Source organism: Harmonia axyridis, chromosome 1, assembly GCF_914767665.1.
Source record: "Harmonia axyridis chromosome 1, icHarAxyr1.1, whole genome shotgun sequence".
Classification (NCBI taxonomy): domain Eukaryota; kingdom Metazoa; phylum Arthropoda; class Insecta; order Coleoptera; family Coccinellidae; genus Harmonia; species Harmonia axyridis.
This window is the reverse complement of record NC_059501.1, coordinates 42,016,479-42,138,117: the sequence shown is the minus strand read 5'-3', so window position 1 is coordinate 42,138,117 and position 121,639 is coordinate 42,016,479. Positions and strand designations below refer to the sequence as shown.

At 34.2% G+C, this 121,639-nt stretch overlaps 4 protein-coding genes across 7 annotated transcripts; 3 read left to right on the top strand and 1 right to left on the bottom strand.

The window, feature by feature from the left end:
• Positions 1 to 27,030: 27,030 nt before the first annotated feature.
• On the bottom strand, positions 27,031 to 79,377 carry LOC123688796. The gene is made up of 14 exons (XM_045627462.1): positions 78,801 to 79,377; positions 69,582 to 69,732; positions 66,802 to 66,972; positions 60,921 to 60,974; positions 54,629 to 54,757; positions 53,677 to 53,820; positions 46,731 to 46,859; positions 40,212 to 40,311; positions 39,906 to 40,111; positions 37,930 to 38,169; positions 37,670 to 37,859; positions 31,240 to 31,507; positions 28,565 to 28,801; positions 27,031 to 27,259 (listed from the first exon to the last, which is right to left on the bottom strand). The coding sequence occupies exons 1-14, from the start codon at positions 79,278 to 79,280 to the stop codon at positions 27,113 to 27,115; spliced, it is 2,646 nt and encodes an 881-aa protein (XP_045483418.1). The 5' UTR covers positions 79,281 to 79,377; the 3' UTR covers positions 27,031 to 27,112.
• A 13,247-nt stretch (positions 79,378 to 92,624) lies between these two features.
• On the top strand, positions 92,625 to 95,606 carry LOC123689000. Its single transcript, XM_045627784.1, has one exon. It carries the CDS (start codon positions 92,625 to 92,627, stop codon positions 95,604 to 95,606), a length of 2,982 nt encoding a protein of 993 aa, XP_045483740.1.
• A 1,894-nt stretch (positions 95,607 to 97,500) lies between these two features.
• LOC123688781 (adenosine deaminase-like protein) lies at positions 97,501 to 102,835 on the top strand. The gene is made up of 5 exons (XM_045627445.1): positions 97,501 to 97,828; positions 97,981 to 98,425; positions 98,569 to 98,811; positions 98,866 to 98,966; positions 102,496 to 102,835. Exons 1-5 carry the CDS (start codon positions 97,784 to 97,786, stop codon positions 102,697 to 102,699), a joined length of 1,038 nt encoding a protein of 345 aa, XP_045483401.1. The 5' UTR covers positions 97,501 to 97,783; the 3' UTR covers positions 102,700 to 102,835.
• Positions 102,836 to 113,316: 10,481 nt separating this feature from the next.
• On the top strand, positions 113,317 to 120,000 carry LOC123688815. Of its 4 annotated transcripts, XM_045627536.1 has the most exons (5): positions 113,321 to 113,574; positions 113,630 to 113,721; positions 115,201 to 115,325; positions 117,090 to 117,160; positions 119,818 to 120,000. In XM_045627536.1, the coding sequence occupies exons 1-5, from the start codon at positions 113,460 to 113,462 to the stop codon at positions 119,967 to 119,969; spliced, it is 555 nt and encodes a 184-aa protein (XP_045483492.1). In that variant the 5' UTR covers positions 113,321 to 113,459; the 3' UTR covers positions 119,970 to 120,000. The 4 variants fall into 4 exon arrangements, with proteins under 4 accessions (XP_045483494.1, XP_045483495.1, XP_045483492.1 ...); XM_045627538.1 differs by lacking the exon at positions 117,090 to 117,160 and having other exon boundaries at positions 113,317 to 113,574; positions 119,789 to 120,000; XM_045627539.1 differs by lacking the exons at positions 117,090 to 117,160; positions 119,818 to 120,000 and adding an exon at positions 118,991 to 119,780 and having other exon boundaries at positions 113,317 to 113,574.
• The last annotated feature ends 1,639 nt before the right edge of the window (positions 120,001 to 121,639 follow it).

Genomic DNA, 121,639 nt, shown 5'->3' with positions numbered 1-121,639 from the left:
TATTGGAATAATCCAAAAGGCCATCGACCGAAGTCCTTCAGCCAGTTTTGAAAACAAAATATGGTATGTTAACAAATATTGAAAGAAATTAATTGCATACAAATGTAAAAAAAAAAAAATTAGTTTTTTATGAACAGTGAACTATGGTGTTACGGACAACTTTTGGAGTTCTTCCCATATGGTGTTCGGCGGTGTCTTTCTGTTGGGTCTTCTGTTTGGATCTCTTTCAATGCTGTGTAGTAAAGCGGATATTTGAAAATTATCGAAATTATTAGAATTATTATGCCGAGGAAATACGTTAAATTCAAAGAGTGATCGCGCCATATGTAAACTGATCTTATCTTAGCATAAGGATGTTTTGTTTTCCAATCAATGCTTTTCTCAGTTACCGTCTCCAGACGTCTCGACACTACGTTGGTGAAATCGATATATCTTTCACGGATAAGAAGAATACATTTAGATACGGGGAAATCTTGGCTTATCTGAGTTCAGTAAATACTTTTTGGTCACATTGACACAGCAGAAAATCCGTCCGGCTGTAGGCAAAATCGAAGTATGGTTCTTGCTGAGACTGCATAAAAATCTAGTTTGAACTGAGGTTGAAGGTCTGTTGGCGAAAAATGAAGAAGGATAAAAAATCTTTTAACCAATGATCTAATTGGCGTGGTATCTTGTGGAATTGTTGGGGCGGTCTTAAGAGAAGTACGAGGTTACGATTTTTGTGGAGGAAAAGGAAGAAGTCAGTATCGCTTAGGGTCTCTTATTGAGAGAGGTTGAGAATTAGAACGTCGGTCGCGAAACCAGACTTAGATTAAAACAATTTCTTTTGAAGATCAGAGTAATTTTTTTAAAGGTTGAATCAAGAATAAAGGAAATTTAGTAGATGATAGAGAGTTAAAGGAATTTTAAGTTTTTTTTTTGAAGAAGGAATTGTTTTAACTCTAAGAACGGTTGAAATAGGTCAGAAACAGTAAAATAGGAATTTTTTGGGATAAAGTTAGAATTTGTTTTTTGAATCTCTTTGGAATAAATTAGGTTAGATCGGAGTTCGCGGATCGGGAGTGAAGTGTTATATAAGGAATTACACGTTTTCGAGTGAACAGTTTGAAAAAGAATTAAAAACTAGGTTTAGGCAGGGCCTAAAATACTTACCTAGCATCGTGGGATAAGGGCAAGTTTTTGGCTATTTATTTTTTGGTTTATTTGTTGATGTTTGAATGTTTTTTTTTTTAATGAAAATAAGTTTATTTGAGTAGTCCTGATTCTCCCAAATTCAAGGTTGATATATTGTTTCGTTTGTTTGAATAACAGATTATTTGAGACATTTTCTTTGTTTTATAAAATTTTGGCCGTTGAGTCAACATTTCAAGGGATATTGTAACTTTGGTTATTTTTTTATTTTGCTTTATTATATTTAATTTAAAATTTAAATCGATTTTCATTGACCCAATAAACTAATTCCTGTCCCTAGAGAAAGAAATTCAACTAATAAGACCTGTCCATTAAAGCGACAGGCCGGACTCACATAACATCTTAGTGAATTTACATAATTTATTAATTCTCCGAGACCTCCGGAAAACCGCTCTTCCAGGGGTTAAAAGAACATCTCAACCGGAGATAAGTGAACGATTGGTCAACATTCTCCGACCAACCCGTTCATGACAAATTGGTGACAGCTTAAGGGATATTAGTTGATTTTTGTTTCTCTGGGATAATATGACAAATTGGTAATAGCTTAAGAGATAATACTTGATTTTTTTTTCTGTCTGGGATCGGATATTTTTCAAAAAGTTAATTTTTGGTAGTTGAAATTTTGAGGATTGATAACATTGAAGTATTAGAGTATAGTTTGAGAAAGAAGCTGTTGAATTGGGAGACTTTTGGATGAATAGACCTTGTATTCTTTGTGTATGATCGATATTTTGGAATTTGAATTATTTTGAGTGTATTGTTGTTTTTATCAGGGGTGAAAACATTTAATTTTGTTGAGGTGGAGGACTGTGTCGGATTCTGATTTTTTTATATTTAGGTATGTTATTTAGGAAGTTGCAGAAAATCAGCTGTTGGGCCTGAATCATATTTTAGCTAATTTTTCGTTGAACGTTCATTTTCTAAATCAACTAGAAGTAGAAGTGAATAAATAATTTTCATAATTAATTAGAGGTATTTGTTTTGAGACATTTTTCAATTTTCAAAATTTGATAAAGAGTTTCAAATAGACATTGAAGTCAGATTTGTGCTAGTTTTGGAATTTACAGTTTTCGGTGTTAGAAAGAAATTTAGGGATTTTCAGGAAAAGGTCAGACAGTTGATCAACGTGGGATACCAAATATATAAGGGTGAAGGTAAAATATAGTATTGGTTATATCATTTTTATTATTTTTTTTTGATATTCAATTTTAATTAAAAATGTCGATTACACCTCCTCTACCTGGTACTTCAAGTTCAGTTAATGCGCCAGGCGTAAATCCACCTGTGAATCCGGCAATAGTAAATATGCAACGTTATTCGCTAGGAATGATGTCGACTACCTTGGAAAATTTTTCAGGAAAAGAAGCTTTGAGATATTTTGATAAATTAGAACTAAGGGCAAAATTAGAAGGATGGAGTGAGGACGAAACCCTCACTCTATTGAAACTGAAGTTGGTAGGCGAAGCATACAGTTATTTTAAATCAGATGTTACTTTAAATTTATTGACTTATGCAGAATTAAAATTGAGACTAACTGAAAAATTTATGTCGCAAAAATTACCGGGGGAATGTCAGTGGAATTTGAGTAGATGTATACAAAGACAAGATGAGGATGTATCTTCATTTTGTACCAGATTAAGAACAATAGGCGCGGAATTATTAACTGAAGATTTGGTAGGAGCGACGAAAGAGGAAGAATTGGGTATAAGAAAGATAAATAGGAATTTGATTTTAAATCAGTTTAAAATGGGACTTCGAAAAGATATTATGAAAGAGGTTGGTATGTTTTTGTTACTAGAAAAAAATTTGGATTTAGAGAAAGCGGAAGAATTGGTAAAATTACATGAAATGAAAAATAGAATTATTCAGGGATACAGGTCATTTAATTCAAAAATATCGGTAATTGAATGTGAAATAACTTGCCAATTATGCGAGAAGAAAGGACATATTGCGAAAAATTGTAGGAATACTGGATTAAGTGGTGGAAAAAGAGGACAAAAAGTTGAGAATATTTGTTTTTCGTGTGGTCAATCAGGTCATTTCGCAAGGGAATGTAGGAATAATGCGAGAGCGATACATAAAACTCAAGGAGTGCGAAATATCGATAATCAGCCGGGGCGCTGGGTAACGGAATGTGCTAGGAATGATCGTGAGATAGAACCAGGAGGACGAAAGGATTTTGACATTGGGACGATACATATTAATAGAGATTTTTCACGAAAAATAAATTTGCCATTCGAAAAGACGAAAAAGACTATAGAGATGAGAAAGGAAGTTGAATCGTGTAATCAGGGAACAAGTAATATGGGATCATGGGGAAAATTTGAAGAGAATCGTGTAAATCGAGTTAGGTCGGAGAAACTAAGCGAGAAAGAGAAATTGCCGGTAAATACGTGTAATAAGGATGTCGATACTCAGAACGGATTGCGTTCTCCAAAAATACGGCTACCTAGAAGAGAAATTAGGGAACGTACGGTCCTGGTTATTCCGGAAGTAAATTCGGCAGGAATGCATGACGTACCACATTTGATAAAATTAAGTATCAACGGAAAGATAGGTGTTTGTTTAATAGATACAGGAGCAGCGGTGTCTCTCGTAAAAAGAGGATTGATTTCAAGAGACGAGGTCAATGAATACGGTGTTGATTGTGACTTAACAAGCGTATCAGGTCATAATGTACGTACCTGGGGTACGGCGAATATTGGGGTGAGTCCAATAGGAGAAGGACTGAAGATAGATTGTACGGTCATATTAGTGGATGATGAAACATTAGGAAACGTTGATATAATACTAGGTAGGGATTTTCTTAAGGAAAATCAAGCGCATATTAAGTATGAACACGAACCATCGGTAATTATGTGGGGAAGAGAGTTTAAATTTATGAATAAAGATTTGAATGAATGTATATATACAGGGGATAGATATACAGAGGAGAAGAAAGAGAAAATACAAGTTAATCACTTCAGGGTAAGGCAGGTTAGTTTGGAAAAACAAGGTGAAAGAGAGAAATTGCAGGTAAAAACGGAGGTCGGTACTCAAACGGAAAATTACGAGGAGAAGAGAAATTTGGCGATGAGAGATATAGGCATTCAAGTGGAAAATATAGCGGAATTTGAAACAAAGGGTTTTTCAAAACGAGAAGAGATTAATCAATCAGATAGCGATATTGAAGAAATAAGCGTTGACGAAACGATAGGGATGACAGAAAGAGATGAGAAAAAAATCCGTGGAAAAGGAAAAATTTCGAAGCAAAATATTACAAGTACGAAATCTCGGGAATTAACTGAGCCAATAAAAAAAGTAAAATCTTATAGAGTTGAGAAATTTGACGAAAATACAGTGGTTCCTCAATTTGACGTAGGGGAATTAGTTTATTTGAAAAAAATGTCGGCGAAACAGGGTATATCAAAAAAGTTAATGGAACCTTGGGTAGGACCTTGTAGGATCGTGGAATTGCTTGGTCCGATGACCTATAGAATTAGGAAATGTGGGGGTAGAGAGGAACAAGTCGTTCATGTAAATAGATTGAAACTTTATAGAGTTAGAAATGAATTTGAGACGGATATAGAAGAACCCGACGTTTCGGAGAAAGTAGATACGGACGGTAGCGATACCGAGTCAGATGAGGAGCGTACTGAGATAAGAGAATTTTCGCCAATGATGATTCCGATGTGGAACCGAGCGCAATTTGAAAATGAGGAACAAGAAGAAAGTGAGGAAATAGAGGACGAGGAAATCCCTCTACGTAGATCGACTAGAGTACGTCGCCCACCGGATCGATGGGGTTGGGATTAATAGATAACGGTACATACAGATAAATCCATTGTAATATAGATTATTCATATTTTGGTAAATTTTTCGACATTTTGGATAGGTAATGGAAATTTTGGTGATTTTTTTTTTGTGTGACAAATTATGGAAACTTTGTTTTTTTTTTGGAGACTTTTGATAATTGCGTAGAATGATTGATAATTGATAATATTGGTGAAATTTGATTAATTTTATTTCAGATTAGGAAACTTGGGGAAGTATAGCGAAGTGAAAATTGTAGGTTAGGTGTAGTGTAGGCTGTTCGGGAGATAAGATAATTATTTTTTTTTGCAATTTTTTGGATGATATAAAACAGAGTTTGCTTTCAATTTCAAAATTTATCGGGTAACGTGGGACACTAGTCCTTCAGGGAATTGAGTCAACCCTGCCCAACGTGAGATTCAGGTGGCTCCTTCTTTCCTTCTCCTTATTGGTCTTTCCTGGACGATCATAGGACTGCTGCGATTGTTCGTTAGAACCCCGCGATCGTCCCCCTCGTTGTGCTCTTCCACGGCCTCTGGGCTCCTTATGGGTCTTTCCTTCTCCTTATTGGTCTTTCCTGGACGATCATAGGACTGCTGCGATTGTTCGTTAGTTTCCCGCGATCGTCCCCCTCGTTGTGCTCTTCCACGGCCTCTGGGCTCCTTATGGGTCTTTCCTGTCTCGACCTGATCCTTGGCCTCTACTATACTGCCCTTCACCTTGTTGGCCACCTCTATATTGACCGCCACTTCGATTATGCCCCCCCTTGTACTTCCACTTCCGTCTACTTTTATCCTTTTTTTTTTTTTTTTTTTTTTTTTTGGGAGATTTATAGAGAAAATGAAATCTCACAAAGTGTTATTTGGAAATTCAAACGAATATGGAACATTTGAAATAGCCATAGGATGTAGTGAAGTGGATCTGTAGTGTACCCTTGTTCAATGAGATTAGAAGTAAATGAGTATTAATTATTTTGAACAACGACAGAATGAAGTAAGGTGGATTTATAGCGTAATATTTCTATGGAATAATAAGTAGATGGATATTAAAACTTTGGAATGACGATAGAATAAAGTAAGAAGAATAAATTGATTATATTAGATTTGAGGATAATGAGTCTTTTCAAAATTTTGGTGAGAAATTAGAAATGAGAAATGAAAAATAATATGAGAGACATATATATATATATATATATATATAAAAGTAAAGGATATCGGATTTTTGCTGAATATACCGGATTTGACTTAAATACTATTGATTGTGACATCGTCTTGTATGAAAAAGGATGATGGGGTCTTTTTGAACCTTTTCGACCTGAAGAAAAAGTTCCATGCCCTGATTCTTGTGTCTTTGGTCTCGGACACAAGATGACTTAAATTGGTCTTAACCATGCTTATATTTTTCGGTTTAGAGACAACAAATTGCTCAAAAAGATAATAAAGTACGCATATACTTTGTATATGCGTACAGAAATTTTCAAATATTGAGATTTTGAGCGCTATAGAGTGGGCATGTCCGGGCTTCGGCTGGGTGATGATAGTTGTCGTTGAGACGACATCCTCACCCCTCTTCTATTACCGATTAGTTTGTAGAAGTGGCCTTCAGCAGCCGAATGCCCTTTAAGTTTTTCATGATAATGATAAGATTATTATCAAATAATTTCCTCAGATGATTGAGATGAATAGTAGAAGAGAGTAACTGTTAAAAAAAGGTGGTAGGTTGTCGACAAGAGTTTATACTCAGAGTAGGATATAGTTATATTGATTTTTTTTATTTTGTTTTAACGAAAAAAAAAAGGAAGAGAGATGTTTTTCTGTTTTATTTTGAAAATTTGAGGTGGTTATGTTTAGTTACTATTGAATGAAAAATTTGAGATAAGTTTATTGTTTTGATATTTGTAAATAATTTTTTTGAAAGAATGTAATTTTATATAGGGGACTACGAGACGCCACCAAGATGAGCTTCACGTTAGTCAAAGGGATAACCTTTTTCCTATCTTTATGCCTTGGTACCCAAGCTTTAATAGCTTACGATTGTTCCGATAAAAATGCCGAAATTTCAGCGGTGTCTATTCGTGACGTCGCGGAGTGTCCGACCGTAGAGACAACCTATAAAAGTGAACCCGTTCAAATAAAAGTATTACAAAAAGATGAAATTAAATTACGACATGTGTGGACCTGTTGTGTTGAACTAACTCGAATAATTATGCATTGTGGAATGCATAGTCACAGTTCAATCGTGACCGGGGGTATATCAAACTCTATCCATCGTTTGGGTGCAGAAGAGTGTAGATCCATCCACCGCTATAGAATGTTAAAATTGTATCATCAAGAAATAGGAGGAATAAATTTGAATGGCACGACTTCAGCCTCCCTCACTATAGGGGGAGCGCTGAATTCTGATGGGACATGTAAAGGGACAACGTATCAGGAAAATGGGCAATCATGGCAAGATGTTGTTATTGTTGCTTCTGTAAAAATCAAAGTTTCGGACTATGAAGCGAAGGTGAAAATTGAGGAAAATGAAATTAGTTTATTAAGAGGCATTGTGTGTCCGTTTATGAAAGGATATTGTTTTGATACCACAGCTGGGGAAGTAACATGGGATAGTGAACCTCTTACGACTTGTGAAGAATCACTAAGCTTACTCTATTTGGGCCGAGCAGAAAGAATTTCAAATCAAATTACTACTGAACAATTTTTGGTTATAGAAGATAGTACTAAAGTGTTTGCTTTAACGTTGATAAAGAAGATTATGATATGTCAATTAGAGATATGGCAGACTGAACACCCTAGAATTTTGGTTATTGAAGGAAAACAACGTGATAAAATTACTCCGAAAATAAATATTCTACCTCACAATGCAGATTTGATGGCTTATGTTAATAGTAAATTTTTTTATGTAGAACAAGCTTATAATAGAAAATTGGATCAATTATATACAGATACCGTCCATCGACGATGTCTTATACAAAGAGAAATACTTAAAAACCGCCTTTTGATGGCTCCATTAGTACCAAACACGTTAAGCCAATTAGTACGAGAAGGAGGAGGATATGTTGGACGAGTATTAGGAGAAGTACTTTACATCATGCGGTGTGTACCTCGGACAGTAGAAATAAGAAGATCGAAGAAATGTTACAATGAATTACCTATTTTAGTGAATAATCAATCAAAATTTATGGCCCCAGTTACAAGAATTATTCAAAATTATGCAGAAGAGATAGATTGTAATGGTTTGATGCCTCCCCTTTATTGGATAGATGAACAATGGATGGGATTAAGCCCCTACCCCACAGCAAAGAAGTCACCAGAAAAACTTATACCTGATTCAAATTCGAAATTAAAATTTAACCCTATTCAACCGATTGGAGCTCTTGGAATTTATACACAAGATGAGATAATGAATGCCCAAAGAATTTTAAATTTTGGAATAGAACGTAAAGCAGTTGAAAATATCATAGCACGACGAGTAGCAGGATTGGAAACATCGGATCAAGGATTTTCTACAATCCATATGTTTGACCCAGCAGAAATGAAAGAGTTAGCTCATAATACTATACGTCAAATTTGGGGATGGTTTACCGATTTAGGAATATTTATGAGTGGATTGATGGGATTTTATGCTATATTTAGGATGATTAAGTATGGACTTGGAGTCTTACTAAATGGATTACATTTATATAAATTATTTGGATGTGGAATAATGATATTAGCTAGTTTTTGGAATACTCTTTCGGTATTTGTGACGAATCGACATCATGCCCGGCAAGAAAATTTAAGAAATAATCAGGAACCAAATGAAGAAATTTTAGATTCACCTCCCATTTCGACATTATACCCTAGTTTAGCTGCATCGGCACCACACTGGACAGAAGGACAGAATGCTGGTAGTGCCACAGATCGTTCGTTACCGGTATAAACTTGTATAAACTAAAAGTATTGAGTGATGGACTAGAGAATAACGCGAATCGTCTAAAGACATGTTAATTCATACCCCCTCCCCCCCTTTTTACCTCTAACTTCCTTAAGGTTACTCCCGTGACTAAGAACAGAGTCAAGAAAGGACCAGAGTATCATTTCACTAGATAATCTTAGGAAGCAGTATTATGGAACCAGGAAGTGCCGCGATAGTGAAATTTTGAAATCCCGAAAAGTGAACAAACTCCATGCTGGAGTTAGTGAAGTGCATAAGAGAAAAATATTTCGAATTGATTTGATTGTTTTGATTTTTTTTTTGTTTTATTACATATTAGGATTTGGATTTTATCTTTTTCATTGTATTTGAGTAAATAATATTTGATATGAATTATTGAATAATGTCGGAAAACATACCACCATAGACTTTAAGACCTTAGGGTAGGTAGAGATGATATAGTTTCTCTTTAAGGTTAGTTTTTGAAAAGTTGGTTAATAGGTTTTTGTTTTATTTTGTATCTGTTAGTAAGCAGTTTGATATAGGATAATGATGAGTTTTTAGTTTAAGAATGAAAAATTTAAATTACTTTGAGTCAGTATCATTTTGATATAGGAGTTACAGTTATTGTGATTATTGGAGAGGAAGGACTATTAAACTAATAAGGATGAAAGTAAGGGAAAAGTTATGGCATCCGATGCCACAACTTTTTCGGAGAAGGGTGTGATGTAGTAAAGCGGATATTTGAAAATTATCGAAATTATTAGAATTATTATGCCGAGGAAATACGTTAAATTCAAAGAGTGATCGCGCCATATGTAAACTGATCTTATCTTAGCATAAGGATGTTTTGTTTTCCAATCAATGCTTTTCTCAGTTACCGTCTCCAGACGTCTCGACACTACGTTGGTGAAATCGATATATCTTTCACGGATAAGAAGAATACATTTAGATACGGGGAAATCTTGGCTTATCTGAGTTCAGTAAATACTTTTTGGTCACATTGACACAGCAGAAAATCCGTCCGGCTGTAGGCAAAATCGAAGTATGGTTCTTGCTGAGACTGCATAAAAATCTAGTTTGAACTGAGGTTGAAGGTCTGTTGGCGAAAAATGAAGAAGGATAAAAAATCTTTTAACCAATGATCTAATTGGCGTGGTATCTTGTGGAATTGTTGGGGCGGTCTTAAGAGAAGTACGAGGTTACGATTTTTGTGGAGGAAAAGGAAGAAGTCAGTATCGCTTAGGGTCTCTTATTGAGAGAGGTTGAGAATTAGAACGTCGGTCGCGAAACCAGACTTAGATTAAAACAATTTCTTTTGAAGATCAGAGTAATTTTTTTAAAGGTTGAATCAAGAATAAAGGAAATTTAGTAGATGATAGAGAGTTAAAGGAATTTTAAGTTTTTTTTTTGAAGAAGGAATTGTTTTAACTCTAAGAACGGTTGAAATAGGTCAGAAACAGTAAAATAGGAATTTTTTGGGATAAAGTTAGAATTTGTTTTTTGAATCTCTTTGGAATAAATTAGGTTAGATCGGAGTTCGCGGATCGGGAGTGAAGTGTTATATAAGGAATTACACGTTTTCGAGTGAACAGTTTGAAAAAGAATTAAAAACTAGGTTTAGGCAGGGCCTAAAATACTTACCTAGCATCGTGGGATAAGGGCAAGTTTTTGGCTATTTATTTTTTGGTTTATTTGTTGATGTTTGAATGTTTTTTTTTTTAATGAAAATAAGTTTATTTGAGTAGTCCTGATTCTCCCAAATTCAAGGTTGATATATTGTTTCGTTTGTTTGAATAACAGATTATTTGAGACATTTTCTTTGTTTTATAAAATTTTGGCCGTTGAGTCAACATTTCAAGGGATATTGTAACTTTGGTTATTTTTTTTATTTTGCTTTATTATATTTAATTTAAAATTTAAATCGATTTTCATTGACCCAATAAACTAATTCCTGTCCCTAGAGAAAGAAATTCAACTAATAAGACCTGTCCATTAAAGCGACAGGCCGGACTCACATAACATCTTAGTGAATTTACATAATTTATTAATTCTCCGAGACCTCCGGAAAACCGCTCTTCCAGGGGTTAAAAGAACATCTCAACCGGAGATAAGTGAACGATTGGTCAACATTCTCCGACCAACCCGTTCATGACAGCTGTAGGTTTTCAATATATCTGTATTACTCTGCTTTACCGCGAATTTTTTCCAGAGATTTTTTATTCGTTCTTCAATTGGTATTATCTTAGTCATCTGGTATAACAGGCTGTTGGGAGGTTTATACAAGGAGTTCCTGGGGTGTCTCATTTTAGTGATTCCCCTGAGCGATGTGGTCTCTGCGGTACTAAGGATCTTCCTGACAGTTTTATTACTGGTGATGTAGATTGGATGACAGTATTCCAACAGAGGGCGGCATATTGTTTTATAAATATGAGCCGCTGTTTTGGTGCTTTTTCATTTGTTCTTGTAGGTTAAGGATCTAAAATGCTTACTCCTGTTGATACATTTCTTCTTGTTGTGTATTGTGTGACTCATCAGAGACAATTTGTGGTCCAGCTCAACACCTAGATATTTGGCACTATTTTTGCAAGCGATGTTGGAGTTTGCCAGAACCATTTCAGGCGAGTTCGGAGTAATGTTGTGATGAAATATGACAAACTGAGATTTTTCTGGGTTTATACGTAGCCTCCATGTGTTGAACCATGTTAATATCGAATCTAATAGAAGCTGCAGATTGTCTATTGTTTTTCTAAGAGTTTTGTTGTGACTAATGAGTGTGTGGTCGTCAGCGAATTGCAGCACATACAGGTTTTTGTCAAAGTGCTTGGGGTTATGGTTATAGATGTCAAACAAATAAACCTTACTAAGCAGTGTTGCAAGTGGAGAGCCTTGTGGAACACCCTGTTCACTGTGAAATATTGTAGATAAGCAGCCATTCACTCTCACCTGAAAGGTGCAATTCATCAGGTAGGCTCTTATGAGCCAGATTAAGTGCGCTCGGCATTCCAACAATTTAAGATTGTATAGAAGACCCCTATGCCAAATGCTATCAAAAGCTTTTGTAATATCCAGGAATAAATTATTATTTATTATTATTTTTTTTTCTGAAGATCCCACGACATGATGTAGTTCTTCCCAAATTGAAAACTATTCTTATTGCCTTCTTTTGAAGTATGAAAAGAGAAGTCATATTTCCTGATCCAAAGAATATTATTCCAAATCTTAATCTAGATTCTATTGTAGCATGATATATAGTCTTCAATGTGTTAGCTTTCAAATATCTGGCAACGACCTTCAATCCATAAACTGCCGATGAAATCTTCTTTGCGACATACTCAATTTGATATTTCCAATTCAATTCACAGTCAATGTAAACTCCAAGAAACTTTACACATTCATCAATTTTAAATGTTTGGTCATTCAATTTTATGCTACTTGGGTTATCTATGCCTGATCTGATGTGGTGAAACATTAAAACATTGGTCTTTTCCTTATTTAGTATCAGATTATTATTGCTGAACCAAGAATTGGCTAGTGCCAGTACTTCTGAAGCTGTTTCCTTTAATTCTGGCCATTGGTTTTCAATAATCAAAATGCTGGTATCATCAGCATAATTGACCATTGTCCCCTTGTAGTTAACTCCTTCTATTTCTTCTCCAAACTCACTGATATATATGAGGAAGAATATTGCGCCTGCTACACTTCCTTGTCCAATCCCAAATTCAATGATCATCTGTGTGATCTAATTGTTTCTCCATTCGCTTGTATCTCAACCATTGGTGTCCTATCCTCAAAATATGATTTTACCCATTCTAAAGCTTGTCCTCTCTCTAATCCAGCTTCTTTCCAGTTTTTCAAGAAGTTTATCAGCATGGATACAGTCAAAAGCTTTGGATAAGTCCAGAAATAAACCCAAAGACTCTCAAAAGCATCTAATATATTTTTGATGAACTGGTATACTGCTGTTTGTATTGATCTTCCCTTTAGAAAACCATGCTGATTTTTGGATATTACATTGCTATCCAGCATAAAGTTCACTAGCTGTCTACAGAAAGCCATCTCAAATATTTTGGAAAAAGATGGTAGTATCCTTATAGGACGGTAATTTTCATAATTAATTGGGTCTCCTTTTTTGTTAATGAGTTTCATTATTGCTGTTTTTAACTTTTCGGAGAAAATTCCAAGTTTCAATAATTTATTGACTATGTATTCTAATGGATCTTCAATTTCATCTATGGTTTGTTTTATTAGCTTATTTGAGATACCATCTACACCCTGTGTTTGCTTATTTTTCATGCATTTCACAATATCCCTTAGTTGCTCTTTGCTTATTTGTTTGAGATACGTAGATTTATACAGTATTCTTTGACTGGAATAAGCGTTGTTCATTTTTATGTTGGCAGTTAAATTTGAAGCCATTTCAATGAAGTATTCATTCAATTCATTAGCAGTTTGCATAGGATCATTCTTTATGGGTAATTCTCAGTCTGCCTCATTTGCTTTTATGGATTTCACGACTGACCATAATGCTTTATTTTTATTGTCGGATGCTGCTATTTTTTGCTCATATATTTGATGTTTTTGTTCAACTAATTCCCTATCATATTGGGACTTTATTTCTTCGTATACATTTTTCAATGATGGATTATACTGAGTAAGAACCAACAGCAGATCTAATTTGTCTTTAAGTTTTATCATAGTATGGCTCGATTTTGCTTAAACTTGTCATGAGTTTTATCAATTTTTATTTTCCTCATTTCTTATATTATGAGTTCAAATTTTCTTATTAAACATTTGGAAATTCATCTTGATCATAAATTAGATTTCACTCAACATATATTTATTATTCTCCAGACAGCTTTAAAGAAAGTAGGATTTATCAAAAAAAAACTTAGGGATTTCCACAATTTTTCTTCTTCTTCTTCTCAAATCACTTATTGATGATTTAATGGGTTCGCATTTAGCATGTACCCAGATTGGTAGCTTACTCTGTGTTTGATTGATTTCTTATTTTCTCTGACTTTCCCACCCTCAAAAACCCAGAGAGAATAAAGGATAAGGTTGGGTTATTTTCATATGAGGGATCAAACATCCAATGTTAGTAGGTATCTACTGTATAAACAAGATTCTTCTATATCTTTCATCAATCTGTTGAATCCATTTTAAATTTCTATTTTACCTATTTTACAAATATTGCTTATATTTTAATATCTGAACATTCCAAAAATTCATTCAATATTTGAACTATATCAATGCTATCTGTAAAGATTACTTCATAAATATTAATGGGCCTTTGAATCTCAAACTTTTCGAGTTTTGTGTATAATGTATTAATATTGTGTACATTCAGGTTACATTCAAAAAATACATGCACCAACGATCCAACTTTACCGCATTCACAATTGGGTGAGGAATTGATTTTGATCGTATATAAATGTTCTGGTGTCAAACAATGTCCTGATCGTAATCTCATCATAGTTGTAATGTGTTTTCTTGTCAAATTATTTTTTAATAGTTTATATGGCTTATCAATTGTACATTTTTTATCCCGATTACGCATGTGAGTGTATGTTCTTCCCTTATTTCTACCCCACTTTTGTAGTGTTCTGATCCAATTTTCCCTTATTTTATCCTTGATAATATTGTACATAAATTGTGGACCTCCCTTGTAGTTTAATAATTCACCGTGTCTACCTTTATTTGCAAGTTGATCTGCTTTATCGTTTCCTATTATTTCTGAATGACTCGGTATCCAAACTCCCTTTATGATCTTGTTATCATTACTTAAATCTGCCCATATCTGCTTAACCGTTGCTGTGATGGTATCTATTGATGAGTCTAACTTCCAATTTTTTAAAGTTAATAATGCACTTAATGAATCCGAGAAAATGACTGCTTTGGTAATATTTTGATTTTTAATTATTTCTAACGCTTTTCCAATTGCTAATAATTCCGCTGAATAAATTGACCAGTATGAAGGTAGTTTTCTGCTATATTCTAAAGGTAGAGACGGTGAGTATATTCCTATTCCTACACTTATGTTACCGTTAATATTTTTTAATGAGGCATCAGTATAAAAACTCTGAAAATTTTCAAATTTATTCTCGCAATAATTTTTAAATTTAATCTTTGTATCAGGTTCTTTTTTTCCAAAATCTGGAATATCTATATCACATTGGGCCGAATGTTGTATATAATCCAAGGAATAAAACGGAATTTGTTCTGCTCTGTAAATGTTGTTTTTAAATTCTCTAACGTTTTGAAGGGCTGTTAAATATGCTGGTTTGTATTTTTTATTCCAGAAATGTTGATGTGAATTTAATTTATTAATTTGATCTATTATAATATTATTTTTAACTTGTAAATTTTTTAAAATATATTTTGAGGCTAATAATTCTCTTCTTTTTTCAAGTGTTGTTTCTCCGCTTTCCGCTAAAATAATGTTAATTGGGGTTGATCTCATATATCCCATTGCTGTTCTAATTCCTTGATAATGTATCGAGTTCATTTTGTTGATAGTTGTTTTAGATCCACCGTATATCATAGAGCAGTAATCCAAATGTACTCTGGATATCGCTTTGTATAAATTTAGTAAACTTTGTGGTTGGGCACCCCACCAAGTCTTACACAGGCACTTTACTATATCAATTCCCCTTTTCGCTTTACAATTTGCCTGCTCAATTTGCAATGACCATTCCAATTTTGGATCGAGGATAACCCCCAAATATTTTACTTGATTTTTCCACATAATATTTTGATTACCAATTGTTAAACATGGAAGTATTTTTGGTGTTTTTTTTCGTGCAAACAACATCGCGTACGTTTTTTCAACTGAGATTATTAAATTTCTTGATGAGAGGAAAGAATCAATGTTATCCAGAGTTTTAGTGATCTTGTCATAAATATCGCCTTTATCTGATCCGGTACAAATTATATACTTATCATCTGCATATTGACCTATTTCGACCCCTTTAACTTTACATTTTATTACATTTTTTACATATAGGTTGAAAATAAACGTGCTTAGTTTAGACCCTTGCAATATTCCTTTACTATTGAAATAAGGACCCATAATTCTGTTCTCCCTTGTGCATTGAATATACATTTCTTTGTTATTTAGTAAATGATCTATAATGCCTATGATATCCGATGGTATATTAATTTCACGTAAATCTTCCAATAATATATCTATATTTACACTGTCATATGCCCCTTTTATGTCCAGGAATACTACTACTGTGAATTTTTTTTCGGCAAACCCTGTATAAATCCGTGAAGTCAAATATACCAAACTATCGTTAACCGATTTCATTCTTCTGAATCCGAACATTAACTTATTTTGATTGAAACTTTTTTCAATTATATTTTCTATTCTATTTTTTATTAAGCTTTCTAATATTTTGATGCTACATAGTGATAAAGCAATTGGACGAATACTATCCATATTTAACAGCGGCTTATTGGGTTTATTGAATGGTAATACTAAAATTTTGTTTTGACCTTTAATGTTAACTGGGTTTTTTAATATTTCATTCATTATATTCAAAAATTTTATTTTTAATTTTTTACTTAAGTTAGTATACATATCATATGTTAATGCATCTAAACCCGGGCTTGAGATCTTCCTATTTTTGAGAGCCAATTCTAATTCAAAAAAACTGAAGGGGTTGGATTGATTTTGTTCCGAAATGTTTTCTTTTCTTATTTGTGATATTTTTGTGTTGATAGGTTTGGATAGATTGGTCATTAATTGATCTAATATTTCTTCTGTAGGTAGGTTTTTAACATTGATGTTCGATTCATGATTTTTGAATTTTTTAATAGATTTCCATGCAGATGTGAGAGGTAAAAAATTTATATTTTCACAGAACTTTGTAAATGAATCTTTCTTTTTTTTTTCATTATTAATTTTACTTTAGCTCTTGTATTATTTGCTTTAATATATAGTTCTTGAGTAGGGTTGTTACTATATTCTCTAATTATATCCCGTCGCAATTCTATCATATTTGATAGTTCTTCATCCCACCAGATAGCTCTATATTTATTATTATAAGATATTTTTTTTGTTGGAAATTTTTCTTCTGCACTGTGAATTAATAATTTGTTGAATTCATCTAAATTGTGACAATCTGAGTATTCTAATTCATTTTCTATCTTAGTATTATACCCTTCCCAATCAGCCTTCTCCGTTTTAAATTTTTTTGTGGTGAAATAAAGATTTGTAGCTATCGATTTATTACCTACATTTATCTCTATTAAAATGGGGAAGTGATCACTTTGCGCTGGATCGAATAATACCGTCCATGAACATTTATTTGCCAAATTCAAGGAAACAATACTTAGGTCTGGGGCGCTATTTCCTATTTGGGGTGGTGTACACCTGGTTACTGTACCATCATTCAAAACAATTAATTCTTTTTCATCTAGCATTTCGTCAATGACCTTACCATTAAAGTTTCTAGTGTGGGATCCCCATCTGGGACTTTGTGCATTAGCATATATTTGGTTCCGATCTGTTTTATTATTTCGTTAAGATTACTTGCTTTTAGCTTGATATTTGGTGGATTATATAAATTTACTATTACAATACCATTTATTCTTACTGCTTGGTATTGAAAATTGGGAGAACACACACTCACATGTATTGTAATTTCCTTATACATTATATTACTATTAATTAGGAAGGCTATACCTCCCTTACCGTCATCTCTATCTTTCCTTAGAATATTGTAATTTGAGATTTTAAGCTTTTTACTTTCCCGCAGAAATGTCTCTGATAAAGCGACAACTTCCGGATTATACTGCTGAAGTTTTCCCGTGAGATCCAAAAAATTTGTGTTAATCGACCTAATATTCCACTGTAGTATTTTCAACGTCTTCCTATTCATGTTTTTGATTTATTTATTAGATGTTTTATTTACTGTTATAATATTTAAAATTTAAAATTGATGAGGATACTTAAGTATTTGATTTTTTATGTATTAACGCTTGCGTGTGAATTTCATTACTGTATTCTTCAAATTCTACATTATTTTCTTGAGTTGCATTATAGTTTGATGAGGAACTATTTTGAGAAAATTCCGAATAACATTCTAAAACTTCCATATCTACTGAATTATTATCATCTTCATTTACTTTTGATTTAGGTTGTGACCAATCTGATAATTTATTTTTTTTATAATTTGGGGTATATTGGACAAGACAATCTTCAATTTCCTTTTCATTATAACCTGGCTTACTTTTCTGTGGTCTATTTTTGGTTTTAACTGTTGTAATTTTTTTTTGTTTAAGATCGTTTTGATTTTTCAACCCTTGTTTTATGTAAGTATTACCATTTGAACTTGTTTTTTGCGCATATGTAACTTGTGAAACCGTAGGGGGTAATTTTTCATTTAATTTTAATGTTTCTATTTTATTTATTTGTGGGAAGTTAGTTAAATCGTTTTTGATATCACCGCTATTAATATTTTTTTTCTTAGAAATTAGGTTTGCCTCAAAATAAGTATATTTATACACCGCCATCATATTTTTAATTTGTTTTTGTCTATCATATTCAGTACATTTTTTATATGTGGCTGCATGCGGACCTTTGCAATGATAACATGTAAAATTCTCACTGTCGCAGGTATTAGTCTCGTGTTCATTTCCACATTTATTACATTTCTTTTTACCTTTACATAATTTTGAAGTATGTCCATATAATAGACAGTTATAGCATTGAACAACTGGGCTTACATATTGTGTTACCTCTAATATATTATGATATAATGCTATGTTATTCGGTATATTTCTATTTCTAAATGTTACTACACATGATTTTGAATCTATGTATTCTACTTTATTTTCAACTATCGTTCTCCTTTTTAACCTTCTTACGTTCAATATTTCATATTTTGATTCTGCACCCTCTTTAATTTCTTCCTCCGTAATACTAACATCGATGTCTGAAATAACTCCCATACTGATAATGTTAATAGGTGGGATAAAAAACATTACAATTCTCGAATTTGATATGTTTGACAAATAAATTGGCATGGCCAGCACTAGCAAATTCAATTCCAACCCTATTTTTCCCTTTCCTTTTTATATTTCTAATATCAAGGTTAAGGTTATTATTTTCATAAAGATGTTTTCCAAGTTTTAAAGGATGAACATAACCAATGCTACCATTTGTACCCTCAATGTACACAACATATGGACCTAAATCCGTTAATCTATATTCATAAACAGTTTTTTGTTTGTTTTCATTAGTTTTTATGTTGTTTTTTACAGTTTCAATATTCTGCGATAGTGATTCTATTTGATTTAACATTTCAAAATCTTTATTTACTTTAGCCTGTTCTCTCAATTGTGTTAATTCTAATCCCAATTCTGCTAAATCTGCCCAAGACAATGTATTTTTATGCAAATTTTCAATTGTTTTATTTGCTTTAGGTGTTAGGTAGAATGAAGACCGGGATCCACTGGATCCCGGGCTATTATTATTCATCTTGTTTATTCAGTAAAAAAAATTAAACTCACCACAAAGGATAACCCCAGTATTAGATGAAAACTTAGGATTTTCGATAACAACACTAGAATAATTTAGGATTTCTCTCAGCGACCCGACCCTCTAATCTCTCTAGATTTGTTCTAATATCTGAAAATACGTCTTTGTTTTTCAAACACAGTTTATCAAACACACACGAGTAATATCGTCCTAAACTTTTCTACTCAAAACTTGACCACAATTTTTCTGTATTGTATTCCACAAATGTCCAGAGCATAATAGAGTATTCTTCTATGGTTTGGTCACCTTATTACGAAATCCAAAAGAATAATATCGAATGTGTACAGCGTAAATTCTTGAAATGGTTTGACTACAAAATGGGCATAAATGAAGATTCAATATGTTATGATTTTTAATATAGTTTCTTATCATTGAAATGATTAACGATGAGGATGAAAAAATTTTGATACAACTTGTATTTACCAGTTGCTCGATAATCAATCAATAAGTTGATTTCTATTTTGTGTAGATTTAATTTTTGGCACTTTGATACCTGAGGCATTGGAAATAAATGAAGCATGATCTAATTCGGTTCATTATAATAATAATAAACGGTTCATTATAATAAGAATAAACGTTATTATTATTATTATTAAAAACTTTTGGGAATCAAATTGATAAAAAGCCTATAACTGTTAGCCTGACCAATCACAGGTTGTGAAGTGAACAGAACTCAGATTACCTTCAGTACTACTGACTATTCAAAAGAAATTTGAAATTATCTTTTCAAATCATCAAAAATACTATTCAAGTGTATAATTTTTTTCTTCATTTTTGAAATTTGGAAGAGTATCCTTTATTTGAACTTCCTAATTTCTTTAGAAGTGATTGAAAAACTTTCCAATATCTATTACACTTGAATGGGATTTCAGCTTCAGCGAAATTACCACATAAATAGGAATGGATTTTTTCTACAAAGAAGAAAAAATAAGTTGAGAGATCACAATTAAAATTGGTAATTCTTTTTTTTTAGAATTATTGGTATTTGCCTATTTCTGATATCAATAATAATAATAATCCAGATTCCAGGAGGAAAATCTTCCATGGCAGCAGTAGAGGAGGTTGATGCTATAATCAGCTGTTTCCGCTTTGGTCGTTATATCTCGGGGTGTTTTGTCTCTGACTGATTTCTTTTGAAATAAATGTTCAACTGAATGAAATACCCTGATAAAATAAGGGAACAGAAAAAATATTCACCACCCACAAAATCAAAACAATGTTCAACAAATAAAATATCAATTTACCTACGATATAATTATAAACTTGAGAGACTTTTTTTTTTTTCATCGTTTACTCATCGCTCAGGAAGATAACTGGAGAACCTGAAAATTGAACACCACCTTTTTGTACAATGAATATTTACAAAGTAATCATGGTGATGAAAATGCATATTTTGGATGAAGAAGAACGGTTGTAGTCGATTATTCCTAAAGCTTCTATCCACTGTTGCCTTAATATTCATCAATTGAAAAAAAATTTGAATAAATATTTTTTTTCAATATGAATTTCAGAGGGTATAGAAAATTTAAATACTTACGAATTGAATTTCAAGTTTCATTTTTTCAATATCTTTGTACAACGCTGCACAAGTGTGAGCCATCTTATTGAAAAAGTAGAAGATCTTGTGAAATTTCAAACACTCGCAACAATTTCAATTTGATAATCGCAGATGGATTAACCTCTTGAAAAACACGATTTTTCGATAAATTTCCATAGTGAAATCGGCCTTTCAATAATTTCAAGAATATTATTTAAATCCCAAAAAGAATTCATGAAATACTCACCACTAATTTATTTTATTAAATGTTCAACATTTCTAGAAATCGATTCAACTACGAGTTCAATTCGGAATAAGAGAAAAATTCACGAATTTCCGAACAATCTCAATCAATCCAGATTTCTCGGGAAAAATAAATAATGCGAAGATTATTATTTGCCGCCCCTCTACAGCGGGCCCTGCGGTTTCAAGTTCTTCTGCTCAGTTTTGACTTTATAAAAACCTGATTTTTTTTTTCTTCAGGCGGGCGGTAAGTTATTTCACTTCCAAAAACTGAATGACCTGCTGCAGTCTACAGCAACACATCAATCTTCGGCGGCATAAAATTCACTAATCAGTTATCATACATATGTTTATGTAGCTGGTTAAAGTTCATTCATTAGTCAATCTCGCAAAAATGACAATTATTATTTACAGTTTTTCTTGCGCTGATTATCATCGTCAAATAATTGAAATATTTCAAATTCATCTGAAAAATATTCTACCATGAGTATTTTATATCATCATCTTAAAAAGACCAAGTATAAAGACATTGTGAGTGAATTATTGTTCGGAGGATCCCATCATCTTCTGAATTGGATCGAAAGTAATATTCTTATCCTTCTAACCCTCCATCCCTGATAGGTCTTACTTCTTAAGGGTGTTCAATACCTTGTTCATACCACTGCTATTTCAGTGCTAATTTCAGTGCATTCCAATTCCAAAGTACAGGTCGGATTCATTTCATTTTTTGAGTGAACAATGACGTGATAGTGAACTTGAAGATCTCGTCTCTATTTTCAAAAAAAAATCGATAGTATTCCGAAAATTGAACTTTGAAATTAAACACTTTCTTTAAATGACTATTCAGCTTTAGAGAGACTTCTCATTTCAAGTAACTCATCCACAAATGTTCAGTGATATTACGAGTTTTGAATTGGTGCAAGCATTTTTTTAAAATTGCTTGATTTGCTCTAATTGTAGATGTTTTTCAAATAGAATTATGCTTTTTGGAACGCCTCCCAAAGGTTTACGCCTTTTTGCAGCATAAACACCAATAGAATCTTGAACTGTATTTTATGGCTCGAGATGAATGACACTTTTATGATTTATGAAGGTAGGGTTTCTCTGGTTGGCTAAAATTGTGGACATTACTAGTTCATGTCAATATTGCAATGAGGATAGGGATAGATAGAAAACTTGTGATGAAATTATTGTTAGAATTACAAACGATACTGTTCCTAAAAATATATATGCTAGCTGATTTTATTCGTAATGATATCTAGAGAAGTACATTTTGAGCGCTTAGTAGCATAAAGAAAATTTCAAAAGTCATAAAGAAATTAAGATGAAAAAATGGTATCTGGATTTTTGCCGAAATATGGAAAATTATTAATATTTGAGAAATCTGAAAAAAAATTCTCAAAAAAAAAATATCTACAATATTTATCGTTTTAATTTAACGCTAAAAATATGCAATTCTTGATTAAGAAAATTTTCTCGTACTTCCTTCATTAATATTAACTTGAAAAAAATTTTAGTAAACATTTTTCGCTTCGTGAAGCCATTCTTGTATACATACCTCCTTGAAAATTTCATGTCATAAAAGTTTTAGAAATTGCAATATTTTTTTCAAAATAATTTTTTTCGTTAACAAAAAATGAAAAATTTATGTAATGCCATGTAAAGTGATGTGAGTTTTTTCTTTTTCATCATCATATACCGTTTCTCCATTAGCGAATGACATCTTTTAATCCAAAAAAAATCCGCTGTTTGTGTAATTGAATTTCAATAATATGAAATATTGAAATTTTCCATTTTTTCATAAACAATTTATGAGCCTACGGTCATTTTTTTCTCGAGTTAATAGATGCCTTCGTTGATGAAGGAAGGATCATAACATATTAAATTGAAAAAAATTCACAACATTATATTTTTCGTTTCTTTAGATTTCTTAAATGTTGATAGTTTCCGAGATATCACTTCGTCACGATAGCCGTACTTTTCGAATTTTGTGACGGTTATGGTCTCCAACGATAGTGTTTGACTCACTGATGACGAATCCGTCCTCAAATTCGATTCTGGTCAGCCCGTCAGGCCGTCCTATACATGACAAATATATGATATGCAGCCCTTTCTCACTATCTATATATTCAATTTCAATGAATCTATAAATCAAACTAGAGCTTTATGAAACGTTATTTCTTAGAATATATAAGAAAAGATATTTGTAGACAATTCAATTTTGAAGGCATAACTTATTCCATTTATGAAACGGAACTGTGTAATTAGTATATTTTCTATATGATGAGTACCTATATATTCGAATGGATGATACAAAAAATATTAGTTTAAGCTATTCGAAAAACGTGTGAATAACAGTGCATTTATTGTGATATTTTTTATATTACTATTATTTTATACCTCAATTATGGCGAAGCGCCCTTATTCATCAAGATTGCATAACGCGTAGGGCTTCCCCTTGCACACCAAAAAAAGTTCTTGAGATTTGTAAAATATTTTTTCTTCGATTGACAGCAAATATTAATTTTGCAGACACATATCAATCAGTAAAGCATTACTTTTCCTGCCTAGACAGCAAAGTAAGTAGTTTCATGAATAGGCATCATCAGAAATGATTAATGGAAATAAAACATTCCAAAAAGTTGTCAAACTATATTTATTATGGACATATACATTTCCATAGCAACCAACCATACCAACAATTGCAATTTGTATCAAATTTTATTTTAATTTATCACTACAAAATAAATGAAAAGATCGATATTCAAGCTAATATCGGATGAAAATAGTTATTTTCAAATAAGAAATACTTTCAATAGTTATTTATTTTACTATAGGTAGCAAAGTAGTAGATAGATTGCCGCGGCTGATAGTTGATAGCCGAGTCATATTATAAAAAATACTAATACATGGCTGAGCGTATCGTGGCTGGGAATTCAGCTAAGGAAGTCAATCACTACTTTGTCGCCTAGTAAAACAAATTATTGTGTGAATTTTATTTGACAATAACCCTTTTCATCCGATTTCGATGAAACAAAGCTTGAATATTGAACTTAGATGAGCTGAATATATCTGTAAAAACCCAAAGTGACACCCGATAGACAGAACAAAATACAACTTTTCATTCCTATTCTGTTACCCTTTTCTTATTGCCCTCACTAATTTTTTTTACGACTTATAATACGTGTCAAATGTCAAATAATCATTATGAATTTCAGGAGAATATAAAAAATTCTCATCTAGATAAAGAGACCGACAACAATAACCTAATAAATCACATATCTTATATTCCTATACACAGTGTTGTGGCCTCCAAAGGCGCATAAAATGAGAACTCAAAAGCTTTTCGAATTTTTCATTCTACAAATCTCAATATGCAAATTTTTCTGATTTTCTCTGTGAAATCTTATAACCAGAGATGATCATATATTTTTTCTCAATTCTAATAAATTGCTATTTCTATTATCCATACTCAAAATGAGTCCATGACAGTGGTTCCTTGTAATTTCTGTCTTCACAATATTTTCAGCGATTTTATTATTTAGTATTATATACCTAGACAGTGGCGTACCCAGACATAAGCCTTGGAGGGGGGATAAAGGAAAAAAAGATTCAAATTTTCCTTCTTTTGAAGAAGTTTTCCAAAGAATTCTGCTTACTCATAATAAGATTGTGATATATTATAAGGTTGTAACATATAATGGATATTCCTCCTGGGGGTATAGATCCCCCTTATCCCCCCCTAGGATACGCCACTGTATCTAAACTGAACTGAATTTCTAAAGTTTACAGAAACACAAATTTACTCTTTGCAGGGCTTCATCGAGAGTTGAGATTTTATTAGGGGTAATAAATACCAAACAGGCGGTTCTTCAAATAGAATGGGTGTGTCAGGTAAAAATCTACCAAAAATTTTCGGGTAGCTCCATCTAGCGGAATTGCAGTTTCAGCGCAAAGTAGTCTACAACCTTAAGCATCATGTTAAACATACTGGAAAAATTGAACTAGGAACTTTCAAACGACTGTTGCTTGGTCTATTTAATTCTAATTGTAGTTCATCATCATTTTCATTTCGCGAAAAAAAAAATTAATGGTGAAAATCCGGTTGAGGATTTTTAGCGGATCCACCAAAAAAGTCCAATTAAACAATCAAATTTGACATTAAATCTGCTCCATTTTCCGATTTTTTGTCTTAACGAGATGCCTCTCAAATATTATAGAGAATCTACTCATATGATTCTCATGTATGGCGCAATTCTAGAAAATCAGTAAGAGAATACGCAAGAAAATACCCTAAACGCAGAATTCCCCGTCATACGATTTTCCCAAGAATTTATAGACAGCTTCGTGAAAATGAAAATTTTGAAACCAGACAAAATACAAATGAGGAGAAAACATCCTGGAACTAGTGACAGAAAATCCATCTACCGGTACACGCAGAATAAGCAAACAGATGAGGATCTCTCCAGAGAGCATCATAAGTTTTAACATATCTTCGTGAATTTTGAATTCCTCCTGATCATTCAGATAAGTTTGCTAGTTAGTTCAAGGAATAGTAGAAAGAAGAAAAAGTATGTAACCCTCAAAATCTAAAGCCTCCTCAATTTCTGTACAATTTCCCCTGAAAATACTCATTCAAATAGTTTTATCTTTGAGTTTTTTTACTCTCAAAATCATCAACAGAATTCAACATTTTTTCCCTTACAACAACAAGAAAAAACGAGATATAGATACGTTTCATTTTATTATTCATTCATTCATTAACTAGGTGAAAATTTTTGTCTTCTTCTATTATAATTTTTTTTGCTATTCAATTTTTATTTGATATCTGAAGTGATGAAGCAGCCACTCAGTTTAATGCAGCAATTACTTCTTTTGAAGGTTAGCACGTAATTTAGTATAAACCTCCGGTTTTATATATGTATTGGCCGTTTCATTTGATACTTGTGTATTCTTGAGCTGACTGTTCACGACGGTTCCAGATTGACGAATCTGGATTTGTTCCCCAAGCTGTTCCAGATACAGTATGATTGATTTTGTATACTACTTCTCTGAATCTTGCAACTCATGGAGACTATAATCCCTGCTACTAATAATAAGTCCATTGCATCTTATAAAACAACTCTCAACCTTCTTAATCAAATATCCCCTGAGTGCCCGATACTATTTCCGCTGTTGCTCCGTCAAGTCGCCCGCGATTTAACTTTTTTTTTCAGTTTTTAATGATTTCGATCTTCTTAGAATGCAAAACAAGCTCAAATTTACCGAGCGATTCGACCTTTTTCTCAATGTGTGATTGTAATATCGGAATATTATTATTACAAAAAAAAACCTATTACCTCTCAAGAAGTATAATACAATCATACATAAATCATATTAAATGTACGCAATAAACCCTGAAGCATCATGAGAAAAATGAGCAAACAAGTGCTTCCAGCCAGTTGTTGAAAGCATTTACACTAGAAGCATAGACAACGGTTCCCGATGGAGAATTACCTATCAAAGATACGTATGTGAGCACGGCCTGAGTGACATATGATAATTTTCATGATAAAGCTTAAGTTGATTACCTCGAAGGTTGTGGGTATTTAGGGCGATGAGGCGATGGAGCTCACAAACAAATTAGCCAAATCGTTCTCCAATGTAGATATTCAAAGAAACCAAATAGGTACCTAAAACGAGGAAACTCAAATTGATGATATTTGTCATCTTCAGTCGGAATATTCAATCACAATAAACATGTGGGGTTCTATATAATATTCTCATGAGAAATTACACATCCACTATAAAAAAAAAACTCGAGTACAAAATTCGAAATATTTATTTACATTCTTCAAATTGATGGATCAGATGAATGAATGACTACAAATTGTTCCTACAAATGTTCAGAATATATCATAACCAGTTTGGATTTTGGAGAAGGAAGGATCCGAATGTTCAAATTTATCATCCTTAATGGTTGAATTATAATCTAGTTCGTGATACCTGACTGGATAGGTTAGTTGGTTTCCCTTGTCCCAGGTGTAGAGTTCCTGAAACAGTGAAAATTCTCAGAACACCATATAACTTCTTGTTTAACTATCTTTTTATATTTCATTGATTCAGGGAAGGATTCTACACGATATGGTGAAACCATTGTGGGAAATTTGGTAATTTCCAAAAACAAATTCTTAAAGTTCATCTTTGCAGTCAAATTCGACGAACACGAAGGAATAGGAATAAAAACGACAAAATAGTTAAAACACTTCCATACGTTACCTTCATACGAGTGATACGATTGGTAGGAAACAAAGAACCCCTGCATTGTATAGGTACAAGGAGGTGATTTCCACAGGAATTCAGTACATTCAGTAACTAGAGCGAATAACCGTTTAAGCCCCCTCTTCAAACTGCAAGCGAGGTGATGACCTATCAATATCTGCTATTATGAGTGATTGAGTTGAGGCATATAATTAACAGGAAGTAACTGGTTATCCACTATGGATAAAATTATACAAGATTTTGTGGCATTGGGCAGTTATCTGCTCAAAAATAAAGTTGACATTGAAGGCATATGTGAGCAATTACATAGACGTGTGAGGAAAGATGCGAATAATGAAAGTAAAGAAGCCATTGAACTCGATAAAGCAGTAGGTGAAACAGCCTTAAAAAACCCAAAATGACGAACAGAAAACCCCCGGATTTGGACCGAATCGAGGACAATAACCTCAAAATTAGGACAGATTTGAAAAAGGAACTGACGAAAACAATCGGTTTCGCAACCGTTCAGGAAATCCAGAACACTATAATGTCAAGAAAAGTAAAAAATGCACCAGAACGGGACGGCTTCACTAACTTGATGTTGCGAAATCTCACTCGGAAAACCTTAGTATCACAGACTATAATAATCATACGACTAAAGCACTTTCCTGAGGAATGGAAGAAAGACAACGTGGTTTTATCCACAAGGCCGGCAAATTCTCGCAGAACTACTGCCAACACTACACTGTGCAACAAGTGTAGTGGTGTAGTTGTAGTGGTACAAATTTAGATGGATTTAACCGCAAACAATTCACATTGGCTGTGTGCTTGAACCTGGCCAAGGGTTCTATAAAGAATGGAACAACGATCTGGCCTGGATTCTCCCTTCCTAACTACCCGTTCTACTAGAAGAAACAGAAGGCATTTCAATGAACGTTTGATGAAATGTTTCAACACAAGAATTGACCATTTTCAATTTAGGTTACACGGTATTTATAGGTTCTTTGAATTGCATTTTATTTTAATCGGGAAAGAATAGTCATCGATGACTGCGAACGAAAATTATCTTTCTAATACTACGAAGATCAATTACTTACTTTCATTCGATGATTATAAGTAATCATCGTGGTCTTCTTGAATGGATTAGTGAAGGCGAGATTAACATCTAGAAGAATGCCACGATAAAGGTCCAGGGCAAATCTAATGCTGGTGGATCTTTCAATGACGCTATCCACTGCATATAACACGCCACAAACTACGAACATATCTCCTACTCGTTTGTGTTGTACAGAAATGTTCCAAATATACTGTGCCTCCATAGTATGTTCCTCGACCTGAAAATAAATTGCCACATAAAAAAAATGCAAACAGTTTGAATTATAAACAGGGTATCTCTAGTTCGAGTGCCTATTAGACCTGGAGAACTGGACCTATTTGAAATCTGAAAAATTAGAATTCGGAATATGATATATTGTTCAACATTCTCTATTAGCTAAAATATATTTGAAGCCTAAGCTCTTTCGGTTATACATAGAATGAATTAAATTTCTCCAAAAAAATTTTTCTTTTATTTTTTCGTTTCTGATATTACCGAGTATTCAATTCTGAATATTTTCCTTTTCGAATCGTTGCAGTCATCGAAATAGTTCTCAAGATATCGAAAAAAAAATTTAAAAAAAGAAATATACGTAGTCAGTATTATGTTCGTTATTCCTATTCTCAATAAACCATTTTCATATTTCGAAGGTGAAGAAAGTGGAGAGGATATTGTGCATCACTTGAATTTTGGAAAAATCTTCAGAGGGTGTTTCCCCTGTTAAAAATTGTGATCGGAATTAGCCCATGACTTTTGTTTTTCAAAACTCTATTTCCATAATTGTGTTGAATTCTGTGAAATTCTTGATTCATTTCATATACCGGGTGTCCCACGAATACCGTTGGTTAGAATATTTCTGGGAATGAATCGAAACTCACATTTGCAATTTCGGAGTTAAGCTTTGACTAGAGATATTACTCTCTGTAATTTTTTTTTTATTCGTGGAACTTTCGGTTTCACCAGAAGTGACACCAACTTTCGTTTTTCAAAAGGCAAGCCCCACATTTCATAAATTTCTTATAGAATTCTGGGTTGTTTCAATCTTAAATTTTCGAATTTTCGTCAGAAAATTCTTTTCAAACGTGAAATTGCAAATAAAAATTGATAATTGCGCTTTGCTAAAACATGTAGATATATCATCCAGGATTTCTATGGGAAGAATGTCGTTTTTAGGCTTCCGCGAAGAGTAAGAATAATGCTTTTGTCACAATAGTCAAAATTAAAAATCATGATAGGTACATGACTCAGGAGGCCACAACAACGTTGTCAAATAGTTCAAAGATGAAATTCGGCTGTTTTCATACCGGTGTCAAATTGGCAGTTTCGAAAACGTGGAAACTCATTTCTTTTTCCAATTTGAACCTGATTTTTTATAGCCAAAATGAAATTCACGGAAAGCCATTTCCCATACTAAACGTGCGGGGTCCTTTACAGTCAAATATCACACCGGGGTATTTCACTTTGTTATTCCAAGAGATCACAGCACTGTTTTCAGTACTGTATATAACATTAAGATACTGAAAAAGAGAAAATCACTTTATCATGTTGCTCGTTGAATTTCGGCACTTCTTCTTTCAATGCTCGGCTCAAACGCCTATTTATTTAATTGGATAACGAGCGCCTGTGATTGTTTCATTCGGTTTTAACAACTCATAATACACTTATCCGAGCTGGTCCTACCAAATACTGAGCATGACCTTGAAACCATGAATATTCGGTTTGACCGTCGATGTAGAAGCATATCCGGGATATACCCATGAGTGCTAAGGAGACGGGCGTCTGTCGAACAAAATGCTACGCCTCCACAATCTCAACATTCTAGGAGAAGAACAACACGAGTTTCTCCGACTGATGAAGATGCTGCGCAGGATCCCCAACCAGCACTCACCCAAGCAGGTCTACTAAAAAGACTCATGAAATGGACAAGTTCGATAAATGAAACGATCATGCGCATATACTATGAAGTAACTTATATGGAAGAGGATAAAATAGGCTACCGACAAAAGCTGTTTGCAGAATTCCACAGAAACTACCCCGAACTTCGAGTTTCTGAGCAAAGAGTAGCCGACCAATACCGGGTCATATTGAGAAATAAACTTGTACCCGATGAGAGACTTAACACCAAAAAAAAAAGTCCAACTGAGGCCACAGAAAAGGAACATCACAATAATAATAATAGTTTATTCTGAAATTTGAATACAACTGTTATCAGAATTTCTGATTTCTTTACCAGACAACATATACACTTATTTTTAGAAAAATATTCTAATTCTAAGTATTTTTTCGCCTCGACTTCATATTAGGTTCTGCCTGAAAAAAGATTTTACTTTCGACATAAACTTTCGAATAAACTTATTATTATTATTATTATTATCTTCCGATTTTCGCATCAAATGCATTTTCAAATATTTACACAGATCTTCTTCACTCAGTAATTGATGAATCAATTTTTCAAACTCTTGTCCCATACTCAATTTCTTCAAAGAGAAGTTGGAATGAAAAATTTTCAGCGTTTAACGATTCACATGAAGCAATGAATTCCAGATGATAAATACAGCAATGTAAGTGAAATTGGTTGTTATGATGCGAGAAGAAAAGAATTCTCCGCAAATCTGATATCTGATCTTCAGAGGAATACATGGCGGATTGAAAATAAATAGATCAGCAATCACTTACCTTCAAGACAGCAGTATTATTGGTTTCTGGAACAGCAAAAATGACCCATAAACCATTATCGTCAATACTAAAATCCATGAAATTATATTGACTACTATATAAATTCGTTGTTCTGTTCATGTTTTTTATTGGAAGGTCTAAGGCTGCGGTTCTTTCGTCGAAAAGATTTACCCTGATAATGCGTGCCGTATCCTTCTCGTTGTAATAAAAATGACCTTCGTAAACTACATGTGCATTTCCTTTGAACGGCCTATCCAATAAATATTTCCTGAAAAAAAACATAAATAACACTGATCTTTATGGAAGAATTCAATAATTATTAATTTATTGAATTAAAAAGATTAATTATTAATTTATTGACGACCCTCATAGTGATATCAAAGGAAAGCATCCAAATGTTTTATGTTGAAATATTAAGTGTATATTATCAGTCAGAAATAAAGATTTGTTTATCCCCGACTTCAACAAATCCGTGTAGAGGAAAAAGCTTTCCTCGTACTCGCCGTTAAGGAGAACATTCGCTGAATCCCAGATATTCAAAATATCAGGAGGATAGCGCTCGGTCGTGTCCGGTCCTCGTGATCCCTCTAGTCCTGTGGTTCTCTTCCACGGAATCCTGCCGATCCTAGGACCTGACCGTCGACTCCTAGGAATTTTCTCGCTGTCCTTGCAGTACCTAATAGGCTTTATCTAAACCTCGAGGTCCCTATATTTGAAAATTTTTCTACCTCTTTTTGACGCATGTTCTTGTTCTTTGGTATTGCTACCTCGATGAGTATTGCTGTCTTTTGATGTTTATCAACCAGTAATGTATCTGGTCTGTGAGGATTTGTTTTATCAGTTAAAACCGAACGATCCCAATTCAGTTTATACCGTTCGCTTTCCAGGATTGCATCCGGTCGCCACTTGGAGTATGGTACTTTTCCAGAATGAATTATCACTAATATGATTGCCAATTTTTGGTGGAGTATCTTCCCTTTATATTCATTTCCTGTAAACATTTGACATCCTCCGTAATATGTTGGATTATCTCATTCGTTGGACACCCATTTATCGGCATCGATCGTCAGTAATAGTTCGATCCTTCAAGTTATGGTTGTAGTAATTTCTCGTTGAGATCACTTGATCTTGGGTGGCTAAAAGGAAATCTTCCGTTTCTGGATACATCACATCTAATGTGAGCCAAAAGTTCGATGCTTCAATGTCGAAATGATCCGGGTTCACCTCGTTGGAATGTCGCCCACGTAGGGGCTCCCTTTTTTATTGCCGAGTGATTGTATGGAAATTGCTTCCTGTGCAGTTTTAAAGGATTCGTCTGCTTCACATGATGTTTTGTAGACCTCTGATGTACAGGCATCTCTAAAATATTCTCGAAGGCTTTCTATCTGATCATGATGTCCATCAGACCCCTGCCTTCTTTATTTCTCGACAACGTTGTTCTTTCAATGCTGCTTTTCGGATGGTGCTTGTTTGCTATTGCCTTCAGTGTTCTAATTTTCGATGTCTGTTTTGCTTCATTGAATTATACCGAAAGAGTTTGTCAGAATTGAACATGCATATGTATTTATGGCTCTCGTCGTGTTTTTGCTGTTGAAGTTTGTTTATGAAATTTTGTTGGTTCTCCTAATGAACTCAGTCGTTAAGTCTGGATTCATTCTTTGGTTGGTGATTAGTGGGTTTTGTTTCATTCCAAAGTATTTGTAAAGATTATTGCACTTCATCTTGAATTCTTCCTCGTATTACACTGAGAGTACGCTTGTCCAATCCGAATTCCATTCGTACATCTTTCTAAAAACTTTACATTAGTTTGACCATAATTTCTAGGTGGTTTTTATTGCTTGGTATCAGTTTTAAACCATCCATGTACAGCAAATGCTTGAGGGTGGTAGTATTACTATTGTCTCTAATGTTGAAACCCTTTTCAGTAGCGTTCAGTTGTTTAAAGGGTGGGATCAGTGCCAAGCAGAACCGTAAAGAGCTCAAGGAGTCTCCTTGGAAATATTCCCTTTTAATTGGGATCTTCTCAGTTGTTATATTTGCCGTGCAAAGTTCGATGTTTGTTTTCCAATTGCCCATTGAAAACTTCGATCTTGTATATTTCCAAAATGTTCGTCAGCTAGCTGAAAGTGAGTCGAAAAGTTTTTTTATAATCATAATATGTACTAAAAATGTTTCTATGTTTTTTGAAGGCTTGGTTGCATATGATCAGATCTAGTTATCAGCAGTTCCTTCGATCCTAGTGTGAATTCTTCGAACATAATTTCTGCTATATTGTCATTATATTATTTTCTCGCAATTTTTGTTGATATGATATGCTAAACATGATGTGATGAGGTTTGTATATCATATGTAGGCATTTTATTGGTCTGTATTTTGTTGGATCGTAAGGTATGAGGAAATACTATGTGATACCTGTTGTCAATAACCAAAGCATTTCTTCTTTATCTATACAGGGTGAGTCTTTGACTTGTACATATATTTTAACCCAAGATTCCTGAGGTCAAAAGAAACACTTTTTTCCTTTACCATTATTTCCGATTCGGCCCGGTTAAAAAGATACAGGCTGTTGAAAAAATGTGATTTTCGGCTATATCTCGTAAATGGTTGTATCGAAGGAAATGATTTTTGAAATATAGCTTTTTTTTGATGTGAAATTCAAAAAATTGGGTACTTTGTCTGAATGCAACTCTGTTCTGTTGTGGAAAAAAAACCACAGAAATGAATATTTACTATAATGTCATGTCTCAGATTTAAGAATACTAGCCAACTTAGTTTGAAAATGAAGTTATTTGAATAAGCTCACCTCAACTCCTCGATTTGATTACAAATTACTGAGCTTCGGCACAGCTCTGATAATAAGAAAATACTTCATTAAAATCAACATTCTTTTTGAAAGGTCCAGATTATTCATAAAGCCCATGTTTAAAAAATAATTCACAAAATAGTCCCATTATATTCATTATAATGACAACAATCAATATCCCACTAAAGACTGCTACTATCGAACAATACTGTATTCTTTTTCGGGTCATTCAAACTCACATCGAAACATACCACTAGGACTAGGTACATACTAGACAAATTTTCATGTGATTGAGATTGAATACTTTTATTCTTTTGCTATTCCATAAATTCATCCTAAGAGCATATTCATATGATTGACATATTTCCAAGAGGGCCATAATTGTTTTAATGCGAAAACAAATTAGGTGAGTTGAAAGAAACAGGATATTCTATTGTGGATATTTATATTGAATACTTCTCATTTATTTTTAAGGCCAAAATCAAGATGAATTAAGTACTAAAGTTGGCTATAATGTAGGTACACATTAAGAACAAATTTGATTACAAGTGGAGTCTAATATTTTCCATTGAATATTTTACATATTTCCAGTGTAAACTGTAAATAAAAATTTTAGGTTAGAACATAGATTATTCGAATCGAACTGCTGTGTTTATATTTGGCATCACTCGAAATTTGAAATTCAAACTTAAAACCACAGATTACTATAGTCTGTGTTAGAACTTTCACAGATGAATATTATTTATTTGAGATTTTAAGGTTAAATGGTAATTCTTGTACGAAATGAAATAAACAACGATATAATATAAATGAAATATAATGAATGAATGGATATGAATATCAGAGCTAATATAGGTGGTAGCGAGCTCAATTCGTTATAATTATCGAAAATGAAATAGAAAATCAAGAGAAGAATATTTAATCTTTAGCGTCAACGAAATTGGGATGACTCATTTATGTTATTATAAACACTACTTTGTTCAACAAATGGAATGTTAAACGTGAGTTTATGATGGTTTCTCTAATTTAGTAGCTTATTTCCAAGGTTCAAAAGGTATATCTTATGCTTGAGAAAAATTCAGTGTTCCGATTTTCAGGGGTGAATTAGCTCATTTTGAAAATTTAAAATGGCTATATCTTTTTAACAGGGCCGAATCGGAAAAATGGTAAATGAAAAAAGTGTTTCTTTTGACCTCAAGAACCTTCGGTTAAAATATATGTACAAGTCAAAGACCCACCCTGTATAATTCGGCGCTTGAAGGACTCCCTGATTTTACTGACGTTTGTTCGTTCAGCATTCTATAAAAAATTTTTTCGGAGTTTTCTAAAATCATATTGTTATGTTTTCGTTTATAGCTCTCGTTGGATCTCTTAAGTCGTTTAGAGTATACATTTGTTTTCATGTGTTTTTTGAGTATTTTCATTGTTGGGATGATAATTTGCTTGTTGCCTATGGTGATTAATAACTAAATCCATTATTTTGTGGAGTTTCTTCGACGGAGTACCTTTCGCAAATTGTGTTGGCCTTCCTTTATCTTGTCGGAAGCTATGTACTTTGGCGTCTAGCCTTATTTGCCAATTTGGTTTATTATGATGTTTTTTCTGTTCTGATTGCTGACTCAAAGGTTTCTGCTTCACGCCGAGCACTGGTGATATTGGAGAAAATGCACAGTTAATAATTAGATTCAATGATTCGAGGTTCTGGTCATTATCTCTTTTTTCGTTATGTACAGAATATAGGAGACTTTTTTCGATGTTCTCAGTCTAGAAAGTTTAGGTCATTTAGAGGATCAATAACCTCGAATTATATGACATATAGATTCATTTTAGCATATAATCGCCCAAATAGATCTCTTTGACCTTCTTCTCGGTTTTCAATAGATGCAGTTATTTGTATATTCAGCCGTACACATAAATATGTTTTTCGTTGAGAAAACCACGTTTTTAAAAACGAATTTATTTACAAGTAAATATGGAAATAACAACAGGATGAATCTAAGATTATTCTAAAGCTTGATTGATTACTAAAAACTGACTGACAGACTGACTGTAACATATTGTCTCCTATTTATAACATTAATTTTTTTATCTTAATTGACGCCACGCGTCGAACCACCTGCATTATGCTGGTGTAAGCAAACTGATATGTGAATCTAAATGAACAATACAATATTACGTCAATTGATCAGAACGGGATGGAATCCTGTAATTATATATATGTAAATGGATAAAGTTTTTTTTTTAACTAAGTACAAAAAAAAACACATAGGCAGTTGTTGTGATTTTTTCTTACTCAACTATGGAACTTAAAACAATGATTTCAAAAGAGTAAATATACAGGGTATCCCGAGAGTAACTTTTACCAGAGGTAGAGTAGGACTAGGTGGGTACGGTTTGGCATTCAAAAATTAACCAAACTGATCGGCGGAATGTTTTGAAACTTGGGATGTAATCAACACATACCGAAGTTGAAACATTAATTATTTCAATATTCGAGGACCGGATTAATTATTTCTCATTTGAAGTGTTCAGGTTGAAAATATCACTTTGTATTTCGAATTTAAAATCAAAATCAAAAAGAATATTGGTGAATTCAACTTCAATACGCAGTATCACTCAAATTTGTCACATCCAACATTCGTTTTTTATGACTTGGAATTAGTTCGAAAAATTTGATTCATTCGCATAAACAGGGGTGAGATATCTCGTTATTGGAAATGAAACGTAAAATTCTTCCTGAAGAATCATTTAGAAAGTCAGGAGCTTCAATGAACCCATTTAATATTGAATCAACAACAAAATCAAAAACATCGAAGTTCGGGTTTTATTCCTACTACAAAATCTTCCTTTCCTTATATTTACATTTCGAGTTTCAGCCTCTCTTTGAATCAGATTTTGGTTCGTAGGAAAGTTGGTCATCATTTTTCATGAATTCTTACTTTGATTCAAAAATGTTGATAATGTTTTTGTTTTAAACCATATTATGCCCATGTGAGCAATGAGATTTTCTCAAATCCACCTCCTAAGATATAATACAGTTTTATGCAAAATGTTTAAAAAAGTTGGAAAACACTGCACGCTGCGAACTGAAATTAATTCGCAGATATTCCGCAATTCGCATGCGTCCTATTCGTACCGGTATGCACTCCTTCATATCCCGCTGTTGATATCCATCCCGCAAAAGTTTCGTTCCAGCTCCCGCTCCCGTAGTCTGCGACTGCGTTGGTCTGTTTATACCTTCATACAGAATACCTTGCGTATCAAAAGGAATAAATTGCGTATGTATTCATAGCTTTGAAATAGAGATGGAAGTTTTTTCCTTATAAGAATAAATTGTTTGAAAATTTGTAGAATCATTCATATAATACGAGTAGATTGATATGAATTCTTATAATAAAAATGGTTAAATCAGATAAAAATGGAGCTTGCTTGCCTCTAGTGCACCTATTTCATTCAAAAATTAAAGTCGAATGAAATTTTTTTGATTCATTTTCTATTAATCAGTTTCAAACCCTTGCAAATTCACTAATTTCATTTTTATATCATTATCTTAAAAAAAAACCTAAATTCTTCACATTGAAGATATCAATTCAACATTAAACTTTAAAAACTACTCAATGACCTCACCTAGAAGGAATATCTCTCCTAAACATCGTTTTATTGTCATACTGAAAAAGGTAGGTATCATTTTTTTCATTTGTTGCCCATACTTTATCCACGTCACTATCACTCGGATGCGGATCTCTCATCCAACTACCGTATGTATCATCAGAAAGTCTATGAAATACTGGCTTTCCAACTGCATACAAGACACAATCTGTGAAAGAAATCCATTCGTGATTGCAGAATCCGAATATTTCATTATCTTTTTGAGAGTAACTCCTCACCTGTTTTTCTACTAGGATATCCCTTGTACTTTTCGGTACCAAACGGTCTTATTTCCCACTTACTAATCAAATCAATGAGAGAAACACCACTGCCATTGCACCTCATTTCTAGTTTACCACAATCGGGGCACTCGAATTGAGGTCCGCAGATATCTTCTAAACTAACCATATCTGGAGGAAGCATTCCATAAACCATCTCCTTATTTTCCGAAGGTCCTTGAGGATGTCTTGAATCTCCTTCTGTGAAATAAGAGTAATATGAATTTGTTATCCATCACTTTCTTCTTTGACTTTATGTGCACTTGCTGTTCTGAAGTTTTGGCTCAAATGAAGATGAGATTCCCAGAATAAGTTCAAGGTCGGAATATCTTGGTCAAGTCAGTGTCAGTGTCAAGTTCAATAATAGGCATAATACGTTCGACGGTTTCTGAGTTATCGATTTGAAATTTTGTTTACTTATAATTAAAAAAATACACTTTCATTCGGAGAAAAATTTGAATGTGAATAATTGGGTCGATCTTGGATATTTCCAAAAATTTTTTCAGCTAGTCATGAAAGAATTTTGATAGCTCTCTTATAATCAAAATGAGTCATTGAATGATTTCTGTGATTTTTGAAGGATTGGATGCATATTACGTAATCTTTTACTAGCTGTGTTTTTGATAGGGAAAAATGAAATAATTACTGCACAGGAGAAAGGACGCATCAAAGAATATAGGTACTAGTCTTTGGAACATTCTTTTTGCAGAGCAGTTATTTTTAGTTTCTTCTAGCAAAAGCAATACAAAATCTCTGTTTGGCACCGTTATACAGGGTGATCAATAAACACTTCCTTCCGAGTTGAATTTCATTAGTTCAATAACTGTTCAACTCATCTATCGAATATTTTCAAATTTCATCATCCTTTGCTATCGCCTTCCTTCAATATTTCTGAAATGGATTAAATCAGATCCGCACTAGGAAAATTTTAGACTTTTTCTATTTTTTGTGAACATTGGATAATCCTGTACTTCAATATCTTGATTTTTTTTCGTTTTAGTAACCACGAAGAATTACTTCAAAATAAAAATTCTAAATATCTGCTTGGCATCCTCATCCATAGTAATCAACATTAATTCATGAAAGAAATTTCGTAGTTCAAAAAATCTTCAATTTACTGCCGATTCCGTCAAAACTTGAATAATTCTCCTATGCCTACATTTCTAAGAGTTATCGACCCATCGAGCACTATTGACTCACCCTGTATATAAGATGAAGAATATCAAAAATACTGATATTTCAAAAAAGATGCGACCAAGACCAAATCTCGTGGTTTGGTTTATAATAATAATGATTACAAGCTCAATACAAAATATTATATTCATCGCGTCACTAGAAAGAAAAAAGCATTTAGCGGATAAAGCCAAAATTTTCAGTGAAATGGATCAGATTGGTTGAAATTTAGTTTAACGGTTGATGATTGTTTTCTGGAGATTCCTATCAGAACAGCTCATATAAAAAAAACTGAACGACAAAAATGAAATTAATATAAATCTCACATTCATGAATACAGTTATTATAACCTGATATGAGATAATAATTATAATTTTTAGATATCATATTATATAGAGATCAAATCTTCAAGTCGTTGCAGGTTTAATTATTATGTATATTTATTCATAGATTTCATACACAATATGTGTAAATCCTTTCAGAAGAATTGTAAAAATTCGGAGGGTTTTCAAGAAAAATAGGTTAATTTGTACCATTTCTACAAGGTAAACTTCGCTTCTGTTACGTGAATTACTGTAATTGGGTAATTTCACCTGTTGGAAAATAAAGGCTTATTATTATTCCAGGTACGTAATTTATGCCTACCCTACACACCAATTGAACGACGAACCTGCATTGAAATTTTCTTTTTACAAAAACTCCCATGAATTGATTCAATGAATTAGAACCTAACTTATCTATTGTTGGTGTTACAAAGCATTCACCTTTCCTACCGAACAGAGTAATTTCCCCTTTTGTAGCCTGTAGCTCATTTTTACTGACACATAAGTATATAAAATTGAAATCATAAGCAGTTGTTGTTGTGATATTCAATCTCATTATACTTCGGTAAGGCTCACGTTGTCCGATAAATTCTATGCGATACTTTTCGTTATTTTCCAAGAGTCTACCATCCGATCTCTCCCAATACCTGAAAAAAAAAATCAATCTTAATGAAACTCGATAATGAAAGTAAATTTCGAGACAACCAATGAAGAGTTCATCTTCTACATCAAGCGAATTCGTCTCACCTCAAGGGTTCTGGAAACGACTCCGTTTCGCACTCAAGAATAGCAGATGATCCATTCCTAGCAGCTACCATCTGGTTTTTGATTCTTATCAGCGGAGGAACTGAAAAAATAAATTCAGTACAATGCATTCTTCCACAAGTCTGTAGTACAGTACGCACATATTGTAATTGAATTTGAGTATTCCAATGGAAACTCCAGAACATCAGGATATCGCGTATCAAAATACACCCCCACTCAATAACATAATATTTAGTGTAGAAACCATCACGAAGATTTCCAGAAACAGCAATTCTGCTCCAAAGAGAGCCATTCGGTCAACTGAAGTGAATGTAGAAGATGTAATAGAAGCTGTCCTTGGCAATTTTTAGATTATTATTCGGCATGTAGCTGCTTATCTTCTTTTATTGCCAAATCTCATATGGCCATTCGTGAAAAAAGAAATGAAATGGATGCATTTCTTAGACAAAATTGACAAGCTTTATATGCTAGCGACAACAGTAAGAATTTTGTCGATAGTTACTTCAACAACATAATAAACAAAATAATAGATTTAGTTCGCTTGTCATGTGATCTGACAAGGCTTGTTTCACTGAGAACTGTATCAACAATCGTAATCAATATGCATGGCCAGAGCAAAATCTAGATGCCATTGGAACAAAACGATTTCAGCAACGTTTCAGTGTCAACGTTTGCGGTGGGATTTTTAACAATGATTTGATGCCATTACATGTGATCAATTTCAAAATCCCTCCGCAAACTGCAGATTTGTATAAAATTTTTTTGGACCACAACCATTTTAACTTCATTGATGGTCAACACTAATGAAAATGTGAGGTATCAGCACGATGGTGCACCAGCACATAGAAAGAGATGATTGTCTTATAAGTGAATATAAGGATAATAATGAATCTCAAACAGTCAGGCAGTTGCAGGTTTCCTTTCAAAAAGTTGGGAATTCTAACCATACCAGCAGTACCTATATATGCGTTTCAGAACACATATTGCGTGTTGTGTTCAAAAATCCATTATGAGTTTGCAACTTCTCTACCCACACAGACGATCCCTTTCCGGAAAAATGAAAACAATGCTCTGCAACTCACTAGTACTGTCGAATTTTACTTATTGTTCCGCTTGTTTAGACCAAGGAACAGTTAGAAAAGTTCAAAATATTCAAAACTCTTGTTTGAGGTTTATTTACGGCATAAGAAAGTTTACGGCATAAGAAAGGATAAGTCATAAATTGCCGGAAGCTGGATGGCTCAATATGGTGAACAGGTTTAAATTATCAGCTATAGTTCTTTATCATCGTATAGTCACCACAGCAACTCCTTCATACCTTCACAGGCAGATCAGATACAGATCTGATATTCACAATTTGAATATCAGAACTCGTGGACTTATATCAGCACCTCCTCATAGGCTTGCCCTCTTCGAAAGATCATTTACCTTTTGCAAATTGTACAATCAATTCATCCATCTGAAATCATTATCAGTAAATTCATTCAGAAAACGTGTCTGGGACATATTGTTCAGTGAACAGTGTGCACCTGTGAGATAAGTTTTTGGATCCTCTAAATTATTATTTCTTATTTTCACCATTGTTTTTTTTATTCTTATTTTTCTTCTTCAGAGTACTTGTATGTTTTTTTTTGACATAAAGCACAATAAGAATCAATTGCTATTTTCTTCTTCAGGGTTTGAGTGGAAGAACAGAGGGTTTACAATCACCCACTCCGCCCTGTGATTGAAAAAATATATTTTGTTTCGATAATATGTGAATCAAATATTTATTTTTATTGTCAATAAAGGCCTATTATTATTATTATATGTTCATAAAAATCTGGACCATTTTCCATCCAATGGCCTATATCATCTTTTCAATACTAGAGTACATAATTTATAATCTGAAAAATTCAGATACTAGGCAATTTCACAAAGTATTTTTTCAATTATATTCATTACCACCTCTCATTTGAGCATTTTTTGTTAAAATATCGTAGAAATAGACGATATCGGGTTTCGTCATCTGATGGTCTCAACACAACATATCTTCAGTAAAATGAAAATATTTCATCTGGCTCTTCACAGAGGAATTTGAAATATTTTTTTTTGGTGAAAGTTCTTGATTATTATGGTTTGTAAACGGGACGTGAGGAACAGTAGTCATCTCACCGTGACGACCATTTTAGAACTGCGAACGCTCAGTTATAATATCAGAAGAGCATAACAATATTCCATTCGTTTAGACACCGATTCACAAGACGTAGTTCGCGAAACACCACTCGAGCTGCACTCTCGTGATGTTTCGCGAAATATGTCGAGTGAAGATGATCGTATAATCGAAATATGTATATTGTCTATGCTCATTTTGGTATTCGTTACCATTATATAAAGAATAATTTCAATAACTATGAATAACCAAAGTCCTGAATTTTGATTATTCAATGTAATTTCACTGAGCTTGACTTTAATCTTTTTTTTGGCGAACGTCCAAGAATGTTGCTATAGAAATGATCACAATATGGCAGGAGGCGAAACACCAAAACGATTATACCACGTCGTCAAGGGTATATTCACTTATCAATACTCCGTAACTATGGGAAATTTACGAATTCTATTGGTTCATCAAAGCAAGAGATAACTCTTGATTTTTTTCAGCCACGATGTTGGTCTTCTACCTACGCTCCTTTTCCCCATTATTTTTCCTTGGATGATCAGATGAAGCAAGCCATATTTTTCTGGATGTCTCATAATGTGCCCGAAATATTCAAGTTTAAGGCTTTTTATGGTGTTGATCAGTTCAGTCCTTTCATTGAGTCGTCGTAGTACCTCTTCATTGGTCACTCTGTCTATCGAGCTTATTTTCAGAATCCTTCTATAGGCCCACATTTCAAAGGATTCTATTTTCTTTACTAGAGCATCTGTTAATGTCCACGATTCAACTCCGTACATGAGTACAGGGAAAACATAACATCTCAGCATTCTTATTCTCAGAGCGATATTAAGGTCGTGTGTGCAGAACGCTTTTTTCATATTCGTGAAAGTTGTTCGTGCTATACCTATTCGGCTCCTTATTTCTATACTCGGATCCCATTTGTCGTTGATAACACTTCCTAGGTACGTTAGTTTATTCACCCGTTCGAGTTGAACACCATTCACATAAATTCCTTTATTCTAACAGTTGTCGTTTTTATTTATTATCATATATTTGGTCTTGTTGGTGTTCAATGTTAGGCCGTATTTATTGCAATGAAAAGTTATCGTATTCATAAGGTTTTGTAAATGAGTCTCCGAACTTGCAAAAATCAGGGTATCGTCTGCATATCTGATGTTATTTATAATTTTTCCATTGATTAATATACCCTCGGTTTTATCTTTTAACGCTTCGTTGAATATTTGTTCTGCATATAAAATGAAGATCAATGGAGACAAAATAGCACCTTGTCTAACGCCTCTTCTGATTTCTACTTCCTTCGAAACTCGATCTCCCAAGAGTATGCTCGCAGTTTGGTACCAATACAGATTCGCTATTATTCTAACGTCCTTGTCGTCAATTTCTGCATTTTTCAACATTTGGAGCATCTTGTTATGTTGGACTTTATCAAACGCTTTTTCAAAGTCAATTGCACACATATACACGTCTTGATTCATGTCACGGCATCTTTGCACTAGTACCCGTGTGCTAAACAGGGCTTCCCGTGTTCCCAGTCCTTTCCTAAATCCAAATTGGGTATCTTGGATTTTATCATCGAGTTTCTTGTATAATCTTCCATGAATTATTCATAGGAGTATCTTCAGTGCGTGGCTCATTAGGCTTATTATACGGTAATCGCAACATTTCTTTGAGTTGTTCTTTTTGGGAATGGTGATGATGATCGAACGTAACCAATCGGAGGGTATCTTGCCTGTTTCATAAATTAAATTATATAATCTTGTGAGCGTATTGATAGTATGTTCACCCATGATCTTCAACGTTTCTATACAGATCTCGTCTGATCCTGCCGATTTTCTGTTCTTTGCTAAAGATATAGCTTTTTCCACTTCTTCGTATGTTATAGAAGGTCCGCTTTCTTCGTTCATTGCTTGTAGCTAGTCTCTGTCATCCTTAAACAGTTCGGACACATATTCTTGCCATCTTTCTAGCTGTTTCTCTACTTCCATTATTCTGTTGCCGTATTTATCTTCAAGGCCATTGGGAGGCCGTCTTTTCCCGTGACAACTTTTAATTTTCGATGCAGGTTGAACATATCATATCTCCTTTCAAATTCCTCTAATTCTTCGCATTCTTGTTTGTGCCACCCTGCTTTTGCTTCTCTGATCTTTCGTCTTATACTCTTATGAAGTTGTTCATACCTTATTGTGTTGACATTTTTATATCTTCCTCTGTCTTCCATCATTGCCAGTATTTCATCCGTCATCCAAGTTTGTCTAGCCGGTTTTTCTCTCGACATCAAGTGTTCTTTTTGGGAATTTAGTTTCTCTAATTCTGTGGTTATTCCGTTCATTCTTCCACATCTTGTAGAACAAAATCGTGCGAGAATGTATCAGAAACGCACAGTTTTCATGGTTATATTTTATTATTCTATGTTGGCACTCCGAACTTTCCGCTACGGCTTTATCTGTCAATTCATCAAATTGCCTTAAAGAAATCAGTTCTGCCAACCAACATTTTTCAATGCAAAAATCACTAAATTATATTTATGGAAATATTTCATTAATTTCAATGAAAATGCAATGAATTAGAGAAAATAATGTATAATACTCGTACAGAAGGCTCATTCTACCACTCGTTCATTCCAAAACTCGCCACTTCGTGGCTCGTTTTTGAATTTTGAACTCGTGGAAGAATATCAATGCCTTCTGCACTTGTATTATAAATAACTATTATATCTTTGCACCTGTTCCACAACATCTCAGGTTCTTCATCTCGCATGTCTCTAATTTTTTCATTCAGTTCGTTCTGGATTGTTTCTCGGCATAGTGCTTTGTTTACCTTATCATGGTCTATTTTTGCTCTTCCCGGTCTAATATTAACTTTTTTGAGCCTTACTTTTATTTTTCCGACTAATAGGTTGTGATCTGATGGTACGTCGGCCCTGGGATGAGTTTTTACTGATGTCATTGAGTTCCTAAAGCTCTTATTTATACAGATATAGTCTATTCGATTTCTAACTATTTTATCCTGGGTATGAGCAGAAGAAGTCCAGGAATACAATCTTCTCTCGGGTAAATCGAAGAATGTATTTGCAATGATAAGGTTATTCTCATTACAAAATCTTGCGAATCGGTCACCTCTATCGTTCCTGATACCTAGTCCGTACTCCCCAACGATTGGATCTTCGTTTCCTCTGCCGATTTTAGCGTTCATGTCGCCCATAATTACTGTCATTTGGTTGCTCTTCGTCAGTTTCAATAATTCCTCAATTTGGTGATAGAAATCATCATCATCATCATAGAGGACTCTTATCAAGAGGTTTCAATCGCCTGAGTGCCTTCGTTTGGGATATACAGCGTGATGTTCATCTTATGAGTGAAACTTCATAATTCAATAACTCTTTAATCGATCGAACGAATAATTTCAAATTTTGAAGTGTTGTAACCCTTTATTATCGCCTTCTTTCAATATTTCTGAAATCGAGTAAATCAAATCCGGACTAGTAAAATTTCACACTTTCGCTATTGTTGTGAATATTGGATCACACTGTAAGTAAACATAATGATTTTTTTCCGTTTTCGTAACCACAAAGAATTAATTCATAAGAAAAATTCTAAATCTCTGCTTGGCACACTCATACAGGGTGATAAACATTCCCTTATGAATGAAACACCCTGTTCAATCATGAAATACTATTCTGTTTTTTCTTCTCTGTAGGTTGAAATTTCTTTTTATTTTCGAGAATTCTTTTTGACGGAAATTTTTTGGAAAATCAAGTATATTGACAGAATGTGATCCAGCTGAGCAATATATCGCGAACATTGTAGGTTCCGTCATTTCTAAAATATTTTTCAGAATTATACACCACTACACGATATGCTGAATCATGAACCTATTACTAATCAGATGTAACCAGAAATTGTTGTTTCATAGTTCACATCTTAATTTACCATATTCCACAAAATATTGCTTACAAATTACATAAAGCATCCTGTATCTCACTTCCAAAACGGGGAATATGTTGTAGAGTAGCAACGATGTCATTTGCACGACTTAATATGCTTGTCTAGTTTTAGGTGTATAAGTATATTCTTTAATTACCGTTTTGGGGTTTTTCTTCAAGAGAGCCGAATCAATACCATCTCGTTCCAGGCACTGCTCAAATCTGTTTGATCAATTTATGAAATATCTCTAGATTTTAAGCACGTGTGTATTTCACTGCGATCCTTGAATCTCGTCACAATTAGGGAACGGTCAATAGATCTTCCCGTTTTTGTTGTATTTATTGATTTGATCGCTGAGCAATATATTTATTTTATCGTAGACACTATTTTTAAAAAATGAGGATAATGAATAACACTCACAATAGACTTCCACGTTGAATGTCTGGTTGGCAGCAGGTGGAATGCCGTTGTTAGCTATGCACATATATTGCCCCATGTGTTTCCTGTTCACCCTGGTTATGTTCAATGTCGGTCCTGATATTGCGATATCTAAGGAAAATGATAAATGATTATTTCACGAATTTCACAAAATACAGTCGATGTTACTTTTGTTCGAAATAAAATAAATATGGTATTCTCAGTTAAATCCTCGGTAATATCACACTTCGAAGAAATAATATGTTTAATTTTATTATGAAATGAAATGATAAAATTATTGAAAATTAGGTACTTATACGACGAAGGTGACATGTAGGTACTGATGTAGGTACATGTTAAAGTGTGAATAATAGTGCTAAGAGCTAATGACCATAGCAGTCGATGCGTTTAAGTGAAAGAAAAAAAAATAGTGCTAAGAGCACTAAGCAAGAATAGTGAGCACTTTGTAGAAGTAATTGAAAGTGAACATTTTAAATCGGAATAAATATTGTATTGTTCAACATATGTAGGATTTTTGACGGGTAAAGGACGAAGTACCGCAGAACTTTATTGAAGCGAACTGATTCGAAATAGGGAAATTTTATAAATGAAAAAAGGTTATTATATATCAAAGTTAACAGTCTGGAGAGAAATAACAAAATCAAAATGTATGGGCAAAACGAGGATAAAATAGAAAAATTTTAAATTATCCTTAATTCTAGATTTTGAACGTTTAAAGCTTTGATTTTCATTAGTGAAAGAGTGTTTGAAGATATCCGAATGAAAATAACAATTGAATTATAAAATGATTGATATTAGTTAACCTACGAATTATTTGAATAGCAAATAGCGGAAAATGCATGGAAAGGACAAATTCAAAGAATAATTACGTCATAATGTATGTAATGTATGAATTTTGTGCCAGAAATGGTCTCAAACAATGTCCGACTCAATGATAATGAATACGTAGGTAGGTAGGTACTCAAATTATATTCTGTCCATCTGACCATGAACATGATAATTGTAGAACGGAGAAGTATTATAACTTGAAATTTTCTGGGTAGCTTAATTAAAATAGTCAATTCCAACAAGGAGTTCCGCAAATATCCTTAATATTTTCTCCTAATAATTTTTAAACAGCCAATTCGATCGAAAGGAAATTTCCTCTTCAGCTGTAAAATAACAATTTCAAGATTTGTAATGAATTTAATGTTGATCCATTAACCAGAACCATAGAAAACTCAAACAGAATATCTTACAAATTTTACTCAATATTTCTTTGATCAAAAAACCGACATTATTATATATGAAAAAAATATAAGGGGGTTGAACGTGAATCATTTTTAATTGCCTTCAACCTCAGGTCAGGTCAGGGAAATTATAGATATTATCATAGTATAAGGAATTCCTTATACTATGAGGAGTTTATATAGGTGACCAGGCGTCCGCTGGCGTTTGTTCTGCCTACTCTTCGGACCAAAATACTTCGGAAAGCACCTGTGTATTGGTTTTGTGAGAGTGCTAATAAAGTTTGTTTTTATGTGTTTTTATAGTTATAGTTTTGTAGTTCATTTTTATAGTTGTTGAAAATTTTCAGTTTTTGATTTCTAGGATGTCTTTTTCTTGTTTAAGAAATGCTTATTTATTTGTACCCTCTAATTGGGAACTCTCCTGTTGGGTATAATAAAGGCTTTTTATTATTATATCCATACGTAGCATAATATTTTGATGGCTAACAGACAATTGTTTAATTCCGGAAAAAGTACCTCCCCGAGCGGTACTCGAACCGGAAAAAGTTACACAACACATGAATTTTTTCGTTTGCGACTCTTTCAATGTCGATGTCGAGAATACTCAATAATCTGTATACTGTCCCGAAAATATTGAAATTACATTTAAGGTTTTGAAGGGTTGCATGGAGTGAAGAAACCCACAAAATTTGAACAGATCGAATCGTACTGCTGATTACCAAGTTATAAAGATCAGAAATTAAGGCCATTTTTCATGGTTCACCCTGTATCTGCGAAACTAACAGTCTTCGGATACAAAACAAGCTTCTTTTCTGAATGACCTAGATGACCCACATATACCACTAGGCTATGATCATGTTACACCCTGTATACGATGTAATATATTTTTTAAATCAGTGAAAATTAAGTTTTCAAAAAATGACACATAAATCTAGTTTCCCATTAAAAAATATCCCTGGTTATAGCTTCGTAATTAGAGAGACGAGCACGCCACTGGATTTTACGGAAAAAGTTCCTGTTTAATGTTTTAAATTCAGAGCTCTATCATCATTATTAGCAGAGATATCATTGTTTTTCGATATCGCCATTTTTTTCAATTTTCGCTCATAACTCGAAACCAAAAGAAGGTGGCCAAAAGTTAATACTCATCAGTTTCTCAGACAAAGTTGTAGTGTTAAAACATCGGCATTTGCCTACCCTGTACAGTGTGTCCACCAGAAAAAAGCGTTGCTAACTTTAGACAATGAATATTTATTCCACTTTTAACTCAAACTTTCTAGTCACATGACAGAACAAACATAAAATTATCAATGTAAAAATTTTCGATAAATATACAAGTGCAGGAATCGAATCCGGGATCATTAGTTCCGAATTCTGAATTCAGAAAATAATAAAAGGACTGCTTTTGAAACTTATTACTCGAAAAACCTAAAATCAACCTGATATTACCTGAGCAAGCATTTCAGAACCTCTTCAATATATTTAGTTGTTTGAGAAGAATTCGAAGAATTGTTTCCTACGCTGGCAGGTTCTAGTGTTTAGCAATCTATTAACCAGAGAATTGGAACAATAATTCTTTCTGAAATTAACTCTTCATTGAAGACACAGTTCAAGCAAGGTCTGGCATTTTCAAATTAGTTCGAACTATTGACAACTGAAAATGTTTAACTGAACCTCTTAGAAAATTGACTTCATTTGTTAATACTCAATGCATTTTTGAGATAAAAGAATCGCTAGTCTCCTTAGAAATTTTGAGGATGAATGAATGTCTAGTCTACTTATCTTCTTCATGCGAAGGAAAACGTTTTACTCTCCTTCACAGTAAACACTGTTTCAGTGAGATCAGTGGCGACGCTAGGGGGGCCAGGGGGCCCGGGCCCCCCCTTAAAATTGACAAAAGCAATTATCGCGCAAAAAAAGAGCATTTGCCTGATTTTCGGCTTAAAACATCAAGAGTCCGGTTCCTGTAGATCAATATTCAGGAACTTTAAAATTTTTTCATTTCCTTGTATATACATATTGAACTGCTTATGCATGTGAGATCTAAACTGTATAAGTTGATGAAATGTTCTAACTTTCATCACTACTAGACTCAATATGATAGTATTTTATGCATACCATGACACAACACTAGTAAATATGAAACATCTCCCACTTTTGCCGGTATTCAGTTGTTCAATCATTTGCCTAGCGGATTGAAATATTTAGATAATAAAACATTTAAGGAGAAGATCAAGTTAATGTTAATTGAAAAATGTTTTATAGTACTGAGGAATTTTTCCCTGATTCTTTCAGTTAGTTGTTCATTTTCGTAATTTTCATTTTTTATATTGTATGAATTATTTCAATTTAAAGTTTTTAAAACGTGCTTTTTTACTTTTGTTGTAATTAATTGATATTATCAATTATTTAGTTGAATAATAATATGTTTTAAGGGATGAATAAAGATTGATTTAATTTGATTCATTTTGAAATATGATTTAGCACCGCCTTTGAAATTACATCACGGAAGAATCAGAGCCGTTTATCTTTGTTTATATGTTTGTTATGAATGCAGCTAAAGGAATTCTTAGTGTAACTTTGATTCTTAAATTCCTTTTAATGTGTTAGTTTTTTTCTCTAAATATATGGGTACAGACTGTCCCGTGAATAGAATACCAACGGAATGTCGGTGATAGAGGGAGTTATTACCAACATGGCTGATAAATTTTATTTTACTAGTGCCAATGATTTCAAAGATATAATTTTTTCAAATTATCATCCAATTTTCGTTACCCTCCATAGAAAATCAATTATATTTATGAAATGTTATTTACTTTTTGTCCACCAATACCAAGAAGAATTTGTGATCTATTAATGGATATTATCAACCTGATGGAAAAGAGATATTCATGTCTTGCATTGCCATTTAAATCGATAACGTTCGAACTCACTAAAATACAGGTCACTGCCTCTTTCTTGCACATCTCAATTTATTGATTCTTCAATTGAATGAAACGTCAACATATTTCAAAAAATCAACCCAATAAGAAATGGCACCAGTTTTCGAAAAGAGTAATCGATCGTTATATAGAGTAAACCTTAAATAATTAATAGGTAAGTAGCCAAATGGAGAATTACAGGCCTATAAGTTTGCTACCAGCTTTCTCAAAACTCTTTGAAATGGCTTTGACAAATCGTATAGAAAATTTTTTTGTTGTATGCGATATTTTCGTAAGTAATATCATAAGGGCATCTAATTTTTCCGAAAAGAATCGAAAAAACACGTTGCTAAGTAATATTTTGACAAGAAGCATGAGTGCTGGTGGCAACAAAAATCCGAGTCGAAGACGAGGATTTTTGCACCTGCACGAATGCTTTTTGTCAAAAAATATTACTTTGCAATGTGTTTTTTCGATTTTTTTCACAGGAAAAATTAGATGCCCGAATGGTATTTGACAAGACTATTTCCTGAGTAACAGATTATTCTGCATGTATAGGTATTAATTTGAAAACTGAAAAACAGATACTCAATTTTATTTCATCCGAAATACTACAAATTTAATTATTTATGGTACAATTAAAATATAAATTGCAATTTTGGTACACGGTAGGGGTATTGTTTGAAACTTTTGTTGATTCATTGAAGATGTGGGGTGTAGGTACATAATTAATGTAATCTGTTGAGGTTCTGAGGCGTCACTTCTAAGGGTGTTTATGATGTTGGAGTAGTGCTCATTATCCATTTGCAGATAAGGTTTAATTCTGGTGTCCTTGGAAATAATAATTACGTTTGTTTTCAAATGTATTGTAATTTTTGGTGACAACAACTGTCAAGTTTTGCCGCGGGTAAACGCGAATAAACTGCTGACAGGTCCTGCCAAACAGTTTTTCCACCTAGAAACCATTTGTAATTCAAAATTGCTCGTTTCTGATTGGTGCAAATTACGACGAGGGAAATAGTCAATGATAGTCAACATGGATACCTACAAGGAAGATCGGTTATGACTACTATTATGCAGTTCACAGAGATAATAACTCATGCATTTGAAAAGAACCAAATTTTATTAGGCATATTTCTGGACCTCACAAAGGCGTTCGATTGTCTCTGTCCAAGGTTCCTATTAATGAAACTCGAGTTATATGGGATAAGGGGAATTGCAGTGAAATGAATCGAGTCTTACTTATCTGATAGAAAACAAAGGATAAAAGTTTTCAAAAAGGGGGTAACATCAAAATCGGAAGTAAAAGATAATAGAGCAGGCGTGCCTCAAGGTAGTATTTTAGGTCCCATATTATTTATAATCTTAATGAACGACATGGTACACTTAAACATAAATGTAGCACAAACTGAATGTTCGCAATCATGCTCTAGATATATGACAAACTACGCAGATGACACAGGCTTAAGAGCAGGGTCCATATATCCAAATTTATTAGAGTTTGCAAACAATTATGTAGATAATATTCAGCCTTCTGCTGAATGAGGAAAAACTAGCACAATATTGTTCAGAACTAGTCAACAAAATATCTTAACACCTTCTACTATAAAATTGTGTAATCTGACAACTAAACCAGAAAAATCTACTTAATTTTTAGGAGTTTTAATAGACGAACACTGAAATGACTATGTCACTCATATAGGAAAAAAATCGAATTCAATAAGTTAAAACATCAAAGTGATAAGCAAATATGTTGATGCGAATATCTTGAGGATCTTCTTCTATGCTAATTTTGAAAGTGTCATGAGGTATGGTTTGATATTTTATGGTGCAAACTCGCGTGTTTGTGAAATTTTTATTGTTCAGAAAAGAGTCATTAGGAATATGTTCAAACTGAAATATAAAGAATCTTGTAGAAGTCATTTCAAGAAAAATAATATAATGACAGTAACTGCTTTATATATATATGACTGCTTGTCAAAATATATGAATATTTTCAAAAATATGAATAAGTTTGTACAGTGCTCCTCTAGACATGAATACAGTACTAGAAATGTAAACATATTATTTCCAGAACACAGATTAACAATCTATGAGAAACATCCATCCTATGATGCCATTAGATTTTTCCATTTATTACCTGATAATATGATAAGAATTAAGACTTTGAGTCTGTTTAAAAAAGAAATAAGAATAATAGGTACTCGTGAACTCTGAGCCATACTCTATAAGGGAATTGAAAAGTGGTATAAAATAATGTTTTTTTTTTTTCATTTTTTCTTGTAAGCTGTTCCGTTTAATGCTGTATGTATGATTGTATGCACAGATTTTTCCTTGGACTAAAAATCTATTATTATTTTCTTTATTCTTCAGCAACCAGTAATAGAATTAACTGAACTTCTCTGAGTTCTAGATTAGATCACGTTGGTAATTTTGAAATCTGAATATTTCCTTCGGTAATGAATTTTCGAAGAATTTATTCAAATTAACAGTGTTCTTTTCAAATATTATATGAACCTTTACTGAAGTCGGATCTCAATTATTTTCAATTTCGATCTCGATTGATTTTAAGTGATAAAATTAGTATATTTCGGTAGAAACGGATAAAACATTAAAAATCTATTTAATTCTTGTATACATTTTTCTGAACGTAGAAAATTTTCCCCGTTAAACACCCCAATTATCGAGCTAGCTCAAGTTTCGAACCAAAAAATCCGGATGATGGAAAACTTCTGGCAGGAAACTGTAATGAATTGAACACAAATCCTTTTTTATTACCTTGCCAGGAACCCCTGCTAATTGGCTTGTTGTCCATTCGAAGCCATGTGATATGTGGTCGGGGATGACCCGTCGCTGAACAATGAAGGCGTACATTTTCTTTCTCATGCACTACTATAGGATTCGTTGGGTTGAAACTAGACGCTGGAACAAAAAAATAGTGATGGAAATTGGGTGTAGGTTCAATTAAATTAAATATTAGGTAATATCAAATTAATATTCTAATCAATGTCAACATTTTATAGATATTACAACTAATCCGACGTCATACGTAATTGAATGTAATTTTTAAGATTCCCTTTTTTAATATTTCTCTAAATTATTCTATATAGCAATAAAATATCCTCTTCTATTGATTTTCTTGATTCAATCAATATGAATATTCGAAGAACATCCTTGACGACAAATTGCTCATAAAAATAATGATTATTATATTCACAAATAAACTAAAATTAACATTAGGTATTGCATGTACATCTTTCTTCAGAAATGAAAGCAAAATAGAAATTTCCTTGAAACAATCGTGAACTTGCAATTGGATATTAATATTAATTTTGAGCCAATTGAATTTTATCCTTTTCTATAGGACAAGAAACGCCTAAAAAACCAATTCACATACGCCCACAACCATCAAATTATCCAAATCGTTCAAATCATTACAATAATTTTACTCCAAATTATTTTAATAACCCACCAAATTTTACTAATCCAGCAACAAATTCTCAATTTAATAACAATTCTAGAAACCCACCAGGTTTCCCTCACTCAATAAATAAACCGATTCCAAACAATCAAAGATTCCCCACGAATCGCGAAGTTTTTGGAATCAAACCCGGTTCAAATATTCACAAAAATCAACCAAAACCCACGCCTATGTCAATTTCGATTATTGAGTCTTTCAATTGGAATGAATTTATGGATACCTATTTGATTGAGAAAAATTGAAACTCACTGCCTATAGAAGGAGGAATTAAGAGCTCTGTTGTGCCATTCACCTTAGTGTGCCAAGCCGATATACCAGGAGTACCTGGAAGACCATGATTGCCAGGTTTACCTGCCCTTCCTCTTGGACCAGTCAATCCTAAAGAAAATAAAAATGTATAGTTACTTCGTTATCAATCAGGCATCAATATTATCTTTTTCACCTAATCGATAAGCACGTATTCATCGCTTCATTATAAAATTATCTTTTGATCCAAATTTGTAATCCAAAATGATATTCATCGAATCGGTAAAACTCAAAACGCCGGTAAGGTTAGCTCCCGGCCGGCCAGCTCCACGGGAACCATTCATTCCACCACGGTCAAACACACTTTCGTCATGTGAATGTAATGAAATTAGGTTCATCTTATAGAGAAATGAAAGATCTAGCGAGTAGTAATTTTTCGTTTACATAGGCTACATCTAGGGATCAATTTCAGGATGGAATTGAAGAATTTCATGCCGGCCGAAGAGATTTTCGTGATTTTTATATTTTCCGAATGAGCGGCCAAAGATGATATTTAGTCCATCTTATGGAGAATTGAAAAAGCTATAAATATTGAAATTTTCGTTCACATTGGGTAACTCTAAGGGCCCTGCTCCACGACCTGAATTGTATGAAATCATGCTGGCCGGATAGTTTTTCGTGATTTTCATGTTTTTCGAATGAGCGGCCAAAGATGATATTTAGTCCATCTTATGGATAATTGAAAAAGCTATAAATATTGAAATTTTCGTTCACATTGGGTACCTCTGAAGGCCCAGCTCCACGACCTGAATTGTATGATATCGTGCCGGGCGGATAGTTTTTCGGGATTTTCATGTCTTTCGAATGAGCGGCCAAAGATGAAATTTAGTCCATGTTATGAAGTATTGAAAAAGCCATAAATATTGAAATTTCCGTTCACATTGGGTAGTTCTAAAGGCCAGCTCCACGACCTGAATTGTATGATATCGTGCCGGAGATAGTTTTAGTGTTTTTCAGGTTTTCGAATGAGCAGCCAAAGATGAAATTTAGTCCATAGTATGAAGGATTGAAAAAGCCATAAAAACTGAATTTCCATTCACATTGGTTACCCCTAAGGACCCAGCTCCACGACCTGAATAGTATGATATCGTGCCGGCCGGATAGTTTTAGTGTTTTTCATGTTTTTCGAACGTTTATGAACGATTGAAAAAGCCATAAATTATGAAATTTTCGTTCACATTGGGTACCTCTAAAGGCCCAGCTCCACGACCTGAATTGTATGAAATCATGCTGGCCGGATAGTTTTTCGTGATTTTCATGTTTTTCGAATGAGCGGCCAAAGATGATATTTAGTCCATCTTATGGATAATTGAAAAAGCTATAAATATTGAAATTTTCGTTCACATTGGGTACCTCTAAAGGCCCAGCTCCACGACCTGAATTGTATGATATCGTGCCGGGCGGATAGTTTTTCGGGATTTTCATGTCTTTCGAATGAGCGGCCAAAGATGAAATTTAGTCCATGTTATGAAGTATTGAAAAAGCCATAAATATTGAAATTTCCGTTCACATTGGGTAGTTCTAAAGGCCAGCTCCACGACCTGAATTGTATGATATCGTGCCGGAGATAGTTTTAGTGTTTTTCAGGTTTTCGAATGAGCAGCCAAAGATGAAATTTAGTCCATAGTATGAAGGATTGAAAAAGCCATAAAAACTGCATTTCCATTCACATTGGTTACCCCTAAGGACCCAGCTCCACGACCTGAATAGTATGATAACGTGCCGGCCGGATAGTTTTAGTGTTTTTCATGTTTTTCGAACGTTTATGAACGATTGAAAAAGCCATAAATATTGAAATTTTCGTTCACATTGGGTACCTCTAAAGGCCCAGCTCCACGTCCTGAATTGTATGATATCATGCCGGCCGGATAGTTTTTCGTGATTTTCATGTTTTTCGAATGAGCGGCCAAAGACGATATTTAGTCCATCTTATGGAAAATTGAAAAAGCTATAAATATTGAAATTTTCGTTCACATTGGGTACCTCTAAGGGCCCTGCTCCACGACCTGAATAGTATGATATCGTATCGGCCGGATAGTTTTTCCGGATTTTCATGTTTTTCGAATGAGCGGCCAAAATGAAATTTAGTCCATGTTATGAACGATTGGAAAAGCCATAAATATTGATATTTTCCTTCACATTGGGTACCTCTAAAGGCCCAACTCCACGTCCTGAATTGTATGATATCATGCCGGCCGGATAGTTTTTCGTGATTTTCATGTTTTTCGAATGAGCGGCCAAAGACGATATTTAGTCCATCTCATGGAAAATTGAAAAAGCTATAAATATTGAAATTTTCGTTCGCATTGGGTACCTCTAAGGACCCTGCTCCACGACCTGAATAATATGATATCGTATCGGCCGGATAGTTCTTCGTGTTTTTCATGTTTTTCGAATGAGCGGCCAAAGATGAAATTTAATCCATGTTATGAAGGATTGAAAAAGCCATAAATATTGAAATTTTCGTTCACATTAGGTACCTCTAAGGCGTGGTGGAATGAATGGTTTCCGTGGAGCTGGCCGGCAGGGAGCTAACCTTGCCGGCGTCCATCCACAGGTAATAGAATATTAATTGTAGAGTACAATAATTAAATGCGCATCGCATATTTGCGATTGGTCAGGTCTTGGATGGTGATGTCCACAAAACTTAACTAAGAACATACTCGCCTTTTCTAACCTCAAACATAATTAAAACGAAAATACAAAATGAAAACAATTCGCCTATTTTTAATATAAGCGAATTCACTAAAGATTTTTCCAATGTCAACTGGAAGGTTCCTGTGTATAATTCGTAGCGATAGTCCAACTAATTTATCTTGACCAATTATTGAACAAGATTTAATGCGCCGCAGTGAGGATAATTCCTTTCAGCGGAAGCTTCACCAGTGTGACCATCTCTCAAAAAGTGGATCTACTTAAAGTTAAGTCTACAAAAATCTACAATCAGCATTGCGCATGCTAAGAAGTCTTCGCATATTTATAGGCAGTAAAGTGTACTTGTTACTGTCAAAATAGTGTATTCTAAATCAAGTTGCAGAATGGGCTCCTATTCCCAATGAGCAAGTTTTCGAACGCATGAGTGTTGAAGTTGCCTTCTTTAACGAGTATTAGACGATATTTCCTCTATTTCAGTCAAGTTTTGTGAAATATTGTCGAAAATCAATGAAGAATTCAGATTATATATCCTAGTGAATTTTGTATTGTATTTTGGCAGTTGGAGTAACTGTTACAAAAATTGACACATTACGGATTTTGAATATGAATCGTACGTTTCGAATTTTGAAATAATATACAATTACGCCGCATTAAATTCATGAATTATGTCTGACAAAATCGATTCAACACCACCAGAATTACAAGAAATTGCGAATAATGTTGCAAATCATTTCACTATCTCCAAGTCAGGGCCGTCGCTAGGGGATAGGCAGGGTAGGCGGTCGCCTAGGGCGGCAAAATTTAAGGGCGACATTTGAAGCTTGAGCAACAAAAATTACATGTGTAGAAATTCAAAGTACCAAATGAGATTTAATTCAGTCAGCAACAACAGGAAGGAATACCCACAAATTTAAATACCATCAAAAACCATAAAAGGTCCGCATTATATATTATACTCATAAATATCCAAATGTGGCGTGATACCCTCATAGTGCTGTTTACAAGTTATTGACGCAAAAAAAACAAATGCATTCATCAGGCTTGTCGGCGTTCCCTTTACGTTGCCGAATTTTATGGCCACTTGGGGTTCTGGATTATTTTCTTTTCAATTCCCTTATCAGGGACAATTACTGTGCTGAAATCAGTATAAAAATACCTTTCAAATGAGGTATCACTCACCCCATCTTCCCTATTCAAAATTTGGGGTTGAGGGTTGTAGTAGCAAGGGTTGAAGCGCTATGCGTCCGTAACCTACATCTTAAGTTGTCCCCCTCGAAACAGAAATCGACCTGTCCGAGCATTTCTATCGAAAAACTTTATTTCGTCTGTAATCTCGTCTGTTTCGTTTTCAAATGGCCACCCTGTATAACTAAAAATGATGACAGCACTGTTTTTAGAACTGTAATGAACTCATTACGATACTGAAATAGAGAAAAATCATTTATTTTGCTTTCATTCTAATCTATAGCTTCCAAATATCTAACACAAATCACAAATGAATCTGAATCTGGACTGAAACCAGGCCTAGATACAGTCATTGTAGGCTTAGATTGCGAATAGTACCATCTTGGATCTTACAGTCAAACAAGTCTGATATCTTTCAAAATCGACTAGGAAAATTATCTACCAAAGATGGCTTGAAATCTACTAAAAAAGTAGATTTCTACTATAGATGGTCACACTGCTTCACTAAGGCTCCTTTCACGCAGAGGCGTGATTGTCTAGACGATGAATTCGGATTTCAATTTAAAAAGTATCAAGCCAACTTGTCAAGTTGGTTTACCCACTCAGCGATTATTCTAAGTGAATTTCTGACCCCGTTTTCAAGTTGAATATCGAAAAAAAGATACCGATTGATTTTTTGAGTCGAATCATTGAAAAGTTTCGAAAAAGAAACATCATACGGAAAAATGTTTCGAATAAAAGTTTGATGGTTTTGATAGGGAAGTTTACTTATGCTACATCCTCTTTCATTTCGTTTATCTTTGCGAGGGAGGGGGTCAACTTTGGAATCTTGAATGAAAACCTCTATTTCTTATTGCAAAAAATTCAAAAGTTTTTACAAACAACTTTTCACGATTCGTCATAAATAGCCCTGTAATCGAATTTAGATTTTCCATCGTAACGACCTCATAAGGATCCGTTCAATTAATTGAATCAATTGAATTAATTCAATAATCAGTTGAATAAATATCGGTCGTCAATTGTCCAATGATCCGTTGAGACGATGCTACTTACAAAGATGGAAATCTCTACGGAGATTTCTACTAGATTCCTGATAAGAGAGATCCATCTCGTTTTTTATTTTCTTTAAATTGATATATCCTTTTAAATCAAACCAAAAAGCACCGAGAAAAAATAATTTCGCCATTTTCAAATGATCAATGGCAGTACTACCAGTAATAATATATGTAAATAAATTATTTTTGACTTGACCTGACGGAGATACGAATAGACGTCGGGTTTGAAATCGACTTCAGTCAAAACTTCAAAATAATCTCGACGGTTAAGCAAGCGACCAAAAATCGTGAAGGAAGCTTCCACTACTTTCCAACTTTAGATGGAACCATAGATATTTACCCGGGCCCCTCCTGAACTTCTAACGACTTGGTGGGCAACCTCGTTGCTCGTAGCTCGTTTGTGGGCCACTTAGGAATGAAATATGAATTTTTATACCTAGAAATTTTTCAACATTGGAAAAATAAGAATCCAAAGCAATTTTATCCTGATGAGTATCTCACCCCGAGGCTTAGACATAAGATTAAAAGAAGCTATTTATGGAAAAATCGACGCTTATATTATAAAAGGCAGATATGAGCACCCAACTACCATTGAATTGAATGGAAGCTCCCTACAACTTCAATTAGTTACTAAAATATCAATAAAAGCAGGTGTTCATCTACGTGAATGACCGATTATGAAAGATGAAAGATTCTATACTTTCATTTCAGCAACAGAGGGATTGGGAGATGAAATTCCTTATACTCAGCTTTAATTATTGTGACAGTGATTTTACGATCCCAGCTTCTTCTGGTTTGAGATTCATTTCACGAAACTTCGCTAGTCCTACTTTATTATCACCTATTTAACCTATTCACAATGATAAGTATCTTCATTAACAGAATTTTAAGAAACTCTGAATTATTTTAGCACCAAAATATGCAATTTCATTAAATTCTATTCCATCAAAACAATATTTGATGATAATTTTATATCAGATGGAATTTCACCAACATTTTGTGGATATAAACCAAAAATTGGCATCTATGATCAAATTTTACACAATTATTATCTATTTTCTGGGGAAATATCTAAAAAAAAAATAATTGTGTAAATAACAATTTGGTCATAAGAGTCTCCAGGATTTGGATAGGATTTGTAAATGTACATGATGACGTCGAAACCTGCAAACAATGAATGAATTTTTTTTTATTTTGTAGTGGGGATTATTGAAAAATTACAAATTTTTTTGGTTACATCAATTTCATTTTGTTACTGGTTATTTCCTCTTGGAATCATTCTGATCGAATGCGAAATATAACTATTATGGTTCATTGAAATTTTAATTGAAAATACTCACCCTTCACACCCTGAGGACCTTGTGGTCCTTGAGGACCAGCGGGACCAGGACGACCTATAAAATGATTGATTTCAATAATAAATTAAAATAAGTATTTGACATAATTGAAGCATAATAAGAAAATAAATAATCAAAAACAATTTTCATTCTGAAATATCTCAGTGGCGTATCAATGTGTTTGGAAAAATGTACCATTACACGCATAAAAAGCACAATAACTACCTCTTGAAACTACCAAATTTGTCTATAATTTCAAAGCAAAAAATGAATAGTGAGTTCTTGAGAAAAACAAAAAATATATAGAAAGCTGTAATTATTTGTTAATGCAGGATCATCCCCTGAAGTTTGTCGTACTTATATTCACTAACACCCGGCATATTTCTGTTAGGAAAGGCCCAATTTCATTATCAATAATACGACAAAGAATGTATAATTATTTCACAATTAAAATTATTAAATATTGTCATAAAGTAGGTAGAAAGGTCAAAAACATGAATACTCTTCATATGTTATTAATATTGTACCTACATTTGTATTTACCGAGTAAATCGATCTTGAATATTTTGATTGTTCCATCGATTAAGGTATTATCATATAACTAAAGAATATAATGGTATGGACTTGAGCAACATTCTCAATAAATATTGTTCTTCAAATTGGTGAATTCAGAATTTTTTTCTTCGGGTATCGCTGCTTATTGAATGATCGATATAGCTACCTACTCTAAAACTCTTTTACTCGTATTCCTTAGAATGAATTTTCTGACGAAAATATCTCATACTGATATGTCTGATATTTCACATAATTCAAATGAATTATTGCAACTTCCTTTAAGTATCAAGTACAACACACACATTGGAAAAATCTAGGTATATTGGTACAACGTTATACAAGCCGCAAAAAAAAAAACGTTTTTATCGTTTTGTAACTGTACTTTCAACGTACTGATCGGTTCATTTATTTCGTTTGAATACGTCTTTTGTTCGGAAAGCATGTGAAAAATAGAATGAAACAACTTGACAAACGCGATAGATGGAAATAGTATATTGTGCAACAAGGGGGGAAAGTCCAACTTTTCTCACGAGTGTGGAAAAGGTCTTTCAACAACACAAATTTCAATAATAAAGTAATGTTCCTGATTCAATTCAAAATGGCTTTCTTGACAGTATCTATGCATTTCTTCTGTTTCCATAGAAACGACTTTTCAAAAGCTCAATTTCATTTTTTCAAGTCGAAGTAGCTGAGCGTATGGGTGTGACTCAAAGTGTCATAAGTTGTTTCAGGGAAACTGGAAGTCCAGCTGAACAAAACCTAGGGCGTAGACGCTGTACTATGGCAAGTCAATACAGATTTTTAATTGCAAGACCTTACAATCACAGCACCTGAATTGGTTATGGAATTGCAGCGAGCACATAACATAACCGTTAGCAGATATACTGTGAGGAATAGTCTCCACAAAGCCAATCTTCATAGTCGGCGACCCATTAGATGTTTACCTTTCTCTAATGCCCGCCACTCACGAGGCATTTACTCGAGACTTTGGAAGCCAGGCGCCCAAGAGATTCCAGTCGGGCAGTCAAGTTCGTTCTCTGATTTACAGTCGTGCGGCCGTGTCCCGAGCTGCCCGACTGTAAAATGATCCGAAAGCTCGAACATGGGTGCCTCGTGAGTGGCCGCCTTAAATGCAGCGGAGTGGCCGCGCTGTCAGAGCAGACTGGTGCGAGAATGATTAAATTGAGATGCAGATGATTGGGGAAGTTTTGTTCCCTGTGAATCCAGATTTTATCCAGATTCTCGTCGGACATGAGTGTGGAGGCAACCCAGGAATGTGAAACGTTTAAAAAATGTTCAGGAAGTTGACGCATACAGAGGCGGTACAATAATGGAGCGGAATGATTATAGACAGCAGAACCGACCTCGTTTTTCCAAATTGTTTTCTGACAGGTCAGCAGTATGTGGATGATATTCCTCAACCCATTTTGCCTTTATTTGCTGGTATTGTTGATGCAAACTTCGCCCAATGCATGATAATGCTCGCATACCACTGCCTCTGTGATGAACACATTCCCCGGACCTCAGCCAGGAGTCTAATATTTGTGACATCTTCGAATTGGACCAAGTTTCAATCACAGTCAGACTAAATCCTCAAATTTTTTTTTCAACAATCCAAACTTATTATACCGTTAAACCGCTCTTCCAAAACAACTTGTCACTCTCAAACATAACCTCAAACGCAAGTGAAGAGAACTATCGGCTTTTTAAACCTACCTTACCGGAGTTTTTTGTGCTCAAAAGGATCCTTGCGGAAATGTTTTAGGTAGTTTCGTGTCCCTCGATTTTTTATGTTTTTTTGGGATGCTAAATCTGAATCTGAGATTGACCACCAAAATTTCGTGACTGAACAATAAAAAAAAACTTGAAAAAATGGTGAAAAATTTCATTTTTTTGATGTTTTTGCATATAACTGAATGACCTACACATCATACAAAAATAATGTAAATAAAATTTCCCACAAATTTTTTCAATTAAGTAGGTTTTCTTGTCCGTTAAACCGTTTTATTCTGGCTCAAACAATACTTGAAAATAGGCATATCTTATCTGTCTCTGCAAAAACCTAATGTTTTCACTCCTTAACTTTAATTTATTATTAATGGCATGTGAATTACTCAATAATTTCTTCTTCTATTACAATCCGGACGAGTTTGAACTATAAAGCCATAATCAGTTCAGAAAAAGCAATTTCAAAATAACTTGAAATTTTGTTCATTTTTTTATATCTATTGAATTCACTGAATGGATTGAGACAAAGATTTTGGATCCTCAATGGATGAGCAGCGGTCAAGTCGGTGTTAGCAAATGAAATAAATGCAGAATAGAGCGTAGCAAGTACGTGAACAATACTCCCCACCTCTTTTCATGTTTTCTTCCAATTTCCACCAGAATGGGTTGGAAAAAGTCCATACCCCTATTTACAAAAGGTCTAACGTTTTCTGCTTGTTGCACTGGTGTGCACTAGTGCTGCACCATTCGGTTGTATCGTTTTCCGCTTACCTTTTCGGTGCGCACCACAGATTACGGATAACATAGATACGACCCTCCCCTCCCTAAAAGCGAATTATTTAAAAATAATCTCCCCCTGGCGGTCGGTAACCGTACAAATTCGACAAACGCGGAAAGTTTGAGTGGTTTTCCTATACTTGTTTTCAATTTATTCACGAAATATTGAGCAATTCAAATGGAGTTAGATGCTGTGATGACCAAAGACCATTTGAATTTGTTCATAAATAACTGGTACAAAATGTGATGAAATTATTTTTGGAGAAAATAAAAGTCGATAGTTGAAAAAACATATAATGAATTAGCAGTAACCAAATTAAGTAAATTAACAATATATGTATGAATAAATCAGCAATAAATAAATGAAGTAGCATGGACAATAAAGGAATAAATGAGTTTCAACATGAATTTATAATAAATAATAAATAAACAATATATGTATAAAAAAATAGAAATTAAATAAAGAAGCAATAAATCATAAACAATAAATGAATACATAAGTTTCAACAATGATGAAATTACTCTCAACAAAAAAATAAATAAAAATAAAACAATATAAAAAATTCAAATTATGAATAAAATTGGGTAATTCAATAAAATTACCTTAAGCATCGTTTGAATCAGAATGAACTACAAGCTACAGCTTCATTATAACATTGGACAGTATACGTGGAAGAAAATTTTAAGGGATTCAAATATGTAAAAATTGAAAAATTCGATAAGATTACCTGAAATACCAATTGTAGGTATGGCATTATTACAAGTAAGACCACGATAGCTTCCTGGAACATGATATTTTTTATCAAAATGTGAATGGCACACAAAATATTGGTTCGATATTTTAAGAAGAAGTGAAGAAGAAAAAAGTTCGAGCCAGATATCGAATAAATCCAAATCACTCTTAGGGAAACGATGTCTTGCACTTGTCTCGTCGGTACATCCTTGCACGCAACATTTCTTTATTTTAGGCATTCTGATAAAATACTATATGCAGCATTCATTACACTGAAACTTGTTTGATTGAAAAACTTACCTTTTATTTTTTCTTCAAATAAATTTCTGCGGCGTACGGTAATTGTACTTACTTGAACAACTTCAACGACCAACGTCTTGTTTCAGCTCTTATGTTAGGTTAAAATGAAATTTTTTCGCAAAAGCAATCCAAACGTAAACCAATGACTAGCAGCGGTTCCAAGCGGTCGGTTACTGAATAAAAACTTAATTTCGAGTAGGAGAAGGCGAGTGTTCTATCTATGTTATCCGTAATATGTGGTCCGCACTTTTTCAGTGTTTACGTGTTCTGCTTATGCCTACATTGCTCTCGGTGCGCACCTAGGTCAACTTTTTCCCCACTGGTTCTGCTTCGGCTGCTTAGTGTCTTCGTCCCAACTTGGGGACAAGTTTATCCTACCTCCCAATACTTATTTTCATCCGAGCAGAAAGTGAAATGAGTTTGCTTCCAACAGTTGAATAGAAAATCGATTATTTTAGTATAGGGAACTTAAGAAACTACTATTTTACTCGTGTTTTAGTATTACCAACTTTGAATTATATACATAGACAAGACGCTATTTTCTTTAAATAACAAGTAGATACCTACGTGGTAAATACCCAATGGGTTGGTTTGAAAAAGTTGAAAATTGGTGCAGCAAAATTATCTGCGTCGAAATTTGAATTAAGCGAGTTCGTTCAGTTTTTTGTGTTTTCAAATATGGAAACGGATTTTCAAAATGTGTGCCAAGTATAAAGAAAATATACTGGGTGGTTCGCTTGTTATGCCCTCGGAAAGAAATGACCAAAACTTATGAATCACCCTGTATCTCGGTGAACAACAGTCAGACCCAAATAAATAGGGTATATTTAGAACCACCTCCGTATCCTCTATACACTATTCAAGTTTTTCCGTTTACCAATGAAACATCCTGTATACATAAAGAAGAACCTGAAAATTATCTCAGTACTCCTTTCAAAGTTGAATGATATATAAGTTCAAGATGGTGTTCAACAAAAATGAAGAATTATCAAAGAGCATGGGGCAGAATTTGGCTCCAAATTATCGAACGGAACCTAAAAACCAGACCCCTTCTCGAACCGGTAGGATAGTTTCACCACCGGCGGCATGGCGGCAAGTCTACCATTTCCCGAAGAGGGTGACGAAAGCAAATAACTGAAAACTTGTAAGATTATTGTAGATATCATTTTAATATATAACGAGCGTTCATTTAATTTCGTGGTCAAGAGTGCCATATTATTCCCAGATTCGAAGTATGTAAACAAATATTAGTAATATGGTATAATACAAGCTAGGTGCTATTTGTAATCACAGAAAATCCACTCTAATCTCTGCACAGCACTCTTGACCACGAATTAAAATGAACGCTCGTTAAATTCTTTTAACATATTGTGCTATTATTTCTGAATTAATTTTCAAATGTAAATGATCCTCAAGTTTAATTATTTTCCCCATATATGTTTAATAATCAAAATATGTTCATTTGACCAAATGCTATTGCCTTTTATCGCAGACCTATTGACGTTGACTTATATTTTTGCAAGAAGTTTCATGAAAACTATCAGATATGTTTTGAAATCCCGAACTTTTTGAGCTTATTGAAAGATAAAAAAAGAAAAAATAGACGAAATTTTCTGAAAATTCTATTGATACTAGTATCGCATTTATAGGTGTACCCAGTCTTTTGATGGTTTCTGCACGTAGAAGTGTTATCGAAAAAGTCATAACTAGGATCTTGGATACAAAACTTGAATAGATTCAGACCTCATGAGAACACAAATGACATACACAATGAATTACTGAAAAAGTTACCATCAACTCCATCTCTTCCATCTCTACCCGGAATTCCAGGAGAACCGTCTTTTCCATCGTGTCCGTTTCTACCAGGCATACCATCCAATCCTGGTTCTCCAGGAATACCATCCCTTCCATCCAATCCAGGTCGTCCTTGAGCACCCTTAGAACCAGGTAGGCCCGGTATTCCTATAGTCAAAAATTAGTATTCATTAATAATGAAAACAATCTTAATAACAATAAAATGCCGAGATGAGAACTGTTTTAACCTTGGAAACCATATTAGAAAAACAATCTTAAAGTCAATTTTTTTTCCATTTGGTGAAAGAATTAGTACTTATAGTACAATAAATGAGTTATCGCAACATTAAATTTATATTCTTTTCTTGATTTCTGTTTAATTTTCGATAATTATAACGGAATCAGCTCGCAACCACTTTTATTAGTTCCAATCATTTATTATCGTTGTTTATTTCTTTTCGTAGTAGAGTTAGATACCCATTTTACTACTCATTTTCATAAAAATAAATAAATTATTTTCATCTGCGAACGTTCGAACACTTTCTTTAGTACAAACTTCAACCAATGTTGCCAAATTGAGGATACAAATAACACTATAATGACAAAAAATTCCCTCCAGAATAATAAGCCAAATCTATGTATAGTCAGGGCCGACGCGATCAATTTTGGCGCCTGAAACAAAGATTTTTTTGGCGCCCCTGCTGAAAAAGTATCAATAAACAGACCCAAAACAAAAACCATCACCTGCCTCGATGATAATTCGCCATTTTTGATTTCTCTAGCGATTTTGCTAGTCATTTCCATTGAGTTTCTTTTTTTTCGGACATTTTTACATACAATAAATTCCTTGATTTCTTCGACGCCGATGAACAATGCGTAAGCAATATATCTGATTCTCACATTCACAATCGATCACATACGATCGATGAAAGATTACCTATCGCACCACAAGATACAAAGGGCGGTAAGGCACGCAAAACTTCGAAAACTGAATGGAATTAAGAACATATGTTTCGCTGAAAACATTTAGCATTTATTAGTAACTAGTTTCGAATTCAGAATCGTAGGAATTTTCGATATGTTTAATGTGTAAACAACTTCCACGTAATTCGAAGTGTAGTGTTTCGTCTTTGTGAAATACATTCCATCCGTCATTCAATTAGGGTAATAGGCAATTCTGTTTATATTGGTGGGCTTGCCATGTGTTATTTATTAAACAGGCGGCTTAGTGAAGATGGTTTGGAGATTTTTATTGCAGGGAATGTTGATAAACGCAGCAAAGCGGACCAACCTCATGTTCTTTTTAAGAATCAAGACTATATTTTTTCAGAAATATGAAAGGGCGGCCACAAACTGGGCTAAATTGCCGCCCATCAAAAAGAGGCGCCTGAAACAATCGCTTTACTGTTTCACCCCTAACGGGCCTAACGCCGTCCCTGATCAGACATCTCGCAGAATAATGTACTATGCGATCATACAATGGTGAACCTGTAGACTTCCTTTTGCCGACCCGAGAGTTGATAGATTGTACAGAATGAGTCTTTGACTTGTATATTTATTTCAACATTAGATTCCTGAGAAACACTTTCTTCCTTACCATTTTTTCCGATTCAGCTCGGTTGAAAAGATGAAGGCTATTGAAAATCCATAAAAAAATAATTTTTCGGTCTACTGTCAAATGATGCTATCGAAGGAAATGAATTTCTGGATATATTTTTCCAGTCTATTATCACTGCCAAAATCAAGATGAATCAAGTAGTATACTTGAACTATAAAATAAATAATGTAGTTAACCTGTAAAAAAAATAATCAATGCCTCAAGTAATGATTACAGTTTTTGATAGATGAAAAAGTCTTAATTACAGTTCAGAGATTTAATCGCAACTTATCCATCACGCGTTGAATACATAGTCATAACAATTTTTCAATTCATACCCACATTTTCATACTGATAGGTCCTGAAATGTTGGGTTGATTGATGCAAAGCAATAGTTTTTCGAATGAACTGTACATTACACAGTAAAATTTCAATATTTTGTTTCTTTAGATTTTCGAAAATGTTTATTCAGTAAACAACCTCATGTATAACATAACCTTGAAACTTAACGGAGTGAATAACTCTGAACACAGAATTTTCTGAGGTACATACAAGTGTTCTGAAGAGAATTTTTCCATGGTTTGAAAAACTTTAGCGTGCAGGTTTCCAGAGGTGGCATAGCTCATCATGAAAATTTTAAATGGTTATATAATTTCATCTAGGCCGAAACCGGGAGAATGGTGAAGAAAAAAGTCCATTTGACTTCAATAGTCTACTGTTGAAATATATGTGAGTCAAAGACTCACTCTGTATAAATAAATTAGATGTTTGTGACTTGATAAGTATTTTGAACTTGTGATTTGTTTTTTCATGTGTCTTGATGACCAAACACTGAATAAATCCACAGAAAATTGCAAATTCAACAATTTTTTTTATTATAGCGATAGGAACAAGAATACCAAAGTTATGATAGCAAGTAGGTATGAAAACAAATAGTCCCAATTCTTCTTTTCGTAATTAATTTTTCTTATCAGAAATTTCGAAAATTCGATCATTGTATACCTACTCAATTTGTACAAAAAAAGATTTCATTTATTTATCATATTCATTTAGATATTTTCATTAACATATTCCTTATACTTCGCTTTTTAGGATGAAATTTAATTTCATATGTCAAATGAGAAGGAATTTCATTAGAAAGCAGCTATTTTATTATAAATAATTCATTCGAAATACGTGCCTCTTAATCCAATAGGACCTGGAATACCTGGGAAGCCTTTGTCACCCCTTTCCCCTTTCACTCCGGGAACACCGGGTGGTCCAAGGAGTCCGGGTTTTCCAGGAGGGCAAAACTGCTGAACCTTCTTACAATATCCCTCAAGTGCCTTCTCCTGTAAGAAGAGCACAAATAGAAAGAATAAAATTATATTAGATATTCAATTTATGAATAAAAGTAAAATGTTTTTCCTATTTTACGTAACAAACCGAGAGCACCGTATTACCTTAATAAATTAATTTATTCAACTCAAATAATATGAACTTTGTGCTGAAATAAGAGAAAAAAGTATTTGGATTCATAATATTCACTTACAAAGTGCAGTTAAGAAAAAGAGATACATCTATCAATTTTTGTGTTCGCTAATTTATTAACAACTTTCGATTCTATATTTCTCGTCCGTTTGTGAAAAGGTTTACGTGTGTACAGTTCAGGTCGTGCATGGTATGAATTAAAATCCTCTCGGATATACGCTGCGAGATGCACTGCGTTAGCCGCAGAGACAAATTGAGCTTATTCAATCTAGGACTGCAGAGAGCTGAAGAGAAAATCAAGAGCAAGCAGTATTCCAAAATCTACAACTTCCCCGAAGCAAATTCAACGAGAATCACTTCATCAACAAATTGTAGCCATCATGCAAGAAGAAGTCACACAGTACAAAAAAAGTGGAGAATACGAAGAATTCAAGTCAAGATACGTTTAAGATTATGGAAAATATAATTCTGCTTAGCCCCTAGAAACTAAATCCCAAAGTAAAACAATATCGATAAACCTACCAAAGGTAGCATTCCAATCCATGGAGACAAACCATTCACGATAACCATGAATTAGGGGACGCTGAAAGAATGCAGTACTTGAAAAGTCAAACCAGGGAAACTCATCCAGCATCTCGGCGTATCTGCGAGAAACTACCCTATCGCTTTGGAATTATTCAATAGAAGGTACGATAACAATAGACTTCCTTTCAACAAGTATGCTGATAACATTTTGAATTTACCATGTCTGCAACAAGAATCATCTGCATTAATCAAAAGACTTCATGACACTGTTCAACAGCTGATCACAGCTTAACAGTTAGGAAGCATGCTATAATACTTGCACACATGTTGCTGAGCAAATTAGACAACGATTCAAGAAAACTCTACGAACAATCCACAGCAACCCATGAGGATGTTCCCCTGGAGTTAATCACGAAATTCTCGTCTTGGAAAAAGACTCTACAAGTAATGACTTGATCCACACGTAGACAAACATGTCCTTCGGAGGGAGGTCGATTTGAAAATTCATCGTTGCACTTCAAACGGCGCGGCGTCACCCAATGATCCTACCAACAAGATGTATGTATATGAATGAGCTGATAATCAGGAACGCATTGAATCACGTCTGACAAGAATTCTGGGTACCCCATGGAAAAAATTAAGTGAAAAGTATCATACGACAATGCGTCATTTGCATTCGATATTTTCGATATAATGCAACGACATGTGTGTAGAAAATGGGAAATCTACCGAGGGAATAGATTACGCTGGCCCCATACAAATGAGGTTGTCAAGAGGTAGAGGATCCAAATTTTATCAAGGATACATCTCTATTTTCATCTGCCTTGCAACGAAGGCAAGATATCTCGAAGCAGTGAGTGATCTTTCCACAGATTCATTCATACCTGCCTTCATAACATTTACATCACGACGTGGACTATGCTCTGCAATATAGATTGATAATGGAACCAATTTCATCGGAGCTCAACGAGTCATTGACAGAGAACTTCGACAAGTCATTGACGAAAATTCTATAGAGAAAGCGTTAGCTAAGGATTCCGTAAAATGGTACCATATACCACCCGGAAGCCCTCACTTCGGAAAACTATGGGAAGCGGAGCACTTACGAAAATAGTAGGAGATCACAAATTAACATTCGAAGAAATTGCTATGTCAAATAGAAGCACGCCTCAACTTTCGTCCTCTTATCACACTCACAGAAAATACACAAGAATTGGACGTGCTGATACCTAGAATTTCTTCATGGGAAAATCTCTTAAATCAATTCCGGAGCCAGTCAATGAGAAAAATATCACATTGCAAGACAATTGAAGACTCATACAGAAGCTAAAACAAGATTTCTGGATGAAATGGACATCATCTTCGTACACTGCAATACAAGGGAAAATGGGGGAACAAGAAAGAAAATATCAAACTAGGAGATATTATACTAATCCTCGTAGTAATCAAACAAGACAACATCAATGCCAATAGCTGGCCCTTGGGAAGAGCAACGAAAGGTCACCCAGAAAAGGACGCCACTTTCATTTGTGTGACGATTTTTGCGACGATCCGGTGCAAAGATGGAAAAGAGATCAGACCACCTATAACCCAGAAAACTACCAACCAGAAGTAAAACCAAACGTAGCCCCTATATTGAGGACAATGGCACAGATGCAGAAGTTCCCCTAAACGATATAGCTGAAACTACACCAAGACCAAGACAGCATCAACAGACTTTCAATCTTGATGAACTCTATACTGAGGCAACAATACAATTCTAGGGACTCCATAGTAACTAAACGTAGGACATGAAATAATTTGAATAGCGTTTGATGAAGAATTCACCTGTATTCAACAGAGAATACTAACGTTACCAAATTGACACCTATCAGTAGCGGCGCTACATACGCTACCGATCTTTTTGCTGAACGCGCCAATAATAACTATCAAATATTATATGTCTGTCAAAATTAATTCAGCTTGACAACCGTAACTATCGGCAAATTTTCCATTGATAACTCAATTAAAACGATCGTAAATGTAAATCTGGTTTGAAGTTGGATCTCGGATTTTTATGAATTTCTAAACTTAAAAATAATAACACACTTCTCTCGGAATAGAAGTTACTTTTCATGGCTCGGCTTCAATAAGCCGACATAAAAATTGACACTTCTCCGCCTTATGAATAATATACTATCACTTTCATCGAAAAATATTATACAGGGTGAGTCTTTGAATTGTACATAAATTTTAACATCATTTCAAGAACATAAAATCAAATTACTTACACGAAATCGGCGCATTGTACGAGAAAATATGAGGAATGCTTTTATTTGTCGAAATGGCCAAATACTAGGCCAAATATTTCTGATTGAGCCTTCAAATTACTTTCAAGTATTGGGTTCTTTGAATTTCTGGTATTTTTTTTGGAATGTGTTACGGTGTAAATGTGACTTAGATTCACTGTTTCGGATCTTGCCGCCTGGTATATTTCTTGGAATGAAAAATATGAGATTCTCTATTTTTATGTGTACGTCCTGGATCGGAAATTGTCAAGTGGTTTTCTTGTTAGTTCATGGTTCTGTGTTCGATAGCGCTAATGTGTCTCAGTTGAGTAGATTTGGAATCTGGACGCTCCAGATAGTGGCTCTCTTTTGAAGTGATGATTGTCAGATGATTGTTAGCTATCACCCTTCATTATGTAATCAATCTGTTTTGATGGTGACGAGATTTTACAACCTTGTACCCTCGAATGAGTTATTCAATGGAAATTTGATCCATCTTTGATTAGGAATATTAGTTCATTCCCGTGAAAATCACTTGTACGATCCAAAGGACAGGTCTCTCTCTCTCTCTCTCTCTCTCTCTCTCTCTCTCTCTCTCTCTCTCTCTCTCTCTCTCTCTCTCTCTCTCTCTCTCTTCTCTCTCTCTCTCTCTCTCTCTGGTTATTAAACATCGTGGAAATCCAAATTCAGTTATAGGGGAGAATAAACAGTTGTGAGTTTCGATTTTTGTTTATTCCAACTTTACTTTATATGTTGGTAATATTGAAGGTCATTTTATAGGGTATTTGTTGTAAATTTTTTTCTACCCGGCGGTCATTGAACATCTTCTTTTAGCTAATAGGGATCCACTACCACTGTTTAGCTGAGCGGGCCAATACTCACCTGATGTGACTAGATTGTTGACAGGTGAGCCTGTGACCTTGGTAGCGTTGTAGAGAGAGGTGGCATTTTGGCGCCCAACGTGGGGCGAATCATTTGAAATGAGGCAACTAGATCAATATTCAATTTAGGAAATTCCGAATTTTTTTATTTTTGTCTGTCAATGATTCGTTAAGATGATATATAGAATGGTAGTGAATAGGTTGAACCAGGATGAGCTCGCTTACGAGGTGAGGGAAAGGATGTGAGCAGTCGAATGGATGGATGAACAAGAGATTTTTGATCTTGGTTTCTTTTTTGTTTTTTGCTAATGAGGAATTGGACTGTTAGACGCATTCCTTAGGGCGTGCACACGTTAAATTAATTGCTGTATACATATATCATAAGCATAAAAACATCTCAATTTCAATTATGTTCACATAGTTTATTGTATTTTTTAAAGCCATTACGTTTATGTTGGCGTGTGTGATTGCTTGGAGTTTGAAATTGGCGTGAGGAGAATTCGGGATATTCATTTCGACAGTTTTGAAAATCGCTTGTATGTATAAGGTCAGAAAATATTCAAGTTAAGATTGGAGAATAGGTCTCAACTCGTTTTTACGGATTATGCTTAGCGTTTTTCTTCCTGCGTCAACGGTTGGCTTCGGATCGCTCTTGCACATGCGTGTATATCGTATGCTTATTTCATCGTGAGTTTCCGAACTTCTGAATATAGGAGATAATCCTATAGATCAATTTCTTTTTTTTTTTCGTTTTGGCGAATGACAGTTATGAAAGTTAGTTGGGTAAGTTTTGATGGTTGTAGGAAATGTAGTTCTGCATTGGTTGGTCGTTGATGTTTTGAAGTCTATAGTTATGAAGTGGAGGCTGGATCACGAAGCTTGCAGATCTAGAGTCTTGATGCATCTGTGGGTTGGCACAAAACGTTACGGGCTATACCAGGAGCTGGTAGGTCCTGACTTAGTTGTCTTAAATGACAGGTTCGTTGGTAGGGGGTTCGCTATGGGGAATTGCGGTATCCCGGCTTGGAACTAGTGACCGGTCGTCCTTGCTCAAGTGGAAGTGAATCTACTGTAGTGTGCCAACAATTCGAGCTGCTGGTCAGGGGGCTTTCAGCTGTGGTGTAGTTCGGGACCGGTAAGCTCCCCCAGACCCTGAGCAGAGCCAGCCTTGGGGTCAGCTTGGTTTTAAAAGAAAGGTATGAATGATGATGTGGAGAGTGAATTAGAATTAAGAAGCGATTGGGTAATGTGAAGAAAGGTTGGAATGTCCAGGATCTCGAGTCTGGACCTGAGGACTCGGAGGATGCTTAACGTTTTACTTCTGCGTCGTTGTTAAATGTGCATTATTTGTTCTTCTTCGTGATCTTCTCTCTTTTGGACATGAAAAGTGTTTGTAGTCTTGAAAAGTAAATTTCCTGGTGAATTTCTTGAAGTGAGGGGGGAATAGTAACGTTGTAAATGTGACTCAAATTCACTGTTTCGGATCTTGTCGCCTGGTATATTTCTTGGAATGAAAAATATATGAGATTCTCTATTTTCATGTGTATGTCCTGGATCGGGAATTGTTAGGTCGTTTTGTTAGTTATGTGGTAGATGGCGCTAATGTGTCACAGTTTAGTCGGTTTGGAATCTGGACGCCCCAGATAGTAGCTCTCTTTTGAAGAGAAGTTGTCAGATGATTGATAGCTGTCACCCTTCATTTTGTAATCAATCTGTTTTGATGGAGGCGAAATTTTATAACCTTGTAGCCTCGAATGAGTTCTTCAATAGAAATTTGATTCATCGTAGATTGAGAATATTAGTTCATTCCCGTGAAAAGCGATATTTGGTTGACTCGTTTCGTGGATTTCGATATTTTTGGTTGTCAACCCAAATCGCACTCTTATGAGGATACATTAGGTTTATTGTCTCCTCACCTCAAAGTACGTTGAAAAGTATTTCTGATGAGTTTCAGGATTTTGTCTCGAATGTTCGTTGATTATTTTTCTTTTTTTTATTAGGTTGAGAACAGTACTTAGGCCCTTAGTCACTTGTACGATCCAAAAGATAGCTGTAACACCTTATGGGGATCATATCTTTAAAACCCTCCTAGCCAACAGGTATGCTACTCTCTCTGTACAGTCAATCGTTCCAAAAGATGTAGAGAATTTTTAATGACAGTTAGATCATTAACGAAGTTATATTATCTCATAGGGATTCCGTTCCTTCTTTCTTTTTTTCTTTTGAATTGGGTTTTTTGACTCGAATCCTGATGGTTTTAAACCACTGTTGTGGGATGTCCAAAGAGAAGAAGAACTAAAAGAATTGGTTTTAATTTTGTGTTTTGAGATGATTCTGCATATCAAAAACTATATTCCTAAAATTATGTCCTTCGATAGAATCATTTGAGAGTTGTAACTGAAAAATATTTTTTTATGCATCTTTTTTTCCACAGTCAAATCGAAAAACATGATAAAGGAAAAAAAGTGTTTCTTTTGACCTCAAGAGTCATCTGTTAAAATATATCTACAGGACAAACACTTATATTCCTCATAACTAAACATAAAGTAAATATTGTTTTTATTCGTGATTTCAGAATGAACTTTCGTCAAGTAATTCGAAACAATCAAATATATCATACACATAAGTTACAATCGCGTGCATCGAAATAATAGCAGAAAGAATAAATCGATGTGTTTGTATGGATGCTATTCAGTGCTTGGCACGAAAATGAAAGAAACATTATCATCTCTCATCAATTTCAATCTGAATTATTATATTCCATTCTTGTAGAGCAAAACCCCAGAGCCGTAAGATGTAACTTATTTTATGGGATGAAAGGATGAAGGATGAAACCTTAGGCTTTGAGTAGTGTCCCATGTATCGGGAGTCTCACATTCGTTGTCTAGTGAGGAGATGAGCTAGAAAAATTAATGACACATTTTTGGGCTAGATTTTTGAGATATTTATTATAGTGGAAACCGCTACCCCATATATTCAACTATTTTCAAACTATAAGAGGAAATTGGAGAATGGCGTGAAATGAAAAGTTCTCATAACTTCTTTATTCTTTAGTATTCCTATTATTCTTTATTATTTGTGCCATTAACATAAACCAAAAACAAACTGCAGGCATTTTTTCAGTTGAATCCATTGGTGTAATAACTCATTTTTCATTGCCATTAGTTGTGAAATTATAATACAAACTTTTATTTTTTTTTTAATGTAAACCATAAAAATTTTTATAACAAAAAAATCACTCAATTGTCCAAATTTGGTATCGTATTTTTCAAAATATGTGCCCCCAAATTCGATCATTATAGAATTCAGTTACTCAATGAAATTAGAGAACCTACTTCGAACAAAATGTCATATCACTTTGTTGGAATTTATTGAGGGAACGAAAAACCTTATAAAAAAATTACCGCTTTCGTCAGACAATCAAGGCACCTTCCATGCAAATCTTCAAGTTTCATATTTTGTATCAGAAAATTTCAGCCGATAGCGTGGAGATCATCTCAAAAAAATCTGAATCAGATCAAATCTTTGACCGCAGAAATATTTACTATTTAGAATTTTTTTTCCAATTTTTTCTTGACTCTCCTATAATGTGCTGATGTTGAAATTTTGCAAGGAGCTTGAAATTTTCATTTAATATAAACACCGAAAATCTCAATTTTGTCGATTATATGGTCACGGAAATGAAAACATTTTGACATTTTTTTATATTCTTATTTAATTATCTATGGTTCTGATTACGGTATTTAGTAAAAAATTATTGAAATGCTTCTGAAGGTTATTCGATATATATACATAGTTAATTTATATATTTTTCACAATATACATGCATTTTAGAAAAAAAATATAAAATTTTAGTCACCACCTTTTAAAGGTGATTTCTCGCAAAGGGGTGGGCTGAGGAAATTTTGTTATAGAAAAGACCCATCTTAATTTCATACGAGCATTCACTTCCTGAATTTTTGTCGCATGACAATATTGTAATCGACCTTCTGTTCTTGTAATGTCAGGATCTGAGGTCTTAAAGAGATGAAGATATCGGGAAAAAATGGGAATTTGGAAGAGCAAAAAGGAAGAAAAACGCCGAAAGAGCTGTATCAAATAAGATATGTTCATTTTCCTACAACTGCTATGAAAAATAGGGTATTCTTCATAGCTTACTCAATTTCGATACTATGTATTGCTCATACTGTGGGAAATATTATTGGCCACTTTGCCCATACCTCGCTTGGTAGACCAATGAAATCAGGCTTTTGAGTCGTTTCTATGGAAACGCAATAAATTAGCACATACAGTCAACGAAGGCATTTTGATTTTAATCAAGTCCATTACTTGAATTATAGAAATTTGTGCAGTTGTAGGAAAAGTATAGTGTGCAACATGTGAAGAAAGTCCTTTTCTAGCTCGCGAGAAAAGTTGGACTTTCCCCACTTGTTGCACAATATACTATTTCGTACGTAGCCTTGTAAAAGTAGTATATTGTACAAGAAGTTGGGAAAGTTCAATTTTTCTCATGAGTGTGGAAGTTTGTGGCACGAACCTATAAGGCGAGTGCTGCAAACACACGAGTGAGAAAAGAACTTTCTCACTCTTCTCACTTTTCAATGGTCTTCATTGACAGTACCTATGCATTTCTTGCGGTTCCATAGAAACGACTTCTCAAAAGCCCAATTTCATTAGTCTTTCAAGAGTGGTGTGGACAAAGTGCCGTGAAGAATAATATTTCTCACAGTATGAGCAATACATAGTTTTCAAATTCAGTTAGCCTTGAGATGTAGGCTACTTTACATAGCAGTTATAAGGAAAAGATTTTCAGCAATAATTAAAGTTGAATTGAATATGAACAAACTCTGCCTTTTTATTATCATAATATAACTACACATTTAAAACTTCTTGATTGTATTCAGTGAGTTCTATCAAGGTTCTTCCAAGTTCCATATATGGAATTTTCACCAGTTTTTTTCCAACTTTCATTCTGCACCTATCTTCCTAATTTCTCAGATATCAGGAAAAATTGATGGAGAGCCGACAGACTTTTTTTTCTCAATTTCAATATGAAATCTTCATATTCTAAAATATAAAGCTTTTTTTCTATTACAATTCCATGGATATTCGATGTAAATGATAAAAAGAAACAAATTGAGTTCGCGAATGAATCTCTGGAGTGTATGTAGCGTAAAACAGGTGGCAGATTTTCTAGCATATTCTTGGAACCGATAAGATACAAATAAACCGACTGTGTCAACTTCAATAACTTACTGGAATTCTACTATTACTTGTCAACCAAACCCATGAGTCTCCACCAGGAGCTGCACCTTTTCCTCCATTCTGTTGCCTTTTAATTTCATCTTTCGTTTTCAAGCTGTCCTTCATTTCTGGACTGAAGAACTCAACATGCGGCTCTGTACTTGAAGAATCCAACAAATTGATATCTGGAACATCTCGTTTTTTTCTTGTCGTATTTCTCACTTGAAACTCTATAAACAATCTTAAAATTTCCCGTTGTGTATTATCCTTCAACATCTCAGACATGAAAAATTGATCGAATTGATTTTTACTGATAAACTCATTTCGCATCTCGAAATTTATTAAACGGTATACATAGTGAGCTAAGCAAATTTCTGTGAGGAAAATTAAAATGACGCAACAGAGTACCCTGATGGAATAGCTGGGATTCAATTTGTGCTGGAGTACTTTTGTATTATAATCTAAATCTCGTTTGACGTCGTACGTGGACATCTTACTCTACTTCCGGATTACGCGACGCTTCCGAGCATCTAAATCGACGTCTTCAACATGTGACGCCTGAAAGTAAACTGACGGAACTGGCGGAAATCCCGCTCCACCCGCTTCAGCGTCTGGCCTGGCTTTCAGGCAAATTGAAAGAGCCTGGGCCCTGCTTATTTATCTAACAGACGTTCCCGTTATGAAGTAATTAAAGCGTATTTTGAGATTAGAAGATGCGTTGGGATCTTTTATTCATATTAATCTACGTCATACCAAAACGTAATCCAGGCGGATGCTTTGCGCTAGGAATATCTAAAATTTCACGGATGTTGTTTAATCCATATTTTCAATCAATAATGAAGGTGCTCACAAAATGTAGGAAAGCTTGGTCCCTCAAATATTCGAGATAAGGTGTATAGACTCAAAACCTTCACTCTATCCAGACCGTTTATCATAGAAATTGGCAGTTTGACTGAATTTGACCTATTGCGAATGAAATTTTGTACATAAGTTTTATAACTCCGGAAGGATTCAGAGCAGTACGTCGGGGTCCTCAAATTCGATTCGAAAAACCTAGAAACCTGATATTTCTAAGGTAGGTTAGGACTGCGAATCTCGATTGTGTTCCTTAATCTAGCTGGTGGTTGGGTGACTCAAGGGCAGGGCCCCCGCAACCGCGCGTTCAACGCGTGCACCGCACGCGGGCGCCACTCTTAAGGGGCGCCAAAATCTCTTATAGACCGCATGAAAATCCGAAAGACCAAAAGTTTTTGAAAAAATTTTTTTTAATTTTTTAACAATTTTAAACGTTCAAAGACATCTTTTACACATCCAAACAAGTTCCCGAACATCACAATCCCTATAAAATAACCTCGGCCACAGATTGCAATTATACGATTCTTTTCGAGTAAACAAATCATAAATAATCATCCCTTTGTCGGTACGGGATTTCTTTATGGACCACCTTGCACTGGACGGCGGGCACCATTTCTTCGATCATCACTAAAACGCATATGGTACACATAAACAATCATAAATACCGAAGCGATAGCTTTTAGCCAGGGGAATTACTGAAACTTTCGCCACCATCTGTAGGAAAAATACTACATGTTACAGAGAATTTCTGAAACTACCAAAATCTGCTTGCTATGCTATAACAGCAGAAAAAAGAATAGTTATTTTGTTTCGAAACGTTTAGGGGTTGAGGTCAAGACGCAAAAAATTAAAATACTCAGATAATTGGAAAGATTTGTATTTTGTGTAATTGTGGTTTGTTTTACTGTTTCTTGTTGTGATTAAATTAAATTTTATGAAATGGTAAGTACCTATCCACATACAGTATTAGCATTTCTATTAGTCTATAAAATTCGATATTCTTCTTTTCTGTTTAAAATGGTGCACATCCTAAATTAGCCCATACCTATATACTATAATATTATTTTTATTTTTTTTATTTGTAATCGTGAAAAAATTGAATCGACTTTGATATTTTGAATTTGTTACCTGGGGCCACCATCATATTATACTTAATTTTTTTTTAATATGCATCCTGGATGTGTATTATTTATTTGATGTTCGTAGCCGTTTGACATTCTAAAAAAATTATATTTCACCTTTGCCAAAAATTAATTATTATAACAGGAACAGGGTATGTGCTTCAGATCGGTCTTAACTTATTATTATTATTAGTATTAACTCCGTTTAGGTTTAAAGGCTCGGATTTAAGGTTTAAATTCATAAAAATGAAAACATACGGGTTATTCTCAAAGGCATGGCGCAAAGTAAATCATGGGTGAATGTCCTTACCAATTTTGGATCAAGTTTTTCTTAAATTCTAGGAGCCATACAAGAGAAAACGACCTTCTGGTGCAAAATTTCGAGAGCAAAAAAAAGCTAGACTTCAACAAAGGGAGAAGATGGCTGGGAGTATGGAATAATATTTAATAATTATTAATAATAATATTAATAATAATATACTACTATACTAATAATACTACACCAAGAAATGGCAACTAAATTAACACTAATTCATTCTGAAAAAGTGCCATATTACAAGTACCGACCGGAAACCATCCTAGAAAACGAGCGCTATAAACTGTACTGGGATCGTACAGTTTTGACTGATAAAACAGTCCCTCACAACAGGCCAGATATATTGCTAGTTGATAAACATCAAAAGTCAGCAATACTCATCGACGTAGCTATACCTAATAACAACAACATGCGTCAAAAAGAGGTCGAAAAAATTTCAAAATATAGGGACCTCGAATTTCAGATAAAGCGCCAGTGGGGAATGATATCAACGAGAACTATTCCAATTATTATCTCAACAACAGGAATAGTACCCAAAAATCTCAAGAGAAATATCAAGCAACTAGGACTTAGTGAGTATATATGTAATATAATGCAAAAAGCTGTTCTTTTAGGTACTGCAAGGACGGTGAGAAAATTCCTAGGAAACGAAGGACAGGTCCAAGGAACGCGTGTAAGAGGACCAGAAGTTCGACGAGAACCAGGGGGACCACAAGGACCGGACACGACCGAGCTCTACCCTTCTGATATTTTAAATATCTGGGACTGAGTGAATGTTCCTCTTAGCGAGGAGTGAGAAGCCGACGGCGAGGAGAAATCCTACGCGTATAGGCAAAAGTCCGATATTAATATTTTAATATAATATTATGAATAATTTAAAGAAGAATAAAGCTCAGGTTTTGAAAACTCTGCAGTTTCATTACAAAATTAAAATAAAATGCGGTTTTGATCGAATGCTTGAATAAAATAATGAAACATTTAAAAAATGTATTATGCAACAACTGACAGCATAAAGTTCTTAAGGCATTCAATAAAGGTTGCTGATAGTTTTTTTAACCTTTCTACAAATAAATTCCTAACAAAAACTGAAACATTTTTTGCCGATTATCCTGCGACGTTTTTCTCCACTTCCCCCCTTTTTGGGGCGCCAAAATATTTTCGGCACGCGGGCGTTGATGACCCTTGCGGGGGCCCTGCTCAAGGGGGTCATGACCCCCCAAAATGAAACCACCTCACACTTAATATGCGTTTTAAGCAGGGCCGTCGCTAGCCAAACTGCCGGCCTAGGCAGAGATCCAATTTGCCGCCCTTACAGAAGCTAATTCTGCAGAATGCTAAAAATTAATATTGGATAATCGGGGTCCAGGGTCCGCTCAAGCATTACTGCCGCCCCGGAAAAAATACAAGGCGGCACCCTAGCAGGTTTGTGGTTTTGTATTAAGATATTTAGTGTGGAAAACTTGCCACTATTTTTATGAAAAGTATATTAGGAAGTGATAAATGTATTTCAAGTGTAATTAATTTTATGGATTCGAATTCAAATCGAATTGAAGGTGATCTAGGAAATGTGGAATGTAATAAACAATAAACGTGCTTAACTGAATTCTTATGAATAAATGATGAAATATATCAATTGATATCAGGTTTTAGACTCTTCTGCTGAGTTTCGACTTCATAAATCACTCGAACATTTCAATTTTTTTCTTTGATTTGATGAAATAAAACAACCAGATGATGCGGATGAACCATTTTTTATTCGAATAGACGCAGACATTCTCGATGCAAAGTTTTTTAAGTTTAGTGAATTTAATAAAAAAAATCTTTCGTGAAATTCGTCGAAATTAAAAAAATAAGTATTTAATTCATCTCTCGGCAGGAATCAAGATTTCTCGGAAAAAGTAGATAATGCCGCTCTTCATTATTTGTCACCCCTCTAGAGCGGGACCTGCTCAGTTTTGACTTTATAAAAAGCTTGAAAATTTTGTTTTTTTCTTTAAGATTATCGACTAAAACAATCGAATCATGCGGAAGAACCATTATTTTGAATTCGAATGCACCCACGCCCAACATTAGTTAATTCGATATAAAAATGAAAAATATTGTAATATAACGGAATGTGGTTTGAAATAAGAAAACATCTTATATATCTTGAGAAGGATAAGTAGTAAATGGTGAAATGGAATAATTTCTCGTTTTTTCTGATTATTGGAGATTTGAGAACAAAAATAATCCAGAAGCCGCCCCAAGCAGCAATAAAATTCGGCAACGTTTAGCAAAGCGAACGCCGACAAGCCTAATGAGTGCATTTGTTTTTTAGCGTCAATAAATCGTAAACAGCACTATGAGAAGATTACGGGACATCTGGATATTTATGAGTATAATACATAATGCGGCACCTTTGATGGTTTTTGATTTTAATTAAATTTGTCGATATTCCTGTCGTTGCTGTCCGAATAAAATCTCATTCGGTAATTTGAATTTCTACACATGTGATTTTTGTTTATCAAGCTTGAAATGTCGCCCTTGAATTTTGCCACCCTACGCGACCGCCTACCCTGCCTCCCCCCTAGCGACGGCCCTGGTTTCAAGCAGACAAGGTACAAAATGGAATCAATAACAGTATTAGTTGTGAATTAAAAAATTCATATCTTTTCTGTCGAAGTGTACAAAAATTAAATAATTGGTTCACAAACGTGTAACGGCATAAATATGAACAAATTATTCCGAAGAATTCCCATCTTCAAACTAAATAAAAATACAGATGAGGGTAACATAAAAATGAATGAATAGCTCGTAGCAATAGGTTTATAATTCTCATCCCTAAAGAACGTCTTTCAACTGAAATTGCAGATATAATTTCGGCTGTACCTGTAGCTTTTACTGTGGGCACGTTTGAATGTTCGATGATTTTATTATTCTTGTTCTTGCTGTTATTGGTAAACCTGAAGGGGCAAATTTTTTTGAAATTTTTTCCGAGATTTGAATCGGAAAAAGAACAGAGATAATATATGTTTTGCAGAAGTAATTACAGCTGTCGTCTGTAACTGTTACTGTCAGCTCTTCTGAATATTTCATTACCCTTTGTTGTTGTTTAGGCAAATTTTTCTGTGATGTTTTCTGTGTTTTCCGAGATTTGCATCGGATGTTGACGAGGACGCTGTGATTACAAGGTTTTCAAAGGGTTCAAAGACCAAATTAGATTTCGTGTTGAAGTTGTCAATTATCTTCTTTTTTTCATATTAAACAATCCATTTACCATTCAATTTTTATATTAATTTCTACCTGAATGGTTAAAACCCTGATAAGTAAATAAACAGATTATAATACATAGGCGTACAAGTTTACTTCCGTCGTTGTTTTCCGAAATTCGAGGCTTTATTGTGAAAAACTGGTTATACATTTATGATTAAAAGTTTTGTCCATCGATAGCCACTACTTTCTCCCATCTCTCGGGCAGCGTACGAATCCCGCGTTGAAAAAACTGGTCATTTTAAAGCGATTCACGAAGGATTGTAAGACTATTGCTACGAGCTATTCATTCATTTTAATGTTACCCTTATCGGTATTCTTAACTTTTTTGAAGAGGGGAACTCATTCAGATATTAATTCTTCGGAAAAATTTGATCATGACGTTGCGCGATTGTGTACCAATCAGATAATTTTTGTAGACTTCGAAATGTGAATTTTGTAATTTACAGCTAATATTGTTATTAATTCCATTTCAAGCAGAGAAGGTACGACCTTCTCTGCTTGAAATGCATATTGAGTGTTGGGTGGTTCCATTTGGGGGGGGGGGGTCATGACCTCCTTTCTATACGAAAGAAGGCCTTGAATACCATTACTTTACTCATGGATTGTCCCATATTGGCGAGCGAGTCATTAACTTCCAAAATACTCGACGTCCAAAACCCCTGGTTCGACGTCTACGGTGCTTCTACTCTTCTGGCATACTTCTACCATTTGCAGCTTGATTCCAGAATTCAAGATTCTTCGGGCATCTTCATAATTCTCAGTTTGATATTGATCCCATCTTCTTCTTCTGCTTATTCTCTAAAGCTTTTCTACAAAAATTCTCCAGAATAAATAAATATCATCAAAATGCTTCCCATCACAGAACACTAGGTAAATGTGTAAAAAGTGCTAACGCCGTACTAAATGAAGGCAACAATATTGCCGATATTTTGTCCGCCATCACTGAGTGATTTACATGGCGGGAAAATTTGAATATGAAGGCATGGCAATTCATTGATATTGTTGGAATATTTTTAGAATTTATTTTAGATGATGTTGCTATTATTTCAAATTGAAACAAAAAATATCATTCATAAGTTTTATTTATCAAAGGCAATTTATATATTTGCTTGAAATAGTAATTATTTATAAAAATCAATACATAATATTCATTATATTGGGAGATTTACACTATAACTGACTGAAAAAAAATACCTTTTTATACCTACTTTATAACTACTACTATAACTGACTGAAAAAAAATACCTTTTAATACCTACTTTATGAAATTCTATCTGATGAACAACAAATGTTCAGTTGGATTAATCTATCGTCCTATGTTATAGTGCTCATTTTGTAATTCACTTTAATTATCACAGGTCTTCTTTGATACTTCATTTTCAGCTCATTTGGAGGTTGTAGGTGGAGATATGAAAAAAAAATTATAAATAGCGATCAATTAGTAATTCATTTCAATTTGATATGATAATTCTGGATCTCGTAGATGGTTATTGTAAGAATCATTAATATTTTCCATACAAGAAACATTTGGGGAAGTTCTGGAAACATAGGGATGATGATGATAAATTTGATATTTCAGTGAAGGCAGAGGAACAGAACTTAACTTTAATCTAATTGGTTTTGAAGGATTATTATAATCACAAGTAAGGATTTCAGATAATATTAGAACATTGAAATACAAACCCAGCCCAGTCCTATTATGTTCTAAATTTAGTTTCTCATGGATTACCTGACCTTACCTGAAACCTGAAACAGAACTTGTGATAAGCGACAATAAAAACAACTTTATCTGTTCACTGCTGCCATACAAGAATTACAATTACAAACATAATTTATTGTTGGTTATAAAATCATATTGGAAAACTCAAACACTGATTGGCTTATTATGAGAATAAAATTTTTAGATCGTGATATATATACCGTGTATGCTGAGTGATTGTAACGTCACATCTGTTGCCAATGTTAGCACTAGCGGTTTCACCCCCCCTGCTTCCCATATTCTTTTTTAGCTTATTCTCTAAAGCTTTTACACAAAAATTCTCCAATATAAATTAATATTATAATAATGCACCTCTTTATCAACAGCCTCTTAATAGAGTTGTCTCTAACCAGTTCATTGACTAAATCATCACTTTTCAAGTAGTGTTTAGCTTATTTTCAACCTTTCTGTATTTCCCGGATGTTATTACGTTATTTCACTTATGGACTCCAAAACAGCGATTGGGATTAAGGTTATTCCGTAAACTATAATTCGATCCAACCATCTTCCTGCCATTCTATCCTTCAATGTAATCATTTGATAATTCATCATAAAATTTTGCAAAAAACATTACAAAAAAGAAAACTAATCCCAGGTACCTACAATAATTCAGTTGAATTATTATTACAACCGTTTGATAATGTTACAAACCCGTGGGTGGTTGTTAGTTCCCCCTTGGGCGCTTCCCCAGGTGGCGGATAGGGGAAAGCCTCCCAGATATGGGTGGTACCGAGGAAATTAAATACTTAGGGTGGACCAAAACTGGCACCTAGGACACTAGGACACTACGGTCTCCAAGTTAGGAGCGGTACTCCGACAGCGTCTGAACTCCAAGTAGAAGCGGCGTTGAATTATTCGATATTCAATTGAATTTTCAATATTCAATATTTGTGTCTTTGGATTTCAGGAATTCAAATTGAAGGTAAGTTCCTTCATTGACTTCGAAATCATTCTGTAACAGTGGCGGAATCAATAGCAAGCTGAAGACTAGGGCAGCAAATTCTAAGAGGCGGCAGATTCAGCTTAATAATTTTTATTTTGATTCACATAATTCAAAAAAAATATGATACTCACATAAAGTTAGAATTTCGAAAAATTGAAGAAAAATTTAAATATTCAACAAAAATCGAAATACATGTAGTCCTATACAGAGCCAAATACTCAATATGTCAAGATCTATGCATGAACAATTTCGAAACACTTTGTAAAATATAAGATTTCGTACTATGATATAACTAATGATTTTGCGAATTTCAAGTCTCGAAAAAAGGTATTGTAATGATTCTATAATATAATTCAAATTCAAACTGTAATACTAGTCTGTGAGTCCAAAAAAACCATTTTCGGGCGTGTTGCGTACAATATTTTTTCGGCAACCGTGTAGAATAACAAATCAATGAGACCACACATTTGTTTTATATTCATTTTAATTCTTATTTAAATTAAACAGAAGAAAAAATATCTACCACATATTAGCAGAAACATTCTAATTCTTATTTATATTAAAATTCGAGCAATTATTAATGTTGGAAGGATTCAATTTGTTTGAAATGCCTGGTATATTTAAATTCATTTTGTTGAATCCAGAACAAGACGGCAAAGTTTCCATTTCACATCGATTGTTTTCTTCTAACGTGAAATGTTACTTTCTCAGAGAAAGTGCTCACTTCCCGGACGGTTGCCGAAAAAGGAAATTTATTGTATTATCTTCAAACTGGATATAATAATAAAAATTTGTAAACGTTCACCAATTAAAATTGAGCCTTCAATTTTGATTAATTCGTTTCATATTGTAAACTATCAAATTGGTAATTTTTAGGCCCCTCGTCCACGGAGCAACTGGTTTCTGATTAAACTGTTTTAATACCGTAGTAACAAACCAGTTGGGTACTCATTTCTCGTACACGTATCGACGCAAATGTTATTAGAAAAATATCAGTATCCGTTAGTTTATATTAGCAAAGTACTTTTTGGGTGTGTGTTGTGATAAATTATGGATGATTTAGATGAGATGGCTATTTTGTACTATTATAATCGGAGATTTTGCCATAAATCAACAAATGCAGCAAGAAAATGCACTCTTTCATATCGATAATCGTTCAAAAGCACTTAATTTGAGAGATTATTTAGCAAATTACTTTTTGACCCCGCGTGCACAACTTCCATGGCAATGGAAATTTGTAACTTAAAAATAAAAATTTCCTAATATTTGATATTTGTTACCTATATAGACAACAATAAAACTTGTTATAAATAACCATGTGTTTTTTTCTTCAAAAAAATACAAAATTTGAGTGTAGAACCTGACATGTCTAAATTCTTTAGTTTTTTTTTGGGGTCTCTGAAATGTCTTTCAATTTTTCTCCAGTCGGGCTTTATATATAGGCAATTAACATATATGATAAAAATACAAAGATGTAACTTAATATACTATATACCTACCTGTCATATTCATTTCTTTTCCTATTTTATTCCATGCCCCTTCTGTTTTGTCTTTTCTGGAGTATTGCGATAATTTATAATTGTAAAAAAAAGGAAATTTTTCCACTTCCTGGACGAATTTTACGTTCAAACTTTGTTCATTCATATTTTTGTGTGAGATATCCATACAAAATATCCCTTGGCGACCGACAGTGCTAGTCTCTTGGCGACTTATCACTTACACGTACGCTACCGATCCGTGACTGGTACGTCCGTGTACGAGATACAATTTGAATCAACACGCGGAGACGCATAAGAAACTGGCAAGTGACGAAGATATTAAAACAGTCAGAAACCAGTTGCTCCGTGGACGAGCGGCCCTACTGAAAAAGGAGAATCTCTCCGAAACGTCCAATTCAATATTGTATAGTTACACAAAGACCTTACCTTACATCAAAAGTGGTACATGATTTAGATATTTTCTGCTTAAAATAATGTTTTTTGATAATTCTTCGCTGTGAAAATAACCAAGGATCTGAGTGATCTGACTCAGTAGATACCTTAGCTCTCAATGATGATGCTAATCCTCAGGGAACCATCAGTTGACGCAACGAGGATTGTTGATTTTGGATACAATATTCAAAACTGCCGGATCAACTCACATAATTTACTCATCAATAAAAATAAGCGATCTAGTTATTTACGTTAATAACAAATAGGGAACTGATCAGACCTCTAGTGAATGCGTGATACGTGATAATTTTCACATCTTTGGTCATACAAAACCAAAGCTACAATATTCTAACAATATCCAAAAACAGTTTTTTTTTGTTGAGTATTGCCTATAAGGAAGGGCGCCGAAATTTTATTTTGCCGTCCTGACTGTCAGGAAAGCAACGCGAAACTACCTGACTCAAATATCTTTTCCAAGACATCATAATGGACGAACAAAACCAAGCAATGGCCCTCAGTCCCGGGTACCCCTTAAGTGGGGAGAGGGTGCTAAGAATCCCCCGGTGTCGAAGAGATGTCTTCAGATTGAACCACGAAAGAAGAATTGGTACATGGAATGTACGGAGAATGTACCAAGCAGGAAAAGCTGCAAATATAGTTGTTACTGCAACTAGTCAACTCATCTTATTTTCTTTGTTTTCCTTTTATTATTAATAAATTCATTGTTTTCCTAATTCAGAGAATATCATTCATTTAAATGTACCGCGGGAAAACATATGCTGGAGATTTGATAGATGCCAGATGCGCGAGGATTCATTCAAGACCCGTCCGTGCATATGGACATTTTCATACAGATTTTCCACTCGCTCTTTCGTTGTGTTAAACGCAATATTTTCTTTTTCATAAACATTTTCGAGTCGACTCTATTTTCAAGAACAATACCGTTTCTTCGGTTGTGCGAGATTGAGTGTTCCGTCTACCACCCGTTCGACGGCGAAGATCTATCAGCCAAGGACATTTCATGGACTTTACCAAGGTAGGCAGAAATCATTTCTCCACAAATTTCAATTTTCGGTCCTTCGCTACTTTTTTCATATTAAGGCCCTTGTCGTGCCATATTGGTCCAATCGAGCCGAATATTTGAACCTTATTTCTAAATTCTTTTGGTTAGGAAACTCTGAATTTAATTCATTTCATTTCCATATTGTTCTGCTCATAAAAAACTGATAAGCGCAGTGTGTTGACATTCAGCGTCTTCTCAACCATAGACGACGTATTTTCAGTGGATAACCTCTCATTGTCGAACAATAACAATAACCTGACTTTTCGTAAACAATTTCATGATTGTTTACTTTCGATTATTTCGTTTCTCTATTTCTATATTTTCGCTCTTTCTGTCAGGTATTGTTCTTGTTTGAACATTTATCGATATATAGTGTCCATACTTTGTTATTGATATTTTCATTTTCGTTCAATTTGAAAAACTTTTCAAAATAAACTTTCGACCTAACATTATAACTGCAGTATACTTTGAATCGTAGAACAGTTCATTCCACTCACAATGAATTCTAAAGTGAAACAGAATAAAGCACGACGTCAAGTTCTCATTGATGACATCGAGGAAATTTTGGTTTTAGCTCAGGCTGCGGTAACTGATCAAAGTCTCCACGTACGATTTCGTTTAAGATACGAAAGTCTGGAAGAAATTCACAGCGAATTTCAAACTCTGCACAGTGCTATCATAGTACTTTTAGCAAATTCAGATGAACCAGATTACAACGCCGAAAAATCAGTTAGAGCTGCGTTTACCGATAATTATTTCACAATCAAAACGATCTACGTGAATTTGTTTCCTGTCGTTATACCTGAGACCAATCGTATATCAAAATCGCCAAGTGTTAAACTTCGTAAAATCGTTTTACCTATTTTTGATGGTAATTATAAGGAATGGCCAACGTTTTATGACTTATTCAAAAGCTTAGTTCACGAGAATTCTAATTTGAGTCAAATCGAAAAATTTCAATATCTATTAAGTTCACTTTCTTCTCAAGCTCTTAATTTGCTCAAAGGTTTTCCTTTGACCGCTCAAAATTATGAAAACGCCTTTCAAACTCTAACTGATAGATATCAAAATAGACGCCTCTTAGCTAATACATGTTGGAATGAAATTTATAATATTTCAAAACTTCACAGTGAGTCGGCATCCGGACTTAGACGGATTCTGGAGGTATTTTCGGAAAATTTAGCTGTGTTGAAAAACTTAGGTCTGCCTACTGATCAGTGGGACTTTGTTTTATTTCATCTGCTCATTCAAAAATTAGACACAGCCACCATTAAACGATTCGAATTACAGGAATGCTCAACAGACATTCCTTCATTTATCAATTTGCAAACTTTCTTAACTGATCAATGTGTAGCTCTAGAATCAGTGGCTCTTTCTGTTCCTTCAAAATCTCAACAGTTTTCTGATTCTCGAACTTCAAAATTCAATAATACTTCAAGTAAACGAAATTCCGCTCTTTTAGTTCAGTCGAAAAATAATTCAGATAAAAAAGGCATTAGCTGTAATTATTGCAAGTCATCTCATAATATTTACAACTGTCCTTCGTTTTTGGGAAAAACTGCCTCAGATCGTTTCAAAATTGTCAAAGATAAGAATTGGTGCATCAATTGCCTTCATTCTGGGCATCAATTAAATAACTGTTCCTCGAAATCAACATGTCGAACCTGTAATAAAAAACATCATTCTTTATTGCACATGCGCAGTCCATCAGACGATGTACCTCAGAACGAATCATGCCAATCGCAGAGTCAAACCTCTTATTTTTCGCATTCCAACTCAGTGAATCTTTTGCCTGCCAACTCCACAGTTTTATTGGCTACTGCTCAAGTAGACATCCAAGACGCTTGGGGTAACTTTCAGAAAGTTCGAGTTTTATTAGACGCCGGTTCTCAAATTAATATCATATCCCAATCTTGTGTTAATAAGTTAGGATTGCAAATTTCAAAGACTGCACTTTCAATTACTGGCATAGGGGAAAGTTCATCTACTGCTTCTGGTAGCACTGTCTGCTCTATTCGCCCTACAGGTCAGATCAATCCATCTTTCACCTTTGACGCTGCAGTTCTCCCAAAAATTTGTACACAAATGCCGACCTCTTTAGTCCAATTTTCCAATTGGAAATGCATCTCCAACAAAAAATTAGCAGATCCTGAATTTTCTACTCCACATTCTGTGGACATTCTTCTTGGTGCAGATATTTTCCCACTTGTACTCAAGGACGGTCGAATCAAAGGCAACGGTTCGGAACCTACAGCCCTAGAAACTGTTTTCGGTTGGGTTTTCATGGGACAAATTCAGTCTCCTAGTCGCTCAATGAATTCATTTCATTTGTCTTTATGTGATTCTTCTTTGAATTCCACATTAAAGAGGTTCTGGGAACCTCTTTGAACAACTCTTTGTTGAAGGTCATTCGAGAGATGCTTCGGGACGATACACGGTTGCATTGCCATTTGAAAGTGGCAAATGCGTTTGTTTTGGGGATACATATTCTTTAGCTCTGCGTCGTTTTCTGTCGCTCGAACGTAGACTTATAAGAACTCCAGAAGTTTACCAGGAGTATTGTCATTTCATGAAAGATTATTTGAGTAGTAATCATATGTCGTCAGTAATCACCGATGTCGAAACTGAAAATAATTTCTATATCCCTCATCATTGTATCATCAAGCCTGATAGTGCGTCGACTAAGTTACGAGTAGTGTTCGACCTATCAGCTCACCTTCCAGGTAAATTGTCCTTGAATGATGCTCTCTTGATTGGTCCTAAATTACAGAAGGATATTTTTGTAATTCTGTTGAATTTTCGTGTCCACACTTTCGTTTTCACGGCCGATATAAAACAGATGTATCGTCAAATCTTGATTCAGCCCTCACATCGTGATTACCAAAGAATTCTTTGGAGGTTTTCTCCGTCAGAGCCTATCGGTGCATATCGATTAAACACTGTTACCTACGGAGTTGCGCCTGCTCCTTTTCTTGCTCTTAGAACTTTGTCTCAACTAGCTGAGGACGAAGGAGCCTCTTTCCCAAATGCTTCCAAAATCCTGCTCAGGGATATTTACGTGGACGATATTGTCACTGGCTGTGATGATCTCGAACAGGCCAAAGTTTTGGTGGATGAGTTGATATCATTGTTGGAATGTGGTGGGTTTGAGCTTCGTAAGTGGTGTAGCAATAGCCATGAATTACTTTCGCGTGTTCCTTTAGACCACCAACATCAGCATTCCATAAACTTTGATGCCGACTCTGCCATTAAGATTCTTGGTTTGAAATGGTTTCCTTCATTGGATGAATTTTCTTACTCAGTGAAGTCATCTGGTGAGGTCTGCTCAAAACGATCTATCCTGTCTGATCTCTCACGTATTTTTGACCCTCTCGGATTTCTTGCCCCATTTACTTTTCTTGCAAAGCACTTAATCCAGCATCTCTGGACTTTAGGCTTGCAATGGGATGATTCTCTCCCAGTGGAGGTAAACAATCGCTGGAATCAGTGCAAATCTGAATTGCACGAACTAGCAAAGCTCAAAATTCCTAGACTGTTGGCATCAGGTTCCTATTCACGATGCGAACTCCATGGCTTCGGAGACAGTAGTGAACGAGGTTATGCTGCTGTCATTTACCTTAGATTTTTCTATCCCAACGGATCTGTTGGTACATCATTCGTATGTGGCAAATCGAAGGTTTCTCCGGTAAAGAGAATTTCAATTCCTAGATTGGAACTCTGCGCCTGTCTTCTCTTGTCTAAACTCATTTCCTTAGTTCTCTCGATCTATTCATCCGCCTTTCAGATAAGCAAAGTTTTTGCCTGGTCCGATTCCACAGTCGCTCTGACATGGATCAGATCCTCCCCTCATCGATGGAAATCGTTCGTCAGTAATCGAACGACTCAGATTCAGGAATTGGTTTCGCCAGAACTCTGGTATCATGTCAAATCTAGGGATAACCCCGCTGATTGTGCTTCACGTGGTTTGACGCCAGTTGAACTTCTGAATTGTACATTATGGTGGGCGGGACCATACTGGCTCCGTTCAGAGGAAACCACTTTCGATCGCAGAGAAATGGAAAGTGATCAGAATCTCGTGAGGGAGGAAGAGCGTCACATTTCTTTGCCCACATTTGTCTGCTCGCAATTTGTACCTGAGTTGCTTTCGAAGTTCTCGTCGTTGTCCAAGATTCAGCGTATAGTGGTTTACGTTTTCAGATTCGTTCATAACCTGAAAAACTCCAAGTCTCGTATAAATGGAATTGTATCATCGATGGACCTCAAACATGCTTTCACCTTCATCATCAAGCAAGTACAGCAATCTGTGTTTCAGGCAGATATTGCTAATATTCAGAATGAAAAACCTATTTCGAAGGGTCTTCGTAAGTTGAATCTTTTCATTGGCGAGGATGGTGTTCTCAGGGTGGGCGGCAGACTTTCATTTTCTGGTCTTTCGTATGACCATAAACACCCAGCCCTTCTTCCGTCTTCTCATCGACTCACTGAACTTATAATTCAGCATTTCCATAGAGTTTACCATCATCCAGGTGCCCAAACTCTACAATTTCTCCTTACTCAACAAGTTTGGATATTGTCCGCTCGAAGAGCGATAAATAAAGTTAATTCTCGTTGTCATACCTGTTTCAGGGTGAAACCAAAGGCTTCTCAGCCTTTAATGAGTAATTTGCCCTCTCTAAGAGTGAATCAGCTCAAGCCTTTTCAATGTGTAGGTGTAGACTATGGTGGGCCATTTCAAACAACTATGTCTCGAACTCGCGGTTCTAAATCGTTCAAGTCGTACATATGCCTGTTTGTATGTTTTACAACAAAGGCATTACATTTAGAACTCGTCTCAGATCTCACGTCCAACGCCTTTCTCGCTGCATTACGTCGATTCATTGCTCGACGAGGACGATGCAATCATATATTTAGTGACGGCGGAACGAACTTCAAAGGAGCATATCGAGAGCTCTCAAACTATATGCAAAATGCGCTGATTGAGGAACAAATAAAATGGAGCTTTAATCCCCCTTCTGGTCCACATTTTGGAGGACTTTGGGAATCCGGAATAAAATCCGTTAAATCGCACTTGCTTCGAATCATAGGTGATCAAATTCTTACTTATGAGGAATTTTACACAGTACTTACGCAAATAGAAGCTCTTCTCAACTCGCGCCCGCTTTGTCCACTTAGTAATGACCCGAATGACATATCGGCGTTAACGCCGGGACATTTTCTCACCTTAGCGCCATTGACTGCGTTACCTGAACCGGACTTATCACACCTTTCAATGGGAAGACTTTCACGTTGGCAGCTTTTGACGCATATCCACCAAGATTTTTGGAAACGGTGGCACTTGGAATATTTAAACACGTTACAACAACGTAAGAAGTGGTTCGATAAAACCACCGATTGTCTCTCAATAGGTACACTCGTACTTATCAAAGATGATCAGCTTCCTCCATTGCGCTGGCGTTTAGGACGAATCGAAAAATTGCACCATGGTGCTGATAAAATAGCTCGAGTAGCTAGTGTCCGTACAACTCAAGGTATACTGCAGAGGCCGGTGGTTAAGTTATGCCCTTTACCACTTCAATAATTTTTTTGTTTTTTTTTTGTCAACTCTTTTTTTCGTGTAAAATATTCTATTTTAGGTGAGCGGTTATGTTACTGCAACTAGTCAACTCATCTTATTTTCTTTGTTTTCCTTTTATTATTAATAAATTCATTGTTTTCCTAATTCAGAGAATATCATTCATTTAAATGTACCGCGGGAAAACATATGCTGGAGATTTGATAGATGCCAGATGCGCGAGGATTCATTCAAGACCCGTCCGTGCATATGGACATTTTCATACAGATTTTCCACTCGCTCTTTCGTTGTGTTAAACGCAATATTTTCTTTTTCATAAACATTTTCGAGTCGACTCTATTTTCAAGAACAATACCGTTTCTTCGGTTGTGCGAGATTGAGTGTTCCGTCTACCACCCGTTCGACGGCGAAGATCTATCAGCCAAGGACATTTCATGGACTTTACCAAGGTAGGCAGAAATCATTTCTCCACAAATTTCAATTTTCGGTCCTTCGCTACTTTTTTCATATTAAGGCCCTTGTCGTGCCAATAGTGGAACAGATTAAACTACTCCAAATCAGCATACTGGGTTGTAGTGAGACAAGATTGCCAAACACTGGACACTGCTCCATAGACGAACACCATGTATATTTCTCGGGAGACGATACTTTTAGAAATAAAAATGGAGTAGCAATTATTGTTAATGGAGAAACCAATGATTCCGTAAAAGGATTCATCCCTATTTCAAGTAAAATTGCTTTAATCAAGATCATCGCAAAACCATTCGACTCAATATTATTCAGACATATGCACCGACTTCTGGCAGTTATGAAGCAGAGATCGAAGAGATCTACGAACAGATAAAGACATCTCTCAAACACAGAAAGAAGGAAGAAGTCAACTTCATTCTGGGCGATATGAATGCCAAAGTTGGGGAAGGAATGGTATAACAGTTGGTGGGTGATTTCGGGTTGGGAATAAGGAATGAGAGAGGAGAAAGATTGATAGAGTTTTGTCAGGAAATGGACCTTACAATCATAAATACGTTCTTTAAACTTCCTGCCAGGAGACTGTACACATGGGAATCTCCAGCTAATAATAAACACAGAATCGTAAGAAATCAAATAGACTTTGTGATGATAAATAGAAGATATCGCAATTCGGTTATATCTTGCAAAACGTACCCAGGAGCGGACATCCCATCAGATCACAACCTTTTGCTAGCTCGTACTAGATAGACTACGACTAAAGAAAATAGCGAAAAGACCACCTCTGTGAAGTGCGGACGTGCGCAAACTTAAGGAAGATAGTATATTCCTGCAGACCAAGGATAAATTTAAAAGCAGTTCAAAACTATATCGGAAACTACGGATCATAAAACCGAAATAGAAGAACTTTGGATTGAAATGAAGGTTTCTATAACTTCAATCACGCAAGAAGAATTGAAACCCGATAGGATGACCAGAAGACAGGAATGGATGACGGATACAATCTTGGAACTAATGGAAGAGAGAAGACAGCACAGAAACAAAGATGAAAATAAATATATGGACACACATAGGAGGGTTCTGAGAGCAATTAGGAGGCAAAAAGAAAGATGGCTGCTGGATAAATGTTTGTAAATCGAAACTCTACAGGCAACACATCATGCGGCGCACGCGGACTTCTATATTTTACCTGAGCCCTTTGTTCTTAGTTAATAGTTGGCCTGCTAGTGTTAGTTCTTAGTTCTTAGGAGACGTGCATAAACGCCGTTATTGATTTGTTAGCGTTCAATTCTTAGTTCTAAGTTCTTAGGTTTAGTCTTAGTTCTTAGGACTGGTGCATAAATCCACCATTAGTTCTTAGGTACGGTGCGTAAATCCACCATAACAAGGCCATAGACGTCGAATAATATAATTCTATCTCTATGCTTGTGTGTGGATTGTGGTTATGTTATTTATTATTTAAAAAATTTAAATTCTCATTTCTCATGTCCATTCTGAGTTGTGAGAGAGCTGTAACAGCGTTTTCTGAATCAAGAAATCCAAGATGATAAGATCTATCTAGACAGCTAAGATTAAGTTCGAAATGAAAACATATATAAAAAAGTAAAAATATTTATGATTTTTAGAATAGGTACTTAGTTGATGGGATGCATAATTTGGCATTTCCAGCTTTAATTGAATGCCTTGGCTGTATTTCCTGAACAATATTACCCAATATGGATTCATCATTTGAAGATTTTTGTCTTTCTCTACCTAAAATAGTAAGATATCGAAATTCAACTTTTTTGGATAGTACACACATATATGCACATATTAGAATTTAATTACTGCCGAAATAACGTGAAGAATATATTGAAGGATCAAAAAAAATTTAACTCATTGATTTATAGCAATTTGAATAATATTTTTTCAGGAACTGCATGCCCATCTTAATGGTTCATTGAGTGATAAAATTCTGCCTCTCCTTGGTTGTCCATATTCAGATATATGCAATTATCAAAAGTTACGAAATATTCCGATCGGACAGAGAAACCTTGAAAATGTCTTTAAAACATTTGCCATTGCCCACAAAGCTACTTCATCTTCACAAACAGTTTATTTAGCAACATTGAACCTAATCAAAGAGTTTGCTGCAGACAATGTTATCTACTTGGAACTCAGGACCACTCCAAGAAATGAAGAGGGAATGAGTGCTGAAAACTATATTGAATCTGTCATTAAGGCAATTCAAGATTCAACAAATAGAATATTAGTTAAATTAATCCTATCGTTAAACAGGCAGCATAGTTTAGAAGAGTGTACAAATAACTTAAATTTGATATTGAAAAAGCAATCAGAATATCCTGATATTATCAAAGGTACTAATATTAATTTTGTATTTGATTCATACATTCTTGCTGTATATGTAGAGAAACAGAAATTTTATTTTAAAATTCAAATAAATAATTGAATTTGCTAAATCTATGTATTTATAATTACAATAAAAAATGTTAAATTTCAGGAATAGATCTTAGTGGAAACCCTATTCATGGGTCATTTCATGACTTAAAACATCTCTTCGAAAGGGGAAGGAACAACAACCTTTTTACTACAATTCACTGTGGAGAAGTAGTAAATTCAAAAGAAATTCATGAAATACTTGAATTTAGACCAGAAAGAATAGGGCATGCTTGTTATTTACATCCAAACTATAATGGTTGTATACAGAACTGGAATTTACTTAAGGAACTCAGACTGCCAACAGGTATACCTATTATTACTATTTGCTAAAAAAAAAATTATATTAATTACTTTACAGAGATCTGCCTCACTTCAAATATAGTAACTGGAACAGTAGATATTTATGAAAACCATCACGTTCAAGAATGGATAAAGGATAATTTACCATTTTCTTTAAATGTAAGTCTAGTCAAATTCAAAGAGGAGAAATTATCCTAAGAAGAAATAGAAAACAAATTTTTGCACTTGTAAATTTATGACCCAGATTCTGATCTTGGGATGCAGTAAATGCAATATTTTTTAGTAGGGTACCTAATGAATAAAATATTTCAAAGAAAGTCATTATGAGATAAGGACATTTAACAGCAGCAAATTTAAAATATTCACAGTTCTCATTCCAATAAAAAAATATGTATTAAGAGAATTAGACTCTTTATTTTTCATAATCAAAAACTTGACATTCTTTTGGTTTAACTATCAGCACACTTCAAAAAACATAACAGTACTATCAATTTAAAAAGAACTTCATGAGTTCACAACAAAAATTACTCATGTCTTTCTTGATTGAAGTGTGTTATGTGACTTTGATTATTCAGAGGCTGTCAGTCCAAAGCAGTTTTCAATGATACAAAGTGAAAAAACAGCTCTAATAGCTACACTCACAGTACTTCAAGTATTAGAGAATTTGAAACTCATGGTTTGCCATTGACTAATTCTATTCATTCAATAAATATTGTCGAAGGTGTTTCCGTCTGAACACAAAAATGTGTGAATACAATTTGCAAAAGAACCTGGATTTCAAACTTTTATGTAGAATAATTTTTTTTTTAATGAACGGGGTGCCAGAAAATGTTAGTATAATTAAGCCTTCAAATACAAATGCTCTCAATGATCGAAGGCACACTAACTTTGTAGCATTTGAAACACTACCTGATTGTTTCTAGACACAAAAGTAATAAAATGCTCTTTATTATATTTTATCAATATTTATGTAATTCAACTATCAAATTATTGAAAAATATTTTCAACTTACCATATTTATGTATATTCTATATCTGAAATTTTTTTCTGTTTCGACATATTTGACAAATGGGTCTGTATTATATTATTATCTATTGAAATCAATTGAAAAAAGTTTTTAACATTTAAAAACGCAATATTTGACAATTTTCATGCATTTTTCGAACATTTTTCTTTCTCATATTTGTAACTTTTATGTGGCATATAATTCGCCATTTATTTTACAGGACAAAATTTTGTCCTTTAAAATAAATTGCAGGACAACATTTTTCAGATATTTATAAAAATGAGTATCTTATTAGAGGTATAGTAGAGGGGTGTATATGAGTTTATTATCGCTTCCAAGATGATTACTTTTATTTCCCTGCGAGCATGTCTATGTCCAAGGTTTATTATTTTTCTTTATCTGTCCGCTTTGTCCGCGTCACCCCTTGTTTTGCCATCTGTGATTTTTGCATTCGTCATCTGTATTCACATACCCGTTGTTTTCGTTTTTTGTATCATTCTCGTCACGAAATTTCAATACTGCAGTTATCAAAGAACTGAAAATTGTCTGTGCTATGTTGTATAATTTGATGTGTTTCATTCAAATTGCAATTTATTTGTGAAGACATCAGTTTTGAATTGACTAAACAGGATGTTCCTAAATTGGATGTACAAACGAAAATAACAGATTCCTCGGCCTATAACTTGGGCCCAAAAACGCTTTGTTTTTGAGATACAGGTGTTTTTTCTCATAGCTCCTGCCCTTCACAAGATATTTAACTTAAATTTTGTATAGATATTTCGATCTGAAGTTTTCATCATGTGATATGCTAATTTTGAATGCAAATCTATAGGGTGATATTTTTTCTGGAATAGTGTCCTCTTCTTTTCTTCAGAACATTTTTTTGGTGAACCACTAGTAGTAGAAAATTGTAAAATGAAAATCTGGTCCATTATTATTTTTGGTTTCTTGTAGTTTTATCGTATCTGCTACCGATTTCGAGAAAAAATATCTAACAACTCTCTAGTAATCCAAATTACTATTGAGTTCCAGTTGGTAATCTGTGATGAATAAATGAATTATAAGTTTTGGTACTTTTTCACCCAATCTGTAGCGAGAATTAATAAAGATTCGATAAACTGGTGTAAACATCACAAAATAGTAGGACTACAAGAAACACCCTGTATCACAAAAACATAGCGTTTGCGTTGTTTATAGAACTTTTATTAAAATCATCCAAGGAATCTTTAATTTCCTTCGTAACTCCAATTTAGGAATTTATACAGGAAAACCCTGTATAAGGTGAGAACAATCGAATCGGTAATAATATCAAACCCCATTTTCCCACATTTCAGATGTGAGTGAACGTTGTCGTCAAAGAATTTTTTATAATTATGTGCAACGAAGGAAATGACACAGATCACGCGGCTTCACAGCGATAGCGCGCCGATGGCACAATATGCCTTGATTTTCCGCCCTCACAACTCGCTTGCGCTGTATCTCTTTCCTCGAATATGCCTTCGTATCTCATCCACTCTCACTGGGGCGTCGTCGTTACTGGCATTGGAATCCCGAGAGATGCGCAGCCCACGACGACATCTCTCGGGCAAGCAACGAATAACTACACACTCTCCTGCCAGTACCGACGATGTCCCAGAGTAGGAGGTATGAAGGTTCGAGGAGATAAAGCGCAAGCGATGCAGGCGGTGTTTTGTACGGCCTTCTCACTTCTCAGAAGGTTTCTCTCGGTCTTCGATGACTGTTCCTCTTGTTCGTGTATACTCACCTGCCTATGCAATTTTCATTTAAAAATAGCATTGAACTATACTTCTATAGTTCAAAGAAGAACTCGAATGTATATACATTTTTCTAATGCCATGTCAATAAATAAAAAATTTTCCCATATTCGGAGGTATTCATTAATAGACTAGAATATGTAAAAGGTTGTATTCAATTGAGATTATTCGAGTTAGATCTCATTTTTGAAACTTTTCCTAAGAAAAAAGAGTATGAAACGTTTAAATTGAAGTTGTATGTAACTATCTATACCACTTATACTCATTCTTCTCTTCAATTCATCACTATTCATTGTTTAGTTCAGCCAGAAAACTGTATGAAAAGCATTTTTGAAGTTTCGAAGTAATCATAATAACCTTGTGCCCGCTAGCAAATAGTTATACCGAACAATCTGTCCTTCCTTAGTTGGTTCAAAATATTTCCGAGAGAAGTTCATTTGTAAGGGGGAAATTCTGGATAATATCGTAATTTCTTCGTTGATGGTGCTGATGAATATTCAATTTGTAGTACCTTATCCTACTATATTATTCTATACCTTATAATAGATATCACCTATATACAATGATAGATAGTAGGTAGGATTTCCAAAATTTAAATTCGACCTATATCTGAGTTTGTTTTATGATTTTCATTAACTATTGACCCAAATTGCTGTACAATTTCAATAATAGAGTAGTGTCAGCACTATAGTTTGATCAGTTGCTGGAAGTACATAGTACATGTAACAATAAATGAATCATACCCATAGTCCATTGGACTGGCTACACTATAATTCTAGTCGTAACCAATTAGAAACCTATTTCATTCATGTGAAAAGTCAAATGTCTTCAAGTAGGTGTTTTGTGACGCCTGCTGACTCTGCTCTATCTCACTATAATATTCACTAATAAAAACATTTCATTGCAGACTGACGATAAGGGAATTTTTAACACTTCTCTTTCTCAAGAATTTCAAATTGCTAAGAAGTTTTTCAAATTCTCTGCTCCAGATCTTTGGAAAATCTCTATGAATTCTATTGAGGATAGTTTTGCGAATGCTGAAGAAAAAATATATTTGAAAATGAAGTTGGAGGATTGGAAATTTAAAAATTACAAGTTCTTCTCACAATAAAGGCCTTAGAGCAGACAATAAAAATCATGGAACCCAACAAAATTTTAAAAAAATTGATAATGCATGAACCAAGCAATTTAATGCATTATTTATTTTAGTTAATCGATTTTCCTTCAAAATAAAAAATTTAAGAATGTTTGGAATTTTTCTTTCAAAATACTCCACCTTTTTCACTGAGACAGGTGCACCATTGTAATCGAAAGACTAGATTTGGACGCATGAATCTGGTGGTGCATGCGGAAAGTGAATAGCAAGGGTTTTTTCCGCACGCAAATATTAAAGAGTCGTATCGATAATAAAATTTTGGCATGTCTCTATGCGCCAATCATAAAATTCGAATGTTTCTCTATGAAGCTGAGCGCACAATAGTTATTTTCCTAACAAGTGTGGAAAGTGATACCTTTCCGCAAGAGACTGCAGACTCCGCTTAGCGTTGTTCGGTCAAGCTGTTAAGTGCGGAAAACACACTTTCCTATCGAATTACTGTAAATCTCATGTTCAAGTGAGCTTCTTGTCAGATATAAATCCCAGACACTCGGCCTCGTCTCTCCATTCGATCCTCATACCGAACATTACAACGTGTCCTTGGGCTGAAGGAAACAGCCTCGCTATTCTCAGGGTTCACTTCAATTCTTTATCGACCATATCTTCTGAGACAGCTTCTTGCAGGTATTTCTTTGCCATTTTAGGACACCATGAACTGGCAAGAAGAATCGTTCCATGGAGCTTTTCTCCGTGACGGTGATAGCAGAGATCCTTACCAGTAGAGATGAGCGATATTTCAAGTACTGTGATTTAATCACTGATATCAGAATTTCACAGATAGTCGCAGGTCCGCAAAACGAGTACAGAGCGTGACGTGATCACCGTTTGAACATATCGTTTCGTTCCAGGGCATATCACTGTCCGTGTCATAATTCTCACAGCGTTGTATTCCTTGTTGCAAATTGCAATCGTAAATTTTAAAACCAGATTTTTCTATGGCTTCGGAACCTTTTTCGACTAGCATAATTGTATATTTTTCATGAAAATCCCAGCATCCATCGGCAACTTCGTCGTCGGCTTTAAAAAGTATTTTTGTAGTGTTCTATCATAATACTTGCTACGAAGAAATGATATCTGCTGAATAACTGCCTAATTGGTGGTGGCATTAAAATTAGAATTTTATTATTTATTTATTTCTCTATTATATATTTACGTTTGAATTTGTGTGTATTATTTTTTATTCGATATCCAAAATTATTCATATCCATAAGGACATCACAAATCTGTTAACTCTAAAGAATATATATCTTTGGCTAGCTCTTTTACCCCTGTTAGGAATTGAAAGAAAATGTCATCAATTCGAGATGCAGAGATAAACGAGCTTAAATTTGGGTAATTTATACAAATATTGATAACAAGCACAGCACTCCACTTAACCGAATCCAATTCCTTAGCAGTGATCATGTCACGCGTTAATTTCACTGATATCATAAAGTAACAACGTTCACTTTTCACAACGTGATTTAGGAATCACGGTATCGCTCCTCTCTACTTGCCTGAGACCGACTGAAAGTGCCCCCTCTGAAGACAGCACTCCGTCAACTTTATAATAATCCTTTATTGGCAAAAACAATAACAATAATTTATAATGCTTTTTTTCTAAACTTGCGAGAATATAGGTAAAAGGCTACAAGTTGAACAATGGACAGTGGGAAACCGGCCGCATTTTGTGTAGCAGACCTTTATACCATACATTATCGAACGCTTTGGCCACGTCCAAGAATGTCTCACAGACCCTGTGAGATGTTTTCGGATAAACCCATCCGTGATTTGTTATGTTTTTCGTATCACTTGTTACACAGTGGAGTGTTGGCGTTAAAAACCGAACTGTTTCAACTGTATGAACTTTTCTTCCTTTATTGCCATCAATCTTTTCTGAATAACCGCTTCCGTTATCTTCCTTGTGCACGAAAGAAGACTGATCGGGCGCAGCCAATAATTAGGGCTGCATAGGCTCTCAAGATTAGCTGCGAAAATTTCCGCGTTTTCTTTTGGACTATATATATCATCGTTCCTTCTAGACCGTGAATCGGTGAGGTTGGTTTTTTATCTGAGCGCAGTGGTTTTGCCATTCACCAGACACTGTCTCATTGTCTTTGACTCTAGCATTGAACTAATTGAACACTCGACGGTCTTCAGAACTGTGTATTTTCTGAGCTCTACACCTCATTCTGTGCTTCTCTCTGGTAAGGAATATATCTTCAGGGGCCAAGTTCTTACGTATAGGGAAAGAAGAAACTCGCGTCGAAGCGTCCAATGAAATTTTGATAATACTTGGGGTCAGATAAAAGCTTAATCTGATCCATATTCTGTAGTCCAGTGCCAATCGGTCCATGACTTTGTTGTCGGTGGATCCAGATCGAATTCGTCCCCTAGATCCCTAGATGAACCTAAAGAGGATTGTGATCGGAACTAATCTCAAATAGGGCTGTCATCCGATGATCTACTGGAATATTTTTCTTTGAAATGTCCAATACGCCTGGGCGACCTGTGGCCCGTGGTGTGTTGGCTCATTCGGTGCGTCTATAACAATTTCTTGAGTACCTATTGTTTGCAAAGTCGTTCAGAATTTTTCCGTTCAGGTTGGTGATTCTACTATGACATGCAAGATACTTGGTGTTCAGATCTCCGACCATCATCTGGGATCGAAAACACGTCTCAAGTTATCATACGCTCTATTAGTGATGACGTCACACACCGCCATTTTAGTTCTCCTGTCAGTGTTCGGAATCCAAACAAACAAATTGTCATTCAAATTAGTACGTTGTCGTTGAAGAAATTGGCTTATTTTGATAAATAAGAGTATTTGAGGAACGATTTCGGTATTAATTGATAGACAGAAGGAACGAGGTTAATACCGGTAAGTTTGAATCCTGTATCATTCCCCAGATTTTGTAAAAAGCCGTGTTTATTAATTGAACTTCAAGTTCGAACTTAATGGCATTAATCTCGTGCCTTCTGTTTATATATATATATATATATATATATATATATATATATATATATATATATATATATATATATATATATATATATATATATATCAATTAATAGTAAAATCGTTCCTTAAATAATATTTTTATCAAAATAAGCCAATTTCTTCAACGACAACGTACTAATTTGAATGACAATTTGTTTGTTTGGATTCCGAACACTGACAGAAGAACTAAAATGGCGGTGTGAGACGTCATCACTAATAAGAGCGTATTTGTTTTGTTTGTTTGTTTGGATTCCGAACACTGACAGGAGAACTCCTATCGAGTTCATGATGCCCGTGTTTTTAGGAATAGTCCTATATATAATCATATTCAGCACATGGCACCAAACTTTCATATTCTTGCAGATTCTGCATATGCCTTAACAAATGTTATGACACCATTTGTTAACAATGGGTATCTGACAGATATCCAAAGAAATTATAACATAAGGCATAGTACTGCTAGAGCAGTGAATGCAGTGATAGAAAGAGCTTTTGGGTGACTTGAAGGCAAATTTAGGAAATTAAAATATCTGGACATATGGCATCCAGAAACAGCTTGCGACATATTCGCAGCATGCATTCTGCATAATTACATCATCATAAAAGATGGTGAGAATGAAGAAAATGTTGAGGCAGACAATAGTGAAATTAATAATGCTAATTCCAATGATGATGAAGTAGCAGATAGGAATGTGGGGTCACAGAAAAGAATGGATTTGGCCAATTTATTATATGGACAATAGTTGTTAATGAAATATTTGAAATAAAGTCTTTATATTATGTATATTCTTAGTTTTCCTACCCCTAATATTAATGTCAATAAACTTAATAAACAATTCACAGCATAATTCTTAAGTTCTTCATATAAGCTTCCCTTCCAGTGGAACTATCAAATTTGACTAAAAATCTAATAAATTCTACCTAGATATAAATATAACTGTTAAATAAATTATGTGAAACTCATGAGTAGAATCCCTGTTCTGAGTTTTTAGGTGCAAATATACTTATTATATTGAACCAAAAGTAATCAAGAAAAAATATAATTTTTTTTTTAAATCATTTATTTCATACTACAAAACTGGCACAGAGGCTTTTAAGCTAATACATTCATAACAAGTGTAAAAAATTCAATATTTATTTATTCATTCAAATTCAACACAAAATGTAACAATAAATGAAATCTTATTTATGCAATTGTAGGATCTTTCCCGTATTATCAAGTGGTCCATATAAAATAAATTTGCGAGTTGATTTTTATATTAGTTCTTTTCTTTTGAGTTGTTAGGTATCAAATTCCTTAATATCTCATTCCTTTCTGCCGTTAACCTATTCTTTTCAGCCATCAACCTAGTCTGTTCCTTCAAATCCTTCGATATTTGGGAAAGGAGGTCCAATCGCCTCTCTTCAATTTCAACCATTTTTTTTTATGATCATATAATGGTTTATTTCGCGTCCTTTTTTTCTCTTTCCTCTTCTGACGTATCATTACTTTCAGATCGAGGTCTTTTTCTAGAATTTGATTCTTTTGAAATGCAGGGTGAATCAGGACACTCTGAGGATGATAATGAAATCAAGTTTGTTATATTCGCTAAAGTTGATGACTGATTGGAATTGAAGGATTCCGTTGAAGGGGGGCAAATCGGTAATGACATATTAAATGAAGACCTAGTAGGGGGCAAATTTATGCACTCATTTCTTTTGAAAATGTCCTCGAAGTCATCAAAATATTGCCAAGAGACTCTTTTCCCTCCGGTAGATTTTGTTTCGTCCAATAGTTTTGTATATTATGTCTTTTTTAAATTCCTCCATTTTCTGTCTAATTCATCCTCATTTATGTTACAACCTTTGCTGTTAAATACCTCTTTTATATTGGACCATTTCTTTTTCTTCATTTTAGGGTTGCGGAAGTCTTCAACCCTCTCCTTATAACAACAAATTAGTAGTTTTGTTTTATTACAATCCCATTTCATGTTGGGGTCTCCTAGAATAGCAAACGAAAAAATTAGGTATCCGTTTGTTGCAATAATATGAATATCCATGAATAACTTAAATATTTCCACGCTTTAATCGCATAATTCTGTCGCATGGTCCGATTTGAAGCGTTCCCCTCAAAGTAATTCTGGCAGAAAACAATATCTGTAAAAAGTAATTTTTTTCTTAGTACGAAAAAAAAAACTGCGTTCCGATTAGGATATCATTTAGAACAGAAAATTTTTATTTCAATCAACAAAAACATTAACCTATAACATTTCACGCATTTACTTACCATTTTGTAGTCTCTGATGAATTTGTGGAGTTTCTGTCACATCATAAGTAATATTATTAAAACAATATCTAAAAGTTTCTATCTTTGCTATGTTTGAAATTCAAATTTCGTCCCAAAACAAATGTCACTTATCACTTACTCAACACGTTACTAAGACGTCTAAAAAAAAAAAGTCGTGAAACAAAACACGAAACGTTTACTGGAATGAATTCAAATATTTGAAATAGAGAGAGAGTTTATTGGTATTTCAATTACAAGGATTACTTCCTTAGATCATAACTATAATGAAATATATACATATATAGGTACAGGGTGGGCAAATTTCGATGTTTTAGCACTACAACTTTTAAACCAGAGGTGATTGACAAAATCTGATACCCACTTCTCGATCTCTTTTTCTGAGAAACTATCAAGGGTAGTATTCATTTTTGGCCACCTTCTTTTGTTTTCGAGTTATAAGCGAAAATTGGAAAAATGGCGATATCGAAAAACATTCATATCTACGTTGATATTGATGATAGAGCTCTGAAATTTAAACATTATACAGGCACTTTTTTACGTAGAATCCAGTGGCGTACTCGTATTTTCAAAAGGGTTTTTAATTACGAAGCTATGACCCAAAGTTATGTTTTTTTAAATGGGAACACTATATTTCTGTGACATTTTTTGAAAGCTTAATTTTTCCTGATTTCAAAAATATATAACATCATATGGTTCGTATCAATATAAATAATAGAAAATGGTCAAAAACCCTTTTTTACCTAAGATTCTCATTATTTTTATGGTTTCAACTGTTGAGCACATAAAAATTGAGCTTCCTATAACAGATATTTTTTTCCTTCCGTTAATCTGATTTTTTCTATGATTTTTACTAATTCCCTTCGTAATTAAATTGTTCAATCATATATGCATTGTTTCATGTGCTATTTGAAATGGATTGGTATAGTATATCCAAAGTCACTTGGAGGAAGATGAATATTTCAATTATACAAGGTTTGTCCAAGTTTCCAGAAATTCCTTTGGGCCCAGTGAATTTATTGCCTAACAATACTTTTAGATAAACCCCGGTATTTTGCAGATCGCGGTATCCACTTCAAAGGTGCATCTATGGCCAAGAGTTTTTATGGAATAGTTCAAGTGACTTTGAATAAACTATGCGTATTCAATCTGGAGACCTATGAAAATAATCTTCTGATGCATCCATCTCATTACAACTCTTTCGATTGAAACAATCGATCCTGTGGATCTTTTCGTTATTTCCGAATCTATTTTTAGAAGAAAAATTTATAAAATATACCTAGATTCGAATTTTGTATAAATTAGTAAAAAGCATAGAAATAATCAGATTGATGGAAGGACACTACTCTTGTTATAGGAAGCTCAATTTTTATGTGCTCAACAGTTGAAACCATAAAAATAATGAGAATCTTAGGTAAAAAAGGTTTTTGACCATTTTCTATTGTTTATATTAATACTAACCATATGATGTTATATATTTTTGAAATCAGGAAAAATTAAGCTTTCAAAAAATGTCACAGAAATATAGTGTTCCCATTTCAAAAAACATAACTTTGGGTCATAGCTTCGTAATTAAAAGCCCTTTTGAAAAAACGAGTACGCCACTGGATTCTACGTAAAAAAGTGCCTGTATAATGTTTAAATTTCAGAGCTCTATCATCAATATCAACGTAGATATGAATGTTTTTCGATATCGCCATTTTTCCAATTTTCGCTTATAACTCGAAAACAAAAGAAGGTGGCCAAAAATGAATACTACCCTTGATAGTTTCTCAGAAAAAGAGATCGAGAAGTGGGTATCAGATTTTGTCTATCACCTCTGGTTTAAAAGTTGTAGTGCTAAAACATCGAAATTTGCCCACCCTGTACATAATGGCACAAAACTCGTAAATAATAAATAACAAGAATTTTAATTTGTTGATAGCGCTACCTACAGTTGACATAACGAAGCTTAACTAATATTCTCAAAATTGGCAAAACAAAAGCTAATCAGTTCATACATCTGGTTTTAAGACATCTTACACGTTACCAAAAAGGAGTTGTTTTTACCATATTTCATATAATACAAAATTTGGGAAGTTCTGAAGCTCTCTTAGATTCGGTATTGTGCTTGAGGATAATACTTTGGAAGTTAACAAGAAGTGATTTCGTGTAAATTTATTTGAGTTATTTCACGATTTTATTGCCACATCAGATAAACATCAGTTGTAAATAAAGGTTATTCGGTACTCTTTTGTGTACCGTATAATTTCATTGCTGGACAATTTGACAGTTTCTAGGTAGGTTCAGCATTGCACAGGTACCTGAAAGAAGGCAATTTCGGAGTAAAGATTTAAAATGGTCTATTTTTGTACCGATACGTATACGTCCAGAACATCCAGAAATACTTGATATAAGCACATCCGCCGTCAGTAGTGTCTTGAATCCTGGTGATGGTTATGCACAACTGAAGAAAATAGAAATGATATGAATTTCCCTTGTTTTTCATTTTCACTGTAATAAGGAAAAAAGAAGAAAGAAAGTTTATTCAGAAGTAGGTAACAGAAAATCATTCAAAATTTTTTACAATGATCATAACTATAATAATTTCAAAATAAAAGAGTACACAATGAAGTATGTAATGCCTGGGAACAGATAGCGTTGAAATCTATGGAAGAAGCCGCAGCAGAAGAAGTGAAATAAGCGATCGAATGTGGAAGTATCGACATAAATGGTACACCTTCAATAACGGTATTTTGTGATGGTAGTTGGGCTAAACGATCTTATCGAAACTGGGGAAATTATAATTAACTCCCGGAGTTCCTACAATTGTTGGGATGCAAACTGGAAAATATATGCTATAAAAATTGGAATTCATCTTCGACCGCCATGGAAGCTGAAGGATTTTGTTCCAGTTTACATATGTACAACTTGATACAGCAAAATGATTGTCGATGGGGACAACAATTCTTGATAGTAGACCTTATGAACATTGTACAGTTCAGAAAATAAAATGTACCAATCATTTACTGAGGAACTACTGTAACAAACTACGAGAACTCTCGAAAGCATGTAGTGTTCTAGGACCGTTGAAGAATGTGATCAGCAAAAATATTTCACGATGCAGAACGGCTATATTAAAATCTGTACAATTCAGAAAAGGAAAAAACGCATGAAGATAAAATCAATTTTTTGAAGATGGATATTATTGATAGCGTCAGTCATATATTTGGTGAACATAAGAATTGTGCCACATTGGGCTACTTTTGTGAGAAAAAAGTAGCTGATTAAGACAACTATCTGCAAGATTTGTGACAGTTCGATGTAGAGAAGAAAATTATGCAGGCGGTGAGATATTTAGCACTACATGCCAGAAGTCTCATAGAAAATGTAACAACGAACATTGTGGAACAATTCAATGCTATGATCAAAGAGTAAGAGGTTAAATAATTAATTACGCTTTGAGAAGATGCTACCAAAGTCCTTGTTAGGCAGTAGTTGTTGCAAAGAATAAAAAAACCGCTATACGCTATACACAAAGATATGATAGGTCGTAGTCCAGGACAAACGGTGAAGAGAATGGAACGAAGTAGTGTCTTCAAAAAGAAAAAGAAGAAGGGGCTGGAAGCTACAGTTCTCTGCAGGGCCAGATAATAATAAGGGGTTTAATCAAAACAGAAGAAGCTCATAAAGAAATTGAGCTGAAAACACGGCTTCAAACTGATTCCGCTGATTGGCATCAGCAGAGGAGGAAATTGTTGACGGCTTCAATATTTGGAAAAATATGTAAAATGCCTTCTATGTCAAGTTATTGCTCAACAGTTGAAAGCATTTTATATAAACATTTTTCTGCAAAAGCTATAGATTGGGAAAAAATAATGAAGATCGAGCGAAGCGTCTATTAGAGAATGAATTGTGCTCGAAGATCACAAACAGTGGCCTTTTTATTAATAAAAAAAGGTCTAGGTCCTTCTCCAGATGGCATTTTTGAAAAAGGTAATCATTCAATTAAAATCAAATGCCCTTCTTCCATAAGAAATAATATGATAAAGGACGCTATTGAAAGGAAACAAATCACATATTTGGAAAAACTGATTATCAGGAATATCGATTGAAACAAAGTCAGAATTATTATTTTCAAGTTCAGGGACAATTAAATACCTATAGCTGAAAGAGAAAAATGCTTTTGTCGTGGGAACTTTGAAGGACACTTTATTCATCGAAGTCAACATCGATGGAGAGTTTTTCGAAGGAAAATTTCATTAGAACTGTGTTTTACCTGTAATAATTGACCTAAGACATAAAGGCTTAAAAATAAGGATCCTCAATACAAACTAGATCTTCAGGATAAGAAAAATTGAAGAAAACAGAAGGCAATTAGAAATATATCATTATGAACCAAGCTGATTTTTTTTTAATTAGAAAAAAGTACTATTCCTTAAAACTGTAGATATTTATGGAATGAGTTCATCAAAATTCCTCAATGAAACTTTTTCATTTCGGATTAGATATTTCAAAATTCATTCCATTTAATTCATAAATTCAAATTCAAAAAATGAGGATAATGGTATATCAAAGCGTAGTTCAATTCTCAATTCGATATCAAGTAATTATGGAAAGTAGTCTTTTTCAAAACCTGAAAAACAGTTCTTGTTTCTCAACTCTGTTCTTATTATAAAGAAACCGTCTTTACAACCATAATCATAGGTGACCATTTGACAATCATTTCATTTCATCAAAATGTCGAAAATGCGGCTGCTTATTCCGACATGCACTAGTAGAACTCGAGAAAGAAACGAGATCATCTCAATGCGTTACAAATTCATTCTATCTGGGCTGAGGGCCTAATACGGTCTCGATATTTTTACTACGATAGTCGACGCCCACCCGCTCTTGCCCCTTCACGTTGCGACCCCTGTGCTTCCCAAGCAGTGTGGTGTAAACAGACTCTTAAAATAAATTCGCTACCGAAAATAGCGACCGCTCCCTAGCGGAAACTGATCGAACGCGTTCAGCAGAAAATTCATAGAATATTGACAACTTTTCCACAACTGTTGTGTCTGCTGAACGCGCCCAATGTCGTTGTGTGACATCATCAGTAATAGAGCGTTTACGGTCTAATTATTAGACATGAAGTATTAAGCTCTATGATCTTAACATCTCTATCACATTCTATCACAGATTACTTAGTTAGTCTGTGATTCTATCTATCTTGACCATAGAATTAATAAAACCATTATTATTATTAGTTCAATGATCTTGACCATATAACTAAGATGCATAGAATAGGTATTCTATGCATCTCACATATAACCAAAGATTATCTGTGCTGTGGAATAAATAAATATGAATCTATGATTCCATTTCAAATCCAAGCACCAGTAGTACCTCCAAATCCAGCAGTTACATATATTAATTTATAATTTGCTTTGGTATCCTGACGTTGTTATTTGAAATTTTTTCGATTAAAATATGTCAGAAATTAATAATGAGACCTTAAATGAAAGTTTCCTTTATTCTGCCAGCAGATTGCTAAATACCGAACATTCTAAAGATAATTTCATCCAATTAAATCGTTTAATTTCTGGTAGTATTACTATGAACAAATAATAATTATGTAATGATTTCTTTTTTTTTTTGAGATCCAACAAGTTCTATTTCAAAAGATGCGAAGGAATTTGATTTGTCAATTACTGGTCATATTTCTGAGATTGAACAAAAGAATGAGGAATTGGTAAGGACTAGTTTGAGGCGAACATTCCAGGTTTTACTGTATAGAATATGAAATTAGTCTCTAAAGAATGTATTATAACTGCATTATAATCTTTGTTCTTTGATCGAAAAGCATCCAAAATCCAAAGAAAGGTTTCGATAGGTAATAAAAATAAATAGAACTTTTTTTATTTTGGTTCTATTTCTCCTTCATCTATAGCATTAATATGTCATATTCTTGATAATACGAAATTCTGAATTTTCCTCCTGGAGGTCATACTTGACTTGCCTACATCTACATGTGAGGAAATGTAGCCTGCTAGAAGCAATAAGAATTTCCCTCAATGGAAAGCTCCTACTGGGTTGGACATATGAGGATATTGAATCAACTAGATTGAAACCTCTTGGTAAAATCATCTTCGATTTTGAAGCGCCCTTTGAAACGATCAAAACTGACCACCTAGTGCACTGTGGTGTTGAAGGAAATGAAAAAGCCGATGAACTTGCAAAAAGTGCATCAAGGTTAACACCTGCTGCACCTGAGTCTTTCTGTGGGCTAGGAAAATACCAATATAGAGCAGCTGTCCAGCAATCGGAGTTGAATAACTGGACAAACACTCCCGGACTTATTCAGGCCAAGAAATTAGTTTTGATTTCACCTACCTGCGCCAGAAAGTTCTTGAAGCTGTCATGAGCCGACTTCGGTTGATGGTGGGACTGCTGTAGGTACTGTCAGTATAAACATCATTTGCACCATATGGGAAACTCAGCAGATGAGATTTGCAGGCTCTGTGGATCAGAAGCAGAAACAGCCGAACACAAGGTATGCAAGTGTCCAGAGCTGGCTGGCCTAAGAACCATTCATATGGGGTCCTTGATACCCGAGAGGTAACGGCCAAGACCCCTAAGGAGGTTATCAGTTTTATCAAAGTCTTGACGACCGTGGGTTCCCAATAATAAGTAGGGTAGAGAACAAAAGATCTACATTGTCGCAGTTCCTGGAAGGTTTACCGAGCCACAATGACCCCAGTTCAAATAAACATAATAATAATCCCATTCGCTGCTCATGTAACAATTGTGACATTTTCTGGGCCAAAATCAATATACCTCAATAACTCATATGTAACATGACACACTGAACAACAAATTTGTCATCATCAAAATAAAGAAACAACAATATATTTACCGAGATTTGAGTAAAATAAAACTGATATGCTTATAATGAAGGCATTAAATCATAATGTAGCAGTGAGTGTATTACCTCTAAAATTTCTTCATTTGGAACCATTTAAAAATGATCAATTGTCTGAACTATACAGTGAGTTTGTCAAAAATTGAAAGGAACATTATTCAGACCAAAAATTAATTTTCAATGTTATAATTGAAGTCCTTAATAAAAACTAGCAAATATATGTTTAGTAGCATATGCAACATTGCATGTGCTTCAAATTCACTTGTTTATGTTTATTTGACCCTCAATTACTACATACATTTTTTGCAGAATCTTTATCAGAACCAAATTCAAGAGTTGAAAAATCATTTGCTCATCTTAGATACAAAATATGAAAAGATGCTTGAGGAAAAAGAAATTCTGAAGGTCAAAATGAAAGAATATGTGACAGATAGGTAAATTCAATTTTTTCTATTTGATGTAAATAAAGAAAACTAATAGCATATTCGACTGGCTGAACCAGTTTGAATAAATTCTAACTAATTATGTCATTTAGCTCTACAAAAATTCGAATTAATTTACATTGGTGCAGCCAGTCGAACATGCTATTAGTTTTTAAGTTTTATTATGTAGAATATTTTTACTTTTTGAGACATTGAACATTAATTATTTTTTATGGAATTATTCTGCATGGGCTATGGTTTTTGTATCTGGAGATATTTTCTAATAATTAAAGTTGAATCGTGGAAAAGCAACACCTACAGGCTAAAATTTTAATCATATACTTTTTCTTATGTTTGAAATCCATTCCAATTTAAAAGTATTCATTATATTTAATCTTGTTATGGGTGTCAACTTTTTGAAAGATCAATGATTTTTCTCCTGTAGGTTTTAATTTTTCATTGAGATAATCTTTTATTACTTGATCCATTTCTCCAGTTTTTATTTTCAAAATGAAAAACCAGGGTGTTTTATTTTGAGCTTCTCTTCCTTAATTTGTTATTGTGGTTTCATCATTGGTTATTGATCCTGCTGTACCTATTACTGTAGAATTTCTTAGTCTCATCTTCTTTCTCCACTTATCTTTTAACTGTCTTATTGTGTTCCCAGATTCAAGTTGTCTTGTTTGTTAATTTGATACTTCAGATGTATGTAATGTCAACTTTTTGTGGAATTCGTTTTGCAGACATCTTTGGTAGTTCAGATGCTTAATTTTTTTTTCAATTAGTGACATCGATATATTTTGGAAAGACTCCTGGATCTCAACATCTAACGAATCGCATGATTGAGTTGGAAAAAACAGGATGTGAGCCTAAAAAAAGGGGAAGATATATTTTCATTTTTGCTGTTGAACTTCTATGCTGTATGATTTTTTATTTTTTATGAATCAATAGATTCATTATGTTCTCTCAATGTCCTATTATTGCCTTGAAACAATCTTTTTAGATGTGCTTTCTCCAAATTTAGAATTTTGTACAATCACTACTGAAATTGTACACTGCTTGTATTCACTTCATCATATTGAGTTGTCTGATTAATTGACATTTGCTCACACTCTGCTCCTTTTGGCTCGCACAAGGCCCAATGTAGGAAGACTGGAAAAAGTCGGAACTGAACATAATCCACCACATTTGTCAAACAAATTGCTCACTTTTGTTTCTTTTTTCTTCTTATTTTTATCTTCTCTTTTCGAGATCTTTTGGTGGTATTTATATAGAAATGTTTTATTTTTCGAACATATATGTATATTTACTCACTTATACATATTGTTGTTATATTTACTTTTACTCATCATTTCAATTCCTATAAAAAAATCACAAATAACATTGAATTTCTTCAGTTTCCATAAAATATTTAAAAAATCTTCAGATTTAGGGAAAAATCCTCAAACCTGGCATTGCTTTTATCAACAAAATGATGAGTTGTATGCTCTGCAACAAAAAAGTCTTCGATTGAGTTTTCAATGATTTTAGAATTTCAATGTTACCCTGAAAACCATCACTCAAACAGAGAATTCTAAAACCATTAGAATTTAGTATAGGAACATGGTACATCATTAGATGCGTATTTTGATTTCATCTGAAAATAATGCATTGGTATTCCATTTGAAAAAAACAACTTTTTGTCGTTTTCGCATTGAGCGTCAAGATGAAGAATTCTGGAACACCCTTAGATTATTTTGAAATTTCAGCTTCCTAAAATAACTATTTTATTTTCAGAGATATTATTTTAGCCTTCAAATTGGGGACATTGTCACACTTTTGTTATGACAAAAAAATTAAATTCGGTTGTATCCTTTTCGAATTGATTAAGTACTGAAGTAACCATTTTAGATAATATTTACGAGAATGAAGTCTTATGGCACAATTCAATCAAAACCCTGTCATCAGGATCATAAAAAATTCAAGCAAAACAACCAAAAAAATACAATATTTCCATAACAACTTTCGAAGTAGTCAACCGGTCATGGTGATGTTTAGTGTGATTGGTTATAACCAATTATACTAAATGAAATGGCGAAATTTTTCTTCATAAACTCATCTTTTTGATATTATATTAGAGAGAAGAGTTTGTAAAAAAAAATTAGGCGTTCCAGGTCCGTAATCAGAAATTTCATTTTGTACAATTTGTATAATTGTTGACAAATACATACATATATAGAAAGAGCAGAAAAAATGCTTTCAGATACATTCATCAAATCAGATGGTACACATTTCCATCCTCATTTTTTATCTGCATGTTCTTAGTGAACAGCTTGCTACCATTTGATCTCAAGCCTGTAATCTCTTAATTTTCAACTGAAAATAGTTTTCATTTGGCAAGAAAAAGTATTGAAGAATTTGTGTTCAAGTTAATTTCTGTTGTGCGAGGGCATCGAGGGAATAGTTTATCGAATTTGTTAAAATCCTGGGCTTTAAATCAGAGTTAATTCAAGTTTTTTGAAACATTATGTTTTATTGTCCGGAATTTCAAAATCGAACTCCATAACATATAATGACTGAAAAAGATCCTTAACAAATGATAATGTATAAAAGTCTGAATATTATCAATAAAAAATTTAATTCCTTTCATACGCTCTTAGGATGTGTTCAAAGTGTCGACTTCAACCTCTATGCACTTGTTGTTCATGTCTTCAAATTTAGAACTTTGGATATATACCTCAATTTTGTTCCAATTGTCTCAAACGATGAGGTTCGTCTCAATTAGTGTTGGATCAATGGGGGTTCCCGGGGGGTATTACCCCCCGGATCAATCATAACCGGAACCCCCCGAAAAAATCTCAAAACCAAAACAAATTTTTGAGAACCCCCCCTAGATGTTAAAATTTGCATTTGAATGAAGGTTTTTATTTTACTTCATTTGATTTCATATCAACTGTGGAAGATTTTATATTTCAAGGAATTAGAACTCGTATAGTACTAAAAACTATATTCCACTGAAAAAAAAACATATATCGTTTATCGTTAATACTACATCTTTCAATTGCCTAATCTTCATCTGCTATTGAGGTCAAGCACATATATAACTGAATAAAATATTTTGCCCTAACACCATCTCTTAAAAATTTGAAAAAATTCATTTTTTTAACTATTACGAAATCTCAACAGAAAAATTAAATAAGGATAACATTCAAATACATCTATTCAAATCTAGACTCTTAAAAAAAACTTCAACTCAATTCACTAACATGGCTTTATATTTTTGAAATTTAACAGTATTCAAGGCTTTTGTGAATATATGTGCAACATTATTTCCTGTACACAAATATTCAATTTTTAAAAGATTTTCTCTGGCCTTTTCATTAACAAAATGAAATCTTACATATATTATGTGTATATGTAACGTTTATTGAACAGTCCATTTTTCGTAATATTTATTGCACTTGGTCCATTTCAAAATCACTTTTGAATTACCAAATGTTAAATCTTCCAATAAACTGTTCAAATATAGCACTTCCTTAACCGTATCAATTGCTGCAACAAATGTTTTTCTGGAACACCAATTCATTCTCATTGGTCTAGCTGCATAGAAAAATACATAATCTGTTGAATTTTTCTTGATTGCTTATCTCCTGCAAAGTCTTCCATTATCACCATTAAAAAATTTTCTCGTGTTTCAGATCTTTTTATTAAACGCCCTTAACGCTAATTGGTAAATATAAATCAAGCTATATTGTTGCTATACCTTCGATGCCTCCATGATGCCCAATGAAAACTGTTTTATTAACGTGACTTCATTAATGGAATTATATCCCGAGATATGAATTTATATCGGTTACCGTACTTTCCAAGAGCTCCCTTCCCACTATATGTACCAGTATAATATATTAGTATTAGAACTCCTGTTTGTCAAAAAAATTTCATCCTTGAAACTTCGAGCAACTTTCGTGCTGTAACCCTGAAAGTTGTACTCGACTCGGGGCTTTTCAACACTACCATAAGTGTAGTGAACCGGATAAATTGAGGGATTTTTTTTTCTTCTGGGCTTTCTAGCCGTAATCTGATCAGGTTTTTTACCTGACAATGGATTTCATATAATTCGGATTTTCAGAATAGTCCAATTATTTCATCCATTGAGGAGAGGTCACATTATCACAGATTTCAACATTGCGGTAGAATACCATTTGGCATAATAGAACATTCGTCAATTACATGTGAAACATTTAGTAAAATAGTGGTGAAATAACCATTACGAATGCAGCTCCAATATATCACCTAAACAGGTCTAAAGACTCCTACCGTAATTGTAGGTGGAAGGTTATTTAAGAAACCTCAAAACCTCGGCTAGGAAGCCCGAAATTTTATAATTCTATTCTATATTTTTTTGATTCAATAAATATCTTGTATTTCCTTTAGCGACAGTGATCTAATCACTATCTTGCAGTTTAATATTTAGGTTCAAGAAGTATCTCTTTTAGCTTTATATATTTCCTTAATCCTTCATAAGATTTCAAAAGTGAAAAAACCATGGATTATGGGACATTTCCTTGTAATCTGGAGAAAAATCCATTGGAAGAGTTGGAATGTCGATGGGCTCTTCTAAAGTCATTCATTAATTCAAAAAATGACACAAATGATACTTTAAAAATGGAATTTTAATGTAGATAGTTTAATATATTTTTTTACAATTTCCTTGTGTTTCCATGCAAAGCATAAAAAAGTTGTTATAATAATTCATTTATTCATCAAATAAATGTAGGTATATGCATTCATTATGATTTGGATAGTCTGAATCAGTGTTGAAACATGTCCTAAATCATTTCGTTTATGAGATACAGGGTGTTTTATGCATTTGATACCAATGTAAGATGGCGGCGACTGAGTACCTCATGAAGTTATCTACATGGGTATATGTCAACCAACCAGAATTTGGCCGACATCCTAACCAAATCCTTATTACCCAAAGAAACCTTTGTTTATTTGAAAAATAAATCTTATATAAATCAAATAGTAGTACGCATAACAATGTAATAACAGTTAAAGAGACAACCAATTCCTTTTATGTGGACTAGTAGAATCACAGCCGTCTTTTAAATGTCTGTGTTTTGCGCCCCGGCAAAATAAATTTTCTGCCTAATTTATCTGAATTTTCTTTGAAGGAACCCCTGTTATTCCCCTCAGGCATCGTTTCAATTTCTCATGAAATCGTATTTTTTAACTTAAAATCACCTTGTCAAATTTATCAAAGGACGTTTTTTCGATTTCATCAGAAAACTTCCTGCATTGTTTAAAAGTACGATGCTCTATAACTCTATAGTAAAAAGACGACGTAGTTCTTAAGCATTTTAATACCTATCTGTATTTTCATAACTAAAGTTGAGAGCGCCTATTCTATTTGAAAAAAAATTGGCTCTTGGTAATTTAATTTTTTTACTACCAAGAGTGGTATTTTCACTAAGAAAACATTTTTGTGTCAAAAAATATGTCTTGTTTTATTAACTGACAGCGCCCTTAAACTTTGGCGCCCCCGGCAAAATGTTGGCCGGTATTCAAAATGAAAAAAATTCAACATTTGCATAAAACATCAAATATCTCGAAAACTGTGAGACTTTCATATAAACGATTTTTTTCACATCAGGTTTTCGTCTGACGTCGTCTTTTTGGGACACACTATATTTTTGATGAATTGATAGATTGCGGTTAGTGTAGATCTTCCCTTCAAATAGTCATGTTGGCATTGATAATTGATTTAGTATTTCACATCAATTCATGAACGATATCAACCTTGCCTAAATCACATTGCAAGTTCAAAAATTCTGGAAAAACTAGGTAAAAGACTATAATTGGTCGATAATTTCCCATTAACTCTTCATTTCTCTTTTTGAAAACAAGTTTGATTACAGCTAGTTTCAGTTGATCAGGAAATATTCCATATTGGAGAGAGTTTTTTAAAATATAAGATATCACATTGCTGATTGATAGAATGCACAATTTGACTATATTCGTCGAGATCTCCTCATCATCACCACTACTATATTTATTTTTCAATGTCTTCGATATTTCAATTAGCTGTATATGTTGTGGGTTTTAAAAATAGAGATCTATTGTAATGATCTGAAGTTATTTTCTGTGGTGTTTCGACCTTTGATTTGGCTTTCTTTCCCTATTTTCAGATTTATTTCTTTACAAATCGTCCACATAGTTTTATTTTTATTATCGGGGTTATTAATTCTTTTTTCCAAGTTTTGAGTTCATTCCTTTATGAGAAATTTATCATATTCCTTTTTAATAATATTTTATATGTAATACTTAAAAGTAGCAATTCATCA

Coding starts and splice junctions, on each gene's coding strand:
- LOC123688796 (XM_045627462.1), bottom strand. CDS start 79,280: ATGTCCACGTACGACGTCAAACGAGATTTAGATTATAATACAAAAGTA. Junction 66,973..69,581: donor AGGTCCTATTGGATTAAGAG/GCACGTATTTCG, acceptor TTTTGACTATAG/GAATACCGGGCCTACCTGGT. Junction 40,312..46,730: donor ATTCAACGTGGAAGTCTATT/GTGAGTGTTATT, acceptor TTATTTTTTCAG/TTCCTCCGCTGATAAGAATC.
- LOC123689000 (XM_045627784.1), top strand. CDS start 92,625: ATGTCGTCAGTAATCACCGATGTCGAAACTGAAAATAATTTCTATATC.
- LOC123688781 (XM_045627445.1), top strand. CDS start 97,784: ATGGATTCATCATTTGAAGATTTTTGTCTTTCTCTACCTAAAATA. Junction 97,829..97,980: donor GTCTTTCTCTACCTAAAATA/GTAAGATATCGA, acceptor ATATTTTTTCAG/GAACTGCATGCCCATCTTAA. Junction 98,967..102,495: donor ATTTACCATTTTCTTTAAAT/GTAAGTCTAGTC, acceptor ATTTCATTGCAG/ACTGACGATAAGGGAATTTT.
- LOC123688815 (XM_045627536.1), top strand. CDS start 113,460: ATGTCAGAAATTAATAATGAGACCTTAAATGAAAGTTTCCTTTATTCT. Junction 113,575..113,629: donor ATTAAATCGTTTAATTTCTG/GTAGTATTACTA, acceptor TTTTTTTTTGAG/ATCCAACAAGTTCTATTTCA. Junction 117,161..119,817: donor CAAAAAAATTAAATTCGGTT/GTATCCTTTTCG, acceptor ATCCTTCATAAG/ATTTCAAAAGTGAAAAAACC.